Consider the following 112,912-nt stretch of genomic DNA (forward strand, 5'->3'; position numbering starts at 1 on the left):
CAGGAACTGTGGGGAGATTTTGTCTTCCTCTGTAGCAAGAAGAAAGTCTCCTACTCCTGTCTTTTTGCAGCTTACTGTAGTTTGTGGGTTTTGGTCTCCTGTATGACAGAGACTCGGAGGACTCCTCAGCATGGAGTTGCCCAAGAGGTGCAAGATAAAAGTGTGTAAAATATCACTGTGCTCTCTATTGTACTCTCGCGTCAGAGACAGCTCACGGGGTCAGATGGTGGTTTCAGTTGACGCCATCCTTCTGTGGCTCTTCTGTCACATATTAGGTGTGGGTAGGGGAGAGGATGTGTGGCGAAGACTACCTGACCTGAGAAGGAGTTCTAGAAAATGAGCCAACCACAATGCATGGAACACATCTTTTATTCAATAAGCAAGCAAGCACAGAAGTATAATGTGTAGTGCTTAATATTGATACAGTACTAAAAATATAAAAATAGAAATAAAATTTCACTGAAAGCATTTTCACTCACAAATATACAAGGAAAAGTGCTGTCAAGCCACATCATGCTACACCACTTGCCAGTTGCTGAACTGACAGTTTGTTTCCCAACAGAACTGAAACACTAAAAATCTGCTAGTCCTTCCTCATGGCTTTTGGTGAGCCTGAATATTTGACTAGGAAAAATGGGCCTCCTGCAGCTGAGAACCTAAAAAGCGTACATGTCATTACCTAACGGAACAATAAAATAATTCTAGAGAGGTTTATAGTGATAGTAGCCTGCTTCAGGCTGTTTGTATACTTGTCATAGAGAATAAAAAAAAAAAAGATACAGAAATAAACTTGAATCCTGATTATAATCCAGACCAGTCATGGCTAACAATTACTGAAACTGTATTCTGCATGAATATTTGTGCAATACTCCCACCTGGTGGCGTATTTTTAAACTCTCTTCCTTCAGTGCTGCTGTTTCCTCTGCCTACTTGTACTGGCACGTATATTCATCTTCCACTTAGGTCTGGTGGAGTCCAGTAGCACAAACCGTAAACAGTGCTAAGTGCCCTTAACTTTTAGTGGAGCTAGAGGACATCCAGCATCTTACTATATCTAATGGGTGAAATTCATGTCTATACAGGAAAGCGATATGGGTCAGAGACTCCGATTCCTCAACAAAGACCCTGCACCAGATGCCTTCATTTTAAGCCTCATGTTGAGGGACCAAATTAAGACTTGGGGGCTTAAGAAGCTTCTGATTGCTGACCTTCAGCATGGAACTGAACTTCATCCATCAGGAAAACAGCTGTGTGCTGTCAACCATGAAAGTGTGGGTGGGTTTTAGGATCAGAGCGACAATCGCAGCTATATTTCATAACAAGGCCTGTCTTGCAAAGTATGCCAGTGCACAGAACCTACTCAAATTATACAGATAAGGGTGTGCAGAACCTAATGTGAACCCCACTTTGATCAGTTACTATTTTGGAATGGGATTTATTTATACTTGATATACCTGCTATAAAAATAAATGTGACAATTAACCCCTGAGATCATTCTAGCATACAGTTTTGGCCTGTTCCTTGTTTCCCTCTGAAATAATTTTTTATTTGGTTTACGGACATTTATTTAGGTTCTAGTGAAAAGCTTTTATAAAACACATTAAATAATCAATGTGGGGCTGAAAAGGTGTACATTCTAGTTGCATATATGATACATACCTTATACGTATATAATACATTCCATAACAGCTGAATATTCTAGTATTGTCTAGGACGTTCTTGCATGTGGACAAAGGATTAAAATACTAGAAGATAAACAGCTGTTTAGGATCAAAGATAATTGTATCTGATATGGTTTACTTAGATTGTTTTTCTTTCTTTAAATCTCGTTACACATAATAGCTACAGTAGTTTGTCCAGCAGGTAATAAATGAATGCATAAAGCACTTCTAGCTATATTTGGATACCATATGCATGCACTTTTATAAATAAAAATCAAATGTGAGGTCACATTTTCCCATCTTCTGTTTATAAACTAAATCGAATTTCTCATTCATTGAAACAGTGAAGATGTCTTTCCATAGCCCAACTCGTCCTGAAACACAGAGAAGGAACACAAGTCAGAGAGCGGGCATAACAGGACATCATACATCTACAGTCTAATTGTGCAGGGCAGTCTTAGCTTTCACTGAAAGTTCAAGGAGAGGCTGTTCATTGTCTTACACAATTCCCCTGCTACAACCCTTGCGAAGCCTTAAAGTAAGTACCATACACCTTGTCATCTGCACCAACTGAGTATTATACAGGAAGAACTCGGATTTTTTGAGAGATTTTGCTCTGGCCTCAATCAGAAATAAATACAGATTTTGGGTTGGGTATTCATTTGAAAGTGGAATTCTGGTTTCAGTGCAAACTATGGCTCTTTAATAATACCGACAGCTAACAGCAACGCATTTCAAAATTAGCGTGCCTTCAGCATACACTGGTTAGAGAACTATTCAAAAGGTACATGGAATGCAGAGTATTAAACATTACTGAATTCTGATTATTGTGGTGTAATATTGTCATTACTAATTTCTATTGTTTTATGTTTAGTGATAAATTCAACAGATGAATTTATGTTTCTCGATATGGAGAGAATTATTTGCTAAATAGGAGCGGCCTAGATTATATCTACAGAAAAGAACAAGTGCCACGCACCCGGTTTGCACCATTTAAATTTTAGTTTTGTACTAAATACAAAATAGGAGGCTTTATGCAATAGGGACACTGAACACTTTTTCCTTGTATGGAGAATTTGTCTACTCTACTGAACCCAACTAGTAACGTAACCCGATGGCACTGCTGAAACCACCAGTCAAAGCTGCAGCCCCCTTAACCACCGTTTCACTGCAGGCCAAAATCCATTTAACTCAAAGTCAGCCAGGGCTACTCGGTACTATACTCAGTACTATAGTACCGTTATCTATAGTACCAAATAAGCGCGATGGAGTAACCAGACTGAGAGGCCCAATTCTCTTCTCATTTATACTGGATATAAATAAAGACAAAATCCAGGCTTGTTCAACTGGAATAAATGAAAGGAGAATTGGGACTGTGCTACCAGAGAGTTTAATCATAACAGCAAGAACCAAACTACATGCAGGGAGCTTAATTATGCATTTGATGCATAAGAAGAATACCCATTTAATTTAATTACCATTGCTTTTATGCAGCAACTCTATAATTGAGTCCAAAGACAAAACTGTCTGAAACATCTACAAATTACATATTAACGTGATGGTGTAGTATGTGTGGCAAGAGCTGTTTTATGAAATCAGGATTTTCTTATAACTCCTGAAGGTATGACAGGGTTCTTGTTTGTTTTCAAGATCCAAAGATCAAAAGAACCTGAAACTAACTGAAAATGCATGATTTATTGCTTTCACCAAATTTCTCCTGTACCAAAAAAAACCATTAAGAAAACACTTGCAATCATAAACATCTGATACCGACTTCGATTTTGCTCTGGCAACTATAATTGCATAAAGTACAGCATGAAACATGAAAGCCTGTATTTCCCTTTCAATAATGATAATAAAACCTTTTCTTCCTCTGCTTGGGAAAGATAAGCCTTTTATTTCTGAATGTCCCTAATAACACGTATGGACAAATGACAAGTTCTATAAAGGACATATGCAGTGGATTATTTGTAACATTTTTTTTTACCACACGAATTGATAGCTTCTCAAATAGTCACCCACCTGGTTTATGATTTGAATCATGCAACTGTGTAAATTATGATGTGATAAGAGTCAAAGATAAGTAACATATCTAATCATTGTTCTGCTTTCACAGCAGCTCAGGGTTATCTTCAGAGTAAAGATCAATGTGCTAAAAGAAAAAAAAAATGAAGAACTAAAATAAAGCAAAATAAAAAAGTAAATGTAACCGACAAATTAAAAATATTTGAAACAAATTACAATAAGCTGTCATGTTATTGCCACCATTCTTTGTCACAGAAACGAACAGAGAAGGAACAAAGCACTGTTAATGAAGCTGCATTCTGAAGTAACAAAACATTGTAAAAGCCAGAGACAGTGAACAAAAGAAATTCAAAATAAGGATATTTTTAATAAAAAGCACACAGTGAACAAATGACAAAATATTACATTAACTACTGTAACTCCCTTCCTTCTCTATTACAAAACAGAGGCTTTGTTTTGAAAGATTTCTAGACAGTATACTGACCCTTGACTGAGGGTTTGCAGGCTCCTCTACAGAACAACGAACACTAACAGGACGTACAGAACAGTGCATGCAGCGAAAGTGGGCATCACCCTGTTTATCTGATGGAGATGATCTGGCCAGCAGAGACAGTAGTTGACCTTTCTGCCTGTGGAAGGTCTCACCAGCAGGTCTGTTCTCTCTCCTCTTGTATTACCACCTCACCTTTCTCTCACAACTGCCTTTCTGGCTTTCACTGGACAAGCAGCGGAGATTTGGGCTGTGCATAGCATGTAGCAGTGCTGCTGCTCCACAGATTTCCAGATCGTGGAGGTTAGTAACAAACCTAGGGGTTTGTGTTACATACAAATCAATGGAGGAGAATGCAGATCTGTTGGTTGTAAGATCTTGCACTGCCATTGAAGACTTTATCCAATGCCCTCAAAATGTCTTATCAAATTCATGATTTTGTGATCTTGTCTTCATAGCAGAGAAGTAGATTGGTAATCAATTAGGCTGCGTGCCATAAAATCCTACTGCAAATCAGATGGTCTGTTGTTTTCACACCAGATACAAGTTGCATCACATGCTGAATTTAAGGAGAGGGTAGGATTGGAGTTGAAAGAAACGTAACTAAGAGCAGGAAAACACACCATTCAGTGGAGACCTCTACCAGAAAACATAGGGAATATATTAGGTCTTTCGGTGAAACTGTGAACTCTTTTGTTTTCACCAGAATTTCACCTCAAGCCAGCGAACCTGAACTATTTATTTCAAGAAGTCATTATTTACCATAACATAAGTGAACTGGGGCAAAGAGAAGTGCCATATCACAGTTATGACAAAGAACTGCCCATAGGAATTTGGTTTCCAGGTCCTACCGTGATACCAGGAGCTTATAGCCTCTACGTAACATACTTAGAGTCTTTCCACACCAGGTGTGCAAAGACAAAGACAAAAACAAGTAGGTGTGAGCAGTGGCTTTTACCCAAGTTTGACATTGTGAAATGTTCGTGCCAACATACAAACAGGACAGGTTATCCTGGGTCAGTTACTCTGACGATAGTCTGAGCTGAATAATGGAAAACTGGCATAAGGCTTTGCCAAGAAAGACGCAAAGATACTACAGAATACCAGTGAACCCGCTTTCATGGGAAAACAAACTTGCTCTCAAACAAACCTGACTGAGTGTTGGCAAGACTGCAGTTTGACTGATTAAAGGTGAACTCAAAGATACAATAGACTTTTGTAAGGCATCTGATTTTAGTGTTTTTTTAATAGAACTATATAAATCCAACAAAATGCATAATAATAATGAATAAACAACTGGCTAACTGTCAAGAAGGACTGACGATATTCAGTATTTTTATCAGAGATTTGAAAATAATTATAAAAATTACAGCTGATAAAACCTGTAGATAACGATAAGGTTGGCTGAGAAAGGTAGTATGGAAAAGTGCTCCTACGCAGAAACTTAAGAACAAAGTATTCAGGTCATGCTCCCTGAGTAAGGGACAAGAACCTGCAAATTAGTTCCTCGGAAAAGACTTTGTGGTCATGATAAATGACACATGCTTCATGTATGATGCTGCAGCAAAGAGCGCTAATGTGGCCATGGATGGACAAACAAGGGAGACAGGGAGAGAAAAAGTTACAGTTAAAGCTGGTTTAAATCAGCACATAAAGTGATTTTATGTCTGGGCAAGGCATATGTAAGGCTGACATAGGAATTCTCCACCTCAATCCTACGCCCTCATTTTTAAAAAGAATCGTTAAGTGCTGTAAGGCAGCCTACAGAAAATAATTAGAGGAAGACTTAGTGAGGTCACTCTTTTATGCTTATCAGAAGGAAGACTGAGACAGGACTTGATTTCTTGATGTTATCAAAGGACAGATGTATCAGTAGTTTAAAGGGTACTTTGGGGTCCTAAAGAAAAGACCTCACCAGAATAAACATCTAGAAGCTAAACACATTTTAAACAGCTGAGGTAGACAATGAAAAGAAAAAAGAAAACTACAGATCCTTGTCATTTGATGCCTTCAAATTTGAATTATCTGCTATTCTAGAAAATCTGATAAACACAAGGGCTTAGGCCAGAATAAACTGTATGAAATTGTGTGGGCTTTGACATGCCAAAGGTCAGAAGGAGCAGTGCAGTCTTCTCAGTATGAACAGCTCATCCATTGAAGTAAGCCAAAGATTCTCTAACAGAGTGGTTTGCATGATGTTGAATATACACTGTTCAGCTTGGATGCTTCCATCCTTTTTAGTCACTTCTACCTAACTTTACTTGAGAACAAATGAACCCCCAAATTGCACCAACAGTCAAGTTACCTCCCACAATTCACATAGCAATATTTTGCCAACATCTTAACACATCCTGTAGATTACTAAGTCGTCAGTTGCCTTTTGCAACTTCCACAATAAGAGTTTTACTGTGGGTTTTAAACATACCCCTGCCAACGGGAAGTGCTTCAGCATTACAGCACTGATCAATGAGTTGATGGCAGTGTTCCACCATGGATTCCAACTGTGCTTTGTCATAAGAAACTCCTAAGAACCTCACCAGTTGCTCAACCATTGTTGCTAGGTCCTGTAAGAGAGTATTTAAAAAATGGTTTATTTTACAATATTTAAAATTATTTTTTTAAAATTAGTTTAAATATTTCAAAATAAGTTATATCCTGATGTGAAAAAATACAAACGCAGAAGTTGTAGAAACACCACTGTCTTAAAATTTTGCCACCTTCCAATTCACTGAAAATAAACACATTCCAAGTAATTAGGGTAAGACAGGTTAGCAGAGAACACGGTCATTTAGGTTCAACCATTCAAGTATTAGAACGGGGAACTCCAAAGTACTTGCGATGCTTCCCACTTCAGACAACACCGCACCCTTAACTGATCACTTTGGAATATCAGTGTGTTTTGGAAGAATTAAGGTACATTGATTTTGATCTTCATAAAACAAATGACTACAAGTGTCAGAACAGCCCTTCCTTCATTGTTAGCTTCTGGGACTTTATTCAGGTAGATGGAAAGGATCTAGTGAGGTGACATCTGAGAATAAGCAGTTATTAATTTATATATCCAAAACTCCAGGGTTCCTCAGTATGAGTAAAACTTCTGGAGTTGCAAGGACAAAATAGCAATGTTTATCAGGAAGCAGAAAGCCAATACCATGCCACCGGCTTTCAGCAGCATCCACCAGTGAGCACAGCTAAGAATACATCATTATTCAAAACCATGGGTCTGAAATAATTTCTACTAATTTTTTTTTACTTATTCTGATTGCATTACATCATCATTTAGCATCCCACTCCACCAGAAGTCTTAGTAAACCCGAAATTATAATTTACTCAGCTTTACTGAGTTCTACCCTGATTTTGACTTTTTGTGGGCTTAAGAGATAGGAGATGGGTTTTTCCTATGTTTGCATTAGTTTTCCAATCAAATAAACATCTTGCAGTATTTTCATTAATGCTCAAAAATATATTATTGCAATAGGAAATGGAAACCAATGTTCTATGTAGTATTTCCACTAAATTTCTGATTAAGAATTAAGTATACTGTAAGGACCCAATAATTATTTTCACCTTATGCTACACTATCATCCCTAATTTTTTTCAACATTGTTTCACGGAAGACAGTAAGAACAACCAAATAATCAGAATTAATGCCAAATATATAGGGCAAAACACTGATGGTATAATTTTTTTTCCCCATTGATTAAGCACATGCAGAAAGACATTTCTTTCAAATGCATGCCCAGAGCTGAATGTAGCAAGCACTGAACGGTTCAGATGTGTGCCTTCTTTGTGAGTGGTTCAATGCCTATGGATGCAGGCAGATTCCTGAGTAAATTAATAGGTTTATGAAACTGCTGATGTCCATAGAAGCTATTGAATGCCAGTGGTTTAAAAAATGGTATCAGACTTTAGGGAGCCCAAACATGGGCATAAGAAGCAAATTTTGTACTTTATGTATTTTAAACACTACAATGCTAAATATAATTTAAATACCTTTTCACTACATCTAACCTACCTTATGCATATCTTCATACTTCAGAAAAAGTACATTGGCATCCATGTGATGTTCCCAAAACTCTTGCACATGTTCAAACCACGAACCATATCCTACTACAAAGACATGATTGGCATGAGGAAAATTAACACTTTTGTTATTAAGCCCTTTTCAAAAAGGAAAAAAAAACCAGAAAAATAAATTAACTGAGTGGTTCATAGCCCCAAGGAGACCAGTGTCTGGTTTTGACCCGTTGCCATGCACAGCAAGGAACTAAATTTAAAAAAGAGTTTTTCTATCAGTTTGGAATATTCAAAAGAACTAACTTACCATAAAGATAAAACGTTCAACTGAAAATGCCACTATATTTCATGATGGACCTCTTGGAGCTCAGTATTAATGACAAGTACATGACTATTGAACAAAAATTGAGCCAAAATAAAAGTTACACAGCTTTGCAGAAGGCAAATTTCCAGTGGCTCCAACCTGTGTGAATTCCTGCGATTAACATATCACACTGCAGCTTCCTTCACTTAGAAGCTAGATACAGCATTCATGGAAAGTTCCATAGAGCATCCTCTATTAAAGACAAAGAATTGCTAACCATTGTCCTTTCTTAATGAAACAAGTACTGAGGAAACAGACCTATAAAAATGTTTCATGGTTGTTCCCAAAAAACGTAGGATGTATTGACAGAATATTCTATTTATCACTGCATGTTTTGCCCCCCGCCAAAATCTAAGACCTACTCTCTTCTATTATTTTTTTCTGCACACTTCCACACAACTTCTCTAGATACACCACAACACAGTTTCAGCTATACTGTTATCTGTTATCTCAACTACACCATAAATCCAGAGTACAACCAGATGCCCATGAGGTGCTGAGCGCTCCTGAAAGCTTAAGAGTGATGTGATGGGGTACTTCCCATATATCGCAAGTCATGAGCAGGCCCAGCGTGCAGGGTTGCCAATGATGAAAAGCTTATGCCTCCTACCGCCTGCATGCCACCAGCAGCTTGTCTTCAGTTCCCATATCTGTTGTTTGGGGTTTAGGACTTGAAGAGAAGCTGCCATGCTATGCTGGGAGGGCCTGTGCTCCCAGCACTGCTGAGGCAGCGGTTACTAGAAGCCTTAACCCTCCCCCCAAAACTTTCCTCCTTTGTTTTTCACTTCTCTGATAAAAGTCCACATTCACTCTGATAGCGGTCAATTTATATGTGTCTAGCAGAGGTTCAGACACCGGTATTTATTATCTAGAGAATGTCTTTTGCTGACAATGTTACCAGAAAGAGAAATGCATCCTGCATATTTCTTTGGGGGAATTTATCACTGGTAACAAAGTACTTCAGATAATCAAGGCAGGAGTTAAGCAAATATGGTGAGCAGTTTTTCACATTCCCAGTATTTTTTTGGTCAATTTTATCTTTTCAGCAAAGCAGCTATAGAAAAATATTAAACTTTGTAAGCTTTGTTTTTTGAAGCCACATTTTCCCTTTGAAAAATAATTGTTTAATTTAGGTAACTGGAATACTTTTAATGGGTAAACAGATCAGTTTCAGAAGAAAATTAATCTGCTGACTCGTTTTCAATTTTTATAAAGGTATTGGAAAAATTCCATTTTTGTTCTTCCCATTCTACACGCCTAAATAAATTCACGCATGAAGCTAACACATCAGTCAAGCAAAGAGTGTTCCTAGCTGCTCTTAATGGTACAGGGCAAGGAGCCATTAAGATTATGTTAGCAGAGTTTATCTATGCTTTATGTAAGAAACCCCTTTAAGCTTTAGAGGATAATACCAAAGGACGAGAACACTCAAGACCAATCCCTATCCAACTGTATGCTTTCAAACAATACAGCTAACATGCACAGAATTTGTTTCAAGATAGTATTGTGTCATTTGGGCTCAGTGCTTCTCCCTCTAGCAGTACTTTGCTCATGAAAGTTTTTTTGCTGCTGCATTGCTTCCATGAGATGCAAATGTTTAGCTACATGCTAAATTTACTGTATTACAAAACAGTCCATTTGCACAATTATGGACACAGAACATGCTGTGATGTTTTACTGGCTCTGGGAGGTTGTGATACATCAAACAGCTGTATGAAGATAACTCTTCAGATATTTATATGAAAAAGAGTACAGAACCTTCCTCGTACATTAGAAGACCTTCTAATGTGCTTTTCATGTGTCTCCAGTCTAGAAGTTCCTGATCATGGGCTACAGACAAATGTGAGGGAATACAAAAGAAAAAGCTGAAGGTGTGCTGAAATGGAAGGAGAGCATTTACCCTCCCTGCACAAACTTGTAGGAGAAAGCAGCAAAGGTTTTTAAGGCCTATTAAATAACCTCCACTGGTAGGCTTTTACTTTTTGCTTCCGTTTAGCATTATACAACTCCTCCAAATTCCAGGTTGAAGGAAAGCAAGCTGCACTGGATCTAGAGGAGATCCTGTTCTCAGAGCACAAGGTACATGGTGAATTCTTAGTGTCACATTAAGGGATCACAGAGAAGATTTTGTAAAGAAATAGAAGGCAATACATTTTTTTTCTCTTCCTAGCTAGAAAGTGTGGCAATCCCTTGTCAAAAAGCCTAGTGCCAGCCAGTTATATGAGAACATAGGATTTGTCCTCCCTGTAAGTTTACAGAGCCAGTGCAATGGAGCTACTTAAGGCAAGGCAGCCTGACTGGGAACGCAGTGGGGGTGTGTGTGTCATGAAACAGCCCTCGCTCGAAGGAGTTACTGGGTGAGCAGCTGAGGAGTTGTTGTAAAGCAGGTTATTGTGTATTCTCAGCACAGAGCTGTATTTTTCAGACAGTAGCAGCCCACCGCAGCTGCCTTCCTACAGGGGTTCACTTCAATTTACGGATGTACTCCAGATCAATCTCATGCAAACTAGACATTTTTCTGTGTTAACTGTGTTAACAAGGGACAAACCTTGAGTTTTGGATGAAATAAAAATATTAAAGGAATTCCCAGAAAAAAAAAACAACCCTTGAGGAACAGTGAGACTCCTGCAAAGTAGCTAACAGTGAGGTACAACTGAAATTAAATGATGCTGGTATTCGTCACTTTTCACAAGGTACCTGGTACCTCGCAAATGGAATTTTAAAAAAGTAGACCAGAGTTTTGCCTGAGCTAAGTGGAACATTGCTGAGCCCATGGTGTCAAATATCATAAGGCAATTATTTACAATGCATGGCCATAGTTTGCATGGACATATCTAAGTCCATGCAGCACTCTGTAGCAACCTCCTTGCTTTATATGCAAAACAAATGCACCTTTATCCAGTTCATTTCTGTACTTGCAGAAGGAATGCAGAGATGAAAATAAATGTGTAACAGCGTGTGCAGAGAGAACAGCTCCTTACACTTGTCATTCATAAACCTTCTGCAGAACTCCTGAAATGTTCCTCTGTAGCTCATGGTCCTTAGGGAGCGGTGAAACTGGTAATAAGACACCACCAGGTCTTTGGGGTTGCGAGCCATGTATATTACCTATGATGTGGGGGGAGAAAAAGTGAAACATCTTATTGAAAGCTTTTCCCCCAGCCCAAGTTTCCCAAAGCACTTAAACAACTGCTGCTGGTATAGTTAAACAAACATGACTTCATTTAATTTTTACCTTTGAATTGCCATTATGGAGGTCCGAAGGCAAAAACCGATACGGTAGGTGGCTTTTTATAAGGCGAGGAGATGTCAGTTCCTACAATATAAAGCAGACAGAAACACTGCTTATTGTGCATTAGTTTTTGGCACATCTTGAGCTGTCCTGAACTGTCATACTTGAAGTCCTCTACTGTACTGAGTCACATTCACAAATTCACTTCTTAAATTAAGAGGGGTCTGGAACTAGAAATTAGGTCAGGGAGTTACATCTGTTTTTTAAACATGAATAGGCTGGATAATGTATTGGGGTTTTTTGTTGTTCCCCCCCTTCTGTTTTCAAAGTAATTCCCTTTGTAGGACCTTCTCAAGAAGAGAGTGTCATGGTTGAAGTTTCCTAGTATCAAACTAACTTTGTTCCCAGTGATGCTTCCAATAGAATTCCTTGGAAAAGATTAGAAGCGCTGAAAACCCTACCCATAACTTCTTCAATTCAAAATTTTACTCTTGCAATTTATTTTATCCTCAGAATTATACTCATACAATTAAAAGATTTATCTGAGTGTGTGAACATCATTCAAACAGAGTATTTTTCTGTAATTTGAGACAAAATCGTCTTATGACACAAATCATCTTCCAGTAGTTAAAAACTGCGTAAATCTTTATTGGATCAAGTTGCTAGCACATAGTACAGATAACAATGTGTAATCTCAAACTAAACCTCTCACTATCGGCACCACTTATTTGTAACGAGGTAGCACTGAGATCTCATCGGACTAGGCATCTCACAGATGAAAAAGAAAAGCAACCTCTGACCAGCAAACGCTCTCAGCCTAAAGTAGGCTGATACTGCAGTTGTCATGGACTAGAAGCAGCTTGAACCCATCTGTGCCAGCCTCAGCTACCTCAATTCAACAGGCACTGCAACTGTCCTAGGATGGAGCCCAGTAATTTGCCTAATCATTCTAAGACACGCCTGTTACAGCAATGACAAGATCACAATTATATGCCATGCCACTAGTCTCCAAGTGATTCTTAAATAGTGTGGAAGTCATTTCACACAGAATATTCTAAACTCCTCAAACTACACCTACAGAGTCTGTAGATCCACAGATCCTGGGTCTCTAAGGATTTACACGTGTAAATCCAGACTTGTGGGCCTGCAGGTTCATAGGCCTCTTTATTTGTAGTTCCTCTGTGGCAAATTGAGGAAAGGGATCAAAGCAAATTTTCCTCAATTGGGCAGCTTCTGTTTACATAAGTAAGGGAGACCTGGAACTTTTATTCAGGAAACCCATTGCGAGGATATTTAGGACACGGAGAAACATCTCCTAAAGCATTAAACAGGGTATAATAAAGCTTAATAAAAGCAATTTTAAAGTAACCTAATAATACTCGGAACCATTCCAACAAACTGAGCAAGTCCAGTGATGAAAAGGACAAGGACAACAGATGAAATGAAGTGATAAACATGGAACCGAGGACAAAGACACCGTAATGCTGAGTGAGTTTCTTTGCAATAAATTGTACCTTGATGATGTCCAGACCAGGCTGAGGGTACTCTAGGACTGGAAGTTGTTCATCTATATTCATTAGTCCAATCTCATCTGGATCAGCGCCCTGACTCACTAGATACACCACTTCCTGTAGCAAGCCTGTGCCTGCATAAACCAAACAATGAAAGAGAACACATTGCATTACAGTTCTTATCTAAACAGAAGCATACGAAGGGAGACCTAGACATAGAAATAATGATAATTTTTGTCCTTAATAGTCTGCTCTGAGCTAAGTCTGTAACTACTGTTTTAACGTAGTTAAAAAAAAAAAGCTCCCTTAGTTTTATTTTAAACGCATGAAGATCTCCTTTCACGTAAAAGACCTGAGATTTTTCTTCAGTAATAATTTAAATGTTTCTGTTTCCCACTCATTTTACCTGTGAATTGGAAAGCACTGAAAAAAAGATTTTCCACTGTGAATGCTAGCTAGGCAAATACTACTATTTCCATTTTAGAAATGAAAAAAATGAGGCAGACAGAGATCATCCAAGTTCACTAAATGCATTAGCAGCCATACTGGGAAACTGCCAGTGTCCTCTATTCTAAATTGTAGGCAATTCTACTGTTATGCAATGATTTCAGAGTCTATTTATACCTCCACGTTATGGACTGGATAAACCACTGAACGCATCAATGCATAGCGAGTTAGTCATAAGCTTTAGAGGCCCCAATTACATCTCTCTCTCCAGTTCAAGGACATTTACAAAGCAACCATTACATATTATAGCCTTAATGACTGCACTTTGGAAAATTAATAGGTATTCCAAGTAGATGTTTGAACAGGGAAACTATTTCAAATTACTTTACCTTCAGGCAGGTAGGAAGCCCGCAAAACAGGCAAACAAACATTCAGAGATACTTGACAGAGGCTTACGAAGAGAAAGGTACGGGCTTTTGGTGAGATGGAGGAACGGCATGAGGAGAGATCAAAGTGAGCTAGCAGGGAAGGCACCCCACAGTTCAGATGACAAGTCGCACGGGCATGGGGTATCCTGGCTACTGCAACAGATTGACCAATTATTTACGAGTTGTAAAAACTAAGGGAAAATGAGACCAGGATTTATTCTGTCTCTCGTGTTGCCTAAAGAAACAAGTAGTTGTTCCAGAACTTTTTAGAAAGCAAAAGTCTGCTCAACATCCCATGTCCTTGGAAAGATAAGCAGCAAACTGAGATCATGCCTTTCATTCATGTTTTAACTTGAAAATAACTTAAAAGTTGCAAGTAACTTGTATCAGTCACCAGTTAATTCATGTTAACTATCATGATTGTACACATCAACAGACACATTTTGTACAAATTCTGTATGTTGTTCCAACACTAGGAAAAACAGTGAATCATTATTCAGGATTTTTTTTTTAATCTGAGCTAGGAAGGTATTTTAGAGGCTGGTTAGAGTGAACACAGTCTGGATACAACATAAAAGAACACACATCTTCAAGAACTGCTTTGGAGAGCAAGTACTTTAGGATTCCTCTGTTTCCTGACTGATTGGTGAGTAAATTAAAATGGCTTGTAAAAAAAGAAACTTTTACATTACCATCACCCACAGAGACAGCTGTCACAGACAATACACGTTTGCCCTTAAGGCTGTTCACTCTGCATTTTTAAGTCCAAGCATAGATTTTATACATTAAAATTAACATACATACGGTACTTCAGTATCAGTCCTTGTGACTCTGAATGAGCACAACCCTTGTTTCGCATTAAATATTTATTCTGACAGGAGACACCCTAGTTCTCCATAATTTATTTCTGTATTTCCAATTCCGCCTGCAAAGAAAAATGCTATTATGGCAACCTTGTTCCATGAAAGGAAAAGGAAAAAGTGCACGGGGATAAACAACACCACCAGGACATTCTAATTTTGTTACTCAGCTGCTCTCTAGGCAAAAAGAATCTATCTCCATTGTGCCTCTGAATACAAAAGGGTGAGAGTGTTGAGACAGATCTATGCTGAAACTTCAGGAGAGCAGCATGTTCCCTACCAGGTCTCCACAAAGTCCACCAAATAAGTAGGAGGTGAGGGCCAGGAAGCACAGCCCCCATGGCCTTACCTAGTTCTGCTCAGACCCATGGCTATGCGCTAGACTCAGCTTGATTGCTAGCAGATCCATGGAGCACTGCAGAGATAGAAAATGACATATTAATGTAGGAGGCATGGGGAAGAAGGGTTCCAATTCAGAAGGAAGCGGGCCTTTGGAAGCTTGGAAGTCTTCATCTAAATGTGCTTCCACCAAAACCAGCGATTCATTAGAGTACTGCTGGGCACATGGCAGGTACACAGGCCAGAAAATTAAAAATCTCCATCAAGTACAGGTTCTTTAAAACAGCGCTTTATATCTGTGAACCTCAGTGCTAATTATTAGAATGGACATAAGCAAATTACTGTAGTTATGTATGTAGTGCTGCGCATATTCCAGCATCCTATTCCAATTCACACAGCAAGCAGTATTTCTGCAATGTCTCTTCTACAAAGGGGAGGTTTGCAAGCTGACAGTTTAGATGCCTGGCTTCTGGCCATCCAGCAGACTAGAATTTCTCCTCCCTACACCTGCAGTAGGACCACTGATCCTGAATTCTCCCACCCATGATCTCTGTACTAGTTTTCGCATTTTGTCACCCACTATATTAGCCTGATTTTCTTCCATATTAACACTCAAGTTACTCTGCTCAGGATTTTCAGGGTCTTAATGCAAATGAAAACTAGAGATTTAACTTCTGAGGGAACTGTAACTTTTAAACTTGTCACCCTTAATCAATTATCATTTATGCCACACACATATTCCGAAAAGCCCCCTATATAAAATTACCATCAACCTGATCTGTTTAAAAAAAACCCAAACAAACAACTAAAACACCACATGCTTATTTTTTTTTAAATAAAAAAATAGCTAAAAGCCTTTATCTATCTATATATAACCTACTCAAATCTCTATTAGGATTAAAAACAACTCAAGTTAAATTGCAGATAGCAGAGCTGAATGTTCTTTTGGTTTAGAAATGATGGTTTAACCTAGCAATAGACAAATAGCAGTCCAAATTCCAGACCTAGTTGCTAGAGGGCAAGATTTCCTAGCCCTTGGGAACACCAGCTGGCTGGAAAGCCAAACAAACTGGGGTACTGTACCTATGCATGTAATCAGAGGCTTAAAACTAGACTGGAGCTAGCAGAATTTATTAAATTTACCACTGTGGGAGGTGAATGTGAGTCTTCTGCTGTAGCCCCCAATTTGAACCAACTGACTTAACCTGATGTCTGCGGAGATGTGCAAGAACCAACATTTTACGGGTGGAAGCTAGAGTAAATTGCTGAAACTGAGATTTTCAAAGGAGATTATGGGAATAACCTCTGATAATCCCCATCTATCACAAAATTTGGCCACATCTAAATGCCACAGAAACTTTCTTAGTAAAAGGGACAATGATGATACTTGTCGGAGAGAAGAAAAAAAATGAAGGAAGCTACAGAAAAAAAAAGGTGCAGAACTTACCTTTATACTCCCTAGATTTCTGGCCTGGCTGCCAATAACCATTTATTGTTGCTTGCGGGTTACTCACTTTTCAAGTGAAATTAAAGGATTAGGTCATAAAGTGGAAAATATAGCACATATGCATATGAAGCAAAGGTTTTTCTTGGAGACAATCACTGGATCTTGAGCATCTCTAGTATTTTATGTCATTTTCTCCTTGTGTTGCTGAATACATGTGCACGTACATGCATGTCACTTGGGATGGTACACAGAGTAAACAATCACTGACAAAGAGGATTAATCTGTCAGCCTTTGGGCATAAGGCAGGAGATGCAACATTCATAAGTACCCAGCAATTCTACTGTTCCTTCTTCCAACCGCAGTAGATCCACATTTTATCCTGGAGGAAGACTGCTGGCCCTGCTACCTCCAAGGTCACATTGCCAAAACAGACGAGGAATTTATTTATGTTTATCCATTTCCAACTAAAATGGAGCTTCAATGCACTGTACCTGAGAAATGTTCTCCCCTGACAAGTTCTTCTGTTATGTCAATACAACACCTCAGGAGAAAACAGAGTGTTCCAGTTTATCACACAATATCTGGAAAGAGACGGGATGGGAAACAGCTGTGATAAGCTACTGCCAGAATTCGCAGGTTTTTAGGAGAGCCCTTCAAATTATCTGTGAACCTGCATTTCTACTCTGCATAGCAGCGTGTACAAAAGCAGCCCAGTCACAGCAGTTTGGAAGTGTGCTAGTTGGGCTGCGCTGTCTTTTTCTGTGATGCCTAATGATACACAGAAATCAGGACTCATTAAAAATCCTATCACACCAACAGCAGCCCCTATTGATGACTGGGAACTCTTCATTTGTACCCCTTTTTCATAGCCAATGCTTCAGCAACAATAGCAAAGTCAGTTCATGGCCATACTGTCTCTGTTTATCAGTAAGTGTAACTGCTGCTGCAGCAGCCAGACAGCAGAACAAGACAGCCAAAACTTTGAAACACCACAGCTACTCCTTTCTGCTTCTATGCATTAGATGCCTTTTGACATCAAATTTAGTCTCTGTAGGAAGGAGAAACATCCTTTAGCGCAGCGGTTTTCTGGCTCCCCTCACTACTTTCTGGCCACTGGCACACTCCCATGCAGTTACTGAACTGCACAGATTTGTTCAAAGGGAAGTGGCAGATATAAAACCATAAAATTTCCTGTGAAATTTTGCTTCCCTACATGGCTTCTAATATAGTTTATTTCCATTTTCTCCCCTCTGTATCAGCTAACATGGGACAAACCTGGAGCTTAAGGATGCAAAGGTCTTTGGTATAGTCCTTTTATTTGCCCCTTGTTTGGAAACCACATGAAAAAAAAAAAAGAAATACTAATGTTTGTATTAACAGTCTTCTATCACTCCCAATTAGTTGCACTTGGTTTGATCTGCCAATGCTTGATCAAGTTTCACCTAATACAATGCAATGGACCCATTATGACTTAGATTTTTTTTATAGCACTGATAGAGGTAAGTACTCATTAAAAATGAGGGCTGCTAAAGTTGTCAGATTGGCCTAGCAAGTGCTGTAAAGCGCTTCCCCACGTAGTTCTAATTGCCTGCAAGCTCACTGCCCTTTCACCAATTTCAGTATATATCTGCAGGTAAGTATGACAGATTCATCTTCACTCTACGATAGTGGAGGGAAAATTAGATTTTTCCATTAGAAGAAAACAATTTCCAAACCATAAAAAGATCTCTTAAACTCTGTATGTTCAAGTTCTCCTACATCTTGGAATTCCAACTGGCTTAAGGTTAGGGATTTTCATTATCAATTAGGGTTTTAATAATAAAAATCATATATATACTTTGATAGCGTATTTTTCCCATTCTTCTGTTCCTAGATGAGACTCAGGATTCAGAAAGAAGGCTGAAATTGTGATGTTACATTGCCAATATTTTTGACTGACTAATTAAATATGTATTAGAGGGCACGATTTTCAGAAAGAACTGAATACTCATCCTTGTAAGATTAATATTCCTTTTACATGGCCTAAATGCCCCTAAGGTCAATAGCGACCTGTCAAGGGACTCTGTGGAACATGAGGAAACTGAATCCAGATCTTCTGAAATTGATGGTAACAGCTTAAATAAGATTGGATTTAAAACAACTGATAACTGCATGATTTCCAGTAACATTCAGTAAGCAGAGTCTTGGATTTTTAGACTTATTAAATCAGTTTATTTTTCCACTTGAAGCTCCTGGCTTTTAAAACAAAACCAACAAGCTAAGTTCTGTTCGTCTTTCACTAAACTTACATCAGAGAATGCAGACATGGGTCCATTAGGCCAAGTTGTGTTTCCAATGTGTTTCACCAGAGGCTGTAAACGGCAAACTATGAAAACTGTATTCTATTTAGGACTAAAGTGTACTTTCTGTTTGGTAAAAAAGCTGTCACTGAACTGTTTACATACATTTATTATCCACAGAATTATTGCTATTATGTAAACAGTATCCTAAAGCACTGCTTTAATGAACTGATTACAAAACAGCGTTATTTTCAGCTAATGCATTAGTACTATTTTTAAAAAATGGCCTGAGTCCTAATTCTCCCTTACATTAGCACAGTAACTACTTGACAGAGGACAGGATGAAAAGTGTAGAATGTACCACAGTGCATCTCAGACCAGGCACTGACTGTTGAGGCACCTCCACTTCCATACAGCAAGGCGGGTGATGCAGTGTGTTGCACACCTAACACCAACAGAAGCAGTTTGGAGAAAAAGGCCTACTGACACTTTTGGGCATGCTGGATCCTAAAGCTGGAGCGACACTAGTAAATAAAACACACCAGGGCCTGTTCTCAGGGAGGACACATGGGACAGCCGAACCCACATCCACACAGATCGATTTCCCAAAACAAGGCAGCCTCATCCACAGCCTCCTGGGAACAGTCTCTGGCTCCAGCTACCTCCTACACTATGCTGAGGAATGCACTGTCTTGGGGAGAGCAAAACTGTCAGGGAATGTGCTAGCAAGGAAATCACACGGATGACAACCTGTGGGAGCCTCTGTCTGGTGTACTAGTTTACTAGTGTAGCCATGGTGAAGCAGATAACTGGATTGTCTATGATGCCTACTTTAGACTTTATGAGACCAAAAGAAAAATAGCTCAGGAGTCACATACACATTGCATCTAACCCATGGCTACCCCAATGTGTCCCAGCAGGTACAAGGCAAAGGCCTCTTGCTGAGGACAGCTGAGGCAAAAAGTGTTTGCTTTCTATGCCTCTTAATAAGCCACAATATCTTCATATGCACCACAGCAAGGACAGGTAAGTAGTATACAAACAGCTCTAAGAACTATGAGTCAGGTCCACAGATTGCTCAAAACCTAGGGATTGAAAACAACAAGCCACGAGTTTGTCGTTATTTGCCTTCTGATTGATGAGTCATGATTTGTGTCTTCATGCTTGTCTCTACATCCATCATTTCATCATATCTAGGTGTCCCAGATTTTTTTAGAGGTCCTTCACTGACAGCTGATATTGGCTGGTAACTGATATTTCTTGGTACCAGACATTCAAAGTGGAAAGTATTTTACTCTTCTCTTTAAGCCTTAGCTGGGCTAGTAAAATATGCCCATGTCTATGGATGCTCATCATGTCTGCACCAGATGTCACCACCAATGGAGCAGTTTGTGTGTAGTTACTCGAATTCACTTAAAATTAAATCAGCCAAATTAGCTTAAGGAGTTTCTATTTTTGGTATCAGCTCACCTAGTAAATTTTGACTGGGACAAACTAGAATGCATCCACTCAAAATACTCTGCGTGTGGTTCTTTAAGAGAAATGAAAAACAGCAGGCTAAGGACGCTAACAACCTGCACTAGTGCAGATGCTTTTAAAAGAAGACATCAACCCATACCCTTAGATTATTTCTCTCTTTCAATTTCTAGTCACCAAACATGCTCCCATGGTACAAGACAGCACGACAGCTATCATGCTAAAACAAAAAGAAAAAAATGTATAGTGTAACATGTCAGGAACACGAAAAGATAACAGATAAACTTGCTTGCTCCCTTACCAACTCTCTGACAGAATGACATCCCTTTTCACCTTTACCACACTTATTCAAGGTTCACTGGGTCAACTCAGTATATTCAGTTGTTATCTTCTTTCCCCAGGCTCCTCCCTCGGATGGGCATCCTCATGACCCAATTCAGAGACACCATGCCTTGTATGACAATAGGGCAAGCACATAGGATCATGCAGTCACACCAAAGGGCTGGCCAACAGGACAGTAATTCACAGGCGAAGAGTACTTCTATTGGTTAATATATGCTACAGGGTAGATTCTGTATCAAACACCTGAAAAATGTCTGACAAACTTTGGCCATGTAAACTAACAATGGTACCTCCTCACAGCAATGGGCAAAAGGTGTATTAGCAAATTTTCAAACCTCACCTCCTCTCTAGAGCATACATAAGAAGGTTCACACCCTTACCCTAATCTTACCTCAATTACATACTTCCTTCCTGCTTCCTCTGGCAGTCCTATTCTCCCGACCTTTTAGAGTCCATATCAAAAACACGCCCAAATTGCATCACACATTACCCCAGCAGGAGCTTACTTCATCTCCAATAGAAAGTCCCCCCACTGTGTCTAATTTCCCTTCATTTTCATACTGGTGACACAACACTGTACCAAGGATAGCAATGCAGAGAAGAACTTTGCTGTAATCACAAGCTTTTTTTTTTTTTTAAAATCACTCTCAAGGACTCCATTATGTTGAAGAAAAGTGCACAATGACCCTTAGCGCCACTGATTTCTAGGACAACTATATCACTTTCTGTGTTCTGTTCTACAGAGTCGTAATATGGTCTGTGGCTAAACGCAGAGACTTGTAGAGAGCTCTGATGATTGAAATAGGATGAGAAAGCAGGAGACAACAGGGCACCTGTATTAGAAACCTGTGTTGAGGCAGTTCTCATACCCTTTGCTGTGAACATGTTCCTCTCCCCATATGGTAAGCCTGTTTCAGAGGATGTCTGTCACTACTCAGAATGCAATGCTATGCCCCAGTTTCAATCCCTTCCAGAAAAATTGTCAGGCAAAACCTGCCTACACGTTAATGTGCATTTGCATATATTAGGTGGTTAAATTGCAAGAAGGCAGCACACAAATAGTATAATGCAAAATAACTGCAGTTAAGAGTTATGCATGATGAAAAAAAGCAGCATATTTTTGTTTCAGAATTTCAAGAAACACTATTTACCCTCTATCCATGAAACTACGCAGCCTGTTTAGTCAGCTATTGGTTGTCTTGGTTGTCTAAGATCGGGGAGTAAAGCATTTTGTTTCAAACAGAATCCCCTTCAAATTATAGCTGCCCTAAACAAAAACAGTCTTTGCAAGGTACCTGTGCCACGACTCATATTTAGCACACAGTCATTCCCTCTGCCAGCTGAATTGCAGTTTTAGGCAAACTACAGTCATTTCTACTCTATTTCTGTTGTGGCTCTTCAGAATTAGAAATGGAAATAGATCTAATTGGGAGTATAAAAGGCGATCGGCCAATCTATATCATCATGGGTTTTCTCAGTATTGCAGCAAAATCCTTGAAGAGAACATGCTATTTCTGATAGAAAGCTCTGGTGATCCAACAGAAGCACTGACATTGATCATTATTCATGTGCACTTCAGCTATGTATGGACAGAGCAATCCAATTTTAGCAATGCCTGTAGCTGTTCTGTGTTACTTGGGTAGCCCTGATCAGCAGCAAACAGGCTTTTAACTGGATGGTTAACAGTTTATGATTGCCTTGCACTGCAAACAGCCAACATACTGCCAAATCTGGGCTGCTGCACGTATAGTCAGTGTGTGTCTTCTGAACAGGATTCCCATCTCACCTGCTTCACGCTTGTCTCATTTTGTTGGCTTAGATGAATTTATTACTCACGCAGTGAATGCAGTGAAGGGCTAATTCAGTACCATTATCTATATTTCATATGGTGATCTAATGTCGTTATACACCATCTAGAACTTGCAGCCTTATAAGGGATGATGGCCTTTACATCCTGCACTATAAAAAGCAGGTGGGTTAAAGCATGTGAAATCAGCTTGCATTTTTTAAATTAAAGATGGATTTTGGCCTTTACTGACAAAAATCCCTCCTCAGTTGCTTCTGCAGTGCTCTTCCTTTTACTTTTTATCCTTTATTATCTCAGTCACTGCCTCAGACTTGACTAGCTAAACCTCCCCTACGCACTTTCAGCTCCGTGATACACTTCCTTCCTAACACTCCTCAGTACCCCTTCACTCCCCTCACAGTGGCTTTCCTACGCCTACAGCCCAGTTTGGCTGAGATGTTATAATGATGGATTGTTTCCTCTGCCATGCTGTTTTGTCGGCACGCACCCACAGCAAAACACTTCTCTTGCTTCTGAATCTGCAGTGTATTACAGGATTAACACATGACATAAGTGGTTTATTTCTTTTGTAAGAGTCTGTAAAAGACTTTGTTATACAGAACCATAATTATTTCAGCTCTTGTGCCCCACCTTCCTGGATTCTCCAAGGTGTTGCAGAAACCCTGAACAGGGTCAAAGTAATAAGATGCTGGGTTCTTCACTTGATTAATCCTCTGTTCATTGCTCCCTCCCACTGAGGGGACAAGCACATTCCTACATACCAGCATTACTATGTACTCAGCTTTAATATCTAGATGCTTAATTCAATTTGAACCATAATTTGCTAGTTTCTCTATAAAAATATAGATGGTAAGTGACACCCTTTGTCCAAGAGAATGCCTTGGCATTATACATGAAAAATTCTGGTAAAGAAATACATCCACATGCCTCCAGTGGAAAACGTAGACAACAAGATTACATGATTTACCTAAGGTCACAGAATCTCTAGCCAAAAAGTCCTATCACATGCCCAGCGTACCAAACCTTGCATCACTTCTAAAGCAGCACTGATGGGACAATACAGGGGGTAGTTCCTTTCCCTGAGCATAGTGTGAATGAATCCCTACTGTACCTAACAAGAAAAAAGTCTTCATTTAATAAAAGACTGCATAATAAGACTGAAAAATGATGTGTGCTTAATCTAATTCAAGCGTTTTGCTTGCTTTCATTAATATCTTCACTATGAAGGATGAACATTAACATGAAATGAGAAAGACTGGCTGTTGCGTTTGGCTGATTTACATAATTTTCTAATTCTTCACTCTTTGAGGTTGTTATCATCTAAACCAGACAACAGTGATTTCATATGTCCAGAATACACTTTTTACACAGGGTAAAAGATTTTTTCCTTTTTTTTTTTTTCCCCTTGAGCCTGCTTTCAAAAAGCAAGTTGCTTGAGTTTTGCACTGCTTCACAGCAGGGAAGCAATTATGCTACATTTGCAAAAGACCTAGTGAAACCTATTAGGTAGCTGGAGAATTCTTTCTCTTTTGAACCATTGTTCTGTCTCTAGTAACATCTCTTCACTGGTTTGATAAAAGGCTCGTGAGAGAAACACCGCTAGCTAGATAACAAAAACAAGCTTTCCTGAACAACAGGTTTTTCTTCGCCACCTTTATTACCTGTTTGAGATACATAAGGACCTATTCAATTCTACTTCCACTGAAACGGACTCAAATGCATCAGTGGCAAACTTAACATTGTCTTCCATTACTTATTATTTGACGCTTTTATATATCATTTCTTTGCCTACCAGTATTTAAGACTGAGTCAATACCAGAAGGTATTTTGAGCTACACATAAATAAAACAAAAGATAGATCCATTTCAAAAGGACTTACAAAATACAGGAACCCAGTGGCCTTAACCCCTACAAACACTTGTCCACAGGTGTTACTTTCTGCACCTGAGTGGTCCTCAGTGGAGTGCGTTTAAGCAGCAGAGTATTTACTCTTCTAATTGGTAGAAGGAACATGACTTCTGTCACCAACAGCATGAAATCAGCTTCAAATATGGACCCCGTACACCAGTCCTTAAAAGGACATCACACAAAGCATACCTCCATCACCCAATGCAGTTTGCTGTTCCCTTTCTGTTTGTGTAAGAAGTCCATTCTTTTTGGCCAGCTGGTATAAGAACTGATGCACATTATCACACTAAAACAGAACGATACCTGAGCTTCATAAATTACTTAAGATAAACAAACCAAGTAACTGCGATATTATTGTAAAAGAGAAAAAGTTAAATACCATATTCAGTTTTAAAGACATTAACTAACTTGTTCATCCACGTTCGTGAAACTAACAGAGGTTTCCTATCTTTCCAGGTCACAGGGAAGAGCCTGTAAGCGTGCACAGAATTGCCTCAAAAAACAGAGGTCAAAGGAAAAGAATCCCAAATGTATTTGGTGTAAAAATTTCTAGATTTTTAAGAGAACCTCATGATTTCTTGAGGCATGCCTCTGGGCCAGTAACATTTGCATTCATTCTTTAAATGAAAATGTATTAAGCTCAAGCCACCAAAATCCTGCAGAAAGAACAGGACTATAAATCCAGAATAGCAGAATCTAGCTCTTTTGCAACTGCAAAACTGTTGTTAAAAAATAATACCAACCAAACTCTTGGGAGGAGTTCCATATGAGAACACTGGAAATTAAGGCAAGTCAAGTAATTTAACACACAAACATTCAAGTGGATGCTCATGTTCCCTGAGGAGCCTTAGTTACAATGGATAAGGCCATCTCAGACTTGCCATTACAGGGGCAAACCTCTGCAATCCACCACAGCTGACTCGCATCACTGTGTTTGACAGCCCAGAAACTCCCACAGCTTGGGCACATCCTTGTTCAACCTTTCAGCCTGATTCTCCTCTCATGTATGACTGCACAAATCAGGACTGACTGTCAGCAGTGTTGGACCTATGCTTATCTGGGTAGGTGGGAAGAATCGAATTCCTTGTGCTCAGGCTTACCAGTCTGTCACATCATGTAGAGGCTAGTGGTACATGTTAGCCAGTTAGGCAGCAAACCAGGGCACCGAAAAAGTACAACTTACCAAGCCATAACTGGGGTATGCCAACAGGGAGGTAACAGAGGACACAGGCACAGTGATTCCCTGACATAATAATTAATGCAGCTCTGTGCAGACCTTTCACCTACTCACTGATCGCTACAGCAGGTAGTTGCAAATATGTCACATGGTGGGTTGGATGACCACAGACTGCTGGATGATCTTGCAAGCATAGGTCATGTGTAGCCACGTAATCTTAGTCAAGCAATAATACTCTTTATATTGAATAATAAGGGTATTATTGTGCAGTACAATAATGCTTAAAGAACCAGAAATCAACCTTGCCGGTAAATACAACATCCCTGCCAAGACAATTTTATAGTCTGAAGAAAAAGTGAAGTATGGGATTGCACAAGACAAACAAAGCAAGATTTCACACAAGGGATAGTCATTTGGCACATTTTCTTTGTGATACATTTCTTAAATCAAGACATTTTGCCAATATGTTTTTATAACATGGTCCCACAGACAACCAAGACCAATTGGAAGGTTGAGGGGAAGAAGTCAGAGGGAAGAAATCCTTTAATCATTTTCACAGACAAAGAAAAACTACATGTGTCTACATCCCCAATGGTTCAAGTCTCCCATCGCCTGAGTGTAGTAACTTTTGAGTGCTGAGTCTGATTCGAAGAACATTCTAGATGTTCATGAGCAGAAGTCTATTAATTTTAGTGAAGAATCACACAAGAAAAGTGGGGTTTACATGATACCCTCTGTATCTGGTTCACAGCCCAGCAGCTGATTGCCACTACAGTAATGGTCAATGGACCAAAAAACTGTTTCCCCATAACAGAATAAAAACCTGGGGGACATAGTGTCCCTGGCATGAAAAGAGTAACAGGAATTATGGTACAAGGGAAACGGACCATGGAAGGATGCAGACAGAGCACTGACAGGTGGCAGAGAATGGGGAAAGACATGATGAACAGAGCTCCTCCCATCAGTCAGGGAAGGGACTAGGGCATACAGGTGTTCCAGCAAGAGGTGGTGTTTGATTCAGGAGTGCTGGAAATAGCAGAGGATAAAAGAGTGGTATGCACGCAGTGGGAGAGGCACACAGGAGGTGACAGAAAACTCATAGCGCATGCAATGCACTTTACCAACAGATACACTGAGAAGTATGACCTTCTTCGGTATGTACAGAATCTTTTAAGCAAACAAAATAATGGACAACTCAATTTAACTTTCTCTGCTTGATTTCATACAACACTGGAAGTAAGTGTTAAAAGAATTTGAAAGAGGAGAATTCAATGAAGGTACACAAAGGAAAACTGTTCTTGAACTGATCTGCAAATTCACTTCATTAAGCCAAAGGCCTAGAGTCAGCCATCATATTCCCTACAAGCTAATAGGTAGTTATAAAAATCCAGTGCTGCAAGGAAAATCCAGAATGTGACCTATAAAAAAACTAACACACCCAGACAGGTGGAGGCCATATCCAGCACTTGCTCTTCTGACCTGTTGCTGGGCACTAAACACAAGAATTCTGGACTTGAAGCTGGTATTTGCCCAACAACTGACATTTTCTCACACAAAATTATTTGGCAAAATAATCAACATGGGAGAGACAGCTTCATTATTAATGTAAATAGCTCACTTTCTCAAATTACCAATTTTGCAAAAGGCATTAATTTGTGGGCTTTGACCCAAGAATGCAAAACGCACATTCATTCAGAACAGATACAAGATGGTATTAAGAGAGCTACTGCACACCACTTGAGACTAAAGCAAATGGACAGATCATGTACAGTCAGGGGTTAGTGTCATAAGACACAGCAAAATACTAAGTGAACCTGGACTCAATACTATACTTGAGGGACTGATTTAATTCTACTGAAATTGTTGACCTTAACAGACAGCTAATCTAGCTCTTGGCATGGTGACTGAGGGAATACCATGAAAGAATTTGCTTATTAATTCTGTAATTTAAGTTCATAGAGAAGAATTTTAATTTTCGAGAAGGATACAAAAAGCCCACCGTATGAGAGGGTTCAAGGAAAGCTGTGACAGAAGCACAGTATTTCCTATGAACGTTGCATTTGTGTCTTATCTGTGAAGCAATCTGTTGCATGAGCTCCTATTATTTAATGCTATAGAGAACGGTATTCCATTTTACATTGGCAGCTACTGTAAATCTCATTGCCTCCCATTCAGCCTACCCATTCTGTACTACAGTTACATGAAAGATGAAACTTGTGATTTCATTTCAAGAGTAGTAGTACACCTGACTTTAAATTATGCACCATGATAAAAAGGTTTTCTGTAATTACAGTTCTACTATATACACATGCATAAGCGTATATGCACATTCACATATTTACATGTCTAAAGGAGTCTCTGGGTTTCAGGCATAAGCTTCTCCTAGTCCAGCAGCTCCCAAAAGCTGTTACCATTGATTGGACACAGGTGTTAAGAATAATTCAAGATATAAGGAGTATCAGTTTTTAGGTATCCATCAGTGGAAATCACATTAAAGCAGATTCATTTTCCATTAGGCTTATTACATTATTCCCAGTAAAGCCACTAACATATTCAATTTTCTACCATTATTGGACGAGCTTTTTCTGGGGTCACTCCCAATTTACCAATATCTGTAACTATTTCCAAGCACTATCTTCATTTCATATGTTTAGACTTGTATTGTCTGGTCTTGCAGAGTATCACGTCTTCAAAATGGCACACATACCACTTCATCAGTCCCTAGCATTACTGAACCAGTCCCAACCCTATAAGCCACTTGTGTATTTTCTTCACTAGATAAACCAACATATGGTCAACAGCCACTGATGGAGCCTTCTGCTATTAGATTGTAACATAGGGCTCAGTAAGAGCTAGAAGCTCCGGCCTCTCACACATCCAGCAGAAGGCCTTGTTTGTATGTTTTCCGCAGTTTGAGCAGATGGGGAGCTGGTGAAACGCTGAACAAAACTGATTTCCTGAAGAACAACAAAAAAGTTTTCCATTTAACCTATCTGACATTGGTGCATTTTTCTTTTCCTAAAATTCTGTTGTCAAAAACATGCTTGCTATTTTGTTCAAACGTAATTTATTAACAGAAGCTAGCCAAGTGACCCCAACCACGTTTTATCTTTATAGATTACAAGTGAGCCAAAGTATTTCACCCCAAATAATTACATTTTGTGTATGAAATCTGCTTTGTAAACTTACTTTTTTGATTACAGCAACATTATGAAAATTCTGATTAGCTCCAGTAAGCAGAAAAATCTTTGTCAATGCTACTGATAGACGGGAAGACGAAGTTGTAGTTAAGGTAATGCAGAGGACCTTGGGGTTCTGGATTCCATTTCTGGCTTTACTGTAGACTTCCTGCATGACCTTCGCTAAATCAATAGGAACCATATTAAAGCACCCTAATTTCTACTGATATGCCTGTCTATAGCCAGCAGACCCCTTTGATAATTGATTCCCCAGCCCCAAACAAGGTACTGAGCTGTAAGCCACATAGGATGAGCTGACAAAACAAGTTCCAAGAGTCTCAGTGGACTTCAGGCCACCTAAAGCTGGACCTTGCAGACATTTTTATTATCTAGAGCCTACTCCCATGACAAGGACATCAGACTCCTCGAGATCTAAGTATTCTCTCTCCTGCTAAGTAAAATGCTACGGCACCTATTTTGATCGCAAAGCTGATCCCCCCAGCTCTTCCACACACAACACTGTACCTTTAGTTTTGGCGTCCCAGTTCTCAATCTTCCCCTTCCTTCTTCCACAGTGCCTGATAGTAAATCCCCTTGTAGTACACACTGCCACTAACTTTGTAAGTGCACAGTTCCCTGTCACTGGCCTCAGTGGGGGCCCCAAGAGACTTAATATGATTTTGCTATTCTCACAAAATAATAGCAAATTTAAATACGATTATGCAAGCTGGCTTTACACGGCCATCAAAACTAAGCTATTGCCAGATGACATATTAGTTATATTGTGCCTGGCTGCTGGAAACAGAAGTTAGCTGAGCATATTTAACGATCCACCAATATGAAGTTGGGGTGCTGTACTAACACAGGAACATTGTAAACCCAGATTCACAAAACTGAAATCTTAAAAGTGAAAGAATTAAAGAGTGTTCTTGCTGCATGCTATGAATCTTTAAGAAAACAGTTTAAAAGAACAATAAAGATGCAGCTATCTGCTCCTAATCCTAGCATTTTAGGGGCCATCCATCTACATACTATCCCTTATCTAATGTATGCATCTATCAAGCTCTAGCCCGTCTTCAACAGCCGAAAAACCACAAATACTTGAAACTGCTTGAGAAATGACAACGTAATAGATGCTGCATTGTAGAAAGCGTGTGTTTGAAGCTGCACACCAAGAAATAGAAAGATGTTCACCGTTCATACAAAAAACAATGAAGTAAGTTAGAAACCTACAATACTGAAGCATCATTTTACAAGGGTATTTACAGAGCTAATATCTGTTATCTCCAGTGGACTTTGAATTTTCTAGAAAAAGATCATCTTATTGCCCGGAAAAAAGTCACTCAAGAAAGAGTCTACCCACCCCTGCTCACTTCTGGTTTTATCAGGTGCATTACAAAGCTACCATATTGTCTGCCTCTCTGCAGGCAGCATTTTATCCATGTTAATTCTGTTTGAACCTTTTCGCTTGGAAACGGAGAGGATAAGAAACTGAGACACAGGGTATTAAAAACAGATATCCAAAAGATATAAAGTGGCCAAACGACGCATTTTCTGGAGAAACGCACACTTATCCTGCAAACAGGAGATATTTCTGGTAATTTAGGCAGTGCAGCGAGAGCGTACTTTTGAGCACATGTTCTCCCAGAACGATCTGGGCGGCCTCCTCGGGAGCATAATACGGCGCTCTGCGGAGCTGACAGCAAACCTGTATGTCACATTAGAAATCTGTATGCACGCTACATACGTTCCTGCTTTTCTACACGTAGGCTGAGCGAGGTCTCCCTTGCCTGGAGCAGCATCTTTACCCCCGAGCAGTTCAGCTGGCTGGCACCGGGACCAGGGAGGCGAGGACCACCGCCACCAGCAGCAGCGCCTGGCGCTGACTCGTATCTAAACTCAGTGGGTAGCCACAAGGCCAGGGAGCTGCACGCCCCACCCGCGCCGGGCAAGTGCCCTCAGCTCGGAGGGCCTCCAGGAGCCACCGGCCTGAAGGGCAGCCCCTCTCCGCAGAGGGGAGGGTGCAGGCCTCGCCCCGGCCTTCCGCGGGGGCGCACCGCCCGCCGGGCGGGGAAGGCGGCCGCGGGGCCGGGACCGAGGGGGTGCCTCTCGCCTCTCCCGGTGCCAGCTGCCCCGTCAGCGAGGAGGGGGGAGAGGAGAGGCCGCCCCCGCCAACTCCCCAGCGCCAGCGCCAGCGCCAGCCCCGGCGGGGGAGGGAAGGGCGGGGGGAAGGAGGGAAGGAAGGGGAGGGTGCCCGCCTACCTGATTTGGGGTAGGTGACAATCCAGACGTCGCTGTCCCTCACCGGGAAATTGGCGATCTCCTCCATCTTGCCCCGGCAGAAGGGCGGCAGCCGCACCCCATTGTACTCGAAGTACTTGCTCTCGAACTCCCCCGGCGTGCTGGGGGTCTCGGCCTCGCTTTCCGCCATCCTCTTCCCTGCCGGGGGCGGAGGCGGGGAAGGAAGGGGCGAGGTGTGCGTTCCGGCGGGCGAGCGGCGGGCGCGACGCGGTAGCCCCGGCACGCCCCCACGCACGCACCGGGAACGGGGCGGAGTGGGGGGGGGGAGGCCGCGTAACGCCGCGCCGCCCGGCGGCGCATGGGCTGCCGCGCGGGGTGATGTCATGCGCGGCACCCGCAGCGCGCGGCGCCAACGGCCGGTGACAGTCGGCCGGTAACGGTCGGGCCGCCGCAGCGCCCGCCCGGCGGGGAGAGGGGCTGAGGGGAGGGGAGGACAGCCGGCTGTCCTCCCCTCCCCTCAGCCCCTCTCCCCGCCGGGCGGGCCGCCTCACGCACAGGGAGGACCTGCCTTCCCCGCTTTCTCCTCAGAGCTCAGCCCTCCGTGCTGCGGCAGCGGCCCCGGGCACTGTTCCATTGCCAAGGCCCGGCCTCAAAGAGGGCAGAGAGTGGCTGGGGAGGCGTGCGGATGAGGGGGATGAGCAGCAGCAGCAGCAGCAGTCAGGTGCTTCAGGGAGTCGTTGCGGTCCTTGCGCTGAACCCAAGCACAATGCATAGGTGGGTAAAGGAGTAAAGAAGGGGGCATACCCCCACCTTTTTTAGCAAGAGAGATTGTTCCCTCCTTGCAGGTTTTTTTTACACAATAAACCCTTTATACTGGTTCCCTCTTCCTAATCTCTTGGATGCCACCTCTCTGTATCTAGTAAGGTAGCAGCTTTCATGACAGCATGGGGCACCTTGCAGGTGGGCTCAGGCCTCAGCACCCAGTCCATCCCCTGCCAATTCTAACTTGCTCCCGGGCGTTCCCAGGCTGGTATCAGAACTGACTCATTAACTTACCATGTTTGGTAGTTATTAGGCAGCAGAAACTACCCCTATCCCAACGCTGCTGGGGGCTGGTTAGTGAGGGCACAGCCCTGCCCATACCGTAGCCGCTGTCTGCTCATCCCTCCTATTAGAGCAGCTCCAATCCCACTGCTCCCAGTAGCACAAATAAGAGAGAGCTGGGGCAGAACTCAAATAGCACTTCTAGATGGGCTTATGGACAAGACAGGCCAGGTGCTGCTGTTCAGCATATTTAAGGCCTATTGGTGTCTGATGGGAAGGTATAAAAACTCTTAACTTCCCTTAATACCTGTTTATGCTACAGAAATGAAGACAGTTTTGGCTGTTTGGTCTAGCATGAATGAAAAGCTGCCAGCAGCAGTTCAACAAAATTAAGACTTCTGTTAGTTCCAAAAAGGTTTGTGAAGAGTTTTGGTTTAATTTACTCTTATTAGCCTTTTAATGACTGATTTTTTTTTTATGTTTAATTATGTATGTTTCTGTAACAGTCCTAAAATATAATGGAAGTTCTTTGAAAGCTTCAGATACAAAGTGTCTGTAACAATGTGCATTTGAAAGAAAGAAAATAAGCATGTAAAGCAAGGGAAGAGGGTACAATGATTTGGAAAATACATATCTCTAACTACTAGAGAGTAAATAATAGCTAATTTCAATTGAGATTACTGAATTGTGAACAGCAACTAGCTGGAGGTTGTGTGTCCTGTCAAACTGTCCCTCCTATGGGAGCAACCTCATGAAAAGCAACAGTGCAAACAGCTGAGGGCAGTCTGCTTTCAGCCTTTATAGTTCCATCTACCAACATATATAAATCAACACTTTTACTGCAGTTTACTTACATTTGTTCATATTAATAGTAAACTGCAGATACTAAAATTATGGTTAGAGTAGATAGGAAAGTCCACCAAAAACTAAAATCAAATTATTGTTTCATTGAATTAAAATGGTTTGCAGGGAATATGTTAGGGGAAAAAAAACCCCCAAACCTAAAAACCAACCTTAGAGAGAAAAATTCATCCAAGTCAGTGGCTGACTAGTAAGACTTGCCCTAATTATGGCAATAATAATGCAGGTTCAAGTTCCTGTGATACTAAGTTTAGTTTTGAGCCTGCTTCTTCAAGATGCTGAAATCAGAATTATCTGTTGACATCTAAAAGAACTTTCCCAATTTAAAAAAAAAAATTGATAAAAAGGGAGTTGACAAGAATAATGGGCAGCTGAGCAGTTGGTATTCTATATTTTAAGATAATATTGTAAACTCAGAAGCAACTGACATTCTGGCACCAGTGCCTGTTCATTTCTTTCCTATGGTGTTTTAAATGGTCTGATTTCTTCTTTTCCTTACTTAAAAAAATTACAATTTTCTATGTAGAGTTGTGTGGTTTTCTAGCCAGCCTTTGAGGTGAAACTCATTAGATGTTTCTGATGATTAAAAACATTAAGCTATATTAGTAATAGATAACATTAAAATCCAACAAAATGGGCAGACTTGAATTATAGTCTCCGTTACTTTTTAGTTTTTAAATTTCTAACTTATTCAGGCATGGCCTTTGCTCCATACATCAAATGGAAAGAGCCATATTGACAACAGAAAAACCTCTGTTTCTGTTTTCTCTTTAATAGAGTTGTACAAACGTGTCTCAGCATGGAATATCAGCTTCTGTAAAGCAAAAAGCCAGGAAGGCATTACCACAAGGGACATAACAATAATTGGAGCTACCTCTTTAGCAATGGATGCTTTCACTTACCTTATGATGTTTCAAATCAAAGAGCAATTGGAGCCCAATGTGGCTGAGAAACCAGGTGTCCTGGATTAACTGCATTTGGAAAGATCATCCCTGTGTTACAGGTGCAGTAAATCCTAATGTAGGTATGTTGGACCTGTAGTGCACAAATTGCACAGCTGATGTATAGATGTAGATATTAAGCATATGGTATTTACTGCATGCATGCAGATCACTGGCCTAGTGCTTACTCAGATCTGATATATCTGAGACACATCAGATTTGCTGGGAATTCAAAGACAGCTGAATTACAAAATGCACGAAAGCCATTTGTTTAGGAATTCCATGTGAAATAAGACTATAATCAGTATGTTGTGCTCAGAGGCAGTGCATCATTCACCAACAGGGTAGTCGACAACAAAAGTGGTGAAGCTCGTAGACCATCGTTCAGTTTCCAAAGGGTATATGCAAACAACCTGAGGATGATCCAGTATTAGAGCTAAATACAAATCAAGTAGCAGATGAACCACCCTGGAATATTTCACTTACCTTCCAACTAGAGAGGAGGAGTTGTGGAGGGAATCAGAATATATAGCTTTCAAATTAATTTTCAGTAGATTGCTTTTTTGCTTAAAAGAAAAATTTTAGCAGTATCTTGGTCTATTTGAATGTTTTTCCAGCTTCTTCAGTAACACTTAGACCATTCTGTAATGTAACTGATCCCAGAATGTATAGCTATTCAGTGTCCCCATGAAGTAGCAGAAAGAAATGTAGGTAAAAACGTTTGGGTTCTCTCACAATGATGTAAACTGGGACCAACTTCACAGAAGTCACTAGACTTCCCCTCTGTATAAAACTTGGGTAAGACATGGGAAAAGATGATCTTAGAAAAAGAATGAAATGCTGACCTTAGGAAAATGTTGTCACTTTAAGATCTGTGAAAGTAGGTTTTAACACTGGAAACAGCCTGTCTGTTCCTCTCCTGTTTGGGTATGTCTGTATTTCTGTGGTCTGTTACTACAAAAAGTGCTCCTATACCTTTGTACTGAAGAGTCAGAAGGTGTCTCCTTGTCTTTGCTGTCAGATGTGCCTACTTATTACCTGAAGATGCTGTAAAGAATGTCCTTATCTTGAGATGTGTTGTGATTTTGGCTGGGATAGAGTTAACTTTCTTCCTAGTAGCTGGTATAGTGCTGTGGTTTGGATTTAGTATGAGAATAATGTCAATAACATGCGGATGTTTTAGTTGTTGCTAAGCAGAGCTTATACTAAGTCAAGGACTTTTCAGCTTCTCATACTGCCTTGCCAGTGAGGAAGCCGGAAGTGCACAAGGAGTTGGGAGGGGGCACAGCAAGGACAGCTGACCCAAACTGGCCAAAGGGATATTCCATACCATATGATGTCATGCTCAGTATATAAACTGGGGGGGCAGCCACTGCTCAGGCACTGGCTGGGCATCAGTCAGCGGGTGGTGAGCAATTGCATTGTGCATCACTTGTTTTGTATATTTTATTATTATAATCTTTTCCTTTGCTGTCCTATCAAACTGTCTTTATCTCAACCCATGATTTTTACTTTTTTTTTCTGTTGTTCTCCCCATCACACTGGGGGCAGGGAGGGTAAACGAGTGGCTGTGTAGTGTTTAGTTGTTGGCTGGGCTTAAACCACAACAACGTGTGCATACTGTTGCACACACAAAAGTGGGGTTTCAGCTTTCAAAATCTTATCTCATGAGAAAAGATACATCTGGTAATGTTTTATCTTACCTTTTTATTAAACCATTGTAACAACAACCTGTGTCAAGGTTGGAGGGGCATATTCAGAGGAAGATAGACTTGTTGGGGTGCCAACTGCAGACGTGAAATCTGTAAATGCTACCATGAGTATTGCATGAAGCTGGCGTAGTGATACCCTAACAGCAGCATGTGATATTGTATTAATGCAGTAAACAGCTGTGCAGTAGATTGGTGTTTATAAAACACTGCTGTCTGCTAGTGGTTTATGTTTGTTCAGTGTGTACACATGATCTTTCAGGAATGTTTCTTACTGACTCGGCCCAAATATGAGCCATATCTGTGAGGTCTGAGCACGTGATCCTAACACAGTATTTAATTCTCCTAGTGAATATGGCTTAGGATCAAGCCATCGATTGTCACTTGCCATCTTTTTTTTTTTGTCTCTGCTACTTTTAACAGTATGAGGGATGGGTGCTCTGACCTCATAGCCGGGATGCTAATGAATCTGATCCCTTTTCTTCTAGGTTTTCTATGTAACCTTAACTAACACTGTCTCCCCATGCTTGAACTTCCACCTGTTAAAACAGTGCAAGTACTGTAATCCTCCTCACAAGGCTATCTGAAGAGAAGTCTCTTGCCTCTCATTACCCAAGCACAATAATCAAGGTCTTTCTAGGAGCGAGATTGATGCAAATCATGATTTCTTTGATGTGATCCTGATCAATATGGTCAGAATGCAAAGGTTTTAATTTCTTGCTATATTATAATTAGTACTTGAAACAAGAGCTAGTTGCTCTGAGCCCAAGACTGCAGAAGACCACTGTCCTGGTTTGAGTTCAACCACTCAGCAATGCAAATCAGTCAATGTGCCAACTCTGAGACAGGTCCTTACCGTATGATATTTTTCACAAACTTACAGTGCTTCTAAAATTATACTCTACAGCATTTCAAATTCAGTAGACTTGGATTATGAGTACCTGTAGACATAATGTATCACTTTTATTCTTAGCACTACATTTCCCAGCAGGCCATGTAGGGGAGAGACTTTCAGACAAGGTGAGTTTGCCTTACCAGCAGCATAAGGAAACATGTGGTCACTTTGCTGATGCATCATATACATTATGCATGCAATGAGGGCAGGAACATAAAAAGGCAAGTAACCAAAAATAATCAGCAAGCTGTGGTATCACTTCAAAGGAAAAACACAAGAGGTGCACCAATATTTTCAGTGAGTCAAAGCAAAGATTACATGAGAGGAAGATGAGCAGCAGGTAAGTCAGCACTGCAGAATTGTGTTCCTGAGAGGTCAGAATTGCAATTTTGTAAACCCCTACCACAAATTGTGCAATGATAATTCCAACAGACAAGACAGTATGAGATACCTTGCATAACTCCATTAGCCACACTGTAAATATTTCCCCAATGGGTTGTAGATAGCTTTAGCTATCTGCATATTTGCATGTCCATTACATCCTCCCACAACTTTGATTTTTTTTTTTGCTATTTTTAACTGCAACTTTTATTCAAAAAGAAGGGCTAATTTTTAAATGGGGGTAATTTTTATAGCATAACTGTTTATGGCTGTGACTGAGCCATAAGGAAAGAAAATTTCTAATTTAATCTGCCCTAGGTATCATTGGAAATGTTCACAATGTGGCCCTGTAGGCACGGTGCTGACCGTAGGGTACAGTACATAGGGTATCTGGATTCCAGTGCAAACTCTTGCTACTGCCATAGGTGAAGTTGGGTGAGTTACTTTGCCACCCTTTGCTTCAGCCACCCTGCATTTTAAAGGGGAGCACGGACAGTTGATCATATTTGTGTTCTTGGGAGAAAGCACAATTCAATATTGATATATAGCAATGCTATCAAGTAATTATCCTTATTAATGATTAGTCTTATGTTCATTATTTGTGTCATTATTAAAGTTGAAGACAAACAGTTTGGGGATAACTTAAATGGTCACTTAAGACATGGGCACTGAAGGAAAATGATTGTTTCAAGGTGGTAATTAGTGTGGCTTTCACTGCATTCTTATAGTAACTATTTGTTAGTTTTCAGTGTGTTAGGAGAAGCAGACAACTGAGTGGCCTTTGGATATGCTAGTTTTATTATCTCTGCATAATAAAGGTTGTGCAGCTATCTCATCTAAAACTGGTTTATTTTTGAATGACGCTGTGCTTTGCAATGCCTACCCTTCAGGCACTTTTGTAAAACCATTCAGACACCTGATCAGCATCTCCTAGCAATTACAGCTTTATAAATCTGGCTTCAAATTTGGAAAAGAAAAAGTGAAAAAGGAATTTAGCTACTATAGCTGTGCAGTCATTTTCACAATGAGGATGTAGATAGCAATAAAAGTTCATAGCAAAGAAAGGAGCTGCTCAGCTGGGCCTCTGAGGAGTGTCTGGAGTTGCTTTAGTCATCAACAGGTGTTGATCATGGTTCTAGACTACTTAACACAGAAGGTAGTAAATATGCCCTCCTAGAGTATCTCTTACATGATTTCAGAAAGGTACAGAACAACAGTCTCTGCTATGCATTCGTTACAAAAATTGCCTCGCATCAACACAGAAAATCAAATGGATATGCACAGCTGTGAGGCAGCTTTCTGCCTCATTTACTAATGAATTTCTGGGAGAGGAAAGGCCAGAAGGAAGGGATTAGAGAGATTGAGGGGAAACCATTAAAAAACCATCTCTGCTACTGAGGTGTGAGCAAGCTAGAATGTCAGGGAAGAGACAGGAGGATCACAGAAAGGCAACATGAAGGTAGCCAGTCTAGGAAGAGTGGAAGTGCTTACCAGATAGTGGTGTGGAAGGATCTAGGTGCTGAAATGAATGTGGCAGGTTGCTTGAAAGAGTGGGTGATGGCTTGGCACTGAGTCTGCTGCAGTCAGGAGCATTAAAGGTCCCAGAAACATAAGACACAGAAATTGAGGGGAATGGGAAACCATACAAGGGGCCTAAAAGAAGGTAAGAGCAGATTTAGATAGTAATATGATTCACACTAAACTGCTCTGGATGTTGATTAGGACCTAAGATACAGACATTGAAGAATACGTGAATTACATGAACCCTGTCAGTATGAATGTGGCTATTCACATACTTAAAATGACCATGTGCTTTATTGTATTGGTGTGTCAATAATAAAGGTGTTAAAATCTGCAAATTTTGAGTGGGAACGGATAGTAGTAATGTCATTAGTGGCACAACTGACACAATGTTCTGTGTGTTCATGCATGCATAAATCACATACATATGCACATAACTAGTTATCCACAGATTTGAATCAAGCTAGTTATGATAATCAAGAAAATATTCACTGTTGATCTCAGTCCTGACAGTTCCTCTGTCAAGTTGTTCTGTCTCTTCTGTTTGCATGTGAGCACATACTCATGACAGTTGTCAAGGTTAGACTCATTCTCAAAGGCACTCCCAGAGAATCCAGTATTGTGAGTTATATCACCTGAGCCTCAAAACATACACCTCAGGAAGTGTGATGAGAAAACCTTTATCAGGGACACTAAGCAACTGGCTCACATGGCTCTCACAAACGTGCCTGCTTCTTATTTTTAACTCCTGGAAGAGTCCTAGGTTAAGGACTGCCTTTGTTCTTGGTGAGACACTAAAGAGCAACAAAATGTGTGTATCGTGTAGACGGCCTAAGAACATAATTCTTACAGACTAGAATCAATGCAAAATCCTCCTTCCTTCTCTTTTGTCAGCATCTTTGTAGCAGGTGGTGCCTGATATATGTTACCTGTGAACTTGAGCTACAACAGTACTGTCATCCAACTCTGTCCTCAGCTGAACCTGTCTCATGAATTCTCAAGACAAAGTAGGCAGTACCATACATGATTTATCATACAGCTAGAGTGCTTCTTCTCAAACTTCAGAGGAAGCTTTGAATTTTTTTTCTGAGTTTGAAATTTGTCTCCTGAGCTGATTTCTAGTCACTTATTTGATTCCTAGGTGTGTGGTGGAGAAAGGGGAGTTTTAAGGGACTATTTCCTCTTTTGTAATTGTAGGCAGTCCAGGATAACAGCCTCTACGGAGTAAATATCCTGTACACCTACCAATTGCTGCTACTGCTGCAGCTGCTCTGAGGAAAAGGGGCTGCTAGATTTTAGCAGAATACTCAGCAGTGGGAAAGCATAGTGATAGGAATGAACTTGAAAAGGCAGAAGGAAGTGTGGTGACGCCTGCCTTGAGGAGGATAGTTACTCAAAGCATCAAAATGTCATTCCTGCTGCTCATGCTGTAGCGAGTACAAGTTGCAGGTGTGGACCACGATCTTGCTGCTTGGTTGAACGTGGAGCAAAGTAAGTCCCTGTGACAGTTATTCCAGACAGTGGTGCAGTAGCAGGCATATTCTGCTGAAAGGGAGGGAGATATTTTTTCATACAAGTGTTTGAGTAACATTTCTTGTTATGTAAATGGAGTGCAGACAGAATAGCTGTAAGCACTTGAGAAATTGCAGCCTAGACTTTCCTCATGTTTTGCTAAGGCTTCTTGTGTGTGTGGTGGCAGCTACTGTAGTATTCTTCAGGATATGTCGTCTTTCTGATCCTACCTGTGCACTCCCTGAAGGCTTGTGTGGCACAGGAAGGGAGAAGCCTCTATTCTTAACACAAAAAGTCTGTTCAGCAGAGAGTAGGAAGAGACGTGAGCAATGGCTACAGCATCACCTGTATGGATTGAGTAAGGCACAGGCAGAACAATCCTCAATTCCCCGAGGGTCACTACTGACTGAACCTTCCTTGTATATGAGACACCATGGCTGGTTCTGTGAGAACAGCAGTATTAATTCATAGTGGCCTGATCGTACCTAAGTGTCTGTAATGGAGATTTTAAAAAGAACACATTACTACTGTGCATTATTGTATGCCAGGCTTCAAGGCCACTCTGCCCTGCAAGTTCTGAACTGATATACAAATGGAAGAGCAGGCTCTTTTAGTGGCACTTGCTGTATTTGGAAATGAAGTAGTTAATCTTTCAGCTTCCAAATCCATATTGCAAAGTTAAGAGACTTTTGGTTCCAGGTCACCTCCAGCTGCATCCTGATCCTAATACTTATAGCTAGCAATATGGTTCTTCAGAAAAACAGTCACAAGGACTATGGTACAGTATCTGCTGGCACGTGGCAGTATCATGAAAGCACCTGTGAATAGTTCAGATGTAATGTGTCTTCTGCAAATGGCTGCAGTCATCTCCTGTGGGTGGATCTCTAATGAGGATAGAGGTCACAATCTTTCAAGAGTATGTCATATGTTCAGGTGTAACATGACTTATCTTAACTAGACTCATTAATTAGGCTGGCAAATAGCTCTGTATGTTTTTCTTACACCGTATGTTATACCTTCAGTAGCAAGCCTACCTGTTTGCCAAATATAATTTGGAGCCTTTGGAATATAGTGACCTGCTATTACACCTAATTACCTTTATTATCATAGTTTAGGTACTGAGTGCTAAGAAAGCGTAGATGCTGGGTTTAAAAAAAAAAAAAAAAAGCCAGCAAAACCATAAAACTGCAACTTAAATACTCGATCATGACTCTTATCTCACTAGTTTCTATGGGACTGATCATATGAATTAGGGATGTAGGCTTAGTCTCAAAAAAGAGAAACAATACAAATCTGATGTACTCCAGGAGAGAGAGTATTGTTCTGAAGTGTAAGCATGTGGATGGGAAATAGAGGTCTTAATTTCTAACCCCAGTTTTGCTCTGACTTACTTGACGTTCCCCCTCAAGTTCTTAAACCTCCCCTTTCTGTACTTATAAAATGTCGCAAATATGTGTCTTAGTGTCTCAGAGTCTTTATGACGGATTTACTAAAGCCTCCTCCTTTATAGCAGCCTCTTCTGAGCTAAATGTGAGAGTTTACCAAGTACCCAGTGCTGTGTTATTCCCACCACAAACTCCAGCTCACAATACTTCATACTTGTTCAGCCTTCTGCTACACAGCAGAGCAACTATGACTTTGCAAGACTAGTAAAACTTATTCCTTTTATTTGTCTTCTGCTGTAAGCTTAGTAACTCCACCACTAGAACATGTATGTGTGACCACCTAGTGAGATGAACAGTACAAATCCACCTGGGGAATAAATAGCTGATGCCCATACATTTAGTAAAGTTTGTGTAAGACAGGAAGGGGCCATCAGAGTAATAGGAGAAATTAAGGCACAGGGGAGCTACTTTTATGACTTAGGAAATGACTGAGCAAAGACTCACTCCTAGTTGAGAGGCAGCTGCAATGAGCACATAATTAAAATCTTCTGTGGGAATGATACAGAGGAAATAAAATTTTGATCAGGCACTCACACAGAGAGGACAATTGCTAGGGAAAGCGGCTGTTAGATAGAAGCTATTGCCCAAAAAGTTCTGCATTGACAGACTTGGGAGTTTCTGACCTAGTACTGCAAGCTATTCTGGTTGTCTTGTACGTTGTGTGGCTTGTGCAGGAATCCACTCCAGGAGCAGAAGGCAAGGTGTCTGAGTCTGCCTGTGTTCAGACGCTGTCTGAACCAACTACATTAAGCCTCAGAAATGTCTCATTTTCTCACAGATGAGCCTTTCTTGTGTTTACGCTGAAGGACCCTGAATGAGGGCCTGAGCAAACATAGATGAAAAAAATTTTGTGAGAAAGCTTCATGTGCTTTTCTTTTCCACTGCAATAGTCATTACCAGAGTCAGAATTGCTGTGTTTCAAAATGAATCCACTACTTATGTTTCATGTGGCAATATTTCCAGTGCTAGAGAATACACTTAATAGCAGTGTAACTCCAGGCAATTTTTAAAAAAGTGTACAATTTCCTGCACTGCAGTTTCAAACAATGAAATTTATATTCACAGACTGAAACTGCAGTGACTGATGCAACTTCAGATGCTTCTTTCTCTTTCAAGAGGGTGGTTTCCAATTGAGGGCTACAGCTGTAACTACGAGATATCCCTCGATACTAGAGACGCATTGAGCATAAACAAACTGCATTGATTTTCATCTCTCCTCCGTCACAGGGATGACGCAGTCTTGGATTTAAAGATGGATTTAAATGGGTTTTGGTTAAAAAAGGGCACCCCATAGCCTAAGTAAATAATATATGAAAGGAGAAAGCAAATAAACAGAAGAGAGAATGATACTTTAGCTGTAATAGACTCTATTTTCCTGCCCAGTTCTAGGCACTACATGACCTAACCTTTGTAACTCTTGTTTAAACTATCCTTTAATTATACTGTTGCATTTGCAAAAGCCTGGCACATGTCGAAGGGGGCTGTCAGAAGTTACCAAGAAATTCAGGCTGCTAGATTTTGAAAATCTGACCTGAAAGGGAGTGCTCCTTCTTGCACAACAAACTAAATCCATTTCTAGTTGTCCTGCCCCTGGCTTTTCTCCCACTTGATTTATATCAGCATTACGTTCCATGCTGTTATACGCAAATAAAACTGGAAAAAATAAGAAAAGAAAATTTGGCTTAATAGGCCTGAGTTTGGGATTGAGAAACCAGAACCCCTGTTGCCTGTGTATGCACCTTCCATCTACTGAGACTGTAAACTCTCTGTTGGTAATAGAGCTGCATTAATATGTGCTAGACTTGCTTTCTAGATTACTGCTGTTGGCATTACAAAGGAAAAACAGTAGGATTAAGCAAAGCAATACTGGACTGCTTGTCACATATTTACTTGTAACTACTGTAACACCTTTCACTTTTTGCTCTATGACAGTTCATATCAGCTAAATACTTGAGCACTGTGTTTTTCCTCCTGTAAATGTCTAGGGATACATTGACCATTAGATCATAACAAATATTAGTTTTAAGTGCAACGGCTCAACCAAAAAAAGGTCTGTCTGTATATATGATTCCTGATGGTTTGCGAGAGGTGGGTGAGCAGTTAGGTCTTAGATCTGCTTTTTGTTCCTTCTCTGTATAAAGGAAAGTAAAAGATTTAGAATGAGAAAAACAGGAGTTATATTTTTTTACACATGATATTGCACTAATAATTGAATACAGAGATAACGTTCTGTGGTCCTTTGAACCTGCTGTTACCCAGAGAAGTCAAACTACTGAAATACAGAAAACAGACTGAAAGTCAAACAGCATTCAGAGATTTTAACTGCATCTTAGGAGATGCAGCAAGGATTTTTTTGGAGGAACTTCTTTACTCTGAGGGTGGCAGAGCACTGGAACAGGCTGCCCAGAGAGGTGGTGGAGTCTCCAACTCTGGAGACTCAAAACCTGCCTGGACGCGTTCCTGTGCAACCTGCTCTAGGTGACCCTGCTCTGGTAGGGGGGTTGGACTAGATGATCTCCAGAGGTCCCTTCCAACCCTATGATTCTTTTTTATTACTATGTAGATTGTACTTGCAGGTTCATATATACTTGAGAAGTATGCCTCAGACTTATGAAAATTACATGACTGCAATGCGATGTTCTACTCTGCTCCATAATCTCTTTTCTGATATTTTTGTTTTAAGAATTGTTTCAAGATCTAAAGGTCACTTTATATGGTCTTTCTCTGTATTGTACTCTTTTCTAATTGTGAAATGAACATTTGACAAACTTGGTTGCATTGTCATACTTGCAGCATTGCTCTGAGGATCTAACTTTTTTGTCATTCCAGGAAACTGGAAATTAATCAAGCTTACTTAACATCAGCAATATTTTTAAGCAAAAGATAAAATCTTTAAATAGAATTAGGACTGTCTCTTAATTAAACCAGCTTTTTTATGTGCATTAAACTTAACCATTCTTGTTGTGAAGCAGTGACAGCACATATCCCTGATCCCACAAAAATCTTAGCATATTAAAGAACAGTTTCAGACTGACATTCCAATGTACTTTCTCCTGATCGGTTCCTTCCCCATCTCCTTTTCCCCATCCTCAGCTGTTCATTCTTGCTTATTTGCTTATGCGCCAGCTTCTCAATTGTGTTGTTTTGACTGCTTTTGTTGCTGCTCGTTCAGGTTGCAAAGTAAACCATGATGAGAGACAATAAGCCGCAGTCTTTTATAAGTTCAGAGTTTTTATTGGGCGGAGGAAATAAAAGGTGTGAGGATGTTGACAGTAAGTGCTTAACTGAGAATGACTTTTTTCTATTAGGGAGTCAGGCTTCTTGTTGGCAGAATATCAGTGAATGGCATACAGAATTTATACAGAAAAAGATTTTTCTTTACAAGAAAACCAGAAATATATATGTATATGTGTGTATATATATGTATGTCTGTATATACATATGCGTGTATATATAGGAATATTACAACATAGAACTATTCCCTATTGGTACTACAGGGGACTCTTTCTTTGACCTAGAGTCTGTGCACTACTGATGGGCCACAGTAGATGAAAGCGAACAGAAGAATCTTGGCAGAAATGGAAACAATCTCATGTGCATTCCATTCTAGAAAAAGAAAAGGATTTATAGTCTATTTTATTGGTAGTACATGGTGACCAGGATGGCAATACTGAAAAAATTTCCTTAGGTTTATTTAGAAAACAGGTAAGTCTTTATGCAGTTCTTTTGCTCTTTTTAAAGGTGACATGGGCATCTGAGGAATTAGTCACTTAACTGCAACTGGAAGATCACAATGAGATCTAGGGACAACTTTCTCTTTTCCATGTTTTCTGTGGATGTTTCTTAGGCAGCTAAATTGGAAGTATGCCCACTTTCTTCAGACCTAGGAAGCAGTACGTTATGGCTTCAGTCAGGAGACTTGGTAAATTTTGAGGACATCTTTGGCCTGGTTTGATTTCTCAGGAAGGGAAAAGGAATAATGGTGTTGGTTCAAGACTGTGTCTGAAGTTCTGGATTCACTTAAGCTAGCAGCAGATAACAAGGAAGGGAATGCATGCATCCCCTCAGTAGGGGACACATCACAGCCAATTTACAAGATTAGGAGCTGTAGGAATGTGGGGCTTTTTAATCAGTATTGGTTGCATTTTGAAAGACTTTTTGAGATCTTGGGCTTAGAGCTGACAGAGTTCTCTACAACTCAGGATGAATAAAGTTCTTGTGAGCAGTTTGGGATATGTACTGGGCAAGCTGTGTACAATAGGCCTCCATCTGACATTGGACCTTTTGTACTTCTAGGATTCATCGAGTGATTGACAGCTGGACAGCCAAGAGCTTCTAGCTGGACCTTCCCATCAAGCTATGAGAAAAAAACATTTCCCACATGCTCTCTCTGTTGCACATTGAATTTGAATATAGACTATATGGAATTGTGTTTTACAAAGTGACTCGTAATTTTAGATTTGTCTAAAGACCCTCTCAAACTAGCCACACCCCTACCCCACCAATTTAGAAACTGATCTAGGAAGAGTGGTTTGTCTCTACGTGCTCCTTGAAAGAATTATAGAATTATCAGTTGATAATTCTAATCTCAGTTGACCCATCAGTGGTGACCTACATTAAAATATTTTTAGCTGTAGACTCAACAGACCTCTTAATCCCCCTTTAAGAAGGCATCCATGAAAAGTTTTTTTTTCTGGATTTTTAATTTTCTGTGGGGCAGACTGCCCTTGGAGCACTGATGTTAAGGTCAGGCTTTCACAGCTTATCCATTGCTAATAGATATTTTCTATGAAGAGAATAGATTGCTTGCATCTGACAACAGGAGAAAGTCCCATGTTTTTCAATGTTTCCACTTTGAAAAGCCTTTTGGCCCAGTTAATGGAGACAGCTGCAGCACATGATGGAGGAAGGCTGGAGTGCTGCCTGGTGTTACAGCAAAACAGCCAGGAGTCTGCTACCTACAAAGGTGAAAAGGAAAAGGGCAAGAAAGAGGGGCATTCAAGGACAGGCAGAAGCACAAGTGGTAGCATTCCTAATGCCAGGGAGATGGTAGTCGTGGTAATGTAAACCCAGCTAGTGTCACCTTCTCTTCTAGCAGTTATTGTAATGAGTCATAAAAAAGAGCAGCTGATGACTCCTGAGCTGGTGCTGCAGCTTGTACAGCTACCTGGGGTCATGAGGAGTCACCCTGCTGTGTTGCAACAGGCTTCCTAAGCCTAGAGGGCAGAGCCAAGCATTTACAAAACATTGCTCCCAAGACTAATGTGTTTGTTTCCAGTCTGCCCTTCTTTTTGTCTTTCTCTCTGACCTTCACCCTGTCCCTTGTCTAGCTAGACACGCCCCTAGGCCAACTTTCTTGCTCCCTACACGCACCACTGTGCCTTCACTCTCTGGGGTCAGAGTACACAGCTCTCAAGTACCTCTTTAAGAAATAACCTCTCATCATGTCAGGATAGCACCTAGAAAGGGAAACCTTGACTTCCATTGTTCCCTTTTATAACGTTAATTGTAATGTTGCTAAACATACCTCAACCTCAGTAACTTTGATGTGAAATGCAACCATTACGTGGGTGCCTATAGAGCTTTGGATGTGGAAATGCTTGCTGTAGGCTGCAGTAAGGTCTCCTATATGCTTGTCTATGGCAAAGGTTGTGATCAGAGATTTGCCAAAATTTAGTGAACAGCCCAGTAACAGCCAATAAGCATGGACTGAGACAAATCGTATTCACGTCGTGGCAGCTAATCATGAGTGAACCTTGGTATTTCCACAGACTGCACCCTGCTCTTTGGGGACAGGATTTCCATTTCCTCCCCTGCACCGCACCCCCCCCCCAACAGCATTCTCTTGGTACTCATAAAAAGACTGAAAAATGTGAGCAGACATAAAGGTTAGAAAGTATGTCTATAAGCATATATATGTCTATGTAGTTAAAGCATTTGTGTTAATAGTTTGTGATCAAATAACACCTCAGTTTATAAACCTATGATGCAGTGAAAGACCTAAAATTTTATTTCGGTGTTTATGCTGTTCTGTAGGTATATGTATTATTTTTCATGGTACAATGGAAGCAGACAAATCCACATAGAAGTCTTCTCTGAGTAGAGAGGTATTGAAGTATATGCCTTAAATTATGCCAGAAAAACAGTTTACCCTGATGATACACTGAAAATTCCTGTGCATAAGGCATGATTATCTAGCTGAACTTTGAAATGCCCCGGTGAAATCACACTAAACTTCTAGTTCTACTTGGCAAATTTAATGCAAGATAAAGATTAAAGCTACCAAGTGCATTGTCTTTTTGTTTTCTGAATGTGCAGAACTTGTGCTTATGTTGATCTTGGCAACAAATGAGATTAAAAGAGGTCATCTAAAGATAAGATTGCTAATCCCAACTACCTGTAGTCTTTCTTCCTCCTAGTCTCCCTGTTAATCTGCATTTGTACTGCTGTGTGCCTGGTGGGGGAAAAAAGCAATGGTGTTTCTTCTGGGCTAGTCTAGAATCATCTCCCCCCTTCCATAGAGCATCCAGAAGTGATGGAACACTTGCTGCAGTATGAAAAAATTGTTGTTGTGGTTGGAAGAAAAAAAGTAAGCAGTCGCTATAGGAGAGTGAATCCTGTGCCTGACACGTGTTGCAGTACTTATGAGTTTCCTGTGACCTTGCTGTATTTCCTGGGAATTATCAGTATTAGCCTCATCTCTTGTGCAGTGAGATACGTATTATCCCCTTTTAGAGGTGGCAAAGAAGGGGTTAATCTGCTAGCTATCAGGACTGCAATCTTACTCTGAACATCATCTTTTGCTGAAATGAGGAGCACAGTTCAGCTAGATGTAATGGGTGTGGGACTGTGCTTTGCCTAGGTGTGGGTGCACACCAAGGAGGGCTGAGTGGGAAATCAGTGGGAAGCAGGCTGGCAGACAGCGACAGCACTCCCTGTAAGGGGGTGAAATAGGAAATTTTCGTATTCAGAACTTGACTCCAGTGAGATTAAACTTTATTCTTTGCTTTTGAAATTGACTGAAGCAAACAAACTTTGTTTCTTGGGTTCACTAAAGTCAATATTTAGTTAGGGAAAGGACAGTCATTTTATTTACTCCTATTTTTGGGGTAATATAATTCATTCCACATGACAAGTCAGGGACAGATCTATCACTGTGGCTAAAGTTGAAGTTAGAGTTTCTCTGAATGTACCAGCTGGGAATTAAGATCAGAGTCTGGTTGTTTCACAACATAATGGACATATCACTCTACAGCCAAATTCCCTACAGCAAGTCAACATTTGGCAGCTGGGAAAGAAGGAGGGGAGTGGTGAGTATGGGGTGATGGTGTGACATGCTGGGCTGGATTAGTAAATTAGAATGGATTAGTGAAGGGAAGGGGAGAAAAGGATTTTGTGCTTTCCCAGTGCATGGACAAGAACTTAAGGCATGAGAAGGTGACAATTACTGGTTTGTACATAACTTAAGATGGTAAAAAATGTAAACGGCGTGGTCTGCTGCAGAATTTCTCAGAAGGTATGCTGGTATTCGGACATCAGAAGTACATGGAGGGGCATCTATGTGTGCCTGGGGTAAATAGAGAGCAGATTTGGGGGTGGAAGGTCGGGGAGGAAAGACCAAAAAATCTACACACTTTTGTCACAGTAGAGACAGAAACTGCAAAAATCTTCTGAAAGAGCTGAAGGCAGATACAGCAGCAGTCTGGCTTCTGTGGCATGTTTTTTGGGGGAATTGCATAGGAGGTGAAGGTCAGACTCTTCCCATGCCAGAAGCAGCTGACTGACCCACTAACCAGCTTTAGCTGGCACTCTGCTGTGCCCTCTCCCTCGCAACCCCAACGGAGGGAAGCAAGGGCTGCCCACAAGTCACAAGATGAGATGATTATAAATATGCCTCAGCACCCACGGCCTCACTGCACTGACCCCCATCTTAAGGTGAAGCTATGCTAGAGACAGAGCCAATCCACCAGCTGGCCCCTGCCAAGAAGGGAAAGACTGCCTCTGGTACTTGTTTAGCTGCTCCTTGCTAAGCCTAACCCAGCAAACTATTCACTTTTGTCTTTCTGAATTTAGCTAATTGAATTGGCTAAGCATAGGATCAGAGAAGTGGCAGGAGAAGGAAAGGAAGAGGGGGAACATGCAAACACGGAAGCAACAGAGGAAGGAACTGAGAAATCAGGAGTGGGACAAGGGGCAAAGGGATGAAATATAGAAGTATCAAGGAAGTGAAGCGTCCTTGGTCTTGCAGTAGAACAGAGCTAGGAAAGATGTCAGTACTATTGGTCCAAAGAATCATCTACCATAAGCTGCATAATTACTTTATGGAGTATATACTTTATATACTTTTATAATTTCAGAGTAAGAAATCTTATGCATAAGGACAAAAGGGTGAGAAAGATCCCAGAGCACAGGGTGCCCCCTACATGAGGGATTTGTGCAAATCCGACTGAGAAAATGGACAAAGTAACTATTAGAAAAAGGGACCAAGAAGTGATAATCAACCACCCATGTGCCCTAGGAATACATTCACCTATTTCTATTGTGAAAGCAATGGTGGTCTATAGATGCCAATGGCTATTATTAGAGTGAGGAAAGGACAGTTGTTCAAGGTGAATAAAGGCTGTGGCTTGTTATATGTGGCTCTCAGTTTGTCACTGGCCTTGTCTGTCAGCACCAGTGAACATCAAAGAGGAGGATTATTCAAACCTTTGTGATTTAAAGTTTGGCCAAAGGATGAATGAATACAAATGAATTTTTCTATTACTTCCAACTAAATAACTGACAAATAACGTAGAAAAGTTTCTTCCCTCACAAAACTCAACCTCATGGAAATAGTAAGTCACAGGAATGTGACAGTTTCAGCAATTTTCAATGAGAAAAGAACAAAATAATTGCTTCAACTATTATATTTAACTTTAATAACCAATTCATTTCCAGTAAGGTAAAATATTTCATTTAAACTCATCTGGTTATATCTTCATACTAATATTAATTGTATTCATATATTTTAACATCACCAAAACCACTTATTCAAAGAAAACATTCAAATTTTCACACTGAAATATTTCCAAATAACAATTTATTTTCATCTCCATAGCAAAAGAAAAGTAATCTGCGTTTAAATTCTAAATCAGAATGTAATCATAGCTGAAAATACTCTATTTTCTCAGAGGAAGGAAGCTGTAAAATAAAAAATGGAGCAAAACAGCTACAAGAGTATGTATTGATTCTGTTCTCATTTTTCAGCTTCCCTTTTGGTGATAAAAGAATAGGATTTGTCAGAGATGAGTATCAGGTCAAGGGGAAAAACACGCTAGGGAAAGGTTCATATCAAACTAGCATATATTAAAAGGAAGATCAGATGCTGCAGTGAAACAAAAATTTAGCAGAGCGTCAGCACAGTGAATGAACTGACAGTGCTTGTTTGGGAAATCTGCATCAGTCTTCAAGAATTTAGGCAAAACTCTTTGTATGAATCTATTTCTCTAGTGACAAATTCTGAACGTGTACGCTTATCAAAGTAAAATCTGTATTATAAAATGTGTATTGCTATGAGCTCTTCATTTAACACTAGACAATGAGCCCTGCAGTATGAATTTGACTGAAATGATTGACTCAGAAGTAGAAAAACAGTGAATGTACAATGAGAATGTGCATGCAATTTTTTCTTGAGAAACAACAACAAAAACTCTGTAGCAGTCACCACTGACCTTTAAAAATAACTCTAAAATGATCTCACTCTACGTACATAGTCAAACTCCTGGATGAGCTCCAGACTTAGTTTCAGAATGATTAAGTTGTAACAGGGAAATCTTGGGATGGGCTGCAGTTTAGACAACTTAGGTCACCATAGTGTTTTAAATGAAGCTACAGTCTCTCCCTGTGGAGGCCAATAGAAGTTCCTCTAATTATGTGAACCATGATGCTACTGTTGCTCATGCAAATTTTCTCTAGCTGAAGAAGTAAACCTTAGTTACATTTTAATTATAAATATTAATGGCTGGAGGGGGTGTGCGAAATTCTTTCAGTTGCCATCTTATGTGCTCCCAAATCCCATCTTATGTGCTCTCAAATCCCTTATTAATTTGTTCTGTTGAGTTGCTTATTAAGAAAAAATAGTGAGAAGTGGCAAGTCCTGACAGATGTTTACTTTGTAGAGAGATGGTCGTTTAACTGTTCCTTCAGTTAAGTTCCTTCATCATATCCTACATTTTTGTTGTATGAAACCAAGGCCTTAATTCTCCAAAGCCTTATGCCCACGCTTAAAGGTTGTACTCCACGGCCTCTAGTCAAAGGCAAGACTTTCATTTATCACTGGAAGGTTGGAGTGTGAGTTTGAGTGTACTATGAGAAATTCCTTCTCATACAACTGTTTCAAAATTGATAAGAAGTTGCATTGGTCTGAGCACGCTAATTATTGACTGGTGACATTGGGCAACTTCTCAGCGTTGTACACATAGAAGATAACTAATGTGACTACACCTATGTACTTTATTTCTGCTCTCACAGTCTGCCCCCACCCTTGGTTCCTCCTCTTTGCTTCAAGGGAAGATGGAGCTAGAGCCCCCTTCTCTGGGCATGTTTTAGTGGGAGAGGAGAATGGCAGCAGTCCCCATCCTGTTGTTCACCACGCATGTTTGCTCAGGATCACAGCTCCCCCCTCACCTCAAACCATACCACAGCTACCTGCAGCCTATCTTCTAGTTATCCCTGTTCCTCAACTGAAGTTCAGGCAGCCATACCACATAGGTGGCATACATATCTCCTTTCAGTTAATCACTGCTGTCCTATTTTATGGGTATAGAACAACACTGTCTTTCTGGTACAAATTTTGTACTATTTTTCTCGCTGAAAAGCATCACTGAAGTAAAGGGGGAGTACTCAAAGTAAAGGTGTTATTCCAGCAGAGCAGTTTACTGATGTCTAAAACTAAACGCAAATTCACCAGCAGGTTTGAAATGTGAAGGCAATGATTTGCAGCAATTGAAGATCTGGACCTGGTATTTATTTTTAAATCCTAATACCAATGGATAGGGAGTTGTCGATTTATAATGCCATTTAAGGAACTGGTGACACTGGAAGTCTTCAGTAATTTTCTTGCTGATTGTGAACGTCTGTAGGATTCCTGGTTAAGTTGGGAGCTTAACCAGCTTTTGTTTTCTGCTGTATAGATCATTTGTCTACTAAACAATTAAATCATATCTAGTGCCATCTAGATGAAAATGAAATGGTAATTAGACCAACAAAAGGAATTAGATATTGTAATATTCTACATTTCAATAGCTCCCTTGAAACATTTGATCCCCTGGGATAAAATTTACAGCCTGCATTTAAGGCTGTGCCAAAATTTCCTATGCAACACTTGGGAAGAATGGTGAATTCTTTGAAATGGGATTCACAACAGCCGGGACCTTGCACAGCTGGTTGCCTAAAATAACTGACAGGAGGATGATGAGGACAGATGTTTAAGGCAATGAGAGATGCGTAGCTTAGATGCCTTCCTCACTGACCTTAAATAACATCCTTCCTCTATAAACAAAAAGAAACAATGCTCTATTCCTATTAAAGCAGAGCTATGGGATGAAGAGCCTTCCCCAAGTCCTCCTCCTTGCAGTATAATTTAATGACTAAAAGAAAGGTCTGGCCTGAGGAAGGTCATTTAGGACAACTTCTGTTACACAGATGGTTGGCCTGTAGTTGAAGCTGTAGCCAGCTCCAGTTTCATGCTCTTCTCTAGCTGTGTTCTCAAATAGCTGCTCCAAACTTCCAGCTGCAAGAATGGTCCTCAGAGACCTTTTGGGAAAAGGCAGACTCCTTAAATTGTCTCTTCTTTCTTTCCTCCACTTCCTAGGAATCCAATTCCTAGGATTTTTAGGAATCCTAGAGGCTACAGAATTAATGTAGTGTGACTGACCACAAAGGGCACTGTCTGATTTTCCAACTTCTTCACAACACAGGGATAACTTTTATTGAGGCCCTCAAATCTCCAGTATAGCTGACTGGAACAGAAAGGTCTCTAAAGACCATGCAGGATGCAGTGTACATCACCATCATCTAGGCTGCCTCTCCTCCCACCCCTGGTCTCTCAACTCCCCTCATCCTCTGTTATGTGCCAGTCAATGCTTTTCCTCAGGTCACCTGGCTTACATGAAGAGCAGGGAAACTTGCTCATGGTAAGGCCATGGGTGGTTAGCTGTTCAGCAGCAGAATTGTTGAGAACACACCAGAGGAGAAATAAAGTTATTTCATGGCAGTGTAGTTCCTCCAGCTGGTCCAAGGTACATTGATGCTTGTATGAGCACAGCAAACAGTGGCAGAGGACAGGCCATGACTGCTCAGGTTGGTATTGTTGCCCAGAAGCTCACTAGAAATTTTTTGCTTTAAAAGACAAACTGCATGGACTTCTTTGGGCAACCTTCTGTGGTACTTGTAAAGTCCGTGCTCCTGTTGTGCTGGCATTACGTGGTTCTGTCATCCAGCCTGTGGTTTAGTTTAGCCATCTGCAAGGTGCAACTGTTTGGTCTAATTTTCTTCCCTTCTCCAACTGAAAGGAAAAAATCCAAGAATATTAAATCTCTGGTATTTAAAGAATCAAGGGATCTAGGACTACTGTAACAAAGACCTATGCACAGTGTATACGTTTATATCCCACCCACGCACTCTGCTGACAGCATCTTCACCTACACGTAGCTCTGTAATCCCCTCTCCAGAATTTGTTACCACATTTTCAAATGTTAAGAACGGGCTAATGCATGCTAAGCATCTTACTGGTTACTATTTACACAAGCAATAATTTCCTTTTATTACAAATGTTGTTTCCATGCTGTTCTCCCAGTTTCCACATCTGAGGGTTGCTGAATGAAGGACCAGTTGTTTCTGTGTCCACATTTTCTTTGCAGAATGGGAATCTCTGTAAGTAGGTAAATATAAAATAATCTTCATGTGTATTTCTTGGCTGGTGGATCATTGTGCTGCAAGACAAGATTAAAAGTGCATCGTAACTCTCGGAAAATATTCTGGCAGAGAAATTGTTCCTTATGTACTTACCTATCTCTAGAATATTTCCGTGAATATTTTTGGTCTTAGACTTGCGAAGACACATATCTAATCTTTAGAGCAATAGCAGGTTTGAAGTCTTTTCTTAGGTCAAGACAAGGGAGGAGGCTTTGCTGAGAATCTGTCTCAGCAGTTGTTGTAAGGTGCTAATTATGAGGCCTTTCTATGACAAGATATTAGGTCTTTAAGATGCAACATTATTTGCCACCCAGCAGTTACCTGATACAGTAATATCCATAATTGTAATTAAAAATAATAATATAGTTAATGTAGAAATGACACAGCTTAAGAGAGAAAACAGGTACATTCTAATAGCTCCATTACAAACAGAAAAAGGAACTTGTGTTCTGCAAGACAAGATTTGAAAAATCTAACTCCAGTGACTATCTGAATTTCCCTGAGTTTGTTAGCCATACTTTTTTTTCTTACTTTTCCGTCTTAAAGAATAACAAATCCTTCAAAAGTAGCTAATAAAAAAAAAAACTAAGGTTGAGAGTTAGCAATGAGTATGGTCATTGCTGTATCTCATTTGTAGGATATATATATAAAGCTGCATGGGATCTTTTGCAATAAACTGTTGCCACATACACATCATGCCACAAAGTTATGAAACAAAAATACTGTGAAAATATTAAAAAAAAAAAAAGGATGATGTTAATGTGAAATAGTATTAGGCTATTTATTCTGTGCAATAGTTTTGAAATTATGAAGAGTAAAGGCAATGGTTATGATATCAGACCTGAAAAACAAATTGTAACTCTCAGGATTTATCTATTGTACTATGAGAATGAAAAACACAGATCACACCAAGGAATTCAAGATATGAAAATTCATTGTTTCTCCTGTCAGAACCAGTTACACTGGTTTCTAGCTGCCCTCCAATATGAAAGTATGCTAAGCGCTGGAGGACTTATACTGCTTTCAGAAATAAATTGACAAAGCAAGACTCTAGTCACAGAACTCAGTCACTGTTTTCTTTCCTTTAGCATGAGATGGATAGCTCTTGATTATGGATGAGTAGATGACATGCACTGTGGATTAACTAGACCTTTGCTGGCAGCACAGTGATGCCAAGTGCAGGCTGGATAGCATGTGCCCCTTGCACCACACTCTTCTCTATTTGCTGTGTCTTAAAATGCGTTATATTCTTGAGAGACCTGTTTACAAACAAGTTGGTCAAAGGCAAATGCACTTAATATGTTTTGTTAGTTAACATGTGTTTTGTAGTATCTTTTCTAAATTTGCTTTACCACATTTCTCCCTCCCACATCACTTGGAGTAAGAGTATCGTCAGCAGAATTAGCATTTCGACAGACAGAACTGTTAGGACGTGGGATGCACCTAGACCTGAGGACCTCCTGTATATTTTGACATTCACCAATAGTTACAAAAGAGTTTAGACAATACCAGCCAAAGAAACCAGAGAAAGTACTTCTGATATACCTTCCAAAATGAAGTTCCCAGTTTTCTAGGAGCATACAGCTTGAAACAGGCCCGTAAAGAGATTTTTCAAAAGCTAGCCCTGCTACCCCCATGCTTCAGCCATATTACAGAGAAAATAGGGATCTGCCTCTATAGAATCACTTAGTGTTGGATCCTACCAAAAGGTATGTGAAATGAATGCTTGATTTATATATTTTTTTCTTTAAAAAAGATTTTGGCAGAAGCCTACAGAAAATTCCAGAGCTTGCTTTATCCATCTGGCTTTAGATTTTGCGTTGCTGCTTTCATACTGATCTTCGTAGTTAATTTCCCTTTGCCCAAACCGGAGCCTGTTAGTCCACAGTCGCAACTAAAACTCAAAGAACAGACCTCTTAGCTTAGTTCAAAGCAATTGTTAGGATTATGCTGTGAAGCTTGGAAGATGCACTAAAATTGCTCAAACTGTCAGCATCTACTGTATTAGATGTGTACAAACCAACTTTTGAGATCATACTCTTAAATTTCTACACCTTTACTATGCGCTACCATAATCACTTAGGAACATAATCACCAGACTATTAACCCAAACCCCAAAATCTTACTCAAACACTAGATCAGGCCCAAGAGAAAAGTAGGTCAGTAGCTTTCACTAAAATGACCTACTTTCCATCTCTTGCTAAAGAAACCTGAGAGCAGTTAACGTGAAACCTTTGCAAGCTTAATGGGCAATGATATGTCATACAAAGAATAAAAAAATCCCCACAAAGTGCCTGTGTCTTTGCTGGTTGATATCACTATTTTAAACAGAACTGGAAGCCGATAGTAGAACAAGGATGATGCTTGTGCCAAGTGTAGTTTCTCTGTGAAGGTTAGTACAGTGTGCTGAGGGTATTTCAGTTAGTTGGTGATGTAAACAGATTAAAAACTGTGAAAACTTATTTTGGCTAGGAAAATTTAAGTATCTTTTCTCCATCCCTGCTCCCCAGTGTACAGCCCTGTGGCAGAAGTTGGTGAAGTGTGAAGAAGCGGTGCAGTGTGCCTGTGGGGCTTTGGCACAAAGAATGCAATGGGATTCCTTGTCCAGGTTATGATCAGTATTTGTCCTCAGCTTACCTCCCTCTGTAACTCAGCACTTCCCTGTCCCTGTCCTGTGGTTCTTCCCTGTGCATTTTAAACAGGTAAAGGCTGTTTAACAGTCTTCTGACCACTGATAACAATAGCATTTCCCTTATGGTCTACCCAAGTAGGCTGATCATACAGGATGATCATACAAAAGGAGTAAAATTAATCTCTGTTCTTGATTATAATTTCTGTGACAAATTGGCATCTTCTTGGGAACATAAACAGGAGTTACCTGAATAACAAAGACAGCATAGCTCATTCTCTTTCTCCCCTGCATACATTGAAACAAGAGGGGTAAACTTGCAGCATCCCATAGAAGAGATCTCAAAGGGAGCGTAAGTAGTTCTGTGGTTTTGCTCTTTGGATCCTTCTAGGGAGAGGAGAACAAGGTTTTCTATCATGAGACAAGGTTGCATTGTTCACCAAAGGCACGTAAACTGGGCCAAAAAAATGCTTTGTGTTTCTTCAGAAAATATTCACAGTAGAGCATTCCCAGAAAGGCGTTAGGCAGAGATGAGGCCTTGATGTTTTTAGATTAGGTAGATTATGACTTGATAAGGCCAGAATGATGTCTCACACACACGCGGCAGCCTGTATGAGCAAGTTAAGGCAATTTCCCTGGGCTCCAAAAATTCTAGTAGGTACTTTGTCATCCTTCTGGGGAAGTGCTAGGCTATTGATCTGGCTTAGCACTCAGTAAATCAGGCTGCTTCTCCAACTTTGAAGCGGGCCTTGCTGAATGATATTGGGCCAACTTCACTACTGTATCCCTTTCCACCTCCCCCACGAAAATGGCTATCATGATACATCAATCTTTTCTAAAACGCTTTATGAAAAGTGCCATGTTGAGAGATCAGTGATTACTAATGAATCCCTGAAAGTCAAGGAGATCATAGAAAACTGTTGTTTCCAAGCAGGGCTTAGCCATCATCTCCTTGAACTCATATCCCTCCCTCTCTGATGACAGAAATTCTCATTAGATCTTCAAGGCTGGCCAAGATCTCAGGCCTGGTGACTTGCCAGCTGTCCAGTAGTGCTCTTGTTACCTCCTGCTGCTCTATCCTTTGTGGCTCCTTTTCCTATAAATTATATGCTATCAGCTAGCTTAGTATTTAAATGGTTTCTTCTAAGGAGTTAAAAGCACTTTACAAATAGACTGTCAGTTTCTCTCTTCTTTTACAATAGATTTGATTTAATCTGTATCTAGGAAAATGGTGAGCCTATATCATAATCAACATGGTAGGTAAATGCAAAGGATTAAGGGAGAAGCTTTCAGTGGCTAAATAATGGAGAGATGGCACACCTGTTGACTTTACGTGCCAGATACTGAGTTGGGTTGATGTCTGTTTACAGGAGTTTGTAAGCTGCATGCAGGTTTCCTGGTAGATTGTACCCCCATTAAACTGTATTTGATTTCCACTACATGGGCTTTCAGGCCTTCCTTCGTATTCCTGGAGTTATGGGTAAATGATTATGAACTGGATTCCTGGATTCATTAAAGGATTTAGGATATGTCTGCAACACAGATTGCAGCATAGTAATATAGTGATACTTGAGATAAATGTGACAATCTTGAAACTGCATATTGTACAACTGCAGTAGGGTTAGTTGGTAGTGCTTGTGACGAGGTTGCTTTGGCTTTCTCTGATGTCCCACGTTTTAGCACTAGCTCCAGGATCTTTATCCTAAACAGCTATGTGCAGGGCAGCTAAACCTGTAATTGGAAGTAAATGAATAAACTGAAACATGTGAATAAAGGAAAAATAATAAATAAAAAGAAGGGATTAGAACAGGTTTTGTGAGGAAAGACTATTATCTTTATAGGCCTGGAGATAAAAAGGAGATGAGATAGCCAGTGATTAGCCAAAGGTTCAGTGTGTCAAACTAATCTACCTTTTTGATGAGACAGCTGCTTTTTCTGGGAAGGGAAATGGGATTCATCCTGTCTATATATATATCTCAGCTGATTTTTTTTCTTTTTTCCTTTTTTTTTTTTTTTTTTTTTTGCATGAGAAGCTATTTGCCAAGCTGGAGATGATGTAGTGAAGAAATTGCAAGATCTGTTAGGGAGCAGCCCAAGGAGATAAGAAACAGGTACTGAAAAAGAGTAGGCATACACAGGAACAGGAGTACAGTATTGATGAGCAAACTTGGTCTTGTGTACTGGGGAATCGCAATATATTTAAAAAAAAAAAATTATCTAAGCTGAGATGGGGAAGGACCTGGATTTATCAGCTGATCATAATATGGTTATAAGTAATCAGAATCAGTGATTCAGCAAAGACTGTGTAAGGCTGTAGTGAAACCCCATCTGAAGGACTGGTTGCAGGACTGTCGGGGAGCATCTGTAGCACCTTTCTCAGAAGAGGAAGCTACAGGAGCTTAGCTTCCCAAGTATCACAGAATGCGGGCTGGCAGGGAATAAGGCTTATCACTCCAAACACTGTCAGTGACATAAAGGAGATACTCATGTAAAAGGACAAAATACAAGAGCAGATGGTTATGAACTAGCCATGTATCATTTTACGGTAGAAATAAGACTAACTATTAAAGAAATGAGGTTCTGGAACAGCCTTCTAGTGACAGTTTAGGGATAAAAATTGTTTTTAAATGGAGCTGATCTCTACCGGTAAAATTGAGATTAGCTCTGAAAAGCCTATTGATGGGATAATGCTCTGAAAAATCCCCTGCTCCTCTGCCATTTAACTGGCTCTCCCTGTCAAATTTCTGCAGATGTTCAGAAATGTCCTGCTCTGAACACCTCTGTGTCTCTTTTCCAAAGGCATGGATTAAGAAACGGTACTCTCCTGCACTTTTAAGCTCTGAGTAAATAGCATGACAGCACACATCAAGAGAATACAAAATATAGCAGAGCTGGCCCTTCAGAAGAGAGCAGAAAAAAACATAGTGGTCAGTCACCTTTTCAATGACATGGGACTCTTCTAGGAAGGGTGGGATGTGGTTACATCTACCTTTTATCAGCTCCTTCCTTCCCTGTGAACTGAAATGGGTTTAGTATCACACCTTCCTCTTCCCTAAATGAAGGGAAATGCCTGACTGACAGACAGGATTGGGATTAGGACACTCTCTGCTCTGCTCACTGAAATAGTAAAACAATGAACGGATGAAGATGCATGGCCCGACAAGACAGAGGTGGCTAGAGAGCTGAGTTAGTATGGCCCAGTGCTTGTGGTGCTCACTTGAAGGCAGATTCCTGAGTTTCTCATCACAGCATTTTGTCTGAGTCTTGTTCAAAATCTCCCTGGTAAAACTATCCATTGATTGCTCAGTATGTCTTCAGACCCACTCAGACTGAAAAAGAGTTTGAATCCTCCGCTCTCTTCCTGTCAGTGCACTTTCTATAAATAAAAAATTGCACAACACAACCTCTCCTAGGTTTCTCCTAGGAAAATATGAGCTCCTCTCAGACTCTTTTGAGATGTTTTTAAATCCCATTGTTAGGATATATATGATGGTGCATGTGAGCAGCTAAAAAGGTTTTCTGCAGCCCTGGCACAGTGAGGCAATTAAATCCTAGAGGATTTCAGACATGCTGTTCTCTGTTGTTGTTTTTTTTTTTTTTTTTTTTTTCCCATAGTCCAGCTCTGGGAAACTCCCTGCTGGGCAAGCTAATTGCTGTGAATCCCCTTCTGAGCCGCTCAATCTCCATCAGCATTACAGTGGGAGACTAATGGAAACTCTGGGATTTGTGGTGATGGAGAGGAGTCCCATACAAACACCAGTTCCTCTTACAACTTTTAGAGGAAATCAGCACCTTTTCCAGGGAGCAAAACCCACGCTGCCTGGACGTGTTCAGATGCATTTAAGTATTCCAGAGGACTTGGGCAGAAAAATATTTAGGGCACATCTCTGGCCTGCAGTGCAGTGTTTCTCAGAAATACCTGAGCTAGCGGTGAGGAAGAGTCTGCAGAGCTGAAAGAGCGATGGTATGGCTGCACTGGTGCAGACAAGAGTCAGGGCTGGTTGACACCAACACAGCACCTTCGTCATAGAGACGTATTATGTAGCAAATAGATCTCACACAGTGCTGTGCTAACAAACCTATGGGCCTGCGTGCAGCTAAGTCGGGCATTGTGATGCGGCACTGTATTAAGCAGCTACATAAAGACAATCACAAGTGATCATATTAATCAGTTGGCGCCAATCACTCTGTGTCCTTCAGATTTTTTGGAGGTCTTCAGGTGCTCAAAGATGCCATGATGAGACCTCCAAAAGTCCATCAGATCCTGATGCCTGGTTTTGACGTATGGGTCAGCTGGCTGCTGTTGCAGCTCAGGTAGATAACACTGTTCCAGACTTCAAATGGCATTTAGCTGCTTTGCTTGTACTTCTCTCTGTAAAATGTTGGTAGAACATGAACACAGAATTGTGTAAATTGATGGTTTTGAGGTACTCAGGGGAAAAAAGCAGATTATTCTATAATCTTCCCTTTATAAGCCTAGTATTATCATAATGAATTCTCTTAAGGTTTATTACAGGATTATTAAACAGTGCTTGCTCTTACAGCAGGTCAGGAAGTACAAACGACTGTATGTGCTAGCATGATAAATTCCTTCGCGCCTTGGATAATCAGGCTGATTGCTAAACGCGCGGCCCGGGCAGGAGCCCTGCCGTGTCCCCCTCGCCCCCCGCCAGTGACTGGGAGCCGCGCCATCTCCCAGCGCTGCCTTCCTCTCTCACCCGAACGCTCAAGGCCGCGTTTCGGCGTTACCGCCGCCCGGCTGCCCGAGCCCCTCACCATCCCAGCCTGGGCCCTATCGCGCGGCGTACGGCAGCGCGTGGGCTGTGCGGGACCGACTCACGCGGGGGTGGGGCGGGCCTCAGGAGGCCGAGGGACGCCGGGCTGCGACGAGCACACGCGGGGCGCGGGTCACGCAGCGCCTGGCGCGCGCCCTCCCTGCGACGGGGCGGGGCCTCATTTGCATCCGCCCCCGGGTTGGCTGGGGCGCCTTGGGCCACCGGGGCGGGGCGAGGGGCAGCGCGGGATTGGCTGGGGCGCGGGGCAGGGGCGCGGCCGCCATGTAAGGCGCGGGAGGGCCCCGGCGCTGGCGCCTCAGTCGCGGAACAGCGGCTGCTGCGGCGGTAGCTAGCGCCTGCTTAACGGCCCGCCCGCCCGTGACGATGCTGGACCGCGAGCGCGGCTGGAGCGTCTCGTTCGCCGGCTGCGGCTTCCTGGGCGTCTACCACATCGGGGCCGCCACCTGCCTGCAGGAGCGCGCCCCCCACGTCATCCGCGACGCCCGGCACATCTACGGCGCCTCCGCCGGGGCGCTGGCCGGCGCCGTCCTCGTCGGAGGCGGCTCTCTGGGTCAGCGGCTCCGCTCTGCGGCCCCGGCGGTGGGGCTGAGGGGGGCTGGGGCCGAGGCGGGCTGGGGCTGAGGGGGGCTGAGGCGAGGCAAGCCGCCGTGCGTGCCCCGTGGCGCGGAGCGGGGCTGCGGGAAGGGGCAGGTGCGCCGGTCCGGTTGCCGTTGCGACGGCGGTTGAGGGCGGCTGCGGCGCGGCTCCGGCCCCCGGCAGCGCATCGGGCCGCCTTCGCCGGTGCTGCGGGATGGCGGGGACGGACGCGGGGCTGGCTGTTCTTTTTCTCGTTTTCTGCCCCCGAAGAGGTATATGACTCCTTTCATAAAATTTAATCCGAGTGGGTTATATGGCCCTGTGGGTGCCAGGCTGTCTTCACTTCTCTTCCATCACATCTCATCCCCTACGCATCTTACCTCTGAGTGAAATACATAAATATCGTCTGTGTCCTTGAGGGTGGGCTAAGAGGCAGATGGTGAAGTTATCGTGTCTTCACCTTGGATGCATATTTAGCAACCTCCCGGGCTCCAGAAATGGTCTTGCCGGTGCCTCATCTGATTTCAACACTTACGTAGTCAAATGGTCAGAGTTTACTACCCCAGGTGTAAGGACAGACGTGTGTCCGTCTAAGGAGTTCTATGCCTCCTGGCCTTGGAATTGCTAATACTGGCTTGGTGACAACAGCTCTTAGCTTTGTGCAAAGTAGAGGAATTGAAAACTGGTGTGAGAATGGGAGCTAGATGAAGCCTAACACCCTTCGAAGCAGGCAGACTAACCCCATCATTGGTTTGAAACAAAATATTTTGTGGGAAATAACGCACCTCTCCTGTAGTTACCTTGGCACATGAAGATTCAGTTAGCTTTAACTTGCTTCCTCTAATGCTTCTCCTTTCTTGAGGTAAGGCTAAGAGAGTTAAGGTCAGGGTTTAGGTTAGCTTTAACACGCTTTTCCTCTTTAATCTGTGCACAGTGTGTATTGCATAGGTTGCTTAGGTATATGATTAGAAACAGTGGATTGATTAAAATCGCTCATTTTAATTGTGATTTAAGTAATAGAATTGACCTTGTTTTTCATTTATACTGGATAAAAGATGTCAGTTTGCAACGAAATACAGTCCCTCTTATGAAATAAGCACTTACTTTCCAATGGTAGGAAAAATATACTGTACTTCTACGTATTTAAGGCTCATGAAAACCCAAATATACATTTACCTAGTGAAATAGTCATGCTAGACATTAAAGCAAGCTCGATACAAGTAAAATATCAAGGTGTTTAGGATGGTGACTGGAATGCAGTTAAAAAAACATATGAAATATGTGGAAATCTGAAAATAGTTTTCCTTTTAAACCAAAGTAGTCCACTGAATATGAACTTGTCTAGTGACTCAACACTGTTTTTGTTAATGGTATCCTTAACAGGTTTAGAACGAGAAGATATTGTAAGTTCATATTTCATATTACTTATAGATGGAGGGGGAAAACAAGAGTGCTTATTTTGAATTTGGAGAGGGTTTGAGTTTTGCTTTTGAATTCCTGAGGGAACAATTCACTGACCAAAACGAACAGAAGTTCCCTGTACGTGCAAGAGAATAATGCTGTGGAATGCTTGTCCCTGCTGCTTAGCCACTGATCTCTTATCACATGGGCTTAATTTCTTCAAAGCTTTAGCAGTAAACTTGTGCTACTTAAACTTTTAAATTTAATTTTGCTGTAATGTCCTAACATATCTTGGGTTATTATGAGCAGCTTTTAAAACAAATCATATTTATACACAATAGCTGTTTATTTTTAGAATGTATCCAGTTTTAAGTCTGAAGTCATTGTAAATGATTTAAGAAGGCAGCTGCTTTAAATATTTGAAGTGCTCTTGAGCACAAAAAAAGTATATTGTTTACCTGAAAGTATGTTAATAACATATTTTAAAATTTTTAGCATTTTCATAATTAAGACTTGCAGACTTGAAATTATTCCTTTGTCTTTCCCTTCTCATATGCCAACTGGGATTTTTGCTTTTCTCTAGCTAATAGAATAGCTAGTGTGTGTGTGATCACTACCCAAGGTATTGTATTTCGTAGGCAAGCGTATTTTTTCTGCAAGCGTAAACCCCCCCAAAAAACCCCAAAAAACCCACAGCCGCAAACCTATGGACCAACCAAAAAAACACCAAAACAAAAAAAAAGCCCCACTTGGATATGCTGGAAGACAATTCAAAACCAGACACATTCTTAAATCTGTGAATCACTGTAACTTCCTCAAACAAAAAAGCTATTCTCATGTTAGTTCTCTATCTTCTTAGCTCTTAGGGTTTTTTTTTATAAGTTTGTGTGAAAGCAGAGGATTGTAAGTAAGCTCTAAATAAAATATTACGTGGTATAATAATTTGATATATTTAATTTGTTCATATTGTACACCTCCCTTACACTGATATACTTTAATACATAGTATTTGTTATTTCTGCAGTTGTGGTTATAAGTCCCATGTGTTTTCACAGTTGCAGTTCACTGTGGGAAGACAGAGACAGATTATTCTCAGAGATGGGTAGTGGAAGGATTAGAGGCAGCAGACACAAGCTTGAACATGACAAATTCTGATTAGGTATAAGGAAAAGAAAATGACCACGAGGGTGGTAAAACACTGGAACAGGTGCTCAGAGAGCTTGTGGGACCTCCATCCTTGGAGGTGTTCAAGACTTGGTTGGACTCAGCCCTGCATTAGTACGCTTGTCAGCGCACAAAGTCTTGAGTGTGTATGTATATATATGAACTGGGTTTTGACTGAAACTGATCTGCATCTTTCATCTTTTACAGGTTTGTAGCTGGATGTTTTAAATTAAGGGGTTTCTTTGTGCTTCATGTTGCCTGTTGGATAGGCAAACTGAGAGTCTGTAGAACATCAAGTTTGAATCAACGTAGACATTAGACATTGAATGGAAAAAAGTGTACTTTTACATACTGAGGAAGAAACTTCCTTCATTGTATTTGGGGGAGGATGGAGGGAGAATTTTAGAGGTGACTGTTTTTTTTGAGGATTAAGTGCTTCCCAGGCTATTCCAAACTGGAACTGTTAAGGTGCACTCCTCTTGTTAGGTCTTTCCTGTGGACGTCTAGGAGACGTATTTTGGTGGCAATGGTGTTGCCCATTCTAGTGGGGAACTAAGGAGAACAGGTTTGGCAGGGGCTGTAAATACAATGCCAGGTTTTACTTTGTGGGAAACAAATTAATACTTACTTAACCATTAAAAATAGGAATATAGAAATATAACTGAGAATATAGTAATGTAACTGGAAACAGTTCACATTTAATAGGAACATTAATTTCTTTAGCTCTCTTACATTTCAAAAAATAAAACAGATGTACCAAGTTCTGCCTAAAATCCCAGTGTGACTTGAGCTGTAGCCCTCTGTCCCTTTCTCTTGTCATGGGAGGAGGAGATCCCATTTTGGAATACATCAGCCTAAGAGGTAACTGCATTTTCATTCTGTTGAGGACGGAAGGGAGAAGGAAGAGAAGTTGGAATGCTTTGAAGTCTGTTGAATTAATAATTAACAGCTTTTTAAATTTTCAGTGTTTTAATATGACATACTCTTGGGTAGACACAACATATTCTCTTTTTCTGCTTAGGAGCCTTTCTTGTATTTAAATTAGGTTACAGTAAACAAAATAAGTAAACTTTTTTTTTTCCTATAGGGGAAATAGTCATGGGGGGACTACATGGAAAAAATATGTAGAGGGACTCAAATAGTCCCTCTATTAGGGTCTCCCTATAGATTACCTCAAATATGGTGATTCTTATATATGAGTAAAGTGTGAAATCAAATGGGTAGTTATGGGTAGTTATTTTCTGCCAGGAAGTTGAAATGAGGGAAGTTCAAATCTAAACTGTTAGAGGTCATCAGTTTTGCATGCCTTTAATGGAGTATGTAAAGTGAGCTGATACTTGCTGACATTTCTTTACAGTGAGAGGTATATAATCAGAACACAAGGTTAGTAGATGGCACTGGTTTACTTTTTTTTTTTTCTGCAGTGCAAATGAGTGAAGTATGTTACTATGCTTCAAATTTAAGTAATAGCCTGAGCCTCAATTTCACAGGATGCTAGCTAGAAAAACAGGGTCAAGACCTAAGCAGAGAAGTGAGAGCATGTGTATTTATTTGCTCGTATGTCCATGTACCTCTTGCTCTTGGTCTTTTTTTTAGAACAAGCAATTTACTTGCTTGGTACATAAGTTTTTTAAAAGGTACTTATTTTGCAAAATGAAATTAATGTGTGCACTAAGACTGCTTTTCCTGGCCAGAGTTCTGGTAGTTCAGTATCTCAAACTCCTACAATGTGCCCGATGTCTCTCTTTGAAAAGTTTAGAAGATTAAATATTGCTACATCAGTTTAATTAAAAAAAAAAAAAAGGCAGGCAGTGATTTATATCTGAGTGCTTAAAAAATAGAACTGGTAAAACTGTCTACGTAACTACTTTTGGAAATAACTTATTCACTTGCTAGAATGTGTCTTGTGCCATTTTTTATAGTTGCATGTAAAATGTGTTTTACTAACATAAGCATATATTTGCTTACTGGTGAATGGTGTCTAAATCTTCTGCTGTCTTCTGGGGTGAGATGTGGGTCAGGCTACTGGTAACAGTGGATTCATGGCCTAAGGCTTTGCTCTGCAAGGGTGGAACGAAAAAAATTGTAGTGGTAAAAAACGGAGTATGTCTGATACCTCCGATTTTTTTAGAGTTAGTCTTTTGAACATAGACTCTTGGTTTACTATGCTAAGAATGAGAAAGGTTTAGGTATTGCTATTTGAGGGGGGAAAAATAATACTGTAAAAGATAATATTTTTGTAAATGAATCTGAACTCAAAGACTTAAGCAAAGTTGTTTTCAGTGCAGTGCTCACATTTAGCTTGATAAATTGAAGCCTCTCTATTCTGGAAAGAGTCTATTTAAGTTAAAATACACAAGTTCTGAAAATATTTTTAGATGGCCTTGCAGCATATCACTCAGGTTAATAACCTGCTACTTTGACCTTCCTCCCCACCCCCTTTCCTCTACCAAGTTGACAAGCTTATCAGGCAATTTCCTCAAAGTATGCCCTGGAGAAACATGACATTAAAAATTCAAACAAAACATTGCAGTTGGGTGAACTGCTGTTCTTACTATGATCTGACTATGTGTGGTTGTTAAAGTGATTTTAGTGTTCTTTGGGAACAGTTGTGTCTTCTGTAGTGTTTTGATCTAGTTTACAAAAGTTGATTTAATTGGAGAAAAAAATTATTATATGTCTGTTACATACTGGTAAAAATGCATCTATTTAGGTGGAGACCTGTGTGAGGGGTGTAATCTCCTCCACTGCTTTAAAAAGTTCCCTCCTGACGCTCCTTACCATAAGTTCACATTTCGTGTTCTCTTTATTGTATTTATATATAAATGGTGCCCTGAAAACTTAAATTTGGTTAATGCCTGACAAGTGTTACTAGCTGTGATGAACCCAGGTACGCGGCTTCTTCAGCAGACATACTGTGGACCTTAAAACTGTGCATCATACACTGTAGGTTTTTATGGTTGTTGCTTATGGAATATGTCCATGCATACATGCTTACAGAAGATCATTAATCTTTATTTTTTCTTAAAGACTGTGTTTCTGGGATGAATAATTCCTAACAGAAGCATGTTATATGGGTATTTTACACCTATAGTCTACATATAAATAATGTATAAGTAACTTAGCGGTGGGTCTTCACCAGGAGTTCTATTTGAAAGTCTAAACTGACTATTATTTTTCCCCTCAGAAAACTCCTAAACTCTGTTAAACTCTAGTGGACAGTTATTTTATCTGGTAAAAAGCTCTTGAATTTTCATGCCAGCAATCACAGAGAAAAGTTGGAGCTCTAGACATGCTTCATTATTGGAAGTGTGTTTTTTGGTTTTTGACATGCTTTCGGTTCTTAAATGAAATGTATTTTATTTTCAGCTCAAGCTTGTGCAGATGTTCTGTCATTAGCCAAAGAAGCTAGAAAGCGAAATCTTGGTCCTCTTCATCCGTCCTTTAATGTGATAAAGATAATAAGGGATGGACTGATGAGAAATCTTCCAGAAAACACTCACCAGTTGTCATCGGGCAGACTGTGTATTTCACTGACCAGAGTATCAGATGGTAAAAATGCATTGATATCTAATTTTAACTCTAAAGAAGAAGTTGTCCAGGTATGTTTATTTCTGGCAACTGTTAAAAGTTTCTGTAATCTTAAGTCCATTTAGCATCATCTATTGTTTTTCCATTTTAAACATTTTAGGATATTGTGACTTTGACAGTATTTTAAAGATTAATTCAGGCTTCATTATACTAAATTCATATACTAATTTTCCCAGTCAATGTATGTGCCAACTGTTACAGCGAGCAGATGTGAGGGATCAGTCTTAAAGAGGATAATTGCCTTTAAAGTGCAGTGTATCTAATGAAACTATATCCTTCATGAATAAGAATGTTTTCAGGTCATTCTTGTAAAAGCTATGATCAAGAAACAGACAAAAATAGCTTTTTAAAATTCTTAATATGAATTACAAAGCTAGTTCAGTATGATCCCAGAATGTTCATATTTGTGTCCCCAGTTAGGTACTTTGGTTACTCAGAAAATGTATAGCTTGAATGAACGATCATAAACTTTTCCTTGCTAATAGGCTTTTCTAGAAATAGAGTTTCAGTGAGTCTTATCGGTTTTTAGTTACATTCTAAAAAAAATGTGGAATACCCTCGTCGTCTTTAAAATAATGCTTCGTAATACCTTTTTTTTTCCCCTCCTTTTTATTCAAATGTACTTGCTGGGGATTTTTTGGTGCTTGCTTCGTTGTTTTTCCTAACATCTAAAAAGATAAGTGATAATTTCAATAATAGAACAGTTACCATTTCATTTATATGGTCTTATTTTCCTACAGGCTTTAATCTGTAGTTCATTTGTCCCTATTTATTGTGGCCTAATTCCACCGTCATTTAGAGGTGTGGTAAGTCTCTATTGTCAAGATCTAAAAATAGTTCTAGCTATTTTGAAAATATTAAGAGACAATGTGTATATTTTTTCAGTTATTCTACTGTAAAATAAATACCTTCATTGTAGCTTCTAGTACTCTAGCTGTCTGTTACAACTTCTCAAAAAAGCAAGGAAGCACTAAATGTGTGGAAGATCTGTTATGTATATTTCTTCTCCACCTGGCAAAACACACACAGGTGTGTGGGCTTCCGATCTCTCTTAAATTTTTTGCTTGCTGATGCAGTAATTAAAACGGGGTATTCTAAGCTAGCAAGTATTTAACTTAAGGATAAATATTTGTTGGAGAAAGTGATGCTTATTCACCTGCACAAATTTATAGGAAGGGTCACTTATACTTGTTTGGTTAAAAAAAAAAAAATCTTCTAAGATAGTTTATTGTATATGTCTGTGTTCTTGCTGTAGGTAGATCTGCCTTAAAACTGTATTAAGTTCCATGTTCAGTTAGATATAATCAAAGCTTTTTAATGTCTTCTGTCATTTGTATTCAGTATAAGAAAGGTTGCTTTTTAAAGGTAAAGTTTCAGTATATTAGTCTGTTGTATTACTTCACAGGAACTGTTGGTTACAAAAGCTCTTAATGGCTATACTGGATTTTCTGAAATCCCCCGTTAAAGGGGCAAGTAGTGCAGAAAAGTTAGCATAGCTTGTTGTAGGTGTTTTGATTAACAGGTCTGGAAGCAGACATGCATTTCAAAATCGAGGCAGCGACATTCATGGCTTTTTTGTTATAGTGTTGTATTAACTAGTATTTGCTTTCCTTCCAACTTTGTTGCTCCTTACACAAGGAAATGGGAAGAATATTGAAAGAAAACTCAAAACATCTTTAACAGTGATGATTACAGACTGTTCTCAAGGCAATTTGGAAGTGCTAAAAGGTTAAGGATAGACATTAAATGTAATTCTTTCTTCATGCTGGAATTTAAGCAAAAGTGATTAGAACTGTATAGGGATTTTTTCTTTATCTGTACTTCTAAACCTTGTATGTCTCCTTAAACTCTTCCAGATTAAAGGTGTTATGAAAACAGGACGTTGGACTGAATCCAAGGTTTAGGTGGATCCAGGCTAATCTGGCTATTCAGTTCTTGTCATCAGACAACAATGTTATTTTAAAAGGCTTAGTTCAGAGTACAAAAACATACAAGTGATGCTTTATTTGGGCCTGTTTTGAGGGAAGGAAGGAATCATTGAATCCTTTTGATCTGTGTGATTGTTTTGATAAGATTTTAATGCTTGGGAGGCATTTTTAATGTAACTTGGTAAGAATACCACAGCTGCATATGCTTGGCATGACTGCTGTAGGACTTAAACACAGTAGAATGCCAACTACGTAAACTTTGTAGCATCTTGCTGTTTACTGGCTTGGTGCGTCATGCATGTATACTTTAAAACAAAGACTTAAGGATAACTTTCAATAGGTGTATCTTAACTGCCAGTTGTGAAGCTTTTTGGTGTGGTGGGTTTTGTTTGTTCTTTTTGGTTTTTTTTGTTTGGTTTGGTTTTTTTGTTTTGGTTTTTTTTGTTTTTTACCCCTTTCAAACATAGTGATGGTTTTAGATTAAAAAAATTACTAGGGGGAACAGGTAGGCAAAAATTCTTGCTACTGTCACAACCAACTAGCTACAGCTGGCCCCAATGGAAAGATGGCAGTTGTGAGTGGAGGTGTGGTCTTTAGCCATAGCAGCTGCTGCACTATAGATTAGTTACCCCAACACAGAACTCTTCAGTTCTTGAATCTTAAAATGCCTGAGATGGTGATGCACTAAAACTACAGAAATGGGCAAGTCAACATGAAGGAGACAAAAGCATAACGTGGTTATGCTTCTAAACTTGTACTCAAAGCAGAATAGATACCCACGACTGGCAAGGTTCCTGAAGCATTGTCCACTTTCACTTGCAGTTTCTTTATGTCCAAATATTTTTGATGCTTTTATATCAAATTCTAATCACTAAGAATAAGAGTAACTTAAGATGACTCTAACTGAATGGTTTAGTATCATGGAACTTGAGCTTTGAAATGTGGAGGTATTCTTTTACTTGTATTCTTTCTAAATTACTCTGGTAGATCTTTGGTTGGTGCTCTCCTTTGAGGAAGAGGAGGTAGCTGCACTACTTTTTCCCTGCATGTTGTGTAGGATTATAACGTTTAAAATGGATTTGCTCTTTCTTAAACATACATAAAAATCCCAAATAGAGTACTCTTAGGCTATAGGTAGGACTATTTTTTAACTGGCATTAGAGGACAAAGCATGTTACTCAAAAGGTTTAGCCAGGGAGCATAGGCAGAGACTGTTCTATTACAGTCTTAAGTACTATTTAATTCTTGCATGGGAAATCTGCTAGTTAGAAATTTTCAGCCTTTGCAACTTCTTATATCTGTTAATTTTTGTAGCGCTATGTGGATGGAGGAATCAGTGACAACTTACCTCACTACGAATCTAAGAATACCATCACAGTTTCGCCTTTTGCTGGGGAGTGTGATATCTGTCCAAAGGGGAATTCTGCCAACTTCCATGAAATGAATGTGACCAACACCAGCATTCAGCTCAGTTTAGGAAACCTTTATCGTTTAACACAAGCACTCTTTCCACCAGAACCTAAGGTAACTCACTGCCTTCATGTAGTTACTAAAATGTCTTTCTGTTTAAAAGCCTTGTTTCTGCAGAAGGCTACAGTAACCTTAGCTTTTCCTCTAGTCATGTAAACTTTTCTGGTAACGTTTATCTTCTTGTTTATTTTTTTTCATAGTTTGTCTTTATTCTCCTTATTTTTAGTCTCTCTCAGACTAAATACGCAGTCCTGCTATTGGCTTTCAGTATTTATTTGGTAATTAGCACAGGATTCTATCATGAAATCAACATTGGTAAATTAATAAGTGTCAGTTTGTAGTCCCTTCATATTTACCTGCTAACCGGGTGCTTCAGAACTTAGAAGTTCTAAAGCTTCATGGTTTTCTAAAGTTCTCAATTAATACTTCATGCAGGCAAGTTGCCTTTAAATGTTGCTAACCACTGTTAATTGCAGATCTGCTGAGGAAAATGCTCTTGAATTGCCAATTGGCTTGGGATATATTACAGAAGAAAAGTAATGTTCCTTACTGCTATAGATGTTTTTTTTTAAATTGAGGGCGCTTTGACCACTTGAAGAAAAATGTTAAATTCTACTTATGTAGGCTTTAATTTTTTTTATTTTTTTCCGTCTAGGACTACTGTGTAGGTGAGCTGGTGTTGCATCTGGTGAAAGATGTGTTCATATGGAAGACTAAGTCTGAGTCTGAGCATGAGAATTGCACAGCTGACTTTTCACAGTTTTGGGCAGTGGGAAGCACTGGGAGGGAAGGAGGGGAGCTGGCATACACCGGGCCATGCTGTTTCATTGTTGCTTGCATCTGCTGAAAGGCTAGTCAAAGAAACAAAAGGGGAGGAGATTCGTGCAAACTGTTAGATTGCTGTCCTTTCAGGTGAATAATTCAGTGCATCTGTAATAGCTGAAAGATACGTTCATGTATGCGTAATCACGTCTCTGTCATCGCAGTGGGCATATTAACCTGAATCTACTGAATTATAGCAATTGTTAATGTATATTTTTTTCTTAGAAGAATGGAGGGTGGGTAGAAGTGGCTTTTCATTCTGCAGACTTGATCTTAAATTGAATCTCCTTTTATTTTTCTGACTCATTTACCCTATGCTTGCAGGTACTAGGAGAGATCTGTGAGCAAGGATATTCAGATGCTCTTAAATTCTTGAAAGAGAATGGTATGTTACGTTTGTGGATAATTATTGATGATGTGATTTAAACCTGAGTTTAAAACAAAAAAAAGGGGGGGGGGGTTGTATGTAGCTAAGAAGGGGCTAGCTCCTTGAATTGTTTGAAGGGATCATGATAAATTTAGTTCTTGTAGAAATCATGTAGTTATATTAACTATTCATCTGAGGTAAGTTGTGCAGCCACACAGAAATTGAACTTTTGGGTTTTTGCCAAATTTGTGTGAAGTGAATGTTAAGGTATTGTTAAATGAGATTAGCAAAGAAATCCAATTCTAGGGAAATAGTATTACTAGTTTCTTTTGTTTTAATCATGAAGGATGGGAATAGGCTACTGTAATAATGTACTGCATCAGATTACAGCAGTGGAAACTGAAATGTGATGTTTGCGCTATTGCAGATCACACCAGCTGCAATACCGTAATGCAGTCATAACTTGATGTGCTCACTGCTTATAATCTGTTATAAGTAAACATTAATATTTAAGTTTTCTTGGAACAGTTTTCTTCACTGCTAAAGAATGTCATAGTTCTGCTTAAGAGTTTGATTTTGTAGTAATAGTATTGAATAATTAATGAGAGTCCTGCTTTATGCATTTTACTAACTGATCAAAAACACAAGCTATACAAAGAGCCTATAATTTGTGCGTTTCTGTGCTAAGATGGGTTCTGTTGCTGTGCTGCACCCACAAGTTTCCTGTGTGCATGTTTCCATCTCACACTAATATCTGAGATTCCTTGCAGCTCTCTCTTGGTGTCTGTCCCCCACATTCTCTGCATATTGCACTATTGTCCTCCTTTTTTCATGCTACTGATCCTGCGATCACCTTTGTTCTTATTCTGTCACAGGTTTGTCTTGCTTTAACCTTTCCAAACTCATTCATTATGCATGTTCTTTCTTGTTATTTCAACTACAGGAGTTAATCCCGCCCCCCACCCCCCAGTCTGTAACACTTCAGAATTTTTCTGCTAAATGCACTGTATATTCTTTTGACATTTGTCTTTAGGAGTAATTGTAAGTAGGATACAGATTCTGTGGTACATAGGTATGGATCCTAGTCAAATTTGGTAGTCTTTATATATAAAAATAACTTTATAATGCTTTTCTGGAAACTGCATATAAATAACCTTTTTTATTTTTCACTTTGTGCTCATTATCTAGTGCTAGTTTCTAAGGTAATTATCAGTGCTATTTCTTAATTAGCACCAGTTTTGCAAGGCAACCAATGTTGATTTAGATCTGTACTTTGGATATATCTTAAAATAACATTGTGCCCTGCTCGCTTTCCTTCTCCACCCTCTTGTAGCAATGCCTCAAAGTACTCCCATGATAACTGGCCACGTCAAATTTCCCAAATGTCTGATGTGTTCTAAGTGTTTTCTTTCAAATAAATATTAAATCAGTTTTCCTTCTCTCCTTTAAATCATTTGCTTTCTTGCTGGAAAACAACTTTGGTAAATGACTATGTTTCCAGTGCAGTTTCGCTTAATTTCACTTTTTTCTTTTCTTGAGAACCTGTTTTAAAGTGAACCTGAAAAAGAGCATTCATCAGTGTGATTAAACGTTTGCGGGATTATAAGAGCAAGCATATTTGGGATTGGGTGGATAATGTTCCCTCAGGATAGGCCTTTGTACAGATACACAGATTACAGGTACTCTGAAGACCTGTGGATCATGCCTAAGTGGAAGTTCTTGACTCTTTCAGGTATTCTGAATGACTCAATTTATATCCACTTGTCCTTCACAAAAAGAAATCCTCATGAGGCTGCACAACACATTGACCATATGAAGAAAAAAATATTGACAGAAAATAGCAAAGTGGAAGCTTTGAAAATGGAAATACTTAATGACCAGTTGAAGCAAAATCCATGGCCTTTGGAGAAGAGCATATTTGAGAGTCTACCTCCTAGACTCCGTAAAGGTACATTTCTTCAAACTGTTTCTTGTAACTTTGAATGGCAAACTTTGATGTATTTTTTCCCACCTGCTCACTCTTATAATTTGTGTACAATGCTTTTTATTTACTCTTATAACTTCCTGTGATATTAGAGACTAGCTCAACCCAAAAAAGTTCTTTAAATATGTATTTAATGTGAACACATACATTTTGATTTAGCTACAGAAATACAATTGAAGCAGGAGGAAGAAGCTACTTCCAACACTGCAGAGTTGTGAATTGAACTCTTATTTGGTTTTGGATAAACTTTGTATGTGCACAGTATTTTTGTAAGCATGTATTTCACACCGAAGTTGAACCTCAAATCCAAACACTGGTTATCCCCATCTTATTTTTAAAACAGACTTCTGTGGATTTCTAATTTTCTGGCTTTCCTATCTTTTTTAATAAGCCGTTAATAGACCAAACCCACTTCTGGTATTTCTTTATTCTATAACTTTTAACTATGTTTTTTTGTGGATGCTGATGGGTATTTTCAAGATCTGAAACCTGTGATCCCAGTGACCTATGAGAACAAAATTTCAAGTGTGATACTTCTTACAACTATATGTAACAACTAGAACATGCGGAACTCTAGAATTTAAACAAACTCCTTAGGGTTCTAGAATCCCTAGCGAGACAGGAATGTTACCTAAAATACATAAGTATTTTTGGAGATGTGAACTTTACATCCTCTTATTAAAAATTAATTCTTAGATGTATTGCTTAAAAGTTCTGGGTAATGCCTTTTGTCCCTGTGGTATGAATCTGTGTTTCCCATATTTTAAAATAGCATAGAGAAGGTTTATGGTAAGAGTGCCTTGAGATGAATTCTATCTGAGCCTTATTCAGTAACACTTGATAACGATGACTGAAGATTACTGAACTTTGAGCAAATTATTTAAACTGTTTTCAAATAGTCTAACATCTCTTTCAAAACCAATTATTCTTAAGCACTGCAGGAAGCTTGCAAAGAACAGAATGGATTCTACGCTCAGTTCTCAAAACTCTTCCCAATACGGGTGATATCCTATCTGATGCTACCATATACGCTACCAGTGGAGTCTGCTTACTCTGTTGCTTTGAGGTAAAGAAATTTTAGAATTACTAAACTTTTGGAAATTCACTACTTGAGAGCTTATTCAGTGTTGTAGACATTCTTGTGCTCTAGAATTCAAGTGGTAACTGTCAAAAAAACCATTATTTCTACCTACATAATACATCCTCCTAGAGCCTCTACAGTCTAAGGCTAGATAAACATATTAAGAAGATTTCTAAACTATTTACTCTTATTACTAGTAGCTGTCTCATAATGGCTCAAAAGAAGCACCCTTAGCCAGGAGCATGTTCTTTATTACTATTATTACTTTATTACTATTCTGCAGTGGTATTTGAACTCTTTCCAGACAGTTCTTGTGCTGTAGCTTCTTTTGGAAGTCAGGCTTGAAATACAGCGTTTACTCAGCATATAAATTTTCTTACCAGGTTTGTTCAGGTTGACTGGAAGTTGTGCTCTTGAAACAGGACTTAATTTTAGAAGTTTTTCAGTGCTCGTAAAGGAGAAATTATGCTTAATGAGTGCACCATGAACCCTAAGTTTTGTGCCTGCTTAAGAGAATTCCAGTCCTTGAACAGAAGATGTCATTACTATCCTTAGAAAATACTTGAAAAATCAAATGATCTATAAAGGGAACCACATAAAACTCAGTAAAATATTTTGTTTCTGCGCCACTTAATGTGGCGCTTCTGTGCCATTTTTTTTGGTGGATGGAGAGGAAGCAAGTCTCAACAGAATTTTAGTGTGGGTTTTTGCCCCTCATTCTCCTTTTGTGTAACTGACTTCTGTTAAGAGCGTCATAAGGAAAAAACCACCAAAACATTTGTGACATTGTTGATTTGATTGTAGGTTAGTAAACTGGTTTCCTGATATGCCTGCTGATGTTCGATGGATGCAAGAACAGTTTTGTCGGATGGCTGGTACAGTTTATTCCCAGGCTAAAAGCAAGCTGTTCTGTACATACAGGTAAAGTGGAGTCCTGCTGCATGCAAATGATGCGTTTTTAGAAATTCTCTCTCTTTTGTCAGAGCTTCAAGTACTAATAAGTTTCTCTCTTAAACCAGGATTTAGTAATTTTCTCAAAGTAACACAAAACAGTTCTCGCTGCTTCTAATCCTTAGCATTGTTTCTTAGGTGTATTTTCTGGTGCTTCTTGCTTATAACTGATCAATGACTGCTACATATTGTAGATTAAGAGGTGTTGCCTGTTGGTGGGCTTATGCTTTTTGGGGAGAGGGCTGGATTATAGGGCAAGCATTGGGCTGAGAACAGAGACCTTGTTTTTCCTCTGTTCCACAGTCGCTGGAGCAATCAGGGAGAAAAGGGGAGGGAGAGGTTGCTCAAGATGTTCTAAATCAGATGTAGCAGATAGGAACTGGAAAACATTGGGAGAAAGACTAGATTCTCAGGAGTCTGGACAGGAGAGGTTTTAAGAGTTAAAAAGCAGACAAATATGAAGGACAGTCTTGTAAGATAGTTGGGAAGAATTAAAATAAGACACATACGGAGAATTTTTAGGAACCTCTATTTCCATGGAAGAGAGGCCCCTACTCGAACCTGGTTGTAACTAGGTTCATTATGTTTCTCTTGCTAAACTGGTGTGAGATTTAAGAAGCTTTGTCAGGTTCTAGACTGGCATCATGAAAGATCCGATTCGTATGCTCCGTTCCTTATAAGTACAGAGTAGTCAATGTTAAAGGTTCTGGCTTAATGGAATATGTAATGAGTTTGAAGCTTGGGTTTCCTTCCCCCTTTGGTAATATTAAATGGTGGCTTTCATATTAGCTTGTAAAGATATTTTCTTTTTACAATATTCAGTTTTATCCAGAATTCAGAAGCATATAATTCCAGTATACAAATAGCCTCTCTTCTCCCTTCCTGAAATCAGCCTTTTCTCGTATAACACTAGTTGGCTTTTGAGGACGTCTCTCTGAGCACAAATGTAGTTCTTCGTATGTATTTGCTATCATCCTACTGTCACCTTTTCAGTTATTTGATACCACATGTAATCCAGTGTCCTTTTTTTTCCTCCTTTTCTTAAGGATATTTCTGATTCCTTTCCACAATAAATTTGGGTATAGTCATCTTCCTGCTTTTACCCTTATTTAGCAGCTTTTTGATGTTGCTCTTATTCTAGCCTTACCAATCATGAGACTCTTCCTCTGAAATGGGCTTTTGGAAGGCACAAAATCACAAGACTGTCCCAGATCTAATTTTTCAGAGGGGTTATTTGGTCATTGAGTCATGATTAACCAGAAACATTGTTTCTCCTCTTGTGGAAAGAGCAAGCTCTTGGCCCTAAACCAGAACATGGTAGTCATGTGGCTTTCGCTGTATGTTTTTATTGTAACTTCAAGACTCCTACTGGACTGTTTATGCTGTCACGCTTCTAATTTTTCTTAAGCCTTCCTTTAAGTGGATTCCCCCTTCAGGTAGCCAGGTCCCAAGGGTCTGTGCGTAGAATCCTGCATTGTATTCTACAGGGGACTCTTTGTGGGCTTGTACTTTGTTTGAGCATCCACCGAGAACCTACTGCTACTTTTGCAGAAAGTAATTCCCCCCGCCAATCTTTTTTTTTTTTTTACGTTCTTCCCTTTATGTCATCAGATTAGCTTCTGTTTTGGAATCAAACTTAAATCTCATGAAAAGTTGCGCTGTTAACAGTTTGAAAATCCTTTTAGGCAACTTAACCTAGTGGATGGTATCTTCTAGTGCTCTTGAACTTCAGGTGGGGAAACTGGTGTTGAAGTGTGTGTTACGCGAGCTGGGTTTTCTGGTGTGTGAGAGGGGCGCTGCACGTTTCTCAGATTGGAAAAGACTAGCCTGGTGATTCAGGTACTTTAATTCAGAGTGTAGGAAAGTTCTGTTCCAGCTGTTCAGGTTGGTGATAATTAATGTAACTATTGACTTAATGTAACTATTTTATACCTACTTCTGAGCACAACACATAATGGCAGAGTGCCCTTCTTTTTGATATGATTGTTTCAAGATCCTTTTCCTGTTGTCCCATATCCTAATTCACTAAATGCATTTAGAATTAACTATTTTCCTCTAGTGTTCTTCCTTTTCTATGAAGATTCCCTGTCAGACACCTGAACAATAATAGAAATGTCACTAAAAGACTAATAATCTTTTCCTTTTTTCTTTTTTCTTTAACAGGAAAGACAATTATGCAACACTAAGAAAATGTCAAACTGTCCCATCTGCTGTGGAATTTCATTCTTCATACTGCCATCTTAAAATGCCTCGCTGTTCTGCAGACCTTGAAACCTGGCTCTGGGAATCTTCATGCTTCATGTGCTCAGCTATGAAAAATGCTTCTGCTAACATACAGGAGCATTCAGACTTAAACTCCTATCCTCATTTTCTCCCAAATTCTGATGAGTCTGGGTTGGAAATAGATTTTGACTCTTCCTCAGAGGCAAGTTTCCATACTGCTCCAGAGTATTAATTTGGAAGTAGATTCCACAGGTTCCAAAATTCCAATTTGGCAGAGAAATTTAAATCCTAAAGGACTAAGGATCACTTTGTTTATTGCCAATAAGTCTTGGAAAATTATTTGTTTACAGCTTCCTGACAAATCTGCCTTGGGAATTCTACTGTTTTAAGGATTATAAAAACAGTGGCTGCTATACTAAGTAACAGACTACAGTTCTGTTGAAGCACCAGCTCAATCAACTGTAGTAAGACTTGTAGTAAACAGTGTCTCTCTGGAAATAAATTTTTAAAAAAATCTACTTTCAGCATAAAAATGTAAATTCTGTAAACAGATTGTTAGACAAATAAGCATCAATAACAAAAGCTTTTTAAAAATACAAATCTTAACAGTACTATGTGTTAGGATTACTTTTATAGCACTTAAATGAAATTGGACTTTTACTTCATAAAGGGAAATACACAAAGGAGCTTTTTAGTGGCCTCCAATGTCTGTTTGCCTTATGTTTAAACATACTGTTGTGTTTATGGAAAAGTTGTCTGCATGAGATACTGTAGGAACAGTATTACTCTAGGTTTTGTACGCATTCCACAGTTCATATTACTTCTCCTGTATGGCTCTTTCCCTTTTCAAATATTTCAAGGGAAAAAGACATAAGAAATGGGACACATTCCCCTGAAGTGTATACAGGTAGTTTCAGTCATTTCGGAGGACTTTTTTGTACTTAATAAGGACTTAATACTTGACTAAGTATTGAAAAGTAGGTAAAATAGTGGCTGTGATTCGTAGCAAATGGTAATTTGAGGTGTTAAACTTTACAGAAGATGTTAACAAAAATCAACATATAGCAAGTGGTGAATGATGTTTAGGTGTGCTAATTGCTGCCCAATCTTTCTCAATCATTTTTTCCCCTCCAACTTGAGAGATTTTTCTTCCCTTCTTTCACCTCCCTCTTGCTGTAAAGGAGGGAGGAAAAAACGGGTCCCGCCTGTCTCGGTGAGGAGGGATGAGAACCCTAAGGAAGTTTTCCAAGACCAATTGTGAGAAGAAGCAAACGTGGGAGACTCAGTGGAAGCATTAATATCCAGGGAGCTGTGTAAAGTGTTGAGCGATGAGCATTTCAAAGCACCTCCCACTACAAAGGTTCTGAATAATGTTAATAAAGACAACGTACAAGTGTATGAATACATAAGGAGAAGTAAATAACTGTCAAGATTAACTGTTCTTTGGATGTTTTATTATCATGTCTTGTACAATTTTTTTAAAGTAGAATGAAACGACAATGGCTTTAAAGTTGGGTTTGTGCATGTTTTTGGGGGCAGGCGTGTGACATTTGAAGTCTTCTTGTTCATGCAACTTGGGCGCAGCCGAGGGAAGAGACTTAAGAGGTGCTTCCTGAGAGGAGGAAGAGCAGCGATGAGGTGGGGATGCTCAGGAGAGGGGAGCCGGGAGGGTGGAGTCTGTCAAACAGCAAAATGTAGCACAGGCTTTAAGCAGTTTCTCAGTTGCGATTGGGGAATCAATTAGGGAATAAATTGGGGAATTTAGCTGTAAAATTTAGCACTTCAAGCATTAAAACTGATCTTTAAAATAGCGGAGGACAGGGGAGAAAAGTGTCAAGCTATCCATTTCCATACTGCAAAGGACTGGTGCTATTTTTACTTCAACTCTTTTGTTTGTTTCTGCTGTGTATGTACTTCAAATTTGCAATAAAAATTGGAAACGTTACTCTGACTACAATTAAAAGATACAAGATCTGTTTTATATAGTCTTTATTTATAACTTCAAACTTTCTGTGATTTAATTTTCTAATGCTCTGCAAAATGTTAATTCTATCAGTATGTGTCAGAATTTAAGCAGGAATGTCAGGTTTTGCTTCCTTTCTGTGTACCGGAATAGTTCTATTGACTACATCTGTATCACCCTTAACTTCTGTTGTGCGCAGCTCCAGTTTTGTCTCCTTTTTCTAAAATAAAAAGACAATCTCTTCTGTTACCGTGTTTTCTAAGCTTTCTTATGATGTGCCCAGCGTGAGTTCAACCACGAAGCGTTCATTTCATTGAACGTCTGAAATACTTAATGGTTGCAAGGTGGCTTTTTTTAAGAGTCGTAATGTAAGAGAAGTAACCTAACTTTGAGAGATGCTTGTTCACGTGAGTCATCTTAATTTTAAAACCTACTTTCTTTGCAATCTCTTAAATTTACAAGTAACTTCTTCTATTTAAACAGAAACGCATCAAAAATCAGAGAAAGTTGTTATCTGGGTCTGGAGGGTGAAAACAAACATTGCCTCCTTCCTTAGTTAAAACTCTAGGGCAGCACGGTGCAGCCAAGCCGTCAATTTAAGATGACCGGTCTGACGTCACAGTGACGTTACCAGCGCGCTGTTGCCACTTCTACGTGCTGCAACGTCACTTCAGTCCTTGATGTTGCCTGTCGCGCTGAGATGGAGGGGGCGTTACGTTTTGGTGGCTCACCTCCAGTAGGCAGCAGTGTCCAGCTGTAAAGTAACACCTGCGAAAACGACCGTTTTCCCCCCAAAAGTTGCCCTTGTTCCCTGCCGCGCACGCGCGCCGTCCCGGCCGGAAGCGCAGCGCTTGGCCCCGCCTCTTCCCGCTCCTCCGGCCAATGGGGGCCAGGGCGGGGCTGCCTGTCATGGCCGCCCCCGTGCCGCGGCCTTGAGAGCCAGCGGCCCCTCAGACTGCCGTGGCCCCGTCGCCCCTCTGCCGCTATGGGCACCGTGCACGCCCGGGTAAGCGCCGCGTCGCGGGGTAGCGGAGACGGGCCTTGACGGAGGGCGGAAGAACGCGGCCGGCGCTGGCCCTCGCCCCGGGCCTGGCCCGAAGGTCGCCGTGGGCGACCTTCGGGCCAGGCCCGGGGCGAGGGCCAGCGCCGGCCGCGCTCCTCCGCCGGGCGCAGCGCGGCTGCCCGGGATCGGGCCGAGAGGCTCCGGGCAGGCCCAGGCGGTAGCACCGCGGGGCTCCGGGCCGGTAATCGCCGTCCTGTCAGGAGCGTGTGCGAGGCCCGGCTGATGGCGGGCGAGTGGGCGGGGAGGAGTAAGGTGAATCTGGGAATCTAAACGCCGTTGTTTAAAGAAGAAAGGTAAAGATAGAAGTGTTTGTTGTGGTGGGACAACCAGCAAAATAAACAAAGAACAACGAAGGGCCACGAAGATGATCAGAGGGCTGGAGCACCTCTGCTGTGAGGACAGGCTGAGAGAGCTGGGGTTGTTCAGCCTGGAGAAGAGAAGGCTCCAGGGAGACCCTATAGCAGCCTTCCAGTACCTGAAGGGGGCCTATGAGAAATCTTGAGAGGGGCTGTTTACCAGGGAGTGTAGCAATAGGACGAGGGGTAACAGTTTCAAACTGAAACAGGAGAGTTTTGGATTAGAAATTAGGAAGAAATTCTTTACTGTGGGGGTGGTGAGACACTGGAACAGGCTGCCCAGAGAAGCCCTGGATGCCCCATCCCTGGAAGTGTTCAAGGCCAGGCTGGATGGGGCTTTGAGCAGCCTGGTCTAGTGGGAGGTGTCCCTGCCCATGGCAGGGGGGTTGGAAATAGATGATCTTTTAAGCTCTTTTCCAACCCAAACCATAATATGATTGTATGAGAAGAAAAAATGGTTATAGTGTCAACCGAAAAAGTGCGTCTTAAACATCAGAAAATAATTTCAAAGAGTAAGGATACATAGGTTCTGACATACTTTAGGAAGGCATTGAATGCTCTGTGCCTCAATTCTTCATTAGAGAAGCATATCTCAGCATAATTTTAGATAAACAGCCCACTCCTGAGTATCCTCCTTTATGGAAAGGTGTAGGAGTCATGTGAGACGGGTTATGACAAAGTCGGGCTATAAGAATATCAGAGCATAATGTCAAAAAGGTCAGTGGTGCCGCTGACTGTGAGGCAAGTCAATCATGATGCAAATCTCAAGTCCATTTGGTGAAATACCTTGTGAATTCGGCTTAAACTGCTTTCCCCTTAAAACGACCATGGGAAGCCTGCATAGGAGTGTTTAAAACTGATGTAGATAACAGGCATGATTATTGAGTGACTGATCTATTTGGGGGGCTAAGAATGGTCTGGATGGTTCCTCAAGATCCCAGGTAGAAAACCTCTTTCCTGTGAGCCTGCTGCAAACCAGCAGACTTCTACATAGTGTTTAATTAGACTGAGGAATATATTGCTGCAGGGGACCGTTAAGGCTCCAGAGTATCTAATTACCATGACCAATTTAATTTCTATTTCAAATGTTTTTCTCATATTCTTAGTTTTATATCCATCTGCAGCATAAAGTGATACACAATATTGTGTGGATAGAGAGTGCTTCATGTTTGCCTGAAAATTATTGGGAGTGAGAGAGGATTCTGTCTTCATTTAACTTGATTCTGATACGTAACAGCAATTTACTATTCCAGCAAAACAGCTATCCTTAAATAATGCAGCAAGTACTATATTAGTGACTTAAGACTAAAAGTAGATTTACTGAGTTATCCAGTCCTGACCTCTGCTTTTGCAGGTAACCCTCTATTCACTCGTGCTTGAATCCATTATCTTCTGATAGGTCTTATTTAAGGACTCTTTGAGGTATAGTAAATAAAGCCATGCTGTGCTGGAAACCATTTTGCTTAAAATGTTCACCTCTGATGGATAGCGCCTGAGGTTCTTAAGCATTACTTGGAAGGATACTTCTAAAAGAAATATTAAAATATAAAAGCATATAAATATATGCAGAGGAAAGTAACATACTGAAAACACCCTTTTTTTCCCCATTGTTCAACATTCACCCTCTTCTCCCTCCCAAAAACCCAAACTAAGTAGTGACACCCTGATTTTTTAGTTTTGTTTTTTTTTTTTTTTTTTTTTTAAGAAGGTAGAATTCATCTTTAACACAGGAAGCATGCCTTAAAAATAGGGTTGGTTTTGGAAGAGTGCAGAGTGTTTTTGAGAAATCATTCAACATGGAAGCTATTTAGCTTTGATTAAAAATTTCAGCAAGCAGGTGTGAACAAATGTGCTGGTAATTCTCCCCCATTTTAACTCTTCTCTTTTGCTTTTTTCCCCTTATCATCTGATGAGCACAGTGTCAAGAACTATACACCTTTTTCCTTTGCAAAAGGCATAAATCACAAATTGCACACCGTATTACCTGCAGTTTTATGCTTTCAGAGTTTGGAGCCTCTTCCAATGGGTGGGCCAGACTTTGGTGCCCTGGGAGAGGAAGCGGAACTGGTTGAAGTTGAACCTGAGGCCAAGCAGGAAATTCTTGAAAACAAAGATGTAAGTACCTGAACAACATCCTGATTTTTAAGAGAAATGTCTTGGCACCCTTGCTTGCTTGCTTGTTTTTCCTAAGGGAACATTCTAAACTATGGTTTGAGATGTGAAAGAGTGAAATTGAGTACTGTAAATTTTATTTGATGTTGTCTAGTTCCTGTTCTTTTTTTCCTTACTGCAGGAGTTGTTGCTAAAATTCAGCTTTGAACTAAATAGACCTGTTCCCAGATGCTACTTTCCCCTCTCTCTAATAAGAAATTGCTATTTTTCCAACACTGCTTAGGAGCAAACCAAGCAACTGTCCTTAATCTGCTAGAGTGCAGTATTAGCCAGGTTAGGTAAACTGTCACCACATGAATTATGTTACTACAGGAAATACTAACTTCAGCAGAAGATGGTAACTTTTTTTTTCTCTTTTTTTTTTTTTAATATTTCACATGTAAGAGCATGTCTGTCTTGGCCCACAATGTCTTTAGCCATGCTAGGGGGGTAGATATCATGCATTATTTAATTTTTATTAAAATTTTCCTTTCCCTTATGGTATTCAGAGTCATCCTCACTAGAAGCTTGGTAATAACATTTGCTTTTTGTTTAGTTCATGATATATGTATTCTGGTAGGGTTTTTTAAAGCAATTTGCGTTAATGCTAGGTTGCTCATATTCTGCTATTTTACTATACGTGAATACATGAAGCATTTGCAGATTATTTTTTTTTTTTTTTTTACACTTACCCCTAAAATTACAATACACTGAAAAGGTTGGAAAAATAGGGGAAATGCAATCACTGTAGTCCATTTGTACTGGCTAACCTGGAGCATGTTGTGATTTTTGAGGTCAAGTTCTCTCAGGTGAATGATTTTAAGAAAATATAAAACCCCACAATGCCAGTGATTTTAATATGTGTTTTAAACCACAATGCTCCCATAGCAGTAATGATTTTGATAGTTAAGAGTTTAAATATTTATGGCTTGTAGGTTTGTTTGCTTTTTCTTCTAACTCCTTGTGTACGTGTAGCTGATACAAAAAATAGCTAATTATGACTAACTACATGTTTTGTCTTACATGTCTTAATATCTCAGTGTGATTTCTGCAGTGACTTATTTGTCCATACAACACTTAGGACTAAAATCTCAGCAGCTACAGCCCGTTACTGTCTCTTCTGCTACAACCAGTATTAGCTTTGGTATTAGAGTTCTTTTTTTTTCTTTAATTTTCATGTTAAGGGAACAACTTTCCAGAATTGTAGATAGCACTGATTTCTCATAATGTAGGTTAGCAGTAACTAGCCTAGGAACCTTCAGGGTTTTTCACTTGGACAACAATATTCCTTTCTGCATTGGTGATTTTGCTATTCATTATTAGATGTAAATTCAGCATTTGTGTTTAAACATCTGTTCTGTTTAGGTGGTGGTTCAGCACGTACACTTCGATGGACTTGGAAGGACCAAAGATGACATTATCATGTATGAAATATCTGATGTTTTCAAGGCTAAAAATCTCATTGATGTAAGTACTGTACTGAATATCAGACCTACTGTTTAAAAATTCAGGGTACGATTTTCTCTCTTTTTCTTGCTTTGGGCTCCTCCCTTCAGACATGGGGCAGCTCTGTCAGATTTTGTGATGATTCTGATCTTGTGATATGGGAGCCAAACTTTAATATGAAATACTGGCAGACACTGTATTTTCTGAAGTACTCAGCTGAAAGATGTTGTGAGATGGCAAACAATTATCTCAGATATTTTTCAGCTTCACTCTTCCCATTGAGAATTGCTAACTGTGTAGGTGACGCTTCCAGTTAATTTGCTTAAGATAAATTATTGGATCTCCCCACAGATAACGGGTGCCACTCTCCACAGTGGATCAAAGTGCGAGTTAGGCTGTATGTCCTTGCCCTTTTAGATGCTGATTCCTTCTGGTGTACGGCTGGCAATGTAACCTGTAAATTGGAGTAAATTTAAACAGATGAGGGTGCTTTGATTTTTGGCAAAAGGATAGGTCCTGCAAATAGGTGTATAAGTTTTAAGTACTGAAACCTATTTGAATAATAGCTTTAAGTATTGTAACAATTAGGATGCACGCTAACGAAAGGTAGGAATTGAGCCAGATGCTCTGAGTTTAATTTATATCTTTACAGGTTCAAGCATTAAAGTGGTTGTGATCTGTTTTGAAGGCGGATATGTGTGTCTTTGTATACAAAATCTGTGAATATTATATGATTTAGCTGCATTTCAACTATTTTATCCTGGTTATTTTTTGGTAACCCAAAAGACTGAGCTACTTATCTTGTCCTGTAGGTGATGAGAAAATCACATGAAGCTCGTGAAAGGTTGCTTCGTCTAGGTATCTTTAGACAGGTAGAGGTTCTGATTGATACATGTCAAGGTAAGTATTGCCTCATTGCATTGCCTTACCTTTTTTCTCATACACATATAGACACGTGCATACCCTGTGTAATAGGTTGGACATTTTTGTGTATACAACTTACTTTCTCATATACCTTTATATATTTTAGATGTACATGTAGATGTGCTATATGTATGAATGTATGTGTCTACATCCATTATCCTTATGAAAAAGATCTATTTGCACGTGTCTGTGTATATAAATATTACTTGTTTGCATGCAATAATGAGTGAATTTCCAGCACTAAAATAAATACAGTATGCTTCCCTTAATCCAAAGTCTCAGAGGAACACTTGAGGAAAAGCTTGAAAATGTGTCCTGTATTCCATGTATTACACATCACATAACTGACATTATATCAACACATTGTTGCTGCTTAAGGAAATACTAGTAATTGTATCAGTGCTTGCGATTAAAAAATTGGCTTATAGTATATATGGGACCGCTGAATGTATGCAGGTTTCACAGGAAGGCTCCGTTGGCATTCCCGGGCTTGTGGTTGCTTTTCAAGCTCATTGCTGTTCTCTTCAGCAGAGGAATGTTGTGTTATTGAGAAGGAAACACAGTGCAGTCCCAAAGGCTGTGGGTGATGGGATGCTGCCCCAGTTGCTTCAAGCAGAATTAGGTGCCCCTGACGGCTGCTGAAGCCAGAGCCCTGAGACAACTGGGTGGTTTCTGTTGTTCAGCACTTACCCGCAGAGTACTGGGAGCTCTGCCCTAGTGACGGTGTTCTTCTTGCACGTCTGGATCACTTTAGTTTCTCTTTGTTCTAATGTCAGAATTTGCGTACATCTTTTTCATTGGTGGGTCACTAGTTCATAATTAAACTACCGTGTTGATGATTAGAGCCAGTCATGCTTTGATTGAACCAAATTCTGCATTTGTACCCACACGACTTCTTTTTCTCAAGCCATTTTTTCTTTGTAATGTAGACTTTTACTATCATTTAATTTGAACAGTTTTCAAATATTTCAAGTGACCTTCTGTCTGCGTTTTTTTTAAGAAGCTCTCTAGAGATAACATATGTTTGTTTGTTTGTGTAGGAGATGATGCCCTTCCAAACGGTTTAGATGTAACCTTTGAGGTGACAGAATTGAGAAGACTAACTGGAAGCTATAACACAATGGTTGGCAACAATGAAGGCAGTATGGTATGGATTATTTCAAATAATTATTAACTCCTTTTGATATTCCTCTTACTTTCACGTTTCAAACGTAGCAAGTAATTTGGTGATTAAATAAGTGAGGACTTAATCCAAGCCGAATTGTTTTCTTGATCCAGCTTTACTAAGGCTTTGCCAGACCTTTGTCTCTAAATAGTCTTTGTATTAGTCAGGCTTTCATTCAGCAAAAGCCTATTTTGAGCTAGGGAAGAATGCTGTAGCTTCCAACTCGGTATGTTAATTTTTTAATTCTTAAAATGACTTAAATTTTGTTTCTTGATAATTTTTAAGACTGTTTATGTACTGGAGAGATTAGTTGTACTTCGGAATTTAGTTTCTATGAGATTTGCTTTAAGTGTTTTTCTTCTAATTCAAAATGCTTTATGTTTAACTTAGAAATTGCTCTTCGTTTTCACTATTTTAGCCCAGTACCAGTTATTCTGGGCTGTGAAGTGCTAGGGTTTCCAGAACTATATCAACTGTGGAACTTGTTTCCATTCGATTCAATTAAGGATGCATCAGATTAAAATGTTGTGTGAAAAATATTTACTGACTGACACAGAAAGTAACAGCCATACTGTTGTTCTGTTAACGTTCTTTTAATGGAAAGGCTGGTGTAAGTAGATCGTGCTTTCAGGTGCTCATTCCTGCACCCATTCTGCCTTCTCATGTGCGCGGTGCAGCTGTGCCTGGGGCTGGTAGATAAGCCAGATCAAGGGACTCATCCTTTTCTTCTTAGGGGTATTTTTAACCTGGATAAGATACTGCATGACTCAGGTGATGGTGTCGTGTGAGTGCAGGGAGAATGGGAACTCGGCGAGTTGAGAGCTGGTTATGCAGCCTGGCTGCTGAGAGCCATGTCCAGGGTGTTGCGGCCTGAATGAAACGAGGGGGGAATCCTACTTGTTGGTTCTAGTGCATTTGAAAACACTCTGAAAGCTTCTTTGGTTTCTCTTTTTGTACTCAGCTTCCCCTTCTAGTTGATTTTAGTTTGTTACAGAGAAGTAAGACATTTGAGTGATATGAAAGCATGACTTTTAGACGTTGGTCTTGGCAGCAGAGATTATGGTTCCTTAAGAGTTAAACAGTTGTGACATTTATTCTAATCCTTTAAATTCATCTGAAGCCTATAGATGTAATATTTCCTACTAATAACCCTTTGGATTAGCGGTTTCTGGTTAGTTGGATAATTGCATATTAGCCAACATCACAAAGTTCAGGTGACTGATGTGCTTCCAAAAGCTGTTAGGCAAAGGCAATCAGGATTTGGTATCTTTTTTACATTCTTTTAAAATAGAACACAAAACAATAGAACAGTCCTGGTAGTGTCTGTGCTTGGAGGAAACCTGCTCCATCCTTTCTGCCAAAGGGCCGAGAACTGCCAAAGGGATACAAAGAATTTGTCAGAACAGGCAAAAGTGTTTAACTGTTGTTTCTGGAGAATGGTATGGTACATTGTACTCCCATAAGAACTGACTGCAAAAGTGTCTTTTCCTCAAAACAAAAATACAAGGGAGTGGCTCTGTATTGATAATTTTCTACCAGCTTATTGCTGTGGTTCCGATCAGCCCTACCTGGCTGGAAAATATGCAATTGCAGAGCATTTGCTTATTATGTCAAAGACTTGCTTCTCCCAGATTTTGAGGGAGATTTTGCTTGAAATAATAACAGTACTAATAATACAGTGAGAATGCCGATTTAAGTCAGCGGCTACCGGACAGCAGTAGAAGTTGGATGATTAACTATAACTTGTGCTATTGTGATGGCTTTTGCTGCCACAGCAAAGAGAAACTTAACTTACGAGAAAAACACATTCAGTTAGAACTTTCATTAATACCTTCATTTCTCATTCTTAGGGTAGATGTGCTTGTTTTTAGCGTATGATTAAGGTGTAAGATGGCAAACTATATGAAATGTTTGGGTTTTATTTTCCATAGGTACTTGGGCTCAAGTTCCCAAATCTCTTTGGACGTGCAGAAAAGGTAACCTTCCAGTTCTCCTATGGAACAAAGGAAACTTCATATGGCCTGTCATTCTTCAAACCACAGCCTGGAAACTTTGAAAGAAAGTAGGGGATGCATTTTTGAGTACTTGTTTTTTGTTGTTTTTTTTTTTTTTATTGAAGGAGTAAAAAGCCATTAGTAAGATCTTTCACTGAGCAATAATTAAATTTATTCCTTTGCTGAGGGTCTGTTAATCATGTAGTGGAGCTGGTTTCTTAAGTTTTTGTGATAAGTTAAAACTCCACCTGCTTAAATAGTTTCACTTTCAAACCTACCAGTAATGTGTTTCAGTTTTTCAGTTAACCTGTATAAAGTAACTGGACAGTTCCCTTGGAGCTCTCTTCGTGAAACTGATAGAGGAATATCAACAGAATTTAATGTAAGTGTAGCACAAGCTTTTGTAGAACACATGCTTCATCTACATTTAATTCAGGTCACAGCTGGCTTTTGCGAATATTTGTTCTACGTTTTTAATGATTGAAACACTTGTGCACAGGGCTAACTTGTCATTTTTTGAAAGACTTCAACAGTTTTAAAATTATAGAGTTAATACGTCTTAGTCTTTTCCTTACAATTCAATCTTATTTTGTCCATACAAAAATACCAGTGTGTTTTTCCCCAAATTTTTAATGTTTGAAGTATCATTTCAGAGAGGCATTTGGTTGCCTAGCTCGCTATATCAGCCCAATTCAAGATATTTTTCATTTGGGATGGATTAAGTAATGTGCACCTACTTGGAGAAACTCTCTTGCCTGGAGCAGAATTAGCATTACTCTGAAATGAAAAAGAATTTCTCTCTGATCCAAGAAGTTTGGAAACAAAAAGCACAAACTCACGTATAAATAAACTTTAGAGAGAAACATTTTTCAGGGAAATGTTTATTTAAATTTTGTAGCAAAAAAAAAAATGTCTTATGCAATTCTTTATTTGTAGTTTCCAGTCTGGAAGACCAATCACACGCTGAAGTGGGAGGGTGTGTGGAGAGAGCTTGGCTGCCTTGCTAGAACAGCATCCTTTTCTGTTCGAGAAGAAAGTGGACACTCTCTTAAATCTTCTCTCTCTGTAAGGCTTTTTCCTGATAATTTTTTAAAACACTTTATTTTGAGTAATCTAATGCGTATGAATGATACCAAAGGAGCTTTTATGTCTTATCAGGTAGTGTGTTTTACTTCCAACGTCTTTTGCTGCATTTGGTCATTCGCAGAGACATCCAGGAAGTCCAAAGAGAAAACACACTTTCATAGTTGACCATCGTGTAAGCTGGCTTGTTCTTTTTGCAGGGCTTCCCTCCGTGTCATCTGCCATCTTTCTTTGCAGAATTGTCTGGTTTGGTAGGAGACAGGATCGATAAATTTCCTCATCCTACAGTTGCTGTGCCCTTCCTAAATATTATTTCCTATAGCAGTTTTTGATCACTTCTTGTCTTTAACTTGTAGCTTACAAGTTGTAGGAGTAGGAATTGCAGTTTAACGTCGCAAAATTGGTGACTTACACTGGGGCGTTGTTGCAGCTGTATTTGTGTTGTATACCGTGGCCAAGAGATATGAATGTGTGTATTTCACATGGCCTCTAAATTCAAGACTAAGTTAGTCTGTAGGTATATTGTTCCCAAATCCATGAAGCTACACTAGCCTTAGGTGGAGTTGTGCTTGTTTTCCACTTTTTGCACATTTCTTTAAGAAAAATATAGTGTCACTCTGTGGTATTCAACAGATAAGAGAACCTAAAAATAATTGTTTGATTCTTTTCAGCATGCCATGGTAATCGATTCCCGGAACTCCTCGATCTTGCCAAGACGAGGTGCTTTGCTGAAAATTAATCAGGTAGTATTACATCACTAAGGCTATTATTGGTTTTTATCTGTAAGTGTGTTTGAGTTGGTCTTAATTTACCTTATTGATGTTCATGTTAAAAATGTCTAAAGGTAGAAATTAATCGTAAATTGACTAGGATACAGTGATGCTGGTCATCACTGTATTTGCTTTTTATCTTTACAGTGGGTGCCTTTTAAAATCATGAAACCTTTTTATGGTAGCAAATTTTCATTTGTATGCCATTGGTCAAACAGCACAGCCATTTTATCTCACCATTAGCATTAAATTATTTATTAGCTGAGATACATTATCGCTGACACTGTTTACACTTTACAGTAGGTATTAGTCCTTGTTTTCTAATACTGTAATGTAAGGCTGCTAGACTGTGGTTCTGATGCTGCTTACAAAGTTTGTAAGTCTTAGAATTAAAAATGAAAGACTGGGTATAACTAACTCTCTCATGATGCGCATGTATCATTTTGGCACAGAAAATGGTTTTCACTCTTGTTACTTTCCAAGCCTTTAGAAAAACTGGCTTTTCTGCTGCGTGGGCTAATACTTCAGAAGCATTAGCTTCTGCAACACTTTAGAAGCAGCTTGCTTTGAAACGCCATGGGAACTAGAAGTGCTACTGTTCCTGTGAGCAGCAGCAAGCTCTTCTGTTTCTGAGTGAAAAGGGTGGTTATCGGTCAGGGTTCAGTTAACATATCGTTTGTTAGATGCTGCCTCTTAACGCTGATAGAGTTGGTTGTTATTTTCAACTAGCACGGTGTAATGCAGCTGGCTATCTTGTTCTTCAGCCCTGCTTTAGTACATATGAAATCTTCTCAGGTCCTAGGTAAATTCAATAAGATGTTTGATTTCAGGTGCTGAATTCTCCAGTTCCATTCTGTTCTGCTGTTATTTTCAAAATGGTCTAGAAAGCAATAGCCTGGTTTAATATTTGGGGGAGAAAAATGCTGCTCATTGTTCTGAGCGTCATGCGTGTTTTTTCATTGGTTCATAATTCAGTTGTCTCTTCATACCAGTGTATCTGTATTTCTTGTACAGAAAACACTGCTTGTGCTGATGCAGACATGGTGAACTTTTTGGGGGAAGAAACGCGTAATGTCCGTTTTAACTTTCGTGACCTTATGTCTTTGCAGGAGTTGGCTGGCTATACAGGTGGAGATGTGAGCTTTCTGAAGGAGGATTTTGAATTTCAATTGAATAAGCAACTTCTCTGGGATTCGGTAATTTTTTAAAAGATGTCTTAGTAATTGATCTGAGGAAGTGAATGATGGATGGTGTAGATATCTTGATTTGTTTTTTTGAAAGTGAAATACTCTTTTTCCTGCCGTGCACAGTCACTTGAGAAGTGGACAGTTTGGAAAGAAGGACTTGTCTGACAGTTAATGATACGAACTGATCTTTTTTCAGAAGAAATGTTGGGCATGTCTGTTCTTTGTGATCTTTCTTAACAGTGGTTTTTCAAAAACTTACTACAGCCTTTGTTCCGTCTCTTTCACCTCGTTATGAATATTCTGACTAATCTTGGCTTAGTTTTCTTTTGTCATGGTAAATTTTGAATATATGACTACTAAGTTTGGTATCATAGCATATAATTATTTCTTCTATGTAAAATTACTGTGCAAGAATGGGAAGACTGATTTCGCTACAACAGTAAGCTTGCACTGCAACATTTTGAACTTCTTTGTATTTGTGCACAGTGAACAACTTAAGTTCCAGTAAGACAAATGCATGGCAGTGTGACAAGTTTATGAGACCCCACAGCCTGCCGCCCTATAGGCAGAGCACGTCCCAGATTTTATGGCGTGGTGTCTACATTCGTACTTTGGTTTGGACTAACTGTGCGGTTTTGAACCAAATCCCTGTATGATCATCACTGAGAAGTCTTGGTTTGGTTGGCAGAGCCATTCTTGTGTATACCAACTATATTTCCTTCAGAGGAAATGACACTGGATAACTCTGCTTCAAGTTGATGCTTAATGTTCTCTAGCTTCGCACCAGAACAGAGAGATCTCAAGTATCAGGCATATTTTAAAGCTAGTATTAGGTGGAAATACATGTTTTTCTGCTTAGTGAAACAAGAATTCAACTACATACTAGAAATGTTTCTGTGTGTATTTGGAAAGAAGTTCTTTATCACGTGGAGATGGTGCAGTAAGTTCTTGTATCATAGCTGAATGGGGAATTAAACAGCAACTTCCATTATGAAAATTTAAAATCCAGAGGTTACAATGATTTGCATCCCAACATATTAAAAAACAAAACAAAACAAAAAAACCAACAAACCAACCCAAAACAAACCAGAAAAGCATTGAGAAGATTGCTGCCTCTTGAAAGCTTTTTAAGAAGTACTGGAATAATGAAGAAACTCTAGGAGACTGGAATAATGTTAGCATTATGCCAACAATACAACTAAAAAACTCCAAGCTACTTCTGTTGTGCAGATACTAATGGACCGATGCTGTAAAGATCTGTCAGTCTGCTGTTTCATGCTTTTAGTCTTAGGCGACTCGGTGCAATGAAGTTCTTGAGTTAGACCAGTGAGGCCAACACAGAAGGACATTTTAAGGCCACACTCCTTTCTTATTACATCATTATATTTGCACGTTCCATGTGGTGGAAGAAAAGGCATTGCCTGATCAGTGCACTTCTAGTCATCTGACATTTATTTGCTGACCTTCAGCTGAGAAAGACACCATATTCTCCTGTGAAGTAATTTAATGCCTTCATGGCTGCGCAAAGAGGTCTCTGCTTTTTCCCATGACTGCTGATATGCCTACATTGTGAATGGAAGTGAAGCATATCTCCTCACGTGCTGTGCATGATTTTATGTTCGTGAGTGTAGACTTGCGTGCAACTGGCTATTGCACAAGCTGTGTGTTGTGTAACCAGATAATGCGCATGATGAGTTCACGTCTGAGAACGGTGGGAGAGGCATCTGGGGACACTCAGGGCAGAAGGTAGCAGGAGTGTGCTGTAAAATCAGAGAAATTATCCAACGCCCTTAGGCTAGATGTTGGCAATAGAGCTCACCGTCTGGCAGTAGTACCTTTCCTTGGTACACAGGCAGGAAGCAAATGTATGTGTTACAGTGATTTGGCTCCCAAGAGTTACCGTATACGTAAGCAGTAATGCTGTATGTATATTTGATGTCAATATAGTTGGTTGCAGAAGGTGTCCTCATATAAGGCTAATTTACAGACAGCTAATAATTGTGCATTTTTGGTAGCCGTTTGCTGGACTTAGCCTCCTATGGGTTTAAAATTGCCAGGACTAATTTATGTCAGCAGTATTGTCTTATTTCAAGACGTGAAAATTCATAAGAAAATAGGAGCTGGATGAGCGTTCTCTTTAGCTACAGTGAAAGCAGCACTTGGTTCAAATGTGCCGTATTGACTTTTTCAAGATGTAGCACTGCATGAAAGAAAGAGGGCAGCAGCGATCAAGAGTTTCCTGAAAATACTGTTACCGATGGTGTGATATCCATGTGTACGCTGTGATCATCTGTAACTTTCTGTCAGACTAATGGGAGCTCTGCCTGTTACTGAGCGATGAAATTTTACTGATATTGTTTTTAGGGAAATTTAGTAATATAGAATCATAGAATCATAGAATTGTTGAGGTTGGAAGGGACCTTTAAGATCATCGAGTCCAACCTTTAGCCTACCCTGACAAGAGCCACTTCTAAACCATGTCCCTAAGTGCCCCATCTACCCTTTTTTTAAACACCTCCAGAGATGGTGAATCCACCACCTCCCTGGGCAGCCTATTCCAATGTTTAATAACCCTTTCAGTGAAAAAATGTCTCCTAATATCTAATCTAAACCTCCCCTGACGTAACTTGAACCTGTTTCCCCTCGTCCTATCACTTGTCACCAGGGAGAAGAGGTCAGCCCCCATCTCTCTACAACCTCCTTTCAGGTAGTTGTAGAGGGTGATAAGGTCTCCCCTCAGCCTCCTCTTCTCCAGGCTAAACAACCCCAGCTCCCTCAGTCGTTCTTCATAAGGTTTGTCCTCCAGACCCCTCACCAGCTTTGTAGCCCTTCTCTGGACACGCTCCAACACCTCAATGTCCCTCTTGTAGCAAGGGGCCCAAAACTGAACGCAGTACTCGAGGTGGGGCCTCACCAGTGCCGAGTACAGGGGGATGATCACTTCCCTAGATCATATAGTTCCCTATATGTATTAATAAACAACTTCTTTTTCTCTCCAAAGGTTTTTTCAGCATCGCTTTGGGGTGGAATGCTAGTACCTATTGGAGACAAGCCATCCAGTATAGCTGATAGGCAAGTTTTTTTAAATGTTTCTTAATTTTTTTTCAGTCAACCCAGCTAATGTATAAAGAAGAGCCTATAGCAGAAGAGAAAAGCAGTAGTAGTTCTGGTTCTGAGGAAAATAAAATAAGTTTCTAGTTAGCTTTAATTGAATGTTAATACTCAAGCTGTGCCTTCTGGTTTTGATTTTCATATTGGGGTAGTATAACTTTATAATTTGCTATGTAGTATCTCTGCCTGCCAATATTTATGGTTGCAAAATGGTATTTAACGCCTGCAAAATTTTGTATCAGGAATAGGTAACACTGTTATTTTTAGGTATTTTTAGAAGTAAAGCCGTATTGTAACTGTGTTGGCTTTTTAGGCAATTTTGCCCTCTAACACCTGTGTTTAAAGATCACTAGCAGAAACAACTTAGACTTCAATTTATTTACAATAAATACTAAGGGTCAACCTCACATGTGATAGATCTTAACTGTAGTATTTCTATCAAAATTACTGCAACAGACAGAATCAGACAGTATTCTGATTCTTTTTCAGTGATGGGGAACCTTCTGATTTGATGTTTGTAAGTGACGGAAAACTAATTTTGAACTTTTTGCCAAATGCATCAGGATTGAGATTTAGATTTAATTTATTGTATTTTTTTAAATACACTTTACTAAACCTGTTACAAAGTTACCTGTAACTCTGAAAAGCAATGTCAGAAGTATGACTAGATATTTTCAAATACGTCCTTTCAAGTGAAGCATTAAATTAACTTCGACTGTGTTAACTAGGTTTTACCTTGGTGGACCAACAAGCGTGCGTGGATTCAGTATGTACAGCATTGGACCCCAGAGTGAAGGTCTGAAACTTTTAAATCTCGCTCCTCTGACAATACTGTAAATAGTAATTTGTAACAAAAAATCAAATTCTGTCCTTAAGCTTGTATAGCTTAAAAATAATTGCACTCATTCTGCACTTTGACTCTGAGAAGCATTATGTCTTTGATCTGTCATTACGTATTGGTTCACAATGGAATAAATACGGGTAGTTCCTAGTTAAGCCGTAAGCTACTTCTGTAAACCAGATGTGTGTTCAGACTTGCAGTATGTTCCTTTAATTAGTAAGCAACCTTTAAGCTTAAAAAGTTCCCAAAAGATGGTTTTATAGCAACAGTCACATTAAATCTCTATTTGATCCAGCATATGTTCAGGTAGCTTAGGGGAAAGGTAATGTGATCAGCAAAGGCATTGTGAGAGCCAGGAGTTTCCTGAGCTTCATCCCTTGCTCTGCTGCTGACTTGCTGTTAGCAATGGATTCAGTATTCAGTATTTTTTTAAAGCCAATTGTTTCGGTGTATCAGTTTCCCATTTTTTAAAACTAAGGCAGGTATTTCAAAAGTGTTCAGGAGGTAGTCTCTGATGGAACCACAAGTAGGTGCCTGCCTCAGGTGTTCCAGTGAGGGAATGGAAGAAAAGGGCAATTCACTTGGAAGGTTTGAAGAATTGTCTAAGTGCTAATTTTTTACTTGATAGAAGTGAGGTTGGAGAGAGCTAGAAGCAAGTGGCAGGAGTTGCAAAAGAGGAAGCAGTGCAACATAAAGTAACTTAAGGATGTGTTCTTTTTCTCTTAATATCTTCCACCGTAAATGTTTTTATTCCAACATTTTCCCTAAATAGGTGATTACTTGGGAGGAGAAGCCTACTGGGCCGGAGGCTTACATCTGTATACTCCTCTCCCTTTCCGGCCAGGCCGGGGAGGGTTTGGAGACCTTTTCCGAACACATTTCTTCCTTAATGCTGGAAACCTCTGCAATCTTAACTATGGTAAGACTCAATAGAGTTGCATATAACAAAAATTGCTTCTCCGTATATATATATATATATATTTATATATATAAAAAAGCAAAAAGAAGGAGAGCTGTTATGTGTCTGTTTACTCAGAAGCAGTTTGTTTACTGCGTATATTTTGGTGCCTGTCAAAAAGCTGCTGCTATTAACTTGTCTGTTTGACAGATTGCCAGTATTTTTTTTTTTAAGCTCTCCACATAAAACTTAAGCATAACTTGTACAAAAGAAAGCTCGGATGGTAACAGTAGTATCTGTGAATTGGCGATGTTTGCAGACCAGTGTGGTAATCGATTAACACCTACTGTCTTACACTGTTCTAAAGGGAGATTGGAAGATGATGTTTTAGTGGGATTCTAATGTTTTCTGGGATGAACTAAATAAAAAGTGGTGGCATTAGAGTGTAGATGAGGGTGTGGTAGCTGATGCAACTTTTTTTTTTGCCTCCCATCTCCAACTTTTTTCAAGATATATTTCAGTGTATTGGAGTACGGTTTTTTAATATCATTTCAATCCATTTTGAGATATAGTGATATTTTATGTCCACCTCATTTGATGGAAGGTGGCGTCCATATGGGAGGGGGATACTTTACGCACAGTCGAAAAGCAGATTAATCAACTTTAATAGAGACCCACTAAAGACATTCTAAGTCTTCAGTACTCATTTCCAGGTTCATGCAAGTAGGTTCCTATGGTGGGAAATGAACATCAAGCACCAATCCAACTGAAATCATAGTAATTTGAGTCCAAGGTAGTTGGCATTTGTGGGAGTTACGGGTAGTAAATACATTTTGAATCTGCAGGAGGTGCTCGAAGTAGCCTGTCTTCTGACTGAAAATCCAGTTAGCTTTTGACCACCTTGACAGTCTACTTTTGATTCTTGTTCTCCTGCTCTTTTGCTTTCAGGTGATGGTCCCAGGGCTCACCTGCAGAAGTTGGCAGAGTATATCCGATGGTCTTACGGTGCCGGAATAGTGCTCCGACTTGGCAACATTGCTAGATTAGAACTTAACTACTGTTTCCCCATGGGAGTACAGTCTGGTGACAGGTTTGTTTTTTACACTAATTTCTTTAATAGTAACTGGTTTTAAAGGTTATGGCAGTTCTATCTGGTTTTGGCAGAGAGAATTGCTGCCTTTTAATTTTGTTTATTCTCTGCCAGTTTAGACATTTTTCAGCACTTGGTGCTCCTCTTTCAGCTTGCTATATTCATGTTGGTTTCACAGGACTTCTTGGTTTTAGACTTTGTATCTCAGGTTTCAAAGTTCCTCGAACTTGAGATCAGCTGTTGAAATGTATGAGTAGCTGTGTGGCAGGTTTTATGTAGGGGAAATGATCGCTCGTGGGATTTTCTTAAGCCTTCCAAAAACAAATGATTGGATAAATACCAAGTTTAATGTCTTTGCTTGAAAAATGAAAACAAGTTTAACTATAGATAAGAAGAAAGGGAGAACAAATTAATTTGTTAGCAACCAATTATCCTACACCAAGCAAATATTATAGTACATAATAGAAAAGCTTCAGGGGCCTGTTCTTGCCTGTGAATACTGTGTGAGATGCTCTGTTATTTCGTACAGGAGTTGGCTTATGTTTCTACTTGTCACTCGTGTGAAATGTGATTGAATAATAGCAATTTGAAAACGATGGACTTTATTTTGCAAATGCAAATACTCCATATGGATGACAGATTGGCAAAGCATTTATTTAAAAAAGCCTTTGTCAGCTAAAATTTGAATTTTAACTTTCCAAAGATGGAAGACCTTGGGAATTTTGGAGTAGGAAGAATCAATTTTAATTTCATCAGTACCTTATATATCACTTATTTATTATTTGTTTCTTTTCAGGATATGTGATGGTGTTCAGTTTGGAGCAGGAATCAGATTTCTATAATACAGAATCATTTCACATAAGTATATAAAACTGTGCTCTGTAATTGAATTTAAGACTGTAACATAGCTCTATACGGTCTAACTTTTTTCTTGAAATACAGATACACATCTGAGTGATTTACCTCAGACTCCACAAGAAGCTACATTAAAGAATTATGTTCTAAAGGTTCATTGTACCTCTGATTCTTATCAAAGAGGGGAGTGTGTTTGTAGGATTCTAGTTATTTTAATTTACAGCTTGTAGTTATGAGTTGCTACTTAAAATACGAGAGAGTTGTGTCAGAAATTGGCTCTTGGATACGGTTCGCATGATTACAGTTGTCGTTGGCCTGCACAGCCTTCACTCTTCCAACCACAAGTCTCACGAGTGTTGGGATGACCAAGTGTGAGTATGGCTGGAGTGGAAATTAAAGGGGGACAGTTTTTCACCATCATCAATTTCTGTGAGAAAATGACTCTGAAAAAATTGTTACGCATCAAAAATTATTTCATACAAATAATGGTTTAAAGTGTTCTGATTTGAATATACTTCACTATTGTAAAATCATCTATATTTAAATGCCTCCTGCAATGTGAATTGCATACTGTAAAAATTCAAGTTAGCTGTCTAGCACAGTAAATACTAAAATTCAAGAATAACTTTGAAAGGTTCAGGGTTCTCAACTCTGAGGCAGTTTTGAGTGCTTTAACGCTCTCAGCAAAGCCATTGATTTGGGCATTGCAAATACACCCTTTTGTAGCAGTTTCAAAAAGGGATGTCTAGATGTGATCATGTGACACTACCTTGTTTGCTTTTGTGTGAGAGGCATGCCTCTCTACTGACTTCTTTAGATGATAATTTCACTTAAAAGTGACCTCCTGCTTTATCACTTGGCATATATTCTAGTTTATATAAGTTAGACTAATTCACTAGTTTAGTCCTAACAACTCATCTTTGAAGATTATTTTTTTTTCATATGTATTAATCCGGAGTAGTCATCCTAAGAGAATCTAAACCTAGAATCCACTTTCCCTGCGTCTAAATTTACATTTTTTTTGTTATTCAGTGTTGGCAAATTTAAAATCATAATACAAAGAAGATTCTGGGAGAGTAGAACAGAAATACACAAGCTATTACACTCCTGATTTCTTCTACTTGGCTAAAGACACAGGTTTGGACACGCTGGCACGCCACTTGACTGCTGTCAGGACTGCCATGAAATCTTGACTCCACTCTCTTTAAGGAGACCACGATTTCATACACTGCCTTAGCATTGGCATGTATTGGTATTGCTGTAATACAGCAACTAAGTCTGTTTATGTTGATAACTCACTTTCTAAAATGTGAGGGCTAGAAACTGGTCTGCCTAGTTTTGTAGAGCTCTCCTTGACTAAACATCCTTCCCTTCTTGTAAAGTTGCAGCAAGAGGCTTGCAGATGTTCAAAACAGAAAATTGTGCAAATGACAGGAGTCAGGTCTGTTTCAAAGACAAAAATTTCACATGAAAAACTTTTTTCAGTGTGTTTATCTAACAGCTGCTGTAGCAAATACATATTTAACAAAGCATTTTTGTTGTTATGAGATAAAGTATGACACTATGTTAAGAATGTCAACAAATGTTACTAGTTTTTCTCCAGCACTATCTACGTTTTGACATGTAAAAATATTTTTAATGGGAATGTTTAGATACCAAAATACTGTTAGATACTAAAATACTCTCCTAGGAGTTCAAAGTTTATTTTGGTCCTTTTGATAAAATTACATGTATTCTGTTGCCTTAAGAACTCTTTTTTTTTTTTTTTTTTTTTTTTTTTCCTGGGCACATGGTTTGTTACTTAAGGCTGCTCAAGTTTGTACTTTAATATTACACGAGAGAGCCCTAAGCGAGTATCAGTTCGCCATTTTAGAGGGCATAGTAGTCTTCCTGGGTTGAGCAGGCCTACAGGAATAGCCTCAGTCTGCACACTGAGGAGCAGCCTGTCCGCAATTGAGTCTTGAGAGAACTGTGATGTCTATGAGATATAAGCGATGGATGGGGGAAACAGTTGAAAGCTGAAGATGCGCTTTCAAGCACATCTGCTGACAGCCCGTGCTGTACCGCACACCATAGAATTGTCCAGTAAGAATAAAGGGAGAAAAATCATGTTACATGAGCCTTTACCTGCATCACTGTTTCCCGATCTTATTGCACTCCATCAAAAGATAATGTTCTCTTACAGCATGTAACGGGTGCACAAAAGCCATCACCGCATATAAAGTATTCTTGTACTCCTCTGGAAGCAACGTCTGGATTATGCGGTTACTTCTGTAGAATATTGATATGATTAGTATGCTCCCATTTAAAAATTTGTTGCAGAGGCTCTAATAATTAGGATGGATAAGACAGGAGCTGCTCTAGTGCTACGCAGACTCGGTGGTAGAACGGCTCTGGACAGATCTGAAGCAATTCGCCTCTTGGATGATGGCCTTTCTGTGAAAGGATAGAAGGCGTAAGGTGTAAGGATGGCCTGCAGTCATAACTGTGATTCAAAAGCATGGTTTGTGATTCAAAAGCTTAAATGGATAGTTCTGGATATCGCTTTACCTATTGAGAAGTCAAGATACTCTTCCTTTTATAGCCGTGCCTGCAGTTAGGGACAGTAAGATGGTGATAAATGCCTCCAAATGCTACACACGGAGTGACCACCCACATGCTTGTGGACTTTCTAATTTTATGTGAACAGTGCTGAGGCTGCAAATACCATCTGGAGCCCAGAATTTCTTCAGCTGTGGTGTTACTTTGCTGCTTAGCGCCCTTCCTAGGGGCTAGAGGAGGCCTGGGGAGCAGAGAGGGGCTTTTGGGGACAAAGGCTGTACCCTCTTGTTGCTGTACTGGGGGCACCTCTGAGCCAGTGAGAAGGTGGCAATAACGTCTCAGGGGCAGGGCTAGTATTTGCACTGCCAGTTGTGAGAGTGATATCTTGGGGCTGTTCCACCTACACAAAAACATTGAAAACGCTCTTTATATTTGGGAGATTTGGTGGTACCAGGTATCGCTTATGAATACGCTGCTAGGGGACTTTGAGGGAAGACGGAAGAGGAAATTAGGAGGTTGTTAGAATGTAGGGGGTCGGTTTGCTGTTGTATTGTTAAGAGCGTAACTGTATTTGATTTAAAAATACAAGCTTTAGAAATAAAATATGACACCTCTGTAATATGGAAACGTGCTTCAACACAAGTACGTTTGCTGTTGCTCTTGTGCCTTTTTTACTACAGGTCTGTACTTGCTGCCAGTGGAAATCTCCGCAGGGGTGTAGCAACTGATGATTGATACCACCTTTCCAAAGTACCTGGGTTTTTTTGGTCAAGCATCTGTGTAGAAAGTGCTGCCCATGTCACACCCTTGGAGGAAGGGATACAGAATCTTCCTCTCCCATGTGCAATAAAACGTACAGGCCCACGGAAAAGTGAGCGGGGGTCAGGCTGGCTCTCCCTTCGTCGGGGTGTGTGAGCAGTTCCCCTCAAAGGAAAAAGTGTAAATTTTTACCGTGATGTTATGGAGTAAAGTGTTTTTTTCCTCCCCTACGTGGGAATATTAAGGAGTTGGTCAGATATCTGGGAGATTATCCTGAACTTTGTACAGGATACCTTAAGAAAACCATCCTAAAATTACAAAATTTGAATGTATAGGATTGTAGGTTTGTTCTCCTATTCTCGTCTTGTCTTTAAAAGGGCTGGAGCCTGGCAGCCACGGCGGCAGTGATCAGTTTCGGGAGTATTTTTTACACAGCTTCTCTACCTTGGAAAGGTTTTTTGAAATAGTGTAATTGAATGTATGTTTTATGACAGCAGTGCTAAATCGCTGTTAGCAACTGCAGTGCTCTTGGATGATTTTAACTCAATTGGGACGAGACTTTATGCTGGATGTATTCTGTGCAAGTCAGAGCATTTGGCTTTCTTCCCTCGTTCAGCAAAAAATGCACCCCAGTCTGCAGCTGGGAGAGCTATTGTCTGCATGGAATAAATGGTCGTTTTAAAAGTTTTTCAGTTAAATAGAATACATAATAGAAGTTATTCTGAAGCACATCAGTAGCATCAGTTAAATGGTACATTTCTGCCTCAGTATTAAATAAGTAATGTTATTTTAAAAAACAAAACAAAGCAAAACCAACGTGCCCCGCCCCCCCCCCAACACATTTTCACCCATTTGGTAGACCAGGAAGAAAAAATAACTATAACTGTCTCGTGTCTATAAGGTATCTATCATCTTAGAAAAATCAGTAAAGGTATTATTATAATAGAAGAAGACCATATGTAATTATTTTCTAGTTTAAAAAGTGGGTTTTGCTTTGCTTGAGTACATGAAGAACTATGAGAGACCACATATTCAATGTCAGCGTTATTTTGTGATACATCTAATCACAGTAATCTCATGTAATCTAGAATTTTGAATACAGTATAAAATCCTACAAGGCTACGATAGAGGAAACAGTAAACCTCTTTACAAAAGAAGTCGAGCAAATGTGAATTCAGACTTTTTAATATTTATCTTAGCTAAATATTAAAGCTAACAGTTCGGGAAAGACAGATTTTTGAACTAGGTTTAGTCTTTCCAGTGTAATTCTCTATTTGTGAAGAGACACGTTTATGCTGTGACAGATTTCTTAATGACTATGCGCTCAGAGGAATCTCATCCCTGATGAGAGGCAGGGTACCAGGCAGAATTTTCTGGAACGTAGAGGGCTGGTATCTCGTTCGGTATGGGAGGTTTAAAGGAATAAGGCAGGTGGCCTTCTTCATACTTGTCGTCAGGCAGAGGATGCACTTCAAACTGCAGGCCGCTGGACGGGGGCAGCAGCAGCTGTGTCCCTTTCAATGGCCACCAGCCAGTTAAGTTATTAAAGACTAACACACGCTTGATGAAAGTACTGATATAAGCTCTGCATTTCCTATTCAGAAGAGCGCTGTTTGTTTGAAGCACCATGATGTGACTCAGAACGACTCCAGGTTTTGTTTTGGTTTTCTTGAAGTGTAATTTTACTTCTTTTGCTCTCTCTCCTTGTCTCAAACAACCCGGCCTCCTTTTACTTTGCAATAGGCTGACATATTTTTTCTACTTATGCTACAAATTCAAGCATCTCTCTATAAACACGTAGGACATCAAAGTCGGAGGTGAACGGATCTATCCGTGTGGGTTTATTTCAATTATTAAAGGATACTTGCCTGGAAGTTTTTATATCTTGAGTGCTGTACTTGAGTCGGTGAAGTTTTATATGCCGTTTGGACTGCACGTATAGCTTGTGAACCAATTTGTGTGCTTTCTTGCTTGAAGTTTGTACTCCTGGATTTTCTGATTACAATTTCATAAAGACATTGAGGTATGAGAAATGATTGATTTTTATTTCCCCCCCGGCCCCGAGGCTGGATAAAATGCTTTTTCCACGCTGCCTTAAAGCTAGATGTAATCTAAGGCTTCAGTATGAATTTTATGAAAACATCCACTCTGCTAGTCCTGTTACAGATCAACATTTATGTGTGCCTTAGCGTTACCAGTGTTTTTCATATGGATTCAAGTTATTTTTGATGCATTGAAAATGGAGCTTGCATTTGTAAAGTGTCTCATTCGGCCTGTACCAGGAGAATGCAGTTGACATCCTTGCTAATTATTCCATTTTGCAAAAATGTATAATAACCTTAAAAGAAACGGGCAACTTAAGCAAGGAATGTCTTTCTGTGTACATCTTCAGCAGAATTAAGGCTACTTCATTTTTTTAATTACCTTTTTTCTCCCCTCCTATTTTCCTGAAATATTGATTATAATGTTGAATTACAACATGGAAAGAACTGCAGGGACTGTTATTCTTGCGATATGTGCCTGGGCTTTGTTTTGGCGCATTTGCTGCGTGGGAGTTAATTTTACCACCGGTGCTTGTATTGTACACACGAGTCTCGCAGGCCATGTAAGTTCCACCCTATGGAGATTTATTTCAAGAGCATTCCTCCTAAAAGCTGGAGGAGCTGTATTTGAATTAAATTATTTAAGAAATGACGCGGCTTTTCAGCACTTGCAGTACTGGCGCTGCTGCTGTCAAATGCTGCAACACCGCACTTGAGCGGCAAACCTGGTACTACAGGAGCGTGGCAGCTGTGGGTTTTGGCTACGAGACACAGAACTGAGTGCAAGATGCACGTATTTGTACCGTAGGAGAATCTGGGTGGCAAACTGGGTGTGCATCATCTCATCAGCAACTCCAAGGGTTGAAATACTCACTAGAAAAAATGTGTAATAGTTGAAGTGTAGGTATTTGAACAAAGTAGAGTAACTAAAGTTTTTGGTGTGCTAATCCACTTTTTTTCCCCACTAGCAAGAGCACAGGGAAGAACTCTCTCCTGCACAGAAGATCAGCATAAAACATTCATTAGGTATAGCCGGAAACCTCAAAATCATTTAAGCGAGATGCAGATTTGTCACTGGTATCGATCCCAGCCTCAATAACTTCTCACTTAAAGTCCAAAAGCCTTTGCTATGGGCAACGCACTGTTGTTTCAGGAAATAGAATTTATTTGTTCTTCCAAAGAAGCACTGTCAATAAAAAACAATAATAATCATTGCCTTTGTGGGCAAACACAAGACAGGCTTATCTTGCTGTGAGGTTGAAAGGTCAAGTATTTGCAGGGAGGAAGTTATTTTACTAAAGCTGGGGCGGTGGGCTGTCTAATTAAGAACAAAACTGCTCCATTTTAAGTTTTAGGTTTACTATACATTCTAAAATCAGCTTAGCATAAAGCTCACAGCTTTTTAAAGTCGGGGTTATCTATGAGCTAAGGCAAACGTTTCTGTAACAAAACAAGAAAAGAGTGTCCTGGGGCAGCAGTAACCTTTAACAAAAATCTGAGCTGGTTAGGGAGGAGGTGAGCATGTGAGAAGAACATCACAGTGCTCGGTACACGGGAACACGGAGCTGGGATGATACGGAATGAGACTGCGTGGTCGCTGTGACTTCCATCAGCTACCCATTAAACATTTAGTGCAGACAGACCCTTATAAAATCCCTTCTGTGTGCTCTGTGTAACATAGACCACAGGAGGCTTCCTCGTATCCTGCAAGAAAACCAGATCAGAATTGAAAGTTGTTGGCAGGTTTGTGATTTGCCAAGGGAATAGGAAGAGAAACTGAGGTAATAACCAAGGTCTTAAGCAGGATTTCCACTTATTGCAATTGATTTTGAAATCAGGAGAATGAAACTTTGGGAAGGAATGAGAAAATAGATTTTCTGTGAGTTTCAGTATTGATGAGTGCTTAAAGCAAGAAATTATGCTTTAAAAAATTAGACTGCAAATATAGGGCATGTTTATCTGGGCACCAATTTAACACATGAGCCCTTAAAGACCTCTGGCATCATCTTATGCTTGTGCAGCTCCTAAACTTGACAGTGTGACGGTGTACTCCACCACCAGCCTGACCTTTATATCTCGTAACCCTGCTCAAGCGGCAACCCCCCGTGGTTATCGGGGGTATCGATGACCATCTGTGGTGGTCATAATGGGTGCATCTAGTCGTGATGGCTGCACCCAGCTCAAAGGTAGTTTCAGGGAGACAGATAACAACACAATAGCCAAGGACTAACTTGAGCAATATGCCCACCTAACCACAATACTGCTACTGTGGTTGATATGCAAATATGACTATAGGTCAATTATCTTACGCCCATAAATAGTGAACAGCCCAAGAGCCCTTTGAGCTCTCCTGCACAGCAGCGAGCTGCACGCCAGGATCTCCCCTTGAGTAAGGACGCCTCTCAAGATTACTTCTCAAGATTCAGAGAGTCCTTGCTGCAACAGATCCTCAGTAAGTGACTAATAGCATGCTAAACTTTGCAATCTTAGCTAATTGATATAAAGGATCGATTACACATATATAATCCTTTAGACATAAACCATTGACCAAGTCTGGGACTAGGATTGGATCCAGCTGCACCTAGATTCCTCTCTGAGAATCATAGAATGGCTTTGATTGGAAGGGACCTTAAAGATCATCTCGTTCCAAGCCCTTGCCATGGGCAGGGACACCTCCCACTAGACCAGGTTGCTCAAAGCTCAGAACCTGGCCTTCAACACTTCCAGGGAAGGGGCATCCACAGCTTCTCTGTGCAACCTGTTCCACTGCCTCACCACCCTCATAGTGAAAAATTTCTTCCTGATATGTAACCTAAATCTACCTCTTCCAATTTGAAGCCGTTACCCCTTGTCCTATCACTTCATGCCCTTGTAAAAAGTCCCTCTCCAGCTTTCTTATAGTCCCCCTTCAGGTACTGGACAGCTGCTATAAGGTCCCCCCGGAGCCTTCTCTTCTCCAGGCTGAACAATCCCAACTCTCTCAGTCTTCACAGGAGAGGTGCTCTAACCCCCTGATCATCCTTGTGGCCCTCCTCTGGACCTGCTCCAACAGGTCCATGTCCTTCCTGTGTTGGGTGTTCCAGAGCTGGACACAGTACTCCGGGTTGGGCCTCATGAGAGCAGAGTAGAGGGGGAGAATCACCTCTATGGATCTGCTGGCTGCGGTTCTTTTGATGCAGCTCAGGATGCGGTTGGCTTTCTGGGCTGCAGGCACGCGTTGCCAGCTCACGTTGAGCTTCTCGTCCACCAACACCCCCAAGTCCTTCTCCTCAGGGCTGCTCTCAAGCCATTCTCTGCCCAGCCTGTATTTGTGCTTGGGATTGCCCTGACCCACATGCAGGACCTTGTACTTGGCCTGGTTGAACTTCATGAGGTTTGCATGGGCCCACCTCTCAAGCCTGTCCAGGTCCCTCTAGATGGCATCCCTTCCCTCCAGTGTATCAACTGCCCCACACAGCTTGGTATCATCAGCAAACTTGCTGAGGGTGCACTCAATCTCAACATCCATGTCATCAACAAAGATGTTAAATAGTACCGGTCCTAGTACTGACCCCTGAGGAACACCAGGAGTTTAGAAAGCAAGGTGGACTCAATGGGAGGGTCTCCTTGACAGTTCTGTCTGACCCTGTCCTCTATGCAGTAAGTAAGCAAGTGTGCATTGCCATCGAATCTTGTTAAAACACTGTCACATTTACTATCAAACTTTGTTAAAACCCTGGTTTATATCAAATGTATCGCTGCTTCTCTCTATGAGTGAAGTGCATTGCTCCATCTGTGACAGACAGGGTGGTTCTTTTCATTCCGGGCAGTGCCACTTATACGTATAAGTGCTGCATATGGGCGATCATAATTATTAAACTGTTTTGCACCCCTCCAAGACAGTACATGGTCTGATGGAGTGGTTTGGTGAGCGAAGGTCATTTCCTCAGGTGCCTGGAGCCCTTGTTGTAGTCTACAGTACCCTGGCAAGAATATGTGGGCACCACTGGTCCGCTGTGCTCTGCTCTGGGGGCTAGACCTACTGGAAGCTGGAAAACATGCAGAATGCATTCTTGATGCAACAGTGCTAGGGTATGCCTTGTTTGCATGTTCTTGATAACAATTCTCACTGCTCTTTGCACAAGCAAAACAATGAAGTTTTATAATTGTTTCCATGATGGATGATATGATCAATTAGAGTGAACCCGTATGTTGCACTCAGGTTTGGGCCAGATGTGGGAGACTGCCCTAATTTACACCAGTTCCCTGAAGTTCTCAAGCATAGTGCGGTCACAATTTTGGTTTCGCCTTGCTTGCTTTTAGAGAAGCCCTACTTTCTTCAGAGAGGCTTTTGTCCAGGATTTCCTGAGATTTTTGTTTGTCACCAATCCATTTTTAAGCTCACTGTTCCCAGGGCTCCTGAATGGAGACGCTCAGCAGGGCAGGATCCCCACCCACCACCCTGGCTGGTGGAGCAGACCACAATATGGCCTGCAGGAACTGCTAGTGCTGCTTGCACAGCCAGTGGGAGCGACCATTATGTTAAAATCCACAGGATGCACTATTTTGTGAGATATTTAAATTATGTGGTAGCATATTAACGCAATGGTAGTATGGGGCTGGAGGAAATTATGGATGTGGCAATGCTGCTCATTAATTTGATGAGGAACCCTGGTCCGAGGTCCCTGCGATGCAGGACTTCTGAGACATACAAACAGCACTTCCATTTTTTGGTTGCTTTTGCGAGTGATGCACAGCAGTGCTGTGGGCGACTTTGTACTTCACTGCGCTGGGCTAACAGGCGGCTTGAGCAGAGGAATGTTATAAACTTGACATCTAATCCATTAAAGGCGAATATTAAAAGTAGCTGGAGGTCCTGCTCTGAACCTGTGACTACCTCTCGGTTCTGTGCTTTGAAACAGTATTTGTTTGCCGCTCTCCTGTTGATTTGCAAAACGCAGCAGCAGGAATAGAGCCTGTTAGGCAAACAGGTTCAAACGCAGACAGGAACCCGGTTAGAGAAACATGTGAGCAAGAATTGTTTTCTTGAATCTTTCATTAGCTATTGTGTTGAATATTACTTTCAACAGGGAAAAGCAAAATATTTTTATACAAAAATTTACAGATTTTTAAGTGACACATAGGTAAATTAACAGTATCTCTATATTTAGAAACTACTCCACGTTCCGTTATCAGCGGTTATGAGAGAAAGGCAAAACTCTGAGTCTTTTACGAACACTTTCAGGCAAAATCAAACTGGATCCTGCGCTGTGTTCCTCTTTGGACAAAAAGCTACGTTCCGGTTTCAAACACCCTCCTGTTTTGGGTTTGTATTCTGAAGCATCCTCCATGGCGGCAGTCTCATTTAATCAAAAGGCATTTTCATTAAATGCTGAGCGTTGTGCAGCTTTTCTTTCCTTGCAGTTCAGGGCAGCTCTGTCCTGTTTTGACTAGCATCATATTCTCAACAGAGACGGTGGGATAGTTGCTGGGTGCAGCAGGTCCCTTGGGCCTGTGACGGCAGGGTGAGGTACAGGCTCTCGATCAAAGCTCCCTGCCGTGCCTCGGCTGGTGGACTGCACTGCCCACTCCTGAAATGCGCAGCTCATCTTAAAAAGCATTTGAACTTCTCGTACCCGCTGTTCTGCCACTGACGGCAGCAGTAACCCTCCTGTTCTTTGGTAGAAACACAGAATCATAGAATGTGTTAGGTTGGAAGGGACCTTTAAAGGTCATCCAGTCCAACCCCCCTGCAGTAAGCAGGGACATCTTCAACTAGATCAGGTTGCTCAGAGCCTCATCACGCCTGGCCTTGAATGTCTCCAGGTAACGTCTTTATAATTGCAAAGCTGGATTTAAATGTGCCAGTCCAGTCTGGCACCTTCCTATGAAAGTATCGTCTTAGAAATATAAAATATATTTTAAAAAAAGTTAGTATTCATTCCTAAAAATATTTAGAGTTGGGTTCCCAAAGAACTAATGTCTACTCGAAACAACTACTCATGAGAGCCTTCAGTTTCATAGATATCTGCACTGCCATTCCGAAGGGTCTTCCCAGCCCCAGTCATGTGTTCCCTCCACTTCCCTTCTGCTGGCACTTGCCCTTGGGTGACTTCATGCATAGTCACACTGCAAAGCTGAGTAGGGTGATTTTGGTTTTGGTTTGCTGGGTTTTGGCTTTTTTTTTATTAGTTGCCTAAGTGCCCGTAGGAAAGCAATAGGCAGCTGGAGGTGAGGGACAAGAGTAGGTCTTCATGACAGAGGGGATTAGCTGGGGTTAAATCTTGTCGTGAAACGACACAGAAAACTCTCTCTGCCAGCTTATGTTCTGGATGTGTCGTGTAGTGTTACTTCTGTGTCAGGTCAAGCATGCAAATCTGTCCTGTAAGCTGGGCGTGTGCATCCTGTGCCAAGTCGTGTTGATCTGAATGCGGTTCTTTGTTGGAGCAAGGGCTGCCGACAGGGAGCCGCTGGCAGGAGCACGGCCAAAGGCATGTGTGTGACTTTAGGTACCCAGTAGTCTTATTAAAGCCAATGGGACCACTTCAGGGGCTTAAAGTTAAGTACGTGTGTAAGACTTTGCAGGATCAGGGCCTAATGCTATAAACTCTTCAGGATGTTTTTAATGTGTATTCCACAAAGCCCTCATCACGCTCAGGGGTGCTGTAAAATGACAAGTAGTAAGAAATTCTCTCCTGGTGGGATCAAAACCAACTTTCCAGTTTTGGCCGTTTTTGCGTGCACACACTATGCTTACAGCAACGGCAGTGCTGGAGACCTGGATGGGGTGGCGTCCCTCTTGGAGGTGCCTGTGGCCCTCACCGCTCTTGAACTTGGCAAACATGGAGCCTACAGCCCCCTTCTCTTCAAACCTTACCGCAAGGGAGATTCCAACCCTAACAGGCAAGGTGCCAGGAGGAGAAGGCAGGCTAGTCTGACACAAGAGGCTGGAAAATTGGGAGGCAAATCTGAACGTAGACAGCAAAGAACTGCTAAACAGATCCCTGACCAACGTCACACGCTAAGAGTTGGCCCTTAGTTTTGTCCTCTGGTCTGGCAGCGACAGGACCCTGGGCTTTGCTTTTCTGCAGTGTTTTTTACCCGCTTTTTCTCCACTTTCGTGGGTCTGGCCCACCCGCTCCCTGTGCCTGGGGACCCCGGCCCGGCCGCCACCCCACACACAGCCCAGCCCGCCCTCAGCTCCTTCTCGGCCGCCGCG

At 40.3% G+C, this 112,912-nt stretch overlaps 3 protein-coding genes across 5 annotated transcripts; 2 read left to right on the top strand and 1 right to left on the bottom strand.

Annotated features, from left to right (window-relative positions):
• Window positions 1–353: 353 nt before the first annotated feature.
• Window positions 354–31,668, bottom strand: SULT4A1 (sulfotransferase family 4A member 1). Its single transcript, XM_063354742.1, has 7 exons — window positions 31,252–31,668; window positions 13,304–13,434; window positions 11,793–11,873; window positions 11,539–11,665; window positions 8,192–8,286; window positions 6,602–6,740; window positions 354–2,035 (listed from the first exon to the last, which is right to left on the bottom strand). The coding sequence occupies exons 1-7, from the start codon at window positions 31,613–31,615 to the stop codon at window positions 1,923–1,925; spliced, it is 1,050 nt and encodes a 349-aa protein (XP_063210812.1). The 5' UTR covers window positions 31,616–31,668; the 3' UTR covers window positions 354–1,922.
• A 201-nt stretch (window positions 31,669–31,869) lies between these two features.
• On the top strand, window positions 31,870–81,688 carry LOC134524588 (1-acylglycerol-3-phosphate O-acyltransferase Pnpla3-like). 3 transcript variants are annotated; one of them, XM_063354768.1, is made up of 9 exons: window positions 31,870–32,004; window positions 68,428–68,660; window positions 69,390–69,455; window positions 71,892–72,101; window positions 73,194–73,254; window positions 74,969–75,184; window positions 76,154–76,286; window positions 77,106–77,222; window positions 79,416–81,688. In XM_063354768.1, exons 2-9 carry the CDS (start codon window positions 68,535–68,537, stop codon window positions 79,705–79,707), a joined length of 1,221 nt encoding a protein of 406 aa, XP_063210838.1. In that variant the 5' UTR covers window positions 31,870–32,004; window positions 68,428–68,534; the 3' UTR covers window positions 79,708–81,688. The 3 variants fall into 3 exon arrangements, with proteins under 3 accessions (XP_063210838.1, XP_063210825.1, XP_063210829.1); XM_063354755.1 differs by lacking the exon at window positions 31,870–32,004 and adding an exon at window positions 62,130–62,468; XM_063354759.1 differs by lacking the exon at window positions 31,870–32,004 and adding an exon at window positions 62,564–62,766.
• Window positions 81,689–82,297: 609 nt separating this feature from the next.
• On the top strand, window positions 82,298–100,523 carry SAMM50 (SAMM50 sorting and assembly machinery component). Its single transcript, XM_063354780.1, has 15 exons — window positions 82,298–82,444; window positions 84,862–84,972; window positions 86,374–86,475; window positions 87,267–87,354; window positions 88,419–88,525; window positions 90,475–90,605; window positions 90,832–90,919; window positions 91,474–91,602; window positions 92,292–92,363; window positions 93,500–93,586; window positions 96,579–96,649; window positions 97,417–97,484; window positions 98,302–98,448; window positions 99,376–99,517; window positions 100,314–100,523. Exons 1-15 carry the CDS (start codon window positions 82,424–82,426, stop codon window positions 100,357–100,359), a joined length of 1,410 nt encoding a protein of 469 aa, XP_063210850.1. The 5' UTR covers window positions 82,298–82,423; the 3' UTR covers window positions 100,360–100,523.
• The last annotated feature ends 12,389 nt before the right edge of the window (window positions 100,524–112,912 follow it).

The sequence above is a fragment of the Chroicocephalus ridibundus genome, chromosome 1 (genome assembly GCF_963924245.1).
Source record: "Chroicocephalus ridibundus chromosome 1, bChrRid1.1, whole genome shotgun sequence".
Lineage (NCBI taxonomy): Eukaryota > Metazoa > Chordata > Aves > Charadriiformes > Laridae > Chroicocephalus > Chroicocephalus ridibundus.

Coding starts and splice junctions, on each gene's coding strand:
- SULT4A1 (XM_063354742.1), bottom strand. CDS start 31,615: ATGACATCACCCCGCGCGGCAGCCCATGCGCCGCCGGGCGGCGCGGCG. Junction 11,666..11,792: donor TCCATAATGGCAATTCAAAG/GTAAAAATTAAA, acceptor CCCACATCATAG/GTAATATACATGGCTCGCAA. Junction 2,036..6,601: donor AGCACTTCCCGTTGGCAGGG/GTATGTTTAAAA, acceptor TCTGTGTTTCAG/GACGAGTTGGGCTATGGAAA.
- LOC134524588 (XM_063354755.1), top strand. CDS start 62,282: ATGCTGGACCGCGAGCGCGGCTGGAGCGTCTCGTTCGCCGGCTGCGGC. Junction 73,255..74,968: donor TAAATTCTTGAAAGAGAATG/GTATGTTACGTT, acceptor TGACTCTTTCAG/GTATTCTGAATGACTCAATT. Junction 77,223..79,415: donor AAGCTGTTCTGTACATACAG/GTAAAGTGGAGT, acceptor TTTCTTTAACAG/GAAAGACAATTATGCAACAC.
- SAMM50 (XM_063354780.1), top strand. CDS start 82,424: ATGGGCACCGTGCACGCCCGG. Junction 84,973..86,373: donor AAATTCTTGAAAACAAAGAT/GTAAGTACCTGA, acceptor TGTTCTGTTTAG/GTGGTGGTTCAGCACGTACA. Junction 92,364..93,499: donor CTTTGCTGAAAATTAATCAG/GTAGTATTACAT, acceptor ATGTCTTTGCAG/GAGTTGGCTGGCTATACAGG.